At 43.2% G+C, this 120,287-nt stretch overlaps 5 protein-coding genes across 9 annotated transcripts; 2 read left to right on the forward strand and 3 right to left on the reverse strand.

Annotated features, from left to right (window-relative positions):
- Positions 1 to 28,005: 28,005 nt before the first annotated feature.
- On the reverse strand, positions 28,006 to 58,030 carry spag9b (sperm associated antigen 9b). 2 transcript variants are annotated; one of them, XM_080464515.1, is made up of 29 exons: positions 57,445 to 58,030; positions 50,080 to 50,200; positions 48,099 to 48,169; positions 47,881 to 47,978; positions 42,637 to 42,784; positions 39,363 to 39,780; positions 39,187 to 39,280; positions 38,858 to 38,982; positions 37,878 to 37,935; positions 37,557 to 37,709; positions 37,419 to 37,476; positions 37,131 to 37,261; positions 36,911 to 36,964; positions 35,959 to 36,138; positions 35,324 to 35,453; positions 35,155 to 35,244; positions 34,909 to 35,070; positions 34,604 to 34,775; positions 34,309 to 34,518; positions 34,068 to 34,224; positions 32,950 to 33,078; positions 32,722 to 32,802; positions 32,574 to 32,641; positions 32,347 to 32,495; positions 32,050 to 32,221; positions 31,828 to 31,941; positions 31,533 to 31,712; positions 30,970 to 31,101; positions 28,006 to 30,798 (listed from the first exon to the last, which is right to left on the reverse strand). In XM_080464515.1, the coding sequence occupies exons 1-29, from the start codon at positions 57,742 to 57,744 to the stop codon at positions 30,680 to 30,682; spliced, it is 4,074 nt and encodes a 1,357-aa protein (XP_080320641.1). In that variant the 5' UTR covers positions 57,745 to 58,030; the 3' UTR covers positions 28,006 to 30,679. The 2 variants fall into 2 exon arrangements, with proteins under 2 accessions (XP_080320641.1, XP_080320640.1); XM_080464514.1 differs by having other exon boundaries at positions 31,533 to 31,715.
- Positions 58,031 to 58,693: 663 nt separating this feature from the next.
- Positions 58,694 to 66,759, reverse strand: daglb (diacylglycerol lipase, beta). Its single transcript, XM_080464539.1, has 15 exons — positions 66,154 to 66,759; positions 65,889 to 66,040; positions 64,909 to 65,083; positions 64,473 to 64,740; positions 64,188 to 64,310; positions 63,987 to 64,114; positions 63,775 to 63,901; positions 63,143 to 63,226; positions 62,721 to 62,798; positions 62,571 to 62,651; positions 62,334 to 62,461; positions 61,238 to 61,306; positions 60,578 to 60,650; positions 60,248 to 60,501; positions 58,694 to 59,563 (listed from the first exon to the last, which is right to left on the reverse strand). The coding sequence occupies exons 1-15, from the start codon at positions 66,246 to 66,248 to the stop codon at positions 59,368 to 59,370; spliced, it is 2,031 nt and encodes a 676-aa protein (XP_080320665.1). The 5' UTR covers positions 66,249 to 66,759; the 3' UTR covers positions 58,694 to 59,367.
- A 636-nt stretch (positions 66,760 to 67,395) lies between these two features.
- On the forward strand, positions 67,396 to 69,882 carry mrpl58 (mitochondrial ribosomal protein L58; the record flags this gene model as incomplete). The annotated part of the gene is made up of 6 exons (XM_080461676.1): positions 67,396 to 67,557; positions 68,027 to 68,051; positions 68,146 to 68,205; positions 69,151 to 69,233; positions 69,524 to 69,693; positions 69,774 to 69,882. 6 exons carry the CDS (start codon positions 67,396 to 67,398, stop codon positions 69,856 to 69,858), a joined length of 585 nt encoding a protein of 194 aa, XP_080317802.1. The 3' UTR covers positions 69,859 to 69,882.
- A 1,639-nt stretch (positions 69,883 to 71,521) lies between these two features.
- On the reverse strand, positions 71,522 to 83,967 carry LOC308111865 (cerebellar degeneration-related protein 2-like). The gene is made up of 6 exons (XM_080466953.1): positions 83,454 to 83,967; positions 76,184 to 76,296; positions 75,886 to 76,034; positions 75,636 to 75,800; positions 75,356 to 75,563; positions 71,522 to 74,368 (listed from the first exon to the last, which is right to left on the reverse strand). The coding sequence occupies exons 1-6, from the start codon at positions 83,530 to 83,532 to the stop codon at positions 73,601 to 73,603; spliced, it is 1,482 nt and encodes a 493-aa protein (XP_080323079.1). The 5' UTR covers positions 83,533 to 83,967; the 3' UTR covers positions 71,522 to 73,600.
- A 14,319-nt stretch (positions 83,968 to 98,286) lies between these two features.
- Positions 98,287 to 117,403, forward strand: sap30bp (SAP30 binding protein). 4 transcript variants are annotated; one of them, XR_013935455.1, is made up of 11 exons: positions 98,287 to 98,404; positions 99,178 to 99,287; positions 101,595 to 101,639; positions 107,452 to 107,491; positions 111,654 to 111,742; positions 114,181 to 114,272; positions 114,943 to 115,055; positions 115,138 to 115,196; positions 115,647 to 115,740; positions 116,427 to 116,729; positions 116,852 to 116,970. XR_013935455.1 is itself a non-coding variant. In XM_080466874.1 (10 exons), exons 1-10 carry the CDS (start codon positions 98,311 to 98,313, stop codon positions 116,606 to 116,608), a joined length of 918 nt encoding a protein of 305 aa, XP_080323000.1. In that variant the 5' UTR covers positions 98,287 to 98,310; the 3' UTR covers positions 116,609 to 117,403. The 4 variants fall into 4 exon arrangements, 2 of the variants coding, with proteins under 2 accessions (XP_080323000.1, XP_080323001.1); XR_013935456.1 differs by adding an exon at positions 115,385 to 115,518 and having other exon boundaries at positions 115,138 to 115,234; positions 116,427 to 116,969; XM_080466874.1 differs by having other exon boundaries at positions 116,427 to 117,403.
- Positions 117,404 to 120,287: the final 2,884 nt, after the last annotated feature.

The following is a 120,287-nucleotide window of genomic DNA, read 5'->3' on the forward strand; positions in this document are numbered from 1 at the left end:
AGCCGGCAGATATGTACGCACACATCTGGCTCATCTGGCTCGGGCTACACTCTCTGACAGGAAGTGGATTAAGAGGACCGGTTGGCTCGGCAGGACAGGCCCATGGAGAGTATCTATAATCTGCACATGCACTGATCTAAAAAGAGTCCGAGGCGGCGGCATCCAGTCGCACTAACACATCTGATTGAGGCGGCCAGCTGTTACAGAGATGCAGCCAGAGAGCGCCGGGAAAGACCCAACACGTCCCCTCAGCAGCACTGGCTGCTCGTCTCTCATCGCAGCAATTATCTGCCCTTTCATGACGTGAAGAGAAGGCACGTCATGACCATATGTTACCTGAGTCGAAGCTGCAACAGCAGCTCCTGGTCTTAAGTTTGTTTGAGCGTCCATTTAAATTTCAGAGTTGCTGTGTTCCCGCAGTCCGACTCTCCTGGCACACGATCGCACCGAGGCTAAAATAAACCATCTGAAAGCTCCGAGGCTTACAGCCCGTCTGTCGCTCACATATTAGGTGGGCAGAGGAGGCTTGACTTTTAAAGATAATTCCTTTCCAGTTTGGCTTCAGCAGGGGGAAAAAAGTATTTTGACCTTAATGAGGAATATCTTGAGGGAGGCAAGTGAGCGACAGTGGTGGTTAGGCCGTTATTACAAAGTTAGGTTGATTTTATTTAATGAGCATTTGACTTCACACTTAGATCCTTTTTTAGTAGTTATGGCCAAGTAATCAGAAAAAACTGAGAACAATTAAACACACAAAATTGTGATTATGGCTTTTCAATTAATTTATAAATCGTTTTTTTCGATTGAGAGAAACTGACATGTCTTGCTCGTGTTTTACACCAGTGAAACAAGTTCAAACGTAGACAATTAATATAAACTGTGACTGGAGAAGTTGAGTTCACCGGATCGAGTCCGAGGCCAGGGCCTTTTCTATGCTGAGTTTGCACATTCTCTTTGGAAGCGCATATGTTTCCTCCTACAGTCTGATAACATGCATCCCAGGCTGATCAATGACTCTAATTTGCTTGCGGGTATGAATGAAGATGAATGAATACTGCATTCTCTGGATTATAAGTCACACTTATTTTTAGTAGTTTGTTTTTTTATTAAGACGAGACTTACGCATCAAAATATAGCAGACCATACCATGTGGGACCACTAGATGTCACTGTATGATCTACAGAAAGCTGCTAAAGTACCACGGAAAAACCTCCATTATTACCGTAATTCACTGAATTTAAACCATAAATGACAAAACATGTTGAAACCGGGCAGCTGAAAAAGAGTTGTGACGTATTTGTGGATGAATGGAGAAAAGCAGAGAAACTGTTACCGTGATGAAGAAAACAAAGACGACAAATCATAGGCCAGAAAGCACCAAAAAAAATGTACTAAAGGTTTTCGATGAGGATCATCAACAGTTACATCTGGACATGCTAAATAAATGCAACTTCAACACCGCCGCAAGTAATATATGTTTTCTTTCTTTTCATGATTGATGCTACTCATAACTCCGGATGCTGCAAGCATTTTAGCCTTGTCTGTGCTCCTTTCACGGTCCCCAAGATAGCTTTCAAAAACAGTTGCACAAAGAAGAAGTTCAATGCAACTTATGTAACACGTCTATCTTTTTTTCCCTCTTTGCAGGATGCATCATAAATGGAGTTTAAAAGCAACCACACTTTTGCACAAGCTTGCAGGAAGCTGCTGTATTACCTGATTTGATGAAATGCTTAAAGGATGGGCACAATGTCACAATCAGTGACAGACAGCAGGGGTTTACAAGACAGCCTGACTTAAAATGCACCTGCACTCTCACTCTTTGTGTCTCAGTCACGATTCCCACGGGACATTGATGAGATTTCACGCTCTAATCCGAGTTAATGATATACATAAATCCAGTCAGGACAACCAACGTGTGCTGAATCAAACCTCAAAACAACAAAGTTCTCTTCTTGTTTTTCTTGCCCTGTTTTTTTTTTTTTTTTTTTTTAACATAACCGCACTGGTGCCTACAAATCATCTCCTGCCTCTTGTCACTTCCTCCCATAAGTCACAGTGACACCTCTTTTTGTCACTTCCCTACAGCGTGTTCCTGAACAAGAAAAAAAAAAAAGGATTTCCCACATCACGTTCATGCCAGAATTTCTTTCTTCTGCTGCATTTTAGCCCCAAACCTCCCACTTGCTGTCCTCCTACTCAAAACGCTAAACTTTAAATTCATCAAAAATCATCCGCACGATGGTGTCACCCTACAAAATATGTAAGGTCTAAGGTGTATTTTCCTTTATTTTAACAAAAACAAAACAAACAAAAGAACATCATGCCATCACATTTCCCTGGTGCAATGATAAAACATGGCAGTTATATTCAAACAAGCGACATTTACTCAGAAGAATATGAGGTTTTATCAGCGTCACTTGGAGCAGGAATAGATCAAATACATGCAAGAAATCATTTGATTCAAGTGATGTATAGAAGGTTCAACAAGTTTCATCTTAACACAGTATATACCACTGCCCTCATTAAAGAGTCCAGGCAATCAAACAGCAAGAGCTCTCATTAGTGCTTCCGCTAACAAAATCCTCTGGAAAGGATTGTTCTTTGCAGCTATTTCAAGTGCGTCATCTCAGTATGAATTATTATTTGTGTTGCTTTATTCTTCTGCAAGCTGTAGCTTTATAGTTCCTCATTTCATTTTGCATTAAATCCGCATGGTATTAGTGAGGCTAAGTTGGATCAAACGCTTTTCAAACTTAGGTAACAACCAGCAGGGGAGGCTTCAGTCTGGAAAGGAAAAAAGACAAGAATCCATTCATGAGCTGTTGAGATATTTTATACTGGAACACATCAGAGAAGCAAATACCAAGAATTCCTGTATCTAGAATGGTATTACCTGCAAGGCATACATATGACTTATCATAATTGCAAACATCTAAACTCAATCTTGACTTTTCAGTTATTTCTTCTTTTTTCAGTGTTTCTTCTTGCAGTGAGTCAGAGGACCGCCTGCACATGTGAACATTCTGAGAGCAGCCTCTGGTAAAACGACTTTTCATCAATAATTCCCAGGTTTTGGGGTTGAGGTTTTCCCTCGCAGTATTCTGGAGGTACCAAGGCAGCAGGAGTTCGTCTGAGCTGAAGCCCCTTTAAATCCCTCGTAATATTTGAATATGCTGACGTGCACTTGGATTTAAGCTACACAAAACAACGAGTAGTGTTGTCTTTCTCTTGTTTAGTTTTCTGTTCTTTACAGTTTCATTCTCTCTGTGCTACTTCAAAGTGAAAAGACAAACATGGTCGCCATAAGGTGGAAGCCACAAGCGAGGTGGATCTGTGGAGGTCGGCATGTGATCGAATCCTCAAGCAATAAAACCAATCAAATGAGCTGAAAACATTTTAGACATTTTTTTTTCTTCTCCTTACCAGAACTGTTGAGGGCGACTTCAAAGAGGCGTCGCCTAATTTAAACTGCATGTCGGTGAAACAAAGGCTCATTTCATGCTTTGGAAATTTTTGTGATGGTTCCCTTTCCACCTGTCAGAATTAATGAAGGCAGCTCCTCTACGGCTTCCTTTTCAGCCGGCTATGTAAATAGTTTTGATGTACAAAGGGAACACAAATGAAGCCTGGTGGAGAAGTGTGGTGCGTTTCAAGCACAGTAATTACTGCTTTTCACGTTATTGATTTGTGCAACACGTTAGACTCACAAATACAGTTTCATCTGGATTTGGACAGAAATGAAAAATGGGGAGAACATGTGACCCCCGGCTTACAGAAAGCAGCAGATTCTCACCCAGAGGACGGAAACCTTTAGAAAGAGGCATTCTCAACAAGTTTCCAACAAATAAAGGAGCAAAAAGACACGTTAAACCTGGTAAACAAAGCTTGATATACAGAAACTGTAGTTGATGTTGCATTTACGAAATTTTAACAAGTAACATTAAGAATTACTTAAATTTTATGATTTTTCCATTTACTTATTTTATGATTCGCTCACTTATTATTATATTCTTCTTATTATTTATATTTCTTATTATTTTACATGTACTTATTTTATGATATTACATTTACATTTATGGTATACATTGCAGTTAAAAAGAAAAATGTTTTTAAAAGCTAGCAAACAATCAACGATGTTGACAATTATCTAATGAAACTCCTCTATCTATTCCAGAAAATTTGCCTCTCCTGCTCAAATGGCTCAAATATGTCTCCTATTCTTTAAAAGTTTAATTTTTATAATCTAATAAAGCTGCGGTAGTTTAATATCCCTCTAAAGTTTAACATTCATGTCTCTCCAACAAGGTACTCAAGAATTCAAATGCCACACGGCCCCTCGGAGCGGCTCGTCGGACAAAAAGTTACCATGTCGGCTTTAAATCACGACTCTCTGTCGGTACACGCTGCAGTCAGAGGAGAAAACTTTAAAACATCAAAAAATGGCGCCCAAGAGACTGCAGAGACTGGTGCTTATTAGCATGTTAGCATTTGCTAATTAGCACCAGGGTGCATTAAAAGAACTGAATGCTAGACTTGAAATTGGTGCCCCAGTGGTTACAGAAAGGTTCACATCCTTTCGTCTGACGGGATCTTCATCTCTCAGATGTGGTACATCACTTCAGATAAAGAGCCACCACTGAAGGAATACCTAAAATTGAAGAATTCAAGTAGAAGCGCTTCATTATTGGACTGCAGAAGTACGATGAGAAATACAATTTCGAAGATGCAAATTATGAAAGAGTATGAGCTGTTGTCACAAACTAAAATCACCTTCATTATCCACCTCATTAGGTTATCATTGTTTTTGTATTAAAGTACAATTCTACTGTCATAGATGAGCAAAATAGACAAAAAGTTCATTTAAATTGATGTAACTGGATGCTATGAGGCCCAAAGACATGGTGAAATCACCAGTTTTCTTCTCTTTTTTGCTCATGGTGCTATTAGCTGCTACCTAGCTACGATACATATTTGCGTAGTTAGGTTGTTTCAGTGAAATTATGTCAATAGGCTACGCTGTGATTAACCAGCTCACAAAAAACATTTTGTCAGGTTAACGCTACATAATCAAGCTGTTAGGTTAAGGCTGTTAAGAGGCTATAAACGGAAGTAATTCGCTTTAGGCTTGAAACTACGTGGGTCGGTTAGTGGTTTCCAGACATAAAGTTAGTAGTGAGTAGAGAGAGCCAGCACTGTGTCAGAGTGAAACTGGATATCAACCACGACCTGTTACCACGCCTGTTTTCAAGAGCTACAAGAGTGTATGCTGTATTTCCCAGACTATAAGTCGCACTGGCGTATAAGTCACATATATTTGTCCATGTCCAGCTGTAACTGATAATAATCACAAACCATGGGCTGCTGTTCCAGAAACTTTTGTGAATTTTAACGTTCTTAGAAGAGGAGCCTTCTTAGTTTTCTTCATCACGGTAACAGTTATGTCCTTCACAATTTTCTCACACGCTCTTTCTGTTTTCACATATGTTTTCGTTTATAGTTTAAATTATGTTGTGCAGCTTGTCAGTGCATTATGGTAATAATGGAGGTTTTTTGTTGTTGTTGTGCTGTAGCAGCTTTCTGATGATGATCTAGTGGTCTCACATGATATATATCAGTATAATTTGATAGATAATTCACTTTTTAGCTATAATCCACAAGGCCAGTCAATAAACTAACTTAAGTGTGTCGTAGTCTGTAAAATACGGTAATTGATCTTCTTCCTCTCACAACCATTTAGTACTTTGATATCTTTTCCAAAAAATCAACAGAAGCCTCATCAACATACTCCAGCTGCCACGAACTGACCAGGTGACCCTTCTTCCTGATGCAGTCTCGTCTTTAAAGACCTGTAAGTGTGTCACGGTCGTTTTTAGCATCGCAGATGTTCTCGTGCCCTCTGACCTCAGGGTGCACCTTTCAAACACGGATCTGTTAGACCCAGCCATAAATCACATTGAATTAGAAGCCCTAAATGCCGACCACCCAGAAAGATCAGCTTGTGTGTGTATGTGTGTGTATGTGTGTGTGTGTGTGTGTTGTTTTTGTGAATGCCGCACGCTTCATCACCATCACTGCAAAGCCACAAAAGTCCACATTAGCACATGAATGGGCATCAGAACAGGTGAATTAGACCCGCCGCAATGCTTTCAACACGTCTTCCTCCTACGAACTCCGCAATACATAAACTCCACTTTTCCTCTTTGTGCGCGATGAAAGGATGAAAGCACCGGGATGAAGGGAGAGTGGCGAAGAAGCTATTCCTGTCGGAGTGAACCTCGGCGAGGAGAGCGTGCGTCACAGGTGTTTGTGTTCTCATGACGATTTGTTTTTGCTCCGTTTCTCACGAAAGCCGAGAACATTTATTTCCTTATCCCCGCAGAGCGCTAAACTGAGAGAAAGAGGGCGAGGGCGAGCTACGAAGGGGGAAAAACACACACACACAAGGGAGGCAGGGGAGCATGGCAAATAAGAACATAAATCATCTGAATGAGACACATGAGTCAGTAAGCAGAATTATGCTGCGGATCTCGCCATCAGCAGCTCGGCGTGGTCACTGCTTGTGAAGTCGCTTCTGCACGAGTCCACGATTACAGGCCGAGGCCAACTTCAGTGAATGCTGTCAAAAATGACCTGATTTTTAGTTTGGTAAGCAGTTGGCTTTCAAGCTAAAATTTACTCAAATGTTGCTTGTTATGTTGGTAAAAACTCCTTAGCATTGTTGCTGGCCAAGTAAAGCTGCTTCACTTTCATTTCTAACACTCCATCGTTTATTCAAGAGCTTTAACAAAATTGCTGTACAATTTTAGCTTGGCATCAAAAACTAGAAAGTATGTTGGTATCATTTTAACATTAGCATGGCTACTAGCTAAGTGCTAACTTGTTTTTGGTGCCTGAACGTAACTTAATATTCATTTTAAATTCTGTATAATTGTAGTTGTTATGTTTATGTTTGTAGTGCTAGTTAGCAACCAGCAAGTGAACTATGATGCGCCTCTCAGTCTTTTGGTAGAATCTCAACATGGCTGCCGGCTAAGAAGAACTATTTTGGTTTTTGGTGGCCAAAGCCACTGTACATGCAGTGCACATTCATGAAGCACATTTGGCCAGGTTATGACAATACGGCTCATAGATTGTCTGAATATGTTTGTGTTTTTACCAAAAAAGGAAGTGCAAATCAACAGCCCGCTCATGACCACTTTTGTTTGTGGACTTTCACGACTTTGTGTTTTACCTCAAATTATGACTTTGCAAGCAATCATCTCTTGCATTACATTTCCCCCCCCAAAAATTCAGATCTGCTGTAAATCAGCAATATATTTAATAAAGAGATGCCGAAAAGGAATTTCTGTGTTGTAGCCCTTTTTCGTTTTCGAATAGCTTTGACGTTTTGACCGATCATTTGCCATGTTGCCTTTGTCTGACAAATTCAGATTTATTTGATCACTCGATGGTGACAACAATCAACACAAAACATTTCCAACAGTGTTAAAAGGGTCTAAAGCAAACAAAACCCTCATTTACATACTCAAGTTTGAACAGGTCATTCTTTCTTGATCCCCCTGCAAAACCTACACAAATATTTGAATGAATCTGCAATTTAGCATGCTTTCTGTAGGATCTCAGGTCTGATCCGCCTCTAATCATGCTTTATATTCACCAAGAGCTCCACAAAAGAAAGCCCGAGGCATCATAAGGAAGCTTTATCATTTTAAGGAAGACTAAGACGTCTGCAGAGGAGCGAGGATGAAAGCAAACCAGCTTGTGTGTATTTCTACATGACCCGGAGGGATAATTCAGTCAGCTGTGTACGACTCTCGACAAATGTCCCCACTAGACACACCCACCCCCCCACTCCACTGTCAGCTGCTGTAATCCTCAGCCGGTGGGACGAGGAGGACAACAGGCACAGCCTCCCCTCCCTCGCCCATAACTTTATGACCTGGAACTTTTTGATTGACCCCGAGGGGCTTTAGGATTAAAGCGGGGGTGTAATGTGTGCTGGGACGATATGTGTGCGTGTGAGTCTGTGTGTGTGTAAGTAGTAATCCTGCTTGAATCAGTATCTAAACCTTGGGTGGACACACACTGTGGAGACGAACAGAGATGATTATGGCTGTGTAGATATAGAAAGTCAGATGTTATGTAAGAGATACATGGATATACACTCCATCACATCTCTCTCACACACACACACACACACACACACACACACACACACACACACACACACACACACACACACAAACACAGGACCTGAGGCACTGGGAGAGGTTTATAAATTACGACCAATCGCCGATCCAACCTACACAAAAATAAGTAAATAAATCGGTTCTTTAAAAAGTGGTGGATTTATTTTCATAGTTGATGAAAATTTAAAATAACTCATCATTTAAAGTAACTTCTTTTACATTTGTCATAAGCGGGGCAGACCTAAAAGACAGGATGGTATTTTACAAAGAGTTTATTTTTCTTCCAAAAATTCAGAGGGTTAGATTCTGGTAGGGCGAGGCTAGAGTGCGATCCGAAAACAGGCAAAGTCCAAAAACCCAAGCAACCGGGGAAACACTAGGGACACACATGGGGGTCTGCTGGATGTCTCCGCACCAGACAAATTTAACAATCCAGCAGTGAAACAGCAGGAGAAGAAGGTATAAATAGGGGAGGACACAGGTGACACACATGAGGGTGATGGGCACATGGAGGAGACGACAACTGCAAACATGAGGGGAGAGAAACAGGAGCAGCAGACATAACAACACATGTCACAAGCATACATAAGCACACATACACATTAAGACAACCAGAACCAATTAACACACACACGGGAGACAATTCAGTCATAGGAGTAAAATATATAATTGAAATAGGAGTAAAATGCTCTATAATCTGGATGTTAGTGAAGTTACATAAGTAGGAGGATGATGCACTACTTTACATTTTGCAAGTAATGAAACGTTAATTTCAAGGTGCTAAAAAAAACAACTCCCTTGGTCAGCTTGTGTCTTTACATATTGGTTCTAAATTGCTCTGAATTACTAGCAAAATTCCTTTCATATTGAACAGGGGTGTCAAACATGAGACTTGTGGTTCCGAACAGGCCTTTGAAGGTGTAACATTATTTACATGTGCAGCATGACCTCTATATCTTCAATATTAGTGACTGTTGTAGGAAAATCAGGAGATGAAACATGCAATAAAAGCATGAAACATCACATTTGTCTTAAGACTTACCAAAAAAAAAAAAAGAGCGGAAAATTAAGACACATTTCTAAATGTTTTGGTGAATTTCCGCTGTGGTTAAGTTGCTTCAGTGAAAAAAGAAGCATGTTGAAATGATGCTTATTTTTCTTTATCTTGTTCAGGCTTGTGAAATAGATCCTTTTGAGTTATAAAGTCATTTTCCTGTTGTTTCACCTGCTTGAGATCAAACTGTTTGCGACCTTAACCTAAAACCAGTGTGAGACGATGGATCTAGAAGAAAAGAAGTCTTTTCAAATGAGTTCAATCCATGAAATAAGACTGGAACATGCTTCTTCTTGGCTCCTGTGCAACAGTCATCATCTCATTACTCCCCTCTGCAGATGTCTCCAGGGTGTGAGGCGAAGGGGGGAGGTTGCATGATACTTGTGACGCCATGAGCCTCTTACACAAGTCCATTAGCAAGCCAGCTCCGCGCTCGGATTAGCCGTCGTCGCGGGAATGCGGACAGGGTTTCCTCATATGAGGAGGCTTAAATTAGGAGAGGGAAAGAGAAGGGGAGTGTGGGGAAAGGTCGGGGACATGAGACAAGCCCCTCGACTGTGAGGCGGGTGTCACCGCTCAGCAGCTGTGGCTTGTAAACAAGCGACTGAACTGACCCCTGGAGGGGGAAGATCACAATGAAGAGATCTGGCTATGGTTGGAAACTTAGGCCTCATTTGCAAGATAATGATTTCAAGTGAAAACGCAAAACGTTTGTTGTATTTTGGGTCTATGTTTACACGGCGACAGTGCTCGGAACGTTTTGAAAATGGCTCCCAAGGTGGAACTCCAACTCCAATATTATGTAAACGGGCGACAACGCAACTTTCTGAACATGCTCAGGCTCCGTCTTTATGTAGATGGCGGGAACGTTGCTACTGTGCATGCACATCATGGCCGTAGTAAATGGCTCTTCTGCACATGCGAGTAGATGGACAATAACAATGGCTACCTCCAGAGTGTCATGACTCCCAGTCCATATTCTCCTGACTTGGTAGTTTTATATTTAACAGTCATAATAACAATTCAGTCCATACAAATGTCTGTGTAGTCACCATTGTTAATGTTTATAGTGTATTTATTGTTCTCTGCACGCATGTGTGTGGTTTCATTACAAAAACAAACAATAACACCCACCAGTGGCCCAACACGAAAACAACATCATTTTCAGCCTTTCTGCCATTACTATGTGAACGGATCCCCCTTTCAAAATGTTGTCATGTAAATGCAAAACATTTCTGAAACTCAAAAACAGTGTTTCCACTTGAAAGGTCGTTTAAACGGGGACTTGAGGTTTCCTGCTGCGGCTCCTCTTCCCGATCCGTCTTTGACCAAGGTGAAACGTGATGGGATTGTCTGTCTGTCTGCAGGTGACCGGCAGCTCCCTCAAACCCGGCGGCGTGCTCTCCGCACTCGGCTGATCCACTGCATTCACCTTTTCTTGCTACAGTCGCTCCGTCGCCGGCTGAGAGCCTGATCAGGAAATAGCTCACGTTGCCGCCTCCCTGCACGCTCCTCTCTGCTCTCAGAACCTAAATCTCCTTCTGCTCTCACTTCCAACTGCTCTTTCATGATTGTTATCATGGGGATACATTAAGTCACGGAATCCACGGCCTTTAACCTCCTGATACGGGATGCGCCGATCTCCGAATTAAAGCTCGCTTTAATGTTGCTCTCATTGTATGTAAGGGGGAGATCAGTGCGGCTCTGTTCTGCGGGGTTCAGGCACTTTGCTGTTTGTGCTGCTGAGCTCATGCTACACCCTGGTAAAGTGCTGGTCATGTGATTTCAAGTGGGGGTATTAGCTGGGTATTAGCAGGGTATTTTCTCCAGCCAGGTGATTGCATAAACAATAACAAGCAAAGGGGAAGAGTTGAACCTGAGCCCAACAAGAAACTTTTTTGTGCTCGCTGGATTTAAGTCCCTCATGTGCCTCTGGACCTCCAGTTGTACGATCCTTGATTTATGAATCAAGTCCATATTCTCTAGGGATGTAGAAGGTTTCTGGTTGAGTCCTCTGTAACAGCAATCCAACTTGGTCGTCTGTCAATACGAATGTGTGTGTGTGTGTGTGTAGTTTTACCACAAAAACAATCAATAACACCCACTAGTGGCTCGACATGAAAACAACATTATTTTCAGAACGTTGCCAAACATTCATGAAAATACAATACAAAAATTTGAAGTTTTCACTTGAAATGTTGCTGTGTAAGCAAGGTATTATTTAACTCTAAGTATAATATCCAGTGCAAAAAGCTTTGTCACAGACATTTCAAATTAATATAACCTCACAGCTTTCCAGATCCCAAAATCTGATTTGGTTTCTACAATAAATCTTTTGGCTATTTCAATTCACCTATGGACACTTTTAATATGAATGGAAATGGATGAGTGCATTATCGCAACACAACAAGAAGTACTATCAAACATTATACCAATCAAAGCTTTTACAACCAGATATCTTTCCACTTCACCTTTTAAAATGTCCTTTAAAACTTTAAAAGGAACCAACTTGTCACACTGAAGTCAGTTGAGTCCACTTTGATGGAGCAGCAAGCCCAGTCAATTTCCCCACGCCTTTGTCTAACTGGATATTTTTATGGGCAATTTATAGGTACCGGTATTGACGTTTTATGCTGCAATGGCATAAAGCGTCAATACAAATTGAGGTACAATTGAAACATTCATCACACAAACAAGCCGAGTCGGTTTAAAAGCAGGGTGCACATGCACTATAGTGCAGTTTGATGAAAGTCTGTCCGCCTGCCTCTGTGAGCAGATGTACTTTGAAGTGACGGCCTTTGAAAGCGTTGCTTTAAAAGTGAAACAGCCTCAGTTATTGATGATATTCAGAACAACAACATGAACTCTGGTTGACATTGAGGAACAGTTGTGGCGTCTGTCGTCTGTTTTGCCCCGTTTCCTTTAACCTGCTGCCTAAACACGACGGCTGCTTGAAGACGAGGCGGTCGCTCGGTCTACCGACTCCTGGCGGACAAACTCAAGCCCATCTCGTTTCTTAATTACAGCCCCAGCCGGCTAATAAGTGGCCCGTTGCTGCGGTGGCTCGGGGACTCGGCGGCGCGCGAGCAGATGGAGAACCTCGTCGCTTCACAGCCGGCCAGAAGAGAGGGCTCAACTAGGCCTTCCTTGACCATCTGGGCTGAAACGTGAGGCGTGGATCGCGCACGTGAACACCCACGCGCTTTATTTTACCAACAACAACAGGCACCCTGCTCCGAGTCGCGGCAGATTTGTAACAGCATTTGTCATCGCTGTCGCCAGCAGAGATACCTGGAAGAGAAAGTACAGTACGTGTGCTGCATTAGCATTAGGACTATTAGTGTACTGTGCCATACATGGCTGACTCGATAAAGTAGCGCCCAGCCTGTAAATAGCAGCTCATTGCTGTAAATACACGCAGATTTAACCTGGTCAGCACACGTAACCTCCCGGGCGCTTCCCTTTCAGGGAACATATGGGCTGATGAGGATCAATGGCAGATATGGGCCAGTATTAGTACAGACACTAACACGGCTAATCGCTCTAACTTTCTAAGATGTTCCTCCCGCACACACACACACACACACACACACACTCACACACACTTGCACTGACCTCAATCCTCCTCCTTTCTCCGGGCCCGTGGATCCAAGGGCACAGATTTTATTTCAGTCTTGATCAAAGTCTGTCCGGCGCATCACAGCCGCCCCCACTGTGGGTATGTAGTCGTCTGGCGCCCTTTTCCCCTCACGTCACCGCCGAGATTCAGACAAAAGAAGAGACGTTTGCGCTGCAGGAGGGAAGAAGTGCTGCAAGATTGGTGCAAGAAGGCTTTCATTTTCTGACACAATCCAGAATATGTGCACTCCATCCAAACTCTTAAGAGGGTAATGACTGTGACCTGTGACGCAAAGTTAGCAGCAAAACATCAACTGAAGCTATAAAGAAGATGTAATTAAGCATTTTCTTTATGATTTCAGTGGGTTTTGAGGTTCATCTGGATGCTTTGTGGTGGATTTTAGTTATTTTTGGGGAACAAAAAGAATCAGATATTAAAATAAAACCACTGACAGTGGGAAAGAATCGCAGATTGTGTCACTGCAATGGTTCAGCACTTGAACATATAAGACAGGGAATTATGAAAAAGAAACTGTAATTGCTCGTCAACTCTGCTGAAACATCAAGAAACCTCAAAGTTTAACAATCCAGCTGAAGTCCAAGGTAAAAACGGTCCTTAAAAACTGTAGTACTGTAGCATGCGGTGTAGCAGTGGGCCGAGCACAATGACTTTCCTCATCCTGCCTCACGCTGAAAGCACCGCCGATGCAATGAAAGACGATCTACTGGAGTGATGAATCATGTTTTCTTTTACACCATGCGGACGTCAGTGTGTTCATTGTTCTACGAAGGATAACATGGCAAGAAGACACGCTGGCGCAGGTGGACTGATCCGGACGAAGCCTGGGGTCTTTCAGTATCGTGGACAACCGCAGACATCCCCTCATGGTCGAAGTATTCTCTGACATCAGCGGTCTCTTTTAGCAGGACAAAGGGCTACGCCATTGTAAAAACTCTTCCAGGATAGTTTGGTGGCACCGACAAAGAGTTAAAAGTCTTGACTTGACCTTCATATTGTTCAGACAATCGAAAATCACTGAGTTCTGCTGAAAAAAGATGCTTAATTCATGGTGTTTTCAGGATTTCGAGATTTGGGGTCCAGGTTTCTATGGATCGGAGTCTCAGGAATCAGTTTAAATACAATGAAGACTATCAACAATAAATGGAGCGGCACACCAAAGTACTCATGTTTAAATAGACATTTCAATGGTTTGTGGTCCAGTTATAGTTATTCTTCCAACTGTTTCCTCACCATCTTCCAGGTGGTGTTGGCTCTTTACTTATTCAGTGAGTTAAGTCATCCGCCCCAAAGGTGGAACTCTTTAGAACTCAGAGTACACACCGTTTTTAAATGTGGCCACAGGTGTGACAGTCCTGCATTATTAAGACACACCTTCCACTTTTAGCCTTACACAAGTTTAAATAGCACAGGAGGAAGACAAAAGTGCCTTCCAGTCTCTAGAGTCGAGACCGAACCCAACCTACTTTCCATCTGTACTCTTTGTGGTAACTTTTGTTTTGGTTCTGATTGCCTGTTTGACATTTCGGTCACATCGCCGCTACAGTGTGACGGTAACACTCAGGAACTAAAACCCGTCTTTTCGTTCCCCCGTTGAGGTTTCCTGGTTCATCTCTGCTTTTCATGCGCAACCTTGATCAAACTATGAAAATAATTCATAAAGATCCTGGCGATCGAAGAGACGGGCAAGAGAGTTTCACTTTGCTTCTCAGGTGTCAATCACACCTTCTGAGGAATCCGTCTGTGATTGCGACTTCAGTTGATATCGAGCCGGGTCGCTCTCGTCGGCCTGCAGCAACACGCCATGATAACCTGAAAGCACTCACCCTGGGACGTGTCCTCGGGATGGGTGGATGGAGGTGAGGTAATGTGTACTTCTTTCAGTCAATCGTACTTTCGTTGTGCAGCAACAAGTCGCTGTAATTTTGTTTGACTCGACAAACTCAACATGGAGACTTACAAGTGCGTTCATTGGTTCCGAAGGGTTGAAGCTTTGTGCAGCTGACTGTCGTAAAAAAACGTCAGGTATAACTGCGTATACCTGGAGAGTTAGTGGTAGTTTAGTACTGCACAAGTTTCGTATTGCTACATACGTATGAGCATCTCCATTCTACATTCTGATTTGAATTTACATCCTTGAAAGAAGAGTACATGTTGTTTGTAAAAATTGGACTTTCTGCAGTATTCCTGACTTTCATCGAGGATCTGACATTTTTGGAGATAAACGTCGGCTCTGCTAACCAATACGGCAAAGATGTCACGTTACATGTTTTGTTTTGTTTTTCCCCAATTCTGGGTTTTGCAGATGGATGTGAAAAGAAAGAAACGGTAAAAAAAAAAACAAGGCCAACTGCCATGTTTCGGTTATATCGAATGGCGTGGAACAGCTACGATGGATTTGTCAGAAAGAGAACGCGTCAGCGGTGACAGGTACTCGATTTCAGCTCACCTCGCAAAACCACGGCCCGTGAAAAACAACAGCGGCTCGGAGGTGACGCAGATAAGTCCCATTAACCTTTGTGAGCTCACGCTCTCCTCCTCCTCCTCCTGCTCCTCGCTGTCCTTCACAGTCTTTCCATCTCTCTCATGAATGTTTGATGGCGCTGCCAGCTGCTCTCTGAAGTCGGAGGGCGGCACGTGTTCTCGCCGGCTAACAGGAGCTGCATTGTTTTGTGGTTTTGTTGTTGTTGTTGTTGTTGTTGATGCCCTCAGTGGACTGAATTAAAGTCTCTGACCGGGGTCTCGTCACGGCGGGGGATGACGCTGCTGTTTTAGATGTACAGGAAAGTCATAGTGTGCCGCGAAACAACAGCCACTGCAACAATCTCTCGCAGATGAAAGTGTGGGCACGTTCCCTCCCACTCGCTTCGCCCCGACTGTGTCGCACTCTACAGTTTCCAACTGCTTCCCTTTTTCCTTCCCCTTTGATCGTAAATCCCTGGGCGGCGCAGACGGTGGGAGTGTGACATGAAAAACACACATCTCATGTGCATCAGGGGGCTCGGAAAGAACCAAAACATGGATGTATTTAGTTTTTTTCCCTCCTCGGTACCTTCGACAGACTCTCAGTGAGAGTTTCCACCTTCACCGACACCCTGAGGTTTCCCTCAATGAGCCATATGTCTCCTCGCCGTCGTCACAGCAACAATCTCTGGACCGCGGCGCACTCCGCTCTTGTCATGCAAATGATCTGGACACACACACACACACACACACACACACACACACACACACACACACACACACACACACACACACACACACACACACACACACACACACACACACACACACACACACACACACACTGAGTCACATATGCTCCATATTTACCGCTCAGGAGGGTTCATTTGTTTGAAGAGGATGGTACACCTCCACCTTTATTGATGCTTAGCAGTTCGAAGTCAGTTTCCACGGCAATGGCGGAAACACTGAAAACAATGTAGTTTTCATGTTGGGTCACTCGTCAGTGCGGTTTGTTTTTGTAATGAAACCACAAACATGCACTCAGAGAACAGTGCACCAAAAACATTAACAATGAGACAGTACATGGACATTCATATGGACAGACAACCAAGTTGGATTGCGATAACGTTTTCCTCCATCGACATGGAGACGAAGTCGGAGCATCTGAGAAAACCCTAACCCAACCAAAAGGCAACAAATGTTTTCCGTTTTCACTAAATCAGGCTTAAAAGTGCAGAAACTATTTTGGAGCTAGATTGTTTACCATTGTAAAGCCTGAATATTTCAAACTGAAATGGTTATTAGCCTTTTTTTCGCAAGTATATTTGTTGAGTTTTGGTCTATTAAACCTGATATATGCTACATTTTGTGTTTTTTTGTGCAATATGATGCCCATAGTTAGTTTACTCAGATTTTTAAAAACCCATTAAATGATGGCTTTCTTTGCATTACTAAGTCCTAGAGATTCAATATCTCTTTAATCAACTTGTTTCAATGAGCCCACAATGGTAGAAGAGAAAGCTTCACTTGGTTTCATTCACTTATTTTAAATCCATCTCTTTATTTTCCATTGTTGTTGACCTGTGTACAGCTTTTGATTTAACTTCAGATGAGCCTAATGACTGATTCCTATGGATTTGTAGCTCAATACCAAAATATTGATGAGTCCAATACGATGTATATCTGGTTGAAGAATCAATATGTACATTGTAGGTGGTAGTTTTATATAAATATGCTTTTTCAGATTAGATTGCTAAAATAAGCATTGATGGCGCGAATAGTAATTAAAATGAAGGTCCTCCTGAGGTCACCTCACATTCACACAGTCTTTCCTCAAAGTAATCCTGAGTTCTGTTTCCTCTTTGATATTTTCTCTGGTCACACATGAGTTACACTGCTCAACCCTGCCCTCCACAGGTCATCAGTGGTATTACTTGGTTCGACTTCCTGAAAATAAACCAAATTACACAGTTTTGCCTGTATCAGTCTCAGTATTTAGAGTCGTAGTCAAGCCTTTAGTCTTCCAAACTTGGTGAAAATCCATCAATGAGTTTTTGAGTTATTTCGTTAATCAAACAAGTAAGCACAAGTGTGCGTATGTACCTTGGGGAAGGTCGAGGTATGAACTCTTGTTTTTTTTATTAACATGCTTGACAAATCCAACCTTTCCTCACTTCCCGACCAGTATCCCTCACGATTGTCTGAATCCTTGTGAATTGGGATTTGTTTGGATGTGAGACGTCCAAATCCCTAATTTATGGCTGGAAAAAGTACACTAGGGTTTATTTGAAAAGTGCATTGGACCCTGTCGTTGGCTCAGAGGGGAGGAAACTGTTCTCCTCGTTTAATAAAGTAAGACAGCAGCAGTTTCCAGTTTGTGAAGCTGAAAGGAAAAGTAATCCCCACACCGTGTCAGCCAAATATTGACAACGTGATTTCTACTGAAAGAGGTCATCGTCTATTAATAAGATGTCACATCATCCAAAAGTTTATAGAGCTGGAACAACAATCAGTATCTGATGACATCTCGGTAAAACTCGCAAACACTGTAAAAAATAACACGTTGCTTCAACTCAAAACCATTTAAGTTTCTCAAATAAATGTACTCAAATTTGATTTGAGTACATTTATCTTTATAGTCAAGATGATAGAGAATCAGGTACGAGCACATCAAACACACATCAAAACATGAGGAAAAGTTGAGAATAGTGGGCAAGGATTTTTGTTAACCATCCGGTAGACCGTTTCCGTAACAATCGCAAAAAACTGAAAAATTGGCCCGTCAAAATGGATTTTACTTAAAAAAAAATTACAAATTGACGGGATACTAGTCAGCAACAAGCGATAGGCACACACAAACTTTCATCTGAGATTTTCTAGTTGCATATAAGATAATGTCAATATATTATATATAATGACTAAAAAAAGTTGTGGTACCAATCGCCGGATCAATTAAAAAATATTTAAGGAAGTAATGATAATTTATAAACTGAATGAAAATGAAAAAAAAAATAGAAAACATGTTCAGCCAGATTCTGTTTAATACATATTATAACTGCTATAAAATGAATTGAAAAAGTTTCAGTTTAGTTGGTCCAACATGAATTTTTTTGTGAAATTACATTGACGTAAATGAGCGACCAACTTTAAAGATTTTTTTAATTCTAATTCCTTTCTTTGATTCAGATGTGAGGTATTTCCTGTCCCGTGTCACTTGTCCGTCTCCTCTGTGGCGCTCCTCCTCTCCAACACTGTCCAGGCAACACGGAGACAGAACTGGGTCGCGGCGAACCCGAAGCCCAGAGCTCTGGTTACCTCCGGAGTCAGGACCTCCAGGTCTTGAATTGGATTCAAACGTCAAAGCTTGGCCCGGAGCGCCGCGAACCTGTCAGCGTCAGCAGAGCGGCTGCTAACAAACGGCCGGCCCTCGACGTGAAGCAGTTAACATAAATGACGACTTCTGGAGCCTCTCGGAGGTCAATAACACACTTTTCCGACTCTGAGTGATCCGACCAGCGTGTTTATGTGGGTCATCGCTGTGCAATGAGCTGTGATGGCGACAGCCTCAAAACTTACCCGAACCCTCAAAACTCTGGACGCCCCAAAGCCGTCGTTGGAGGCTCGTCGCCAATAATTCGAACATGACCGTGAAAGAAACACAGTGAAACGAGTCACGACGTTACGTTAGCTTCATTAAAGGAGAGCTGTTACGCGTGCTATGTTGTTGATTGTTTGTTAAAGATGTGACACTTGTGTTTCATTTAAAATGCAGGTTTTCCTATGATGTATCATGTAGTTTGCTCAAATCGATCAGCTTGTCCCAGATTTCCAACACTATGGCGACGCAAATCATGCAAATAGATTTTGCTTTCAGTTTGACACAGAATAAAAGCATGTGTGAATTACGTGCAAACAGGATTATTCAAATTCGCTATGTTTTGCATGTCTTAAGTCTTGCAGAAACAGTGACCTCTGTTGAATCACTTCTAAAAACTCACTTTAACTTGCTTTTATTTGAAGTTTACCTTTAGTTTTAACTCGTCTTGGTGTTCCATTAATTTATTTTACTCAAAATCATCCCTGGTTTATTTCATATATGTTCTTTTTTTAGCTGCCTTGGGGTTTGATGTGTTGCCGTCCGTTACAAATTTTCTTCTATTACTTTATTGATTGCTTGTCTCCTCATGTCTTGCCTTACTTATTTATATGTGTGTGTTTTGTTTTGTGCTTTGTGAACAACTGCTCCTAAAGGTGTAATATAAATAAATGAAATAAAGTTAAGATTAGGTCGTGTTTGCATGTTTTCCAGTGAAAGCGGAGAACTTTCCTTGTGTTTTGGGTGTCTGTTTACACGACAACGGTGCTCTGAGCCACTGGAAATGCAACTTTTTGAAAACGCTACGACTCCGTGTCGGGGTAAAACCGGGGAAAACACAGCTTTTCTGAAATTGTGCTCCTGCACAAGTGGACTCCTGTCGTTGTAAATCGTTCTACACATGCGAAAAGGATTCATTCATAACAATGAATGTGGTGTATACTGTTCACTCTATAATTTAACAACACTTCACTTATAGGGTGTACATCTACGACACCATCATCTGCATAAGTGGAGACACATTTTATGTCTTTACAGAGTGAACGAACAAAAACGACGAAGAAAGAGTTTAAAGGAGCGACAATGTTTACAACGCACCGCGTTCTACGTTCCAACGTAGTTGGTTTTATTGTAAAAATTTTACAATAAAATAGCACCCGCTAGTGGCTTTACATGCTAACTACATGATTTTCACAACCTTCTCACATGTAAATCTTAAAATGATCTATAGGAATAAACTCCTCAGACTACTTTGATCTGGAACACAAACCTGATATTCCATATTTATATAATCTCAGGTTCCCACCCTGAAGCACCTTACGTCGTGAACCAGCGATATATCGGATATCCAAGAATCTTGACGGTTGATATTAATTTCTCCACTGATTTCGAGCTTAATGCAGCACATTGTAGTTCTTGTATTACATACAGAGAAATCTGAGACTGTAATTTGTTCGTGTTTCAACCGCCCACACAGATTACTTACAGCTCTGCAGGGGGGGGGGCCCGGTGCATGCTGGGATAGCTGCCTAATTCTCTAAATAGAGAGTGCATGTATTGTAATAAAGTATATCTGTGTGGGAGAACCTGAACATGTTTTACAACGTCGCCGACATGGAACAAAGCACAATCATGTTGTAAGAGGCTTACAGGCAGGACTGCGCTCAGAACCAAGTGATTGGCCTGAGAAACGCTCGTTAATCAGCCGAGCGACGCATCACTGTGACTCAGCGGGAGAGTGAAAAAAACCACACAATTTAAAAATACGCCCCATTGTCGGAGCGCCGCGGGCGAGATTGTGTGCCATCGAGACGTTCTTGCCGCTCGTGTCGAAAAAGACGACTTTCACAAAAGACCGTGCATGCGATGTTTTCCAGCGAGCTGTGGAGTATTTCACCCTCGCAGGTTTCAAGGCTGCGTATTGTTTTCTCAACACAACGGCAGAGTCTCTCTGACCTTGGGCTGCAGTTGGAAACAGGACGAGCTGGTGGTGTTGGAAAGATGCTGATGTGATCTCCTTGAACTCCACACAGCAAAACCTCTACTGCTGCTGCTCAAAACTAGAGTTACACATGTATCTAAAATAGAACCTTCAATATTCATTAGTTTTACACTCTAATTATTACTTCTTCATACGATTTCATCGCAAAAGTTACAAAAAATGCACGCTGGGAAAATCTGCCCCAACATGTTCAGGTTGAAGCGAACGCAGCACTTCAGTTATCACAATCGAGTGTAGAAAATCACTCTGATTGGATTCTTACAAAGCTCCAAAGTTTTTTACAATCAGAATAACTTCTGACATCCGGTGTGAATCCAACCGGTCCGGACGATCCATACATCCCCCGACCCCCCGACCACATTCCCCAACAAATACCTGACCTACAAGAGGAGACTCAAGGACACGGGAGGGTGAACCGGTGGACGCACGCACGCGCACGCACACACACACACGCACGCGCACACGCACACACACACACACACACACACACTATTTAGCCGGGAGTTCTGTGTCTCCAGGCTCAGCAGCTTGTTTTCCTTCCTCCAGCACAGCAGTGCTCTCTGCAGGCCGCAGCCACACCTCAGTGTGAAGACCTTGAAAAACACCCTGAAACTAAACACACACACACCCACACCCACACACACACCCACACACACACACACCTCACCTTCCTCCAGGGCACCGGGTAACAAAACAATCAAGTTTCCTCACCCGAGAACCAAAACTGCTCCAAAATTGGAGTTTTGTGAAAGATCTGTGGTTCTCAAGATGTCCTTAGACTTTGACAGAGAAACATCTAACATGGTTGGTACCGCTGTTAACTAGGTTTCATCCTCCTACCTCTCGGTGAACGTGTGTTATATGGTAGGTGATGTCCATGTTTTCGTTCCTTCCAGAGAAGAAGCCACTGAGACGCAAAGAAAAACGTCACTAACGGGGAAAGTATGGTGGCCCTGAATGGTGGCCCTGACAACACAAAAAACCTAAATCTGTCCCATTATGTTCATCATTTATATCACCTTAGATGATAATGATTCATTTCTCTTACCAACCAAACAGCCATCAGACATGTATTCAGTGACAAACCTTGATCGTCCCTCCAGTCAATCCATTATTATTCTTGGTAGTTAAATGGCAAAAAACCTTGAACAGAAGTAAAATATCATTTTCCACAAGCATCTTGTGTGTTTTTCCATAAATTCGAATAACTAATGTGGCCTAATAATGACTACAACGTTTGACTGAGGTGAAGTCGAGGAGACCTGGAGGGACGATGGTGCTCATCTTCTGTTTCATAACTCTGTACCAAACTCTGTCCCAGAGGACCGTCCAGAGCCGGGTGACGTTCACGCTGAAACGTGGCTGAATGTGAAAACTGCAGAGCTGGAGAAGCTCGCCGGGAGATGTCATCAGATCACGTGTGGACACTCGACAGGTCGAGCACGTCGGAGAGTGTGTGTGTGTGTGTGTGTGTGTGTGTGTGTGTGTGCAGAGGGAGAGGCAGATGTGTGTGATGGGAGTGACTCAGCTCGCCTCGGGCTTCTGCCTCCTTTCATACATCTGTTTCACCTTTTCTTCACATTTTATCAGTCGTGTGGAACCATCCATCCATCCATCCATTTTATTTTATTTTTTTCAGAACATGGGGGTTGTAGCAGGATCAAACCTTCAACCTCCACATAGAAACTCCTGGAAAAAAAAAAAAACCCAGGTGGTCTTATTGTGTTTACAACATGAGGAGAGAGGAGATATTAACTGCACAGAGAAATAAGAGCACAGCGAGTCAGAAGGCACTCAGAGAGCAAAGACCTCCACCCGTGAGAATATGAACCGGATGTCTACAGAAAGCGAAACCATTTCTTCCTCGGCTCATCGTCTGTTTGCGTGAAAATGTTTGCCTAAATCCGTCCACAAGTTTTGGAATTTTGATGGATGACCATGGCGCGAGACCATCAGGTCAGATTGGCCACTCTGCAGCCTTTATGACCAAAAGAGCTGCTTTGGCCCCTTTTTCTACAAAATAAAATCCATTTGGAGTTGCATTATTCAACCTTTAAAACAAGGATAACATGGCTGCTGTTTCTTGACAACAACCTAGAACATGGGGCATGATTTTGTTTTGTAGTTATTTTAGCAGATTTGTCTTTTTTTTTTCTTTTCAGGATTTTAAGTCATTTCTAGTTGTTTTAGCTCAGCTTAGCTTTTTTTTTTTTTTTCTAAACACAGTACTTCAAACTGATTGTAAGTACAATTTTTTTTAATTGAGTGACTATTAACCACCTGCATGTGTGTGAATGTGAGTTGTATTATCAAGTCGGGAATCTGCAAAGTGAAATCGTTTAGCTTTTTTTCAGTTCTTTCCAGTTTGTTTGAAGGTGTCTTCCTTCAAGCCGCACGGCATTCGGACCAAAATCCATCTATTGACAAGCAGATGGTATTTTTATCTCCAGACCTTCCCGCAGCCAGGACATCGGAAGTTAGAAGCGATAGGATTTTTTTTCTCAGAAGGAGTCGAGAAGCAGATCCGTCTTTTTACCTCAAAGTTTGGTTGGTCGAGCGCCTGTTTCGTCCCGCTGGAGAGAAGACATCGGACCCAAAGTACCTTCAGATGGTGTGTGAGCATCAAGCATATTTCTTCTGTCAGTCTGATAAAAAAAAATAAATCCACAAATAAATACTGATGAATTGCTTGATGATTAGGCAAATTTCAAATCTGATTCTTCACAAGAACTGTTCTTAGTCGGTATTTTGGCTAAACTTTAACATATCGATCCCTTTTGGTTTCTTTTTTATTTGATGTGTTTTGTCCCATAACTAACTGTGGCATCATGTATTTGAAAAAGTCCAAATATTCAAAATGAAGTCCTTCAAGAGAGAATCAAAGAGTAACACGTTTTTTTTTTTAAATGACACTTTTGTCCTTAAGAGAACAAGAACAACTTTTTTGTTATAAATAAACGATCAAAGATATAGATATAGATATAGATATAGTTTTTATAGTTATAGTTTTTATCCTGTATTGTAACCTGATGACAAAGATCAGATTGTCGAAACTCACTGCACCATCATCTGCATACGTGGACAACATTTCTCACCAACAGACACCGAGTGCAATAAGTTGACGGAGTTCTAAGTGTGTGTGAAGCTAAGATAAATGGCTATAAAGTGGTATCGATCATGTCACGTTATCACACAGTGAAGACAAGTTCAAAGTCTCGGCTAAAAGTAAAAGCCGCGACAAGAAAGGAGATTATGAAAGTGGAGTGGGGAGCGCTTCGCACATCCTCTCTTCGACTTTGCCTCGGGCGTTTGGCTGGTGAAAGAGGAGCGAGTGTGTATCGTCAGCGTCTGTGTGTGTGAGTGTGTGTGTGTGTGAGGGAATCTCGGTGGGGCTCGTCATCCCGATGAAGCCGATCAAACGAAGGGCTGCTCTTGTCTGAGAGGTTAATGAAGTTGGAGGGTATTGATTCTTCATACACTGTCAGCGCGCAGGCGCACACGCACACACACACACACACACACACACACACACACACACACACACACACACACACACACACACACACACACACACACACACACACACACACACACACACACACACACACACACACACACACACACACACACACAAAAACAGTGGCAGAGATGAGTATCATGGGAAGGGGCGCCTCACGTCGTATGAAAAGGGAGGGCAAAAATGAAGAAATGACACCGGGGAGGGAGAGAGTGTGTGTGCGTGTGCACGTGTGTGTGTGAGTCAGAGGGCACTCCAGCTGTGTGTTTATCCTGCACCAGGGAAGACTGTCAAGTCGAGATGACGGAGCAGACGACAATGCAACATCAAAACACACAGTCAAAAGCTGTGTGTGTGTGTGTGTGTGTGTGTGTGTGTGATGATTTGTGCTGAATAGATGCACAACAGCGTCTCTGTCTCCAGGAACGGGGGTGGTGGCGGTGGTGGAGGGGAGTCAGCTTCTACCTCGTTTGATGAAAATGTGGCATTCAGTGGAGTCAGCATCCACCTCATTACACCCGTGTGACCTTGTGTGAAATGGATCCCCCCCCCACACACACACACACACACAGCAAAACCTCATTTCACAGCAGTGTTCTTGGCCGGATTTCTCCCTACGAGGCGCTCTTGTGTTACCATAAACAGATATTTCTGCCGCGGCGTTCGGAGGTCAGCGGCCCAGGCCGAGGAGACCACCGGAGGGTCCAGAGGTTACAGCTGTGGTGGGACCTGGACACCCTCATCTCCCCCGTCGCCGCCCCTCCCCCGCCCCGTGCTGAAAGCCCTTCAGCCTCCATCTGGCTGCTCTTACATAAGTGCTGAGTACGTGGCTGCTCTGCGAGTGCGGATTACGCAGACGACGCTGACGTTTGCTCACGTTAGCGAGGCCTGAAGGAAGCGATGTGGCATTACTAATAATTGGCCCTATTTACACAACAACGCATCAATTAAAAAAAAACTAAATTGTCGGATAAAGAAAAATGTGTTCACGCTGCAGCAGCAGACACACTAGCAATGATGTAGTTAGTATGCCTGGCCATGAGGGGGGCGCTGTTGCTCATTTTTTGTAACAAAATCACACAAACGTGAACAAAATTGAGAAAACCTGACATTCATGTGGACTGATGACGAATTAGATGCTATTAGAGGTGAACCTCAACTATAAAACTACTGATATGGACAATAAAACTAGAATACTGTGTGACTGACAATGTGCAGAATATAAAGACCAAATTAGTAATTCTCATAAACCCATATTCAACCATTCATCCATCTGTCCTCTGTACATCTTCATCAACTAGTGGCAGGCTATGCAATTCACCCCTAGACCTTCAGTAGTGCTCAGTCTCAATCAATTCACCCCTCAATAACTTTTTATGGCTATAAAAACCATGTTATTATGCAGACATGCAGTATGAAGAGCTGTTGCACAATGCATATATACTTGTGTAGCCAGAATAAATGTCTTCACTGAAGAAACAAACACGGAGTGCACAACTCTCCTACTGCAGCTACAGCTGCATGAAAAATCAATAATGACCTCATGAATTTGCAATACTATTTAGGAAAATAGCAATATTTTACTCACCAAATAATACCGATTACTTGTACACAAAATCCATCCTCTTTTCTTTCCTCGATCAGAGTTCAATTACCCCGTTATACAGATTTTCTGTGTTTCAGTTCCATCAAGAAGTTCTTTTGATCACCATTAAATCTTTTGCTGAAACTCAAGCTGTCCTGTTGTATTCTGTAATGAGTTTTAATTCACTTCAGGGCTGAAAATGAAGCAGTGGACATGGGGATGGTCACCACTATGTCATGCCCCCAATCTGAATCTTCCACGGTAGGAAGTGGAGGGCTCGGAGTTCAGCTGGACGAGGCTGCATGTAGGACATTCCACAAACTTCTGGGGGTTGGGGAGGGTGAAAAACATCAGTTTTTCGTGGTCTTGAAATCCTGTGTCTGGTAAATAATAGAGTCCAGATTCCTGCCGTGGTGTTTCCGGTAGTGCACGAGAACGAGTGCTGTGGTGCGTTCAATGACCTCTTGAAAAGGCCGTCTTGAAAATGGCTTCAACAATAAATCTACAACAAAACCCCCTTTGTTCTCCCTTTTCAGCCATTGTCGGTTGACAAAACCGCTATTAAATCAACACGACTATATTTTTGCTCGTACAGTTGCTAAAGATGCAGTCTACCAACTTTGGCTAATAAACTCTCTGACTATCCAATCAGAGGGCGTGAATACGCTGACGTCACTTGCTAGAACGCCTGGTGCCAACCTAAAATCTGATTGGTTGAAACAACAGCGTGCTCGACATTTGAACTTACTGTGAAGGTCTCAGGCAGATTTCTTTAACCTGGCAACAGATGATGACTGAAATGTGATTGGTCAAAAGCTTTAATACAGAAATACACGCCAAGAAGCAGGGGGGAAAGCTGTGCAAGGAAGCGCACAGACCATTTGGTATTATTTAGAAAGTATTCATGGACAGATTATATAAATCTTAATTTTAAATATTTCTCTTAGGTCAGCAGAAAAAGCCTTGTACACCCTGGCAGCCCGCCACTGTTATCAGCATATCACCTGTTAAAACTGAGCTGTTTTACCATTACCGTATTTTCCGGACTATATGTCCCACTTTTTTGTTGGATGGTAATTAGACTTATATCAACAAGTGAAACAGACACCAAAATATACTGTCATGGACCAATAAATGATCCTGTGGTCTACAGGGGGTCAGGTGTTGGTCTACCTGGAGGTAGGGACAGCTGGTGGTGAGAGGACACACACGCGCACAAACACACTTACTTAAAGTCCCTGGGCCATCAGTTGTGAAGAGAAGGTGGAACACGCCCTCTGGTGGTGGAAAGAAGAAGCGCATAGGAAGTTATTAAAAATCAGTTCTTGGTTATAGATACAAGTTACTGTAAAAAAAAAAAAATCACATTAGTTAGTTGAAATAGTTATGTTTCTTTCCTTTATTTGTCTCAAACAGGATGTCTGTATTCTTTGCTATGGGACCACAGGGAGCTGTGGTCTTTTCCCAGCATGCATTTCACCATGTGTCTGCATCACTTGGTAGTGTGGCTTGTCTTTTAATTGCAGGGATTATGGTTCGATTCCCCTGGAAACTGAACAATGTAACCGACTTTGTGACTCTGAAAGACACAATTCAAAGAGTGAGTAAATTGATATGAGAACTAAGTCATCAAATATACCAAATTCTGATAAGAAAACATGCAAAAAAAAACATTTCCATAAAATGCAGCCCTATCTATGTATTAATACATCGGCTGAAGTCTTTACAGAAAATATGACAAAGAACTCGAAGGTTTAAACCCCTGAATATTTGATAGAAATATCCAGATCCGGTGAGGTAATTGCAGATTATTCAACAAATCAATAATTGTGTTAAATTTTATTATTTCAGTCCTGATCAAATCTAATCTATCATATATATGGATTCGAGTTCTGTCTGATGACATGGATTGGACACACAGAGCATCACAAATGACCACAAGCAGAACGTCAGTTGCCCACAAAAGTCTCTTTAATTGATTGTTAAAAAAAAAAAAAAGAGTAAGGCTGGAGTCACTGTTGGAGTTACAGGATAGAGTTTGTATGCAGAGGGAGCTCCTGCCGGGTTAATGATGAGCATGAAGCAGACGACCGAGGCCCGAGCCCCTCTCCGCTTCAGCTCCCCCCAAAAAAACCAAAACAAAACTGATTGCTTGAACAGGCTGCAGGGTCACCACACTCAATGGTGTGTGTGTGGGGAAACGGTGCATAGCTGAGTACAGTCACCCAATCGGGGCGAGACGCCCACCGGCCACCGCACGTAGATCATAATGTACAAAGATACATTCTCAATAGCAAAGGCTCAATCATTGTAAATAAATACTGAAATGGCTAAACTGCAATAAACATTTCTCTCTCTCTCTCACACACACACACACACACACACACACACACACACACACACACACACACACACACACACACACACACACACACACACACACACACACACACACACACACACACACACACACACACACACACACACACACACACACACACACACACACACACACACACACACACACACACACACACACACACACAGTGCAGTGTAGTGGCACACCAAGGCCAGAAACGGTCAGAGAAACACCCACATGAGGACCGACAGAAAAAATAAAAGGTCATAAAAATAGACTTGAAACACTTTTAGTTTATCAGCTTTGAGAAGGGACGTCTCCAAACATAAACACGGTCGGGACCAAGTGGCCCCGAGCCCGGGTCAAAGCAACACGTTCAACACTTGTCTCACCCTGGAAGAAGAAAGAAAGAAAAAAGCTCCAAATACGAAAGTGGAAAAATAGATTTTATCTCTACACGAGGATTTCTGTTAGAAAAAGCGCCTGGTTTCTCTCGGCGGAGGCGGACGTGCTGATGAGAGGAGCCCTGCTGCACCGCACACTCACTGCTCCACCCTTGACCTTTGGTAGCAAACGACATTCTTCAGAGGAAAAAATAAATACTCTTGAACTCGGTCCTCCAGACCTAAGGCAAGTCTTCAAAGTGTCTACTGGTGGTGACTGGGGGGGAACTTAAAGGGACAGATACGCTTCTTCTTCATCATATGTTGAGAACAAACTCCTCAACATACGATCAAACGTTTACAACACTCTGAATGTGATGACATCACCATGTCACCGACAAGCGCTTCAATGGCATCGCCTCAAGACGTGCTATGACGACATCACCGCAACACATGCTTCAATGACATCACCATGTCACACCTTGATGACATCACATCGACATGTGGTTTGATGACATCACCTTAACATGTGCTTCGATGACATCACCAATTGCTTCGATGGCATCACGCTGACAGGTTTCTTGATGACGTCCTCTCGACACGTCTTGGTGACATCACCTCAACAGGCGTCTCGATGACATCACCTCACCACAAATGGATGACATCACTTTGACACCTGTCTCGATGACATCACCTTGTCAGTAGGTTGATGATGATGCATGATGTCATGAGCAAAACCGTCCTTCAAATGTTTATGCAACAGAGAAAAGTAAACTAAAACCAATGAGGCTGGTGTCAAATTACAAACAGCATAGCGGGTATACAAATGACTTATGAGTGTAGCTGACCTCTCTGGAGGATGGTGTTGCCTCCCTTCATTATTCATGACATAATCAATCAAACCATGAAAATAAAGGAGCTGAAACCATGTTGGGGAAAGTTTTCTTGCCGTATTTTCTGATCAGGGAAGCAGGAGTGAAAGCTGCTAACTACTGTACAGCTTCTGGTTTGGCAAACTATCATTTTGTCCAAAATAATATACCTTTGGTCAACTTCCTGGAAGCTGGCCAATCAGAATGAAGGGTGCTTTTTAGGAAAGAGCCTCTTCAAGAGACGGACGACTTGCGAACTGCTTAAAGGACTAGAAAGATCATAGTTTGTCGTTTAACAGCTTCAGAGGACAATACATAACAATTTGAATTAGAATTAATGAGATGCAGGATGTGATGAGGTTCTTGGCATCACCTGACTCACTACTGCCACCAAGAGCACAGAGGTGGGATTACTCAAATCTTACATATTTTACCTGAAGATTAAAGATCTTTTTGAACTCAGGATTTTGTTGGTGAAGCTGCAGTTTGTGCTTCTTGCGCATTAAGGTTACATTCATGCTCTCAAGCTAACCATGCCAATTCAAATACATATATATATATATATGATGAATGTAATGGTAACACACACACGGCACAAACCCAGCTGTCAGTCTTTCTGGATCAATTTGTGACTTATTGCTTTTGAGCTCACAATAAGTGACATTAAACACGGTCTGCTCCTGCTACATCACTGGCAGCAGGGGGGGACCCTCAGGTGATCTTTTCTTAAGGTTATTTAGAGTCCCGTGTGAGGGTGAGAGGAGGAGCTGCTGCTGCTCAGTGGGAGCGTGACCTCAAATCGTGATAAAAACAGGAGGAAATGGAACCGATAGAAACAAAAAAAAAAAAAAAAATCATTAAACAACACGCATCCAGGTTATTGGTGAGAAAAGCTCTCTGAGCGGTTCCTGCTTCGTCTTGTTGTGGACTGAGGAAGAAAAACAAAGTGCTGATTGAGGAGGAGGAGGAGTCTGGACCGAGAACGACCCTCCTCCGCGGTCCTGCAGGGGTCAGAGGTCACTCTTCGGAGTCCAGGATCTGCCACACGACGAGGTGGCTGCGCTCGGCTTTAGCCAGGAAGGGCTGCAGCTTGAGGGGCGGCGGGTCCGCCTCCTCTGCCTCGCCGTCTTCATCACCTGCACAGAGAGGGGGAAAGAGAGCGTCATGGTTTAACGTGGTCTACACGACAACGCTTCAAGTGAAAGCTCATCATTTTTTATGTTTTCGCTTCGGAAAAGTTTCATGTTTTTTTTTTTTTTTGGTGCCGTTTGTTTTTGCAGTGAAGCCACGCAGACTTTCACTCTCACCCATCCTGAAGTCGATGTATCCTTCTCCTCCGCTCATCACCAGCGTGGACTTGGTTCCTTCCTGAGTCGTGGCGTCTGCCGCCTTGTCCCCCGCCGCCTCGCCCCCGCTGGACGCCGCTGGAACTGCGTGACCTGCAACACGAGGAACCAGAATCATTAAACGCGGGACCCAAGAGGAAAAAAACAAAAACAAAACCTAACTCCTACTATTTTTTTTCCTCTCATGAGTGGTCCTAATACTCTTCCCCAAGAAAGAAAGAAATACGACTCATGTACACATTCAAACACAAAGAAAATAAAGAAAAAACTGAATTAATGGGTCAATTTTTCTTTTAAGAAAATGGGACAGGAAGAATGAAAAAAATGTAATTCTAAAAAATGAGAGGAAAATAATCTGTGGACTCTTGATTAAAAAAATGTGTGCAAATGTTCTTTGTGAGGAGTAAATGTGGCGGCTGAAAGGCCCCTGAGTAACTTATATAGTGGGTATTTTCTCTGTGGTAGTCATGATCACTTGGTCATTTGCTTTCTCTGACTCTTTGGGTGTAGTTTGACAAACTGACCTGGAACGGCGGTGAAGAACTTGACAGCGTCTCGGTGACCATGGAAACAGAGCTGAGCGTGAGCCATGGAGCAGTACGGCACGAAGGTCCCGGCCTTCACCTTGTCGCTGCTGTCGTCTCCGTACACCCTCACCACGCTGCCCGGCTGGCTGCCCGCCGCCTTGGCGGCCTTGTTAGCTGCTGCTGGAACAAAACAAACCGTCAAACTGTTGAGAGAACGGCTCAGTCCGACACTGTGAAGCCTCAAAATGATTTCTAGAAACGTCTGTGGCTCCTCCTCTCCAACTATCCGGACCTTCTGTCAGGGGGATGGAGATGATGACGCCGTTTCCAGTCCCGATCCAAAGACGACTGCACGACACCATGAGGGCTGTGATCCTCACGAAGGAGAAGCCCAGTTTGCCCGTGCCTGCAAGAGGAAGAGGAGGAGGAGGAGGAGGAGGAGGAGAGGAAGAGTCGCATTACAATCAATCCGAGCCGACGGTGTCCTGGAGCTTCTTCAGACTCTTGGACTGACCCAGCATCTTGCTGACGTAGGGCTCGATGTCCACGTCCTGCAGGTGCTGGTGGGTGTGAGCGTGGAACAGCCTGAGGGTGGAGTCCAGCCGGATGGACACCCAGATCCCGTCGCCCATCCAGGCCAGCTGACGCACCTGGCTGTCCTTACGGGGATGGGCGTCGAAGGACTTCTGCAGAGGACAGACGAGAAGTGAAGAAGCCGGACAAATAATTCAACCACATTCTATAAAATGTTTCCTTTTGTAGTCTGATCGAAAAATATGCGACTTTGAGCCAGAGCTCCGTGTCAGCGTACCTCTATCTTCATGGCTTTGGGGTGCACCACGTGGATCTTGTTCCTGTAGCCGCACCACACCCGGTCGTGCACCACGCTCATGCAGCGGATGGAGTGGTGAGGCCTCCCCAGGTCCAGCAGGTGGTAGTTGGTCAGGTCCCACTGTCCATCTGATGGAACAGAGCAGAGATCCGATCGGCTGATGGACTCTCTTCATAGGAAACGATTTGTGTGTTTGTTTAACTTACCCTCTCCTCTGTGGAAAATGGCCAGCATGCCGTCGGACAGGCCGACCAGCACGCGTCCTTTCACGTGTCTGTATTGGGGAGGAGAGAGCGTGTGTGAGAGACAGACACAGCAACGGGGCGAGGCTGCCGTTGGTTTGAGTGAGCTTACACGATCCCGAGCACCGAGTCCTTCAGCTTGATGGAGTGGAGACATTTCCTCCACTGAGCCACGGAGGAGTGGACGTAGACGCTGGAAACACAAAGCCTCATCTCGTAAACAAAGGCTTGTTGAAACCAACACACACGAAAAGTGACTAAAACCCTAAAACGATCGGCAAGAAGCATTTTGCTCCACCAGATTCCCACGGTCTTCCTCTGCGTGGTTTCAGTAACTCACCATCCGTTCTGAGCTCCCAGCCACATGGTGGGCAGCACGCTGCTCATCTTGTCCGCCTCCTCCCTCATCAGGTCCTGCTCCTCTGCGCTGGGGTTCGAACTCACGCCGTCTTTCAGCAGGTCGCTCTCTCTGCTCATCGGGCACAACAGGAGACGCTTAGTCGGACCAGCATGTCTTTATGTGAGTACAGATCGAACCACGTAAACATAAAGGCCCAAACGAGGCCGTTTGGAAATCTACCCTGGGAGAAAAGTTGTAAGAAGCCTCAACATTGAAACATGTAAGTAATTTAAGGTATTTAAGATCCTTCTCCAGGTTCACCTTGTTACAAGTTATTTCCTTTTCCAAGAGTTAAATAAAATAGTGGTACACGCAAGCAATATATGTAATGAACATCTGAGATGTTGGTGTGTTTTATTTCAAATGTTATTTGTTTACTTTATTTTTTAACATTATTTAGTTGTATTTTTAATTTATTTTAATTCTATTTTAGAAATTTTTTTGGGAATTTTAATTATTCTAGATTTCAATGTTATCAGTTTTATTTCAAAATGTTATTTATTTTTTAATTTTACAATCTTATTAAATTAGGATATCCATTATTGTTTAACCTATGTTTCAATGTTATTTTTTTAATTTTCTAATATGTTATATCTTGTTCTGCACTGTGTCTAAGTTCTCCTTCAGCAAATATTCAACTGTCTGATACAGTTGAATCTTTGTCAGATCTTCTCCACAGAGTTTCTGATAATGTTGCATTAAATTTTGTGAGGAACTAGAACAGGGGTTCTCTTCAGAGCCGCCTGGCTGTGGTAGGAAGCCGTGCAGGTCACAGTGAATCAGCACTGCACCGGGTTATCCTCTTTCATTGTTTTTAAACAGCTTTACATTTTCTCCCAGGGCAGAATGGAGCTGATAAACAGAGACCGGAGGGTTGAGTGTTCTACAGTGATTATTTAGAATTACATCTTTCACATCAGACTTGTGGGCAGTAAACGGTTTGTATTGGACTGATGTGGCTGCAGGCCGGTCTCTTTATAGTTGACTTGATCGACTCGTTGCAGGATAATATCCCCGTATAGCGTCATGTTGCTGGATAACAGGCTCCCTGATGTTACCTCTGGGTGTAGTTGGCTGGAGTTTCCGCCGTGTGCTGCGCTCCGAGGGGGTCGGTGAACACGTGTTCGGTGTAGGCTCCCCTCAGGCTCTCTCGGTGGTCCGCGGGTCCTCTGCCGGTCTCCGTGGCCTCCGTTGCTTCCTCGGCCGCTCTGAATTCTGCAGATGAGGTGCGGAATGGTCAGCGAGGCCGTCTCACAAACACACACAGCAGAGACGTTGTGATCCCGGGCAGCTCTCAACCTGTTGCTACATCTCCTCCCAGTGGCTCCGCGGTCTGAGGCACCGCCGTGGCTCCCTCGGCCTCACAGCCCACCACGGTGATGCCTTCCAGGACACCGTCTCCGCCCGCCGGGCTGCTGCTGGTCGACAGCGTGCTGCCGTCGCTCACCGCCCCGGCCTCAGAGGTTGGAGAAACCTCCTCTCCGGCTGGATAGTCCGTCTCTCTCGCACCTGAATAATCAAACATCAGAAAACTCAAAGAGGAGTCCGGTGATAAGATAAAAACATGTCTGCACAAAGAAGTCCTCTCTCGTACCTGGCACGCTGGCGATGCACAGGACGTGAGAGTCACAGACGAAGAAGCTCTCCAGGATGTTCCCCGGCTGGTTGGCGTCGATGACAACGGCCTTGGTGGTGGACTGGGTGCTGGTGCAGATCCACACCAGAGAGGACATCTCGTCCTGGTGCCGCAGCTCCTTCTGCTGCTCCTGCAAATACAGAATCAAGTGAAAACACACCGTGTGATGCCATGTCTCTCGAAGCCTGTCAGCACTTTAAACGCGATAGAAAATCTAAGATTGAGGTTTATTGACGAGGAACCATTTAACCACCCGTGCGTACCTTGAGTTCTTGGTCCAGTTTCTCCAGGCTGCTCTGGGAGCCGATCTTCTTCTTGGGGCTCTCATGTCCGGACACGTCGCTGTAAAACACGCTGGCTCCCACTATCGATCCCCCGTCTCTGGTTTTCCCTCCGGAGAGGTTCACACCGGCTGCACACCACAACTGAAGATCAACAAACACACTGGCGTCAACGACTAAGAATCCCACGGTCGTCAGGAGAAGTGCAGCACGTTGAGAGTGAAGCACCTTCATAGAAGCATCTTTTTCATCCAGAGGTCTGAGGAAGACGGGAACGGGCAGGTTCTTCGCCTTACTCTCCGACTGACCGCCGTTAGCCTGAAACATAGTAAACAGCAGCTGGTTACAGGTCCAGAGAGTGAGCAGGCTGAGCTCCGAGGGTCTTCTGTAGTCTCACTTTGTATTTCTTGGGCAGGCTCCAGCCATACGCCTGCACCCGACCGTCCTCCTTCTGTACGTGAGCTTTGACCTGCTGGTACTGAGCCCTCTTCTGCTGCCGCCGGGACACCACATTATCAGCAGCCGCTCTGTGGAAGCAGAGTCAAGCTGCTTTAATTCCCGATCTTGATAGAAGTTAAATGATTATTGTTGAAAGAAATTCAAAATTTGCACTATTTTTTTTAGAGTTTAGCCTTTGAAGCTGCAGTGGACACTGATCACCCGACCTCAGTGAGGTCTTATGTACATCTCATATCCATGAACAATTACAGCTTATTCTGATACACTGTTCTGTATTTGGTCATTTAGGGTGTATACTGCACATTTCAGTGATCTGCACATTGTCAGTGTACACGGTGGGACAGATCTGAATCTAGAAACCTGAACCTGATGAGGAGCGTTGTGAGTTTTGAACTTGTGGAACATTCGCCACAATAATCATTATTTTCAGACCTTGCAGATATCAACAGAAAACGTTTTCATTCCAAGGTCCACATGTTAATCTACATATCATATTTGAACTGGTTCCTTGTGGGATGGTTTCTTGGAGCCCTGGACTGTGTTTCTCGAGGCTGCAGCAGAGGGAGGACTCACTCCTCATTGAGGAAGTCGAACGCTTTGCTCTTGTCGCTGGGCAGCTGCTGCAGCGTGCTGCTCTTCTTCTTCACGGACGGCTGGATGTGGGAGGTGGGCGCGTTGTACTTGACGTTCACCGGGGCCTCCGCCGCCGGCTTCTTGGCCGCGCCGCCCGACGAGCTGAACAGACGGCTGAAACTGGAGGTGTAAGGGTGGGGAAGTGGAGGGGGGAAAGAGAAGGAGCACACAGACAGAACGTATAGAGGGGTGGACACAAGCGGGAGCTCCAGCAGCAGAGGAAGGGCTCAACATTGAGGGGGGGTTCCCATGCCAGCACACCATGCTACCCTTCATATTCCCACCAAGAAATGTCTAGAAAGCCGGGAGTGCAGGGTTAATTCTGAGCACCGACTAGACCATTAGTCAACAACACAGAACCAAACAAGTCTGGACAGAGATCACCTCATTTCTCCTCAACACTCTCATCTATCTGCAATCTAGTGATAAATAAGCTGTGATGAGTTCCCTGCCTGTCTTCCCCCCCCTCCCCCCACCCCACACACACACCTCCTGCAAACACACACAACATCAGGCAGAATGTGGAGGGACGCACAGAAAACAAGGCACACATGGTAGAGACGTCAGTTTCTCTCATGAGACCTGCCACCAGAAGAAAAGTCCAAACCAAAAACTCCTTCCTCAACACAGGAGAGCCGCGATAAAGAGAAGAAGCCACGACAGGTTTGACCTTTCTTTAACTCCTAATGAAGGAGATAAAGAATGTTTTAAGACCAGAGAGCGGCTCTCCTCTGTTAGGACAGCGGGTCAGTTAAGATTTACCTACATCCTGGAGAAATCAACAACATGGAATACAAGAGAAACACGGGACATGTGAATCACTCTGCACTGTGATGATGATGATTGTTGGTACTGTGAAGAAAAGGCCGAGAAGAAAAGAGGAGCTCACAACTGCCAGAGGCTGGACTTCTTCTTCTCCGGGAGAGACGGGTTCTCCTTCGAAGCTCTGGAAGGAATCAAAAAGAAGTGTTTTGATAGTGACTGTTTTGATACTCTGCTACTGTGCATGTGCACCACAGCAGTAGGAAATAGTTCTTCTGCACATGTGTGAGTAGATTGACCATAATCAATAATAAGGATCATGCAGCTTTTTCTATCTTGTGCCTTCTCACCGGATCATCTCCGTCCATCTGACGGCCTCCTGCAGCTCCATCAGTCTCTCCTTGTACTGGTTCCTCTCCATCAGGACTCGGGCCATCTCCACCCGGGTGAAGCGCTTCCTCTGGGCCGTGGGCACGTCGCTCTGCAAACAGCATCCAACATCACCCAGCTGAATTTTTAACATCCCAGGAACACAAAGCTGTGATCCTACACACAAATGAGCATATAGCCTCTAAAAATCAACCGAGCAGGCTGGGAGTAACAGGAAAGACCATAAACTACAAGCATGAAGGACTCACGTCATCCTCGTTGTCATTCTTCACCTTCTGTTTGGCTTCCTCTAGCTCGACTCGGACTCTGTAACGGAGAACACGTCTGTCACGAGCCTGTCACACATGTCTGCACCGTGTGGATGAACCACTGTGAAGCCGACTCACTTCTTCAGCTCTTCTTCCAGATCTTTATTCTTCTCCTCCAGTTTGGTTTTGGCCTGGGTGACGGCGTCCAGCTCCCCTCGCAGAACCTCCCTCTCACACGACAGCTCGTCCACCTGTGCGATCAGGTCATTCTTCACCACGTTCAAAGCATTTCTGAAAACAAGAGGCACGCATTGAGCCGTGTCATACCAGCAACCATCACAGGGTGGCAGTATCGGCATGTTTCTCTCGAACACAGCATCATTGGCATTTTAGATTGAATATATGCATGAATATTGTTTACTTAATGTTGATATTCCATTGGAAATAGATGATACTAACTTGGTTTCCAACAGCTGAGTGTTCTCATGAATCAGGTGCTCAACTTCCCGGCCCATACCTGAAAACATCACATATATCGTACTTGTGAAATAACTTTGGACATCTACAGTATCTACCATCTTATGTCTAAACCCAGCCTTACCTAGAAAGTTGTTGTCTGTGAGTTGTGCAAAAAAAGAAACCACAAAAAAGCTTTATGAGACGATATAAAAAGCTTTTCTGGTGTGAATCCTGATGGTCTACAGCGGTGGCTCTAAATGTGGGGCTTGGGGACCAAGTTAGGTTGCTAGAGATCAACAGGAGGATGAAGACCTTTGTCTTTCAAAGTGGGACATTTCGACAAAGCCACAACTTTTTGAAAATGCCCCGACTCCATGTAAACAGGGAAAATAGAACTTTTCTGAAACTATACCACTCCGTAGAAATCGGGGGGGCGGGGGGGGCTTTGCTTGTTCTGATGTTGTCAATATATTGATTTAGTTTTTTTAAAAAAGCACCTAAGGTGACACTTTCTACAATCCAGAACAGCTAAATAGCAAACAACTTTTTTTCCGGAAGTTCCTCTTTTTGGTGGGGGTGGGAGTTTCCATCAGGGTTTGGCTCGGGTTGGGAACAATCGATCTAAAGCAGAGGTGTCAAACATACAGCCCACTGGCCAGAGACAGACTGCTAGGTGGTCTAATCAGGCTCCAGGGATAACAGGGTGCAAGTGTGACCCTTCAATAAAAGTAAACGATATGGGCTGTATGCGACACCTGAACTAGAATAAGTTAAGACACTCCTGGTTTCTAGTACTTCAGACAGAAGCAGCAGTACTCTACAGCCAAAGACAAGGAGTTGATACACACCAGAAAAATCGTCTGTGAGGATGATTTAAAAAAAAAAAAAAAAGAGGCCAGACGAGACAACAAGGTAAAACTGGTTGTACAATCAAACACTGTCTAAAGCATGAGAGGCGCGTTGGAGCGACGTCTTCCTACCCAGCAGGTCGGCTCCTTCGTCCATGTCTCCGATCAGGTCGTTTCCTGCAGACGAGAGCTCCTCGAACAGAGAGTCCGTGTTACGGTTGAACACCAAGTTCTCGATGCCGCCTTTACTCGGTGTACTGTGTGGAGGACATCAAAAACAGATACTTTAGTTCACACAATGCCAGAAACTGAAGTCGTCAGCAGAGATTACTTTTAGCATCGCTTTAGTTCTCAAACTCACCTTAAGTCAGTGCAAAGCTTAAAAGACCCAATATCTCTCTCATTTTCCAAAATTTCTCAGGGACTAAATAGTTAATGGCAGCCCTGAATCTGTCCTTTACCTTGTTCCCTGGCAGCTCTCGAGGTCCATGTCCAGTTCTGGAGTGGACTCAATGATGGCCAGAACCTCAGACTTCTGCAGGTCGTCTGCTCCGTCTACTGACAGCAGAAGAGACGTGAGAAACGCAACTAATTGCACTGTGTGATGTGTACACACAGCCGGAACGGCAGTACTGACCGTCACTTCTGATGGGTGTGCCTGCAGACGGCTGTCCTGCCCGCACGGCTGCCAGGTCTTTACTGCTCTCTGGTTTCCCGCCGTTGGAGTCCAGATTCTTGTTGAGTCCGCCTGAAGCGTTGTGCTCCTTCGGGGGGGCGTCCGCAGCCTCCATGGCCACATCGGAGGTGGTGGTCGACGGTGACGCGGTAGAGACGGACCTGGAGGAGGGACTCGTGCCTGAGGATGCTGCATCGTGAGCCGACGGCAGCGAGGTGCTACCGTACGCCGACGACGAGCTGTTAGATTTGGAGGATCCGTCCTGAGTGAAGCCTGAAGAGTTGGATCTGGACTCTCCGTCTTGTGAGGAAGCGGGGGCTCCGCTTTTGGACGGCGTGCCGGATTTGGAGCCGCCGCGGTTCACGTTGGATAACTCATCCTTATGGTGGAGGGAGAGAAGAAAACGGTAAAAGTGAGGCCAAGTTTACACGTCAACAAATTCAAGTGAAAACGCGTCATTTCTGCATTTTCATTTCAGAATAGTTTTACATGGCAATGTTTTAAAAACAATGTCTGTTTACACCCAAACATTGTGAACGATGTAGTGAGCATGCCTGGACATGAGTTGGTGCTGTTGGTTGTTTTTGTAATGAAACCACACACACACACACACACACACACACACACACACACACACACGTGCAGAGAACAATACGCTCTTAACATTAGTGAGGACGAGTACACCTACATTCCTAGAGACAGACGACGACGTTGGACTGCTATTAAAGTGACTCAACTGTAAAACTACCAAGTTCCAAGAAAATATGGTGTGGGAGTCATCTTGCTTTGGAGTACATCTCTCATTGTTGTAATTGCAGATCTGTTTAATATGGCCGTGGAGTCAGAGCATTTTCAAAAAGTTCCGCTTTGCAACCTTGGCCAATCTGATCTACGAAGTGGGCGAGGCTTCTTTCTGATTGGCTAACAACATTGCGTGAATGTACTTCAGCAAGTCGTCTGCGATATTCATAGAGCACTTGTGGATGTTACGATGATAAACTTAAAATATACAGAACACGTTTTCCTTTTCGATTTCAATGTCACGAGGCCCTGATAGCAGTTTTTCCACATTTGCTCATCAGAAGCAAAGATTCACAGAATAATTCAATCATGCTTTTATATCCCACACAGCAAGTCTTGCAAATTCCAGGTTAGTGTTTTGAATCTCCACTCCACAGGAAACAAGCTCTACCTGATACTCAACAGCATCTTGATCGGGGAAATTCTCCAGTGAAGTTTCTCGTTTGATTGGGAAAAACAGCTCCTCAAACTGAGGATATTAAACAGTGCAAAAGTTCAGCAGAAGATTAATCAGTGATCTATTCTGCATGTTAGAGCTTCTTGAAGGAAACAGATTTTATGGACTAACGATAGAAAGCAACATTTAAACAGCGGAGACAAACCACCCACATGCTACGGTACAACAACTGTTATCGACAATGCTTTGGCTAATGCTAAAGCTAACAGCTAACACAGGAAGAACACCAGAGAGACAGCAGCTTTACGGGTTTTCAAAGAAACTTCAGTAATTGTAACTGCAATATCAGTTTTAGTTACTGCCAGAAGTAGGGGTCTTTCAATCATTTATTATGTCGGGGGTATCAAACATTTCAACACGATTTCATCTCGAGTGGCCCGGACTGGTAAAAAAGTGCAATAATGACTTCTAAATGTAAACTTTTAAGTTTCTTTTTTGTTGCGGCGCAGAGTATATGTGATGAGAATGTTGATATTTTTACAAAACCAAACAATAACTCCTGAAAATGACTCCAATCTCAACAAAAAAGCCAATTTTACTGATACTTTCTGGTGTGAAAAACAATGAAATGTCCAAAAAACTTGCAGAATGCTGCATTATGGGTGTTTTAACAAACTCACCCTGACAGCATGACTTTGAAGCTAATGATAGTGTTCAGGCTTTCATGACTGCAGGACAGATATCTCAGCTCGGGTTTTACTGTTGTATTGTGTTCTGTCTGTATTGTGCTCTTCTAAGATAATAAAGAAATATTCATCAGGCTAATGTTAATATTGCTTTCAGTCAGACGTCTTGAAATTCAGGAGAACAGAGTTAGTTCATCTACTAAACAGGAGTCATAGAAATAATTGTGCTGCTGATTTAATAATGATAACCAGACACTAACATGTTATTCCCAGTACTAGTGGGGAGGCAAATAGACACTGAACTGGTTCTTACAGTAACCGTCTGAGCAGCATATCGTGGCATCCAGACTCTGCAGCCCTGTATTGTGTTGATGTGCGGCCGTGGTCCTATTAATAGCACGGCGCGGCTGATGGAGAACAATCAATCAGGACAAGTGCAAAGCATCAACGCAAATCCCTCAATCACCTTGGAAAAATACACGACGGGTGAATAAACCCAGAGGAGATTCTCTTCAAACTGCTGTCAGATGAAACTTCTCTCCCCCTCCACTGATGGGAGGATTGACTTTCTCCCTGCCTGTTCACACACTTGAGTCACTCGGCTATTGCTATAGTGGTCCGGTGGACAGCCAATCAGAGGGCACAAGACAGCAAGTTTAATTCCAACCCAATGAAAATCAGGCCTGCAACATGGTGAGAGGACTGGGATCATTACCCGGAAATCTTCTGTCAACGTCAAGTCGGAGGACAAAGCACAAAGACGCTGCTGTCCTGGAGGTAACAACAGTGTGGAACAGCTGCGTCAAACATGAGGCCTGCGGGCTGTAAGCTTAGCGAATATTAACTACTTCCCCACACACTCACTGCCTCTCATCTGACCTCGTCCGAGTGTAATTACTGCTAATGAATGCTTATGAGACGGTCGTTAATATTCACGATGGAGCCTGGCTGGAAGTCGTGGTCTCCAACAGCAACAATGTGAAAGCACTGAGTCCGTTTCATCCTTCCCCTGAGGTTAACGGCAGGCCCCCGAATGGCACCACTTCCCCGGCCTCCTGGGCTCCGAGCCACGACGGCTCACACACAAACAGCGGCCCGCAAGCTGCTAAACATTCTGCGCACACCGAACAATCCCTTTTTTCTCTCAATGGAAATGCACTCCGTCTTTGGTGTTCACTGGCACGGTCTCTTAGCGTTTTGTTTCCACAACCTTCCTCCTCTTTTTGGGAGGTGATGTCACCAGCCTGATCCGTGGGAAGCTTGCTAACCCTACACTTTATAGCCGCTGATATTGAGAGAAGTCTTTTCTTTTCAGCTCAGTCGGGCTTTTGGGAAGGACGCTGCGTAATACCTTGAGGCTGGCGTTGGAGCGCGGGTGGCTCAGGTTGTTGAATCTCCACGGTTCTGACGGGGTGTCCACAGGCTCCCTCTGGACATCGGGGGTCATACTCTCAGTGGCAGGAAGGTGGAATATCCCCATGGAGATGGGACGCTCCTTCCTAGAGACAGAGAGAAACAACGTGATGGATGACTCAAAGGTTATAAAAGCTTGTTTGAAGAAAAGTACCCACTGCTTTTTATAGTTTCCACAAAGTTGCGTTTTTAGTGACTCTGAGCACCGTTGTTGTGTAAACAGAGCCCAGAAACACAACAAAAGTTTTCCGTTTTCACTTTTAAAACTGTGTAAACAGGGCCTGAGCAGCTTCAGGCTCATGATGCTGAGAGCAAATGTAATAAAAGAAACAGGCATTTCAAAACATATTGCATTCACACAAAAGAAGAATGACCCAAAACCCAATCAAGACCATCTTTAGCGAGTGAACATAAGTAAATAATAAAAGACACTTTCTCTACCAAAACCAGGGACAGGTGAACCTGTGAGGTCACAGAAACTGCTAAAAGTCAGAGTTTAATCTTTAAATGACGGTGAAGTGAACGTGAGTGAAGGACGATGCAAAAACAACTTGCTTCCGAGAGTGTCTTGGCTGCTCGGACAACGTGCTTTCTGACCTTAACTTTGTTAATTCACTGGTTAAAGGAAAAGAGCCTGCAGATCTAAGTACATTCCCTCGTGGCGTTTCAGAGAAGCCGAGCTCAGGAGAGTTGGACGAACGTCCGTGACAACTGTGAACGTGACCTCTGGCTTTGAACGCCTAATCAGTTCAGTTGAGTCTACTTGAATGTTCACAGTGTCATCAAGGACAATCCCATTGGATATTGCTGACACACAGCTTTCACTGGACAACAAAAACAAGGACATTTAACTTTTACCCACCAAACTTTTATTTAGTCTGTGTGATCAGGGGTTCAAGTTGAAGAAACCTTCTGAGAATGCATCTTTACTGATTCTAGAACAAAAGGATAAATATAGGCTTTTACCAATGTTAAATGATGACAAGTTAAGGCGTCTCTAATATTTACCTTTAGGAGATTTTAACAAATGCTACTAATTTCTTGAGAATCCATTGTGTAGTTCTCGAGACACATATATAGAGCATATATGTGCATATCGGTTAAACCTTCCCTGGTGGGTCAAATTTGATATTTCATTGGATTAATCTACCAAACATCAACTCTCATGTGGTCAATTCTATAGTTATAATGTGTCTATCCATCTAATTCCTGTCGTAGTGCCTCCAGAAGCCACACAACAAGTGATATGGTTCAAGAGCATGTGATTTATGGTGTGAAATAAAGAGTGCAGTCCACTGGACTCTACTAGAATAAAGCATGCTGGGCATGTTCTCATTAATCTGAATGCCTTTGCACTGTGGTGGAGTTACTATAGACGCGGTGACCGCAGGGGAAACACACTCCAGCACAACCACGTAAGTCTGTAAGCATTTCTTTTTCGGCTGTTAAATTCATTTGGTATTACTCGATCTGCTTTCAGTGCAGCGAGAGCGTAATGTAATTAGACAAAAACGAATTGTGTGACAAGCAGAGACGCATCAGGGCAGAGACATCCGAGGCACGACGGACCTCACAGAGTAGCTCTATAGATAAAACCCATGGAAGACCAGGTGGAAAATGTACATGTAGCTCTAGGGTTCATTCGGTTTAAAACAAGAGTAGCAGTATCCATTGTAAGTAATCACCTCCGACTTCAAGGAGTCACAGCCAGAGCTCATATGTTTCAATGGAGCATGCCCATTGAAATCAGTACAAAGCTGTTATCTATGGAGCCCTGAGGCCCCGTTTACATCACAATATTTCAAGTTCAAGTCCAGAACTGTTTACTACGGCTGTGGCGCACATGCACAGTAGCACCGTTTCAGAAAGGTTTTGTTTACACCCGATTCCACAGAGATGAAGTCGGAGCGTTTTCGAAAAGTTCCATCTTGGGAGCCATTATCAAAAAGTGGCGCTTTCAGCAGCTCTGAGCACTTTTGTTGTTTAAACAAACACCAAGAACACTACAAAAGTTTTATGTTTTCACTTGAAAATGTTTTTGTGTAAATGGGGCCTGATAGATCAATTCACCAAAGACAAAGTGTAAAAAAAACCCAACATGTCTGTCTCCTTTGATAAGAAATAAAATGTATAAGAGCAGCTTTCTGCCGCTGTGAACATCAGGAATGAGAAACGCTTCACCGACTGAACGACACAACAATAGCTGATGTGGGGATTTACAGTAGCAGAGCAAGAAACAATGGACACTCCACCGTATTGAGAGGTCACATGTGGGCCACCGATGGTGCAGCTTTTTGTCGACTGAACCAGCGAGGGGAACAAACTCCGGCTGTATTTAGTCATAAACTGCCTGAGATGATGCAGTGTGGATGTGACGACCATCACCTGTAGCCCTCTTGACCTACTTTCAGCAGCCTGACAGATACACACCCACATGGCAGCGGCGGTGCCGCTGCCTGGCTACGAGTTGATATTTGAATCTACAGCAGAACACACAAGACGGGCTGTACCTGCAGGGTCGGGGTAAGGAGGGTAAGGAAGGCAGGGCAGGTAAGCCCCCGGTGGACACGGAGTAGTGGACCAGCAGCAGCACTGACAGAGACACCAGCACGGCCGAGTTGATGACAACCGCTCCCCCGACGAAGCCGAAAACAAACAGCAGCATACACCCGGGGCTCATGGCCCCCCCAGATTGTCACCCAGCCCTTCACCGAGGGAGGGGGGGGTCACTGGTGCACCAGAGTGACTCTGCTGGTTTGGCCGGACCGCTGCATATGCACTGGCAGCAGAGGTCAGAGAGACTGATTACAGCAGAGTGCGCAACAATAATAGTAATCCCTCAACTCTCCTTTCTCCAGGAAGTGATGCTGCTCTTCTTCCTCCTCCAGGAGGTGATTCTGCTCTCCTCCTTCCTCCAGGTGATTCTGTTCCTCTTCCTCCTCCAGGTGATTTTGTTCCTCTTCCTCCTCCAGGAGGTGATTCTGCTCTCCTTGCTCCTACACTCTTCCTCTCCTCTGCCAAGATGCGACACAGCTGCTGCTGTGCAGTCTAGAACACTCCGACGCTCTCCCTCTTTCCCTCTCTCCCTCTCTCGTTGCGATAGCTCCCACCACCCCTCTCCGCTTCCCCTCCCTCCCGCCCCCACGCTCTCTTTTGGATGCTGAGGCAGCTTGTTCCATATGCCCCTTCACAGGCTGCAGCTTATTGGCTGCGGAATGAGGAGACTGATCCGTGTGTATGGGTGTGTGAGAGAGAGAGAGAGAGAGAGAACGAGAGAGAGAATGTGTCAAACAAAGAGAATGTGAGTGTGTAGGTGAGTGAGAGACAACATAAATGTGAAAAGAGAGCGAGTGTGTGTGTAATATAGAAAGCAGTAAGTTTGTGACAAAGAGTAAGTGTGAAAGCCAAAGTGAGTGAATGAGTGAAAGTGAGTTTGTGAGAGAAGGTGAGGTTCCATATATATTTAACTTCTGTATCAGAAAATACAGAAAATACCATTTGTGGCCACTAGACGTCACCATATGACATGAGAAAGTTGCTCAAGGATCTAAAAACCTCCATTAACAAATAATTTGACCTCCCGAGCAAGAAAAATGTTGCCAAAGACAAAAATCTACAGCAGAATTTAAAGTAACAATGATAAAATGTTGATTAGGAAAAAGAAAGAGTTCAGAGTGTGAGAGAATTATGTGGGACAACCGATGGAATTTAGCATTGTGCCAAATCTGGCACATTTACAGTGACCTCATGAAGAGATGGCCTGTTCATTAATATGCAATGTCCCGTCCAAATAAACTAAAATATGAAAGGAAACTTGTGAGTGACTGCAGAAAAGCAGTTATACTGAAGAAAAAAGTATATTTGTGTTCATGACTCATTCTTTTTGTCCTATTATTTGACAGATATGCCTAAAGTGCCGTTCCCACCACGTTTCCACTGAAGTTGGTTTTTCTTTCACATTTTAAATAAACATTTATTTTTTTAATGAGGTTTTTTTGTGCAACTCTCAGGTCCCTCAACTGATGCGTCACTGCAACAGCGTAATAACAGTAGTTGAATCATTTATATCTACAGCAACTCGTAAAGTAACTCCCTAAAAAAAGAGGAGGAGCTTGTAACTGCTCATAATCACAAGTTTTCATTGAATACCCGGCTCACAATGCTGAGAGCAAATGTAATGAAAGATAAAGGAGGTCAAGCATCACCGAGGTTCACAACTATAGTACTGTAATAAAATGTTACTTTTTTTCCCCAGCACCCCCGATACAACAACCCCTTTAAAAAATAATAATAATAATATTCAGCAACTTCCACAATACTAGCCAGACTTTTTTTCTAGTGGAAACAAATAATAGTATAAAGGTCAACAAGTGGCTGTAAGAAATCAAATATAGTAGTAAAAATCCTAACAGACCAGAAGGCAAAGCCTACAGCCCAATTAGATTTTTTGAAGAAATATTAAGACACTTTGAAATAATCAATCCAGACAGAACCTCTAAAGAAAAGCATGAGACACTAAAAACCTGCAGAGCGGCCGATCGTCTTTACAAACCGTCTCCGTGTGGAGCCGGGCGACGAGTGTTGCACTGAGTTTCATCAGCATGAGAATATAAATTCTACTGAAGAAGAACATCTGGAGTCACGCTGAGGATTTTCCATCTAACAGGACAAAAGAAAATGTCTTTCCATCCACGAGTGTGATTCAGGCTTGAAGTTGGGTAAAGAATCTAACCGAAGACAGCAGAAATTAAGGATGGAATTAGACCGTGGGCGTCCTCTAATCTTGATCATAATCTCTGAAAATGAGCAACAAGCCACAAAAGTCCTAATCCCGTCCAACTCCTCTCTTCTCATCAGCACTTCATGGTAAAGACCATTTCCTCCTCGTCTCTTCATCGGCCTCAGCACCAGGGACCAATGAGAAATATACATTTATTGCATTTAAAAGGGTATATTTGCATCATTATGTTATATCATCATTACCCTTGTGGTTAATTTGGTCTCAATTTTTTTTTGGACAATAAAATTATTTATCAGCAATAATTTGTGGGACGATATATCGTCCAGCAAACTTTGTCATCATCACAGGCCTAGTGTCACAGTGTGTTGCGATCGCACACACGCTTAGTGTCGTCGACGTGAGGTGAGGTTGAGAAGAGAGCCGTGTGGGGGGGGGTCTCACCGTGCTCTGATGGGTGTGGGGGTCTCCGAGGGCTCTGCTGTCACGGCTCCATGTTGGTGTTTGGTCCGCTCCAGGTGCTCCATGTAGCTGTGGATCATCTGCACAACCCAACACGCACGTTATAATTTTTCAACCAAAGACTTCTGTCATAAAATTGGTTGTGGTTGTTGAACAGGGTGCTCTGACAGTTTGCGATGTGGAGATCCGGTGCCGCTCACCTCGGTGTGTCTCTGGTGGAGAGCGTTGTACTCCTTCTTGATCTCCGCTTCCCTCTCGTCCAACCTGCTGACTGCACAGGAACAACTCAGGATTACAATCACATTTACAGATTACTGCAACAATAGTGTCCAGATATTTTCACAAACCCGCAATGAATTCATATGAAGTATGTAAGAGTACTTTAAAGCTGCAGTTACAGTTTAGGGCCAGAAGAGGGCGACCTAACATCAGGAAACCTCCAGCTGAGGGTAGACCAGGTTATTTCACAACTCCTGAGTCATGTGTGAGATCTCATGTTTCAGTCCCCCCCCCCCCCAAACACTGTGGGATGTTTCGGACTCCGCAACTCGCTCCTGATGCTTTGGGAGACTTTCTGGATGAGCTAACATTTCCCGAGTCTCTGATGAGCTGGCGGAGGCTTGACCTCAGAGAGTCAGAGTTGTTGACAGTTGTTGAACGTGAACAAGCAAATAGACTCTGTTAGTGGTGGAGATGATACTCAGAGAGCCAGAGGCCACCTCCACTATTTCTGCTGGATTTTCCAGTGAGGTTCACGAAAACTTTAAAATGATTTGCTCCGTTTAGAAATCTCTACAGAAATGCATGCTGATAAAAACTTCATGTGTTTCTAAATCTCTTGAATGTTGGACGGAGAAAAATGCAACTCAAAACTCCAAAAAACGATGCGTTTTCACTTGAAACATTATCAAAGAACCCACTCGCATTACAATCACATTGTAATCTCTCAACGCGATGAGACGACGTTAAATGTGATGCCAACCCAGTCTGGAGAGGTTTCTGCTGAGATAAACAACTTTATCTCTTATTTTCCTAATGTCGTGAATCCAGGGAAGAAATCGGGAAAAGAAACAAGGAGACGGTACCACAGAACTCAAATCAAGTCTTGGTGCACTGATATTGTGACAAAGCAGAAAAGCTAATTTAAATCCTGCGTGGTGAGTGAGGAGTGACAGCAGCTGTGAAGTGGAGGAAGCAGAAATAATAACTGTGCAGAGAAAATGATGCGATTCCTAAGCTGGTTTGGCGATGAATCAGAGCGGCCACACCCCAATGGAGTCTGTCCAGCCAGCTTTGAGTCAGTTACTACAAATACTATTCACGAGAAACTGATGAGGGACGACAATCCTACAAAAAAAAAAGGACAAACTAAAAAGAAAAAAGTAAAGAAATTGGATACAAGAAAAGGACGTTGCTTTCCCTGCATGCATGTGACTGTGCATGAAACCTCCAAACTTGCATTGATGCTCACAAAACAAGCAGCTGTGTTCTCTAGAAGTCACGTGTAGGTCGGGTTTAACCATGACCAAACTCTCCTGTTACCGCCCGAGCTGCTCCGTCTGCTCGATTACGGCTCGTTTAGCACAGTTGGCAGGCGAACGCGGCTCATCGTAAGGGAGCAATGGCTTTCATACAGGAGGGGGACGCAGACTGGAGTCCTCCAGCCACAGACTGTCACATGACCAGCAGCCCGTTGATGTGACTCCGATCTGCCTCGATCGCTCTGGGTGGGACGACATCAGGGCCAATAAGAGTGAAGATATGTACTTTATTAGTTTGAAAAGTAGTGGAGTGTTTAACTAAACGGACACCCAAAAGGAAAGTTGCCCATTTTCACTTGAAACCGTCGTGAAAACTGGGCCTGAATGATCATGATGGAGTCACAGTTGTGTGATTAACTTATTGTTTTTAATATTTAAATGACCGACAGCCCAGCCAGACGTCAGAGGCACAGAAATCTAAGAAAAATGGTCAAAAAGTGACAAAGGCAACAAACTGCAGACATGATTAAAAGAAGAAAGAAACACACACAGAAGGTGTGAATTAGAGGGCAAGAGAAAGAGCACTGTTGTCGTACAGCGCATTGCTATTGCATCAAGGCTACTTTGTATTCAAGCTAATGCTAACTGTGCAGCCCTCGTAACTGTGTCGTTACCGTCGTGGTGATTGCACTGGACTTACTCTGGTCTGCATAGTTCTTGGTTTTCAGCTCCAGCTGTCGCGTCTGAGACTCCAACGTCACCACACGGACCTGCAGGTCCTTCTTCTCGCCGTCCTGGGAGTCTTCGAAGGCGATGTACCTCTGTGGGTGGGACAAAGGTTGTTACGACGGCTGAACCGACCGCTATGACGGCATCTGGGGGGCGGGAGGGTCACGCGTGGCTCTGAGCTCCTTGATCGAAGTGGCTCGTCCACCACCTGCTCCCCATTTATGGTACAAATGTGCAGAAACAAGAGTTTCAGTTTCAGTACGGTTCTATTCATATCGCGTCGATTATAATGCAAAACTGCGATGACGTGTAGAAAGAAGATTGTATGGAGAACAAAACAAACACGAAGCACAGATCTGTTTTTAACGTCTCTAAAAATCTGTGAGAAAGAGGCAAAAGAAGACAACCAGACTGAGTTTCTGTGCGTCAAAGGAGCTACACAAGATGTCTAAACCTACAGCAGCAGAGCAAAGAAACCGGTTTAGAATTTCTTCATCTCGCTCTGTGAATAGGTCTGATCAAATCCACAGCTGACCGCCGTCGTCTCCAAAACTGAACCCTGATAAGACTTGACATGACGATGACGTGAGGACTGAATGGCGTGTTACCAGTGGAAAAAACAGCACACAATATCCGTCCCCAGGCTATTATTAAAGTCTCTCAGCACAACAGGTGTGCAGCGACAGCTTCCTCATCACAGATATGAAAAAAAAAAAATAAAACACACCAACTGTGACCGTCTCTGTGTGGGGGTGTGACTGACAGACGTAGAGTTTACGGGGTGAGAAACAGTAGATATCTGTGTTATAGCTGGTTTTCCAGCCTCCACAGAATTCGGCGTACTTCTATATGCAAACTGTCTGCAAACTCGAATCCACAAACAAACCCAATCGATTTAATGCGGCCATAAGGCAAGTTACACTCTGTTTGTCGACAGATTAGTTTTGAGGGAAGCAATGAAGTGGGAAAGACCAACAGCAGTTGGACTAAAGGAGCTCACTAAAGAGAAGTTGAGAGGCTTAATAAAAAAACACTTGAAATAATGAGAGGCAGCGTTCAGGCTACCTTGAATGTGATCAGGACCTGGCTTCTGGGCTTCTGCTTTAACAAGATTCCGGGGGACCATTTGCACTCGTCCATCTATTCTGAAGTTTCTCAGACTTTTCTTTATCCTGCAATAATATCTTTTTTTTTTTTTTTTTTTTTTTTTTTTTTAAATGTGTGTGAAAAAAATTTGGAAATGAATTTGAAAAAATGTAACAAGATTTCATTGAGTGGAACAGATGGCAAACATCAGTCAATAACAAGTCCTTGGAAATTCGCTCAGTCATTTCTCGGTAACGTGAGGTCAGAGATACCCTGAGACAAGAAAACACATTGATTCGCAGCACAACGGGAACTACGAAAATGCAACACTTGACTTTTGTGATTCGAGCATGTGGTCACGTTGTGGTCGACACACGGTACGATTCATCAAAGATCAGCGTCAGCACATCAAATTCTTCAGATTCAGTCCGTCTTCAAGTTCGTCCATGAAGCTTTGCTGCTGGTGGAGCGAAAAACTGTCGTGCTTGCTGTACGATTGTTGGAAATTCCCTGTAGATGAACTGAAAACTATGGAACCCTTAGCCCTGAGAAGGCCTGTCAACCTGTTGTGCATCTTGGTCTTTTCTGGAAAGCCACCAAACAATTGGTCCAAAGTGGAGAGACCTGAGCATCAACGCTCAAGTTCTTGTGGGAATCAAACGAGAAGGCCTGCAGCTCTGCGATCTAAAAACAGAAATAAGACTTATTGTTGTCTATCAGCTGAGTCGGGAGTCTGCACAACACAGGGTCTTATGATGCAGAACCCCCCCCCCCCCCCGTGGGTCAGGGGCCCGACGGGGTGGATTTTATCTGTAAGGAGACGAGGATCACCTGATAGAAGCCGCCTCGTTTTCATCCAGGCACATTGCAGTGAGAACAGAGGTGTCTAAGAAAGGTGCTTCTTCAACATGCCTTTGTGAACTCGTCTCTCAAGACGTTGTTATTTACTTAAACGGTTCACATGTTCCTGGAATGAGACATTTCTGTCACAGCCTGGAAACGCCGATTTAAAGTTAATGGCTTTTGATGTTCCTTTCAATGACAACAAAGTTTGCACGTTTGTTTACCACATTTTAGTCTGAGCGAATGGCTGCGACATAATCTTTTTTACTCATGAGAGCAGGTATTTGGGTCTTGTGTTAGAGGGACTTACTGGGCTCTGCAAAGCTTACGGAGCATGGGTAGGAACTGAAGCTGGGGTAGCAATGGAGCATTTTCTGTGTACATCAACTGAGAGCATTAAACATAGCAGTGAGGGGGTTGACACCCTAATATACATTAGTGCTTTTGTACCAGCTAACGATTTGTTTACCAAAATAATGGCAGTAACTCGTCTGGTTGGAGGCGACGCAGAGATAACCACACTGTGGGAGTCACCATCATAGCTCGCTGTTGGCGTTAAGTCAAGTTGGCTGATACGGTACAATTATGGAATTTTTCTTGTAATTTACTTCAGTCAAAGCAAATAAAACACAGTCCAACGACACCAAAAAATAAGTACGGTGAGCACAGTAACCAGCAGTGTGGGTGAACGTGTGCTCGGAGCTTTACATTAGTTACGTGACATGTATTCTGATGTATTCTGTAGGTGATGACTTCGCCAGTCCATGGCGTTCATTAAGCTGACCGAGGTCGACTTCACAATGTGGGTTGGGACACTTCAATCAGTGTCTACTGTAGAGGACATTTTCAAAGCTCATCATCCTGTCAGTCATTTTCTCAATTAAAAAGCGAGTTCATATATATCTGACAGCTTGTATTCATGAATGGGAAACGTTAGCCATGAGCAGCTTTAGGGAAAATTGAGGCTGCAACCCATAGTGTTGACAATCGATTCAAGATTTCTGGTCAGTCGAGTGTGTGATCTCAGTTGGTCATTGTCATTGGTATTTATTTGGCAAACCCCGGCTGTTGCAGCCCAGACAACTATCAGCCTCAAAAGACAACAGTTACCACAACGTCCTCCTCTCAGTAGAAGTGTCTCCATCTCCTGCTCCTCATATGACCCAAGAAGGAGGCCTGTGCATATGACAGCGCTCCGGAGAATAAGTGTTCCAGCATTTTGACGTGCACCGTTTCCCCCTACACCGCGTGGATAAAGCTCTCTTTGTGCCTAAGCGTCACCACACACACACACACACACACACACACACACACACACACACACACACACACACACACACACACACACACACACACACACACACACACACACACACACACACACACACACACACACACACACACACACACACACACACACACACACACACACACACACACACACACACACACACACACACACACACACACACACACGGTTCCAGAAAAAGTGTGTGCACACCCACACAAACAGGGCTCCGCTGTATTGGCACTCAATTGACAGAGACTGAAATCAGCTCCTTTTAGTTTCTTGGCCACAGACGGCTACCGAGGACATTTGGAAAAGCCGGGGCTTCACGAGGCTTTGGCCCCCACAAGAACTGGGTAACACGTTTACAAATGTCATGATTAATGATCTGGGTGTTAGAAAGACTCCACCATTATGCCGAGAACAGAATGTGGGCTTTAAGTGAGAGTCTCAGTGCGATCATGTGGCTTTCAGGAAGTGATTAGCCAGGAGCTCAAATGTGAGAAGTGCATTATGGTGGCTGTCATTGTGACGCGGGAAGTAAAAGCACGGGACTTCACAGGATTTGTCCTCGGGAGAGTTTTACTGAGCTTATCAGTGGGTGAAGTTCATGTGAGTGATCAGATAGCGAGCACAGACATCCAAGTTCAGTGATTGAAAGCTATCCTGTGTGATCCTCCAGACATCAGCCATAAAGTAGACCTCAATGACTCGAGGTGATCCATCAGCTGGCGTGTTTTGTGAATGAACCACGGTCCTTCACCGGTCAGCAGCTAAAGCCGGGATTTACAAAAGAACAGGGGGAAGTGCCGTTTTTCCCCAAGAATTTCCTGCCTTGCCTTTCCTCTTACTCCATCGAGACAAGCCAATCGGGGGAGGTATTCCTCTGGGCACGCAGCAAGAAAAGCAGGACTTGGCTGCTACCGTGTGTTTGTTTGGGAAGATTAATCTGCTTCTTTGCCTCGAGAGTGACTTGTTGTCCAAATGAGCAGCTTAGTAACTGAGTCTATGCCATGTGACTCATTAGTCTCTGTAGAGTAGGCAGTTGCTTTGATACTCGGGGAGGATGCCTTGTATTCAAATTAGAAGAAAAATGCTCATTCAGCATATGCGAACTTCGTGCGCATCTAGCATGGATGGAGCCAAACATCCGGCATCTTCTAGTTCAGGGGCCACATTCAGCCCAATATCATCCTGAATGGGTCAGACGGGTAAAACAGTGCCATAACAACAATAGATTTAAACTTGAAAGTTTTGCTTTGTTGTGGCCTGGAGTATACCTGATGAAAATGGATGTTTTTGGCCTTATGTTTGACACCCGTGACGCAATCCAATCCAATCCAACTTTATTTGTATAGCACATCTTAACACAACAGCCAAGGTTGACCAAAGTGCTTCACAGTTAAAAGTAATAATAAAACAAACAACGCAATGCTTTACTTACAGTCTTAACGTTTGAGTCATGATGATGTAACTTCTCAACTAGGTTTGAAACTAATATCTGTGTGCATCATGAAAAAAACCTGGTGAAATCTATAATGGCATCAGAATACTTCAACAATGTCGGGGTGGAAATTATATGAATTGATCGTGATTGACAAATTCTCCTGTTCCCCGAGTGGCCCCCTGACTTCACCCTCTCACCAACACGAGAGCTAACGCTCTGCATTTCACAGCAGTCAGATAAACCGTCGCAGTGTGAAACCCTCATGTGCACAGGTCTGTGTCAAAGCTGCAGCAGCGTGTTAGGACATGACCTAAATTATTAAACGTGTTGCTTTGTGACCTGCTGCACTTGTCATTCAACATTTAAATGTCAACGCTAATGTCAACGGGCAGGGAGAAATATGTTCAACTTATGGCCATTAGCGTGTTAATCCTCTTTTCAGGCCGTGGATGCTGACTATTTCATGGGGATTATTAGGCTGGAACAAATAAGACCCCCGCAGTGGCTCGCAGTCCCAGAAGGACTTTTTAAAGCTCAAATATGAGCAGGGATTAAGACGGGTGTTTGAGCTTTGAAAGCACACAAACACAACTTAATTGAAAATCTTAGTAAAACATTACAAGGATTAAAGTGTGTGTACTCGAGTGGTGAATAAAAACATTCCAACTATTGCATCAGAAACTATTTCAAATCTCATGAGCATCAATGAAAAAACAAAACCTCTCCTGGTAAAAGGGAGTTGTTTGGATTATGGTGACTGTGTTTGGGTTGCCAGAGTCTAAATCCTGTCTTCTTGGTAAAACCAATTTTTTTTTTTATACTGGCTTCTCGTTTTAAACTGTTTGATGTGCAGAACCACTTTCATTGTGTTTTGGGTTCTACAATTCCAGCCGTTGATGCATTCATTGCCAGACATTCTGAGTCTATTCGTGTTTCCTGCCAAGGATAAATTAGAAGACCTCTGACTTCCACATAATCATACATTACACAATGTTTCCCAAACTGTGGGTCAGGGCCCAAAGCGGGTCACAGACTCATTTTCTTTGGGTCGTCAAAGGCACTCGAAAAGCGTAACTGGTGTCCTATTATCTGTCAATGTAACAGTTTTAGTCAAACTCTAACCACAACTTTTTGAGGTATTCTGCTAACCAACTGACCGACAAACCAACCGACAATACTTTTTCACTGCCCCCCATACATACACTTTTTTTAAAATGTGAAACACCAAATTTGTTAGATACCATGAATCGCCAAATAGCATATTAATGACCAATAATGTAAATAAATTTACCATTTAAATGTAATAAATCCAATAATAACTGGCAAACATTACCTGCATTATGCACACTAAGACACCGTTTACACGACTACATTTCAAGTGAAAATGCATAATTTTTGCAATTTCGTTTCAGAAAGGTTTCACGTTTGCACCGTAACAATTTGAAAACGACGGCCATTTACATGGAAAAGACAGAAACGCTGCAAGCAATGTAGTTTTTATGTTTGGCCGCGAGTTGGCGCTGCTGTTTGTTTCTGTAATGAAAACACACACACATGCACGCAGGGAATAATATGCTACAAACACCAACAATGGCGAGTACACAGACGTTCGAATGGAAGGGATGACGAAGTTGTATTATTACTGGTGACTCTCAATTATAAAACTACCAAGTCCCAGAAAAATATGGAGTCATGACACTGTTGTTATTGTCCATCTAGTCTTGCATGTGCAGAGGACAGATTCATTATGGCCGTGGTGCACATGCGCAGTCACAGTGGTTCAATAAACTTGTGTTTTTCCGCGTTGCCACGGAGACGGAGCATTTCCTTAAAGTTCTCCCTTTGATGCGATTCAAAAAAGTTGGGTTTTCAGTGACTGAATGTAAACACACACCCAGAAGGCAAGGGACGTTTTCTGTTTTCCCTTAAAAACACTGTCATGTAAACAGGGCCAAACTTTGATTTCATTTACAGTTTCGCTGCGACACCCCGAGGGCCAGTCAAGCAGATCCAAACAGCCACGTTTGGCCCCCGGGCCTTATGATGCCCGGATCTAGTCTTGATCATATTTTCTCTGTCCCTTCACAAGGACAGATCTGAGTAAAAAAGTGCTGTCACACACAGTCTGGTCAGTCCAGAACCAGTGTGCAGGAGAGTCCCACCCAAACAAGTGCAAATGTGTCACTGCTGTTCCCACCAGGAAGGAGCCTGACAACACCAGGAAGCTCTGGGATTATTTAAAACATTAAAAAAAAGTTTGCTGCTGCAAGCAAAGTGTGGTAAGCAAATCCTAGAGTGAGGTGCACAGATCTGGACTGGGATGGAGGACTGACCGGTGCAGCTAAAAGTACAGTATGAAGGTACAGTATGAAAGTACAGTATGAAAGTACAGTATGAAAGTACAATATGAAAGTACAGTATGTGCCCCAGAAGTGTGTGTCATACACAGGCATGGTTCATCTGCAGTTCCCAAATAAATAGTTAAAACGTTTAGGAAACACGCGATGTCTGATTACCAGCAAGTTTCCTCAAGTCATTTAAAGACTCACTCATCACGCTTGACGTGATTTGGTGCGCACCGAGCCCCGCGTTTAATCCGCGAGTTTAATCGGTAATCTGGGTTATAAATGAGCGCTCGGATGTGTATGTTGTGCCGGGGGTTGGCCACCCACCTCCTCCGCGTGCTTCCTCAGCGCCTTCTCCCGCTCGTACTGGGTCACCAGCTGCTCGTTGTCCTCCTTCAGCAGCTCCAGCTCCACTTCGTGCTCCTGGTTGACGGCGAACACCGAGTCCAGGTTCTCCAGCACGGCCACCACCAGCGGCATCAGCTCCTTCACCACGTCCTCGCCGTAGCGCTCGATGAGCCGCTCGAACTCGCGGTAGATGGAGCTGGCCAGCCCGGAGACCCGCTCGGACATGACGGACGAGCTGCTGGAGTCGTCCTGGTAGAGGACCACGTCGTCCAGCTCCATGTTGTGACCCCCGGGAGCCTCGGTACTTCTTCTGCCGCCCGCCGGGCTAACGTTCACCCGAGCTAGCCGCCGCGAAGCAGCGAGCCTCCGCCGCCCGCCGTGGACTTTCCGCGACTCGAGCAACGACACTAAAACATAATTAAACTTGTTTCCCCCCTCGCGGTGATACTTCTTAAAAACACACTTTCCGGTTAAATCGGACTTTATTCCGTGTTTACACTCGCAGTCCCGAAAGTCTACTGATTAGTTTCTCGATCCAACAGATGAGCTGCTGCGTTCAAGGACCGTCGCAAAAGTCACACTCCACCGTACTCAACTCTTTCTCGTGCGCAAACATAAAAGACACATTTAGCATATAAAGTTGCGACACTCACATAAATTCCATCAAATCCACAACTTCTCGCCAAAGCTGACAAATAATCGAATTGCGTGATATATATGGATGCTGCCATGTGATTTTCCTTTTCAAGGGGCGGAGAAGAAATTGTAGGAAACTGGTCTAAACAAATAAAAACTATCCTCCCACGCTTACATCAATCAAAATCCAATGAAAATAAGATTTTGCGCTGTTTTCCTCAAATATAGATGCTGCAAAGAAAGTTTTAGCTGCGCTTAATGTGGGTTGACCTCCCCATAATTTACAAGTTTACGAGGATTACTTGAACGTGCCACGAGTGGGTGACGTCACAGTCTAAAAAGAGGCTATAGTAAAAAAAACTGGAAATAATCCGTAGAGATTATATATATTATATATTCAGATCAAGCATTATATTATTGTATGCCTCCTTCAATTAGCTTCAAAAGATGGATGTTTAAACATTTTTTACATGATTAATCCAGGCCAAGCCTGGGGTTCTGTGTGGGGTTTCTATGTTCTTCCAGTCCAAAAACATGATTGTCACATGAATATAACTGGTGACCTTCACAAAAACTGCAATAAAGAATAAAAGTGTGCTTCAATAATGCTTTTATTTACATTTAACAGTTTGAATCTGAAATCATCACGCAGGCCGATTCAAACTTTCATGTTACATGTAATTAAAAAAAAAAAAAGTAGTACCTATGGCAAGTAAACTTTTTTTTTTGCCCACAGAAATGTACAATCGTCCTCAACCAGGTAATGTTTACAACAAACACATGCACTATACCAGCTCATGTAAACACACCCCGTTTAAGTGATTTTTGTTTTTGTAATGCATAGGCACTGTTCCCCCTGAAGTCTCCGCAGGTTCAACACAAGACGGGTTAACGACAGCTGAGGGTGCATTTCTTTCATACAGACGTCCTGTAGGAGGGTGGCGGTTTCACCGCACGCACAAACACAAATGGGGGGGCACTGACAACACAGTGAAACTGGTAGATATTGAACACAACGCACATTCGTAAGAGATCATGGCATTAAAAGTTGCTTGTAAAGTGGAAATAAATGACATTGTTTAAAATAAATAACCAAAAAGTGCAACAACAGCATTTGTTCTTTTTTTTTTTTTGCTCACACATTAGGTGAGTTTCTCTGGTTCTAAGGACAATCAGATGCAAATGTATGTCTTGAAAGCCATATTCTTTGGCTCTGAGACTTTTGGAAGCCGTCTCTGTTCCAGTGGAGACGTGTACGGCCGATCTTCAGACATCGTGGTGCTGGCCGCCGCCCGTGTGCGAGGGGCAGAGCGAGTACGGCCGCTCGCAGGTCAGGCCGTCGAGCGCTCGCAGCAGCACGTCGGGCATGTGATCCGTGAGCATCTGGGGGCTGATCACGATGCTCCGGAAGGACATCTCAGTGGACCACTCCGCACGGTACCGCACCGTGGAGAAGCACGACCTGAGAGGGAGCGAGGAAAACTATTGATTTCCTCATGAAAACGCGTTTTACAGAGCAGGGTTTCATGCTTCATTGCAAAAACAAATAGGATCCACCAGTAGCCCGACATAAAAACGACACTTTCACTGTTTCTGCCATTTCCACGGAAACATGCGTTTTCACTTTAAACATTCTCTTATACACGGGGCCTGAAACACAGGACAAGACATACTTAATGTCACTGTTTAAATGATTTTTTTACAACTTTATTTGACCTGTTAAATATCAAATTTGCAAGTGTGTTTCAAACATTTAGTCAAAAAAGTGAAGCAAAGTTTGAATGCAAAGATTAGTGTGTTTATAAGCAGATGTGGGGCCCCCAGAAAATCGGGGTCCCATAAGTTTAAAAGTTTACAAACCAAATGCACTAAAGTAATTTTATTATGGCATTTATCTATAGAGTAAATCTCCAGATGTGTTTTTGACTTTTATCTTCAGGTTTTAGCCTGCAGCTGGTTATGGAAAGAGAATTTCAACTTGTCACTGCATGTTGAAAAGGTTGAATCTCTTTGTTCTTGAAATCTGTACCACAGTTATAAACATTAAAAACTCGTAACGTCTCGATGATTCCTCGACGAGAACTCAAAAATCAAGCACGCCCCTCATTCGTTGAGCTTCCGGTCACTAATTAGCAGCTGGGCTCACCTCCGCGACGGCCCGTCCTCCGTGATGTGCAGGATGCGTCCGGGCAGGAAGAGGGGCAGGTGCGTGGCGGCGTGCGCGGGCGAGTCGTCCGACGCCAGGCTGTGATAGGACGACGAGTTGCGGATCAGGAGCGACTCCTCCCCGAGCAGCGGCTGGCTGAGCTCCTCCTCCCGCCGGTTGTCCATCTCGGTGGGGAAGTCGTTGGGGTCTCCTCCGAACAGCTCGTACCAGCACCCCTGCAGGAGGATGCGGTACTGCAGCACGCACAAGAACATGAATAAATCAATGAAAACTTGTGATGTAACACAGTGCTGACATCTGGCTTCTTACTTTGGGTTTATTGCAGTTTGACACTATTTTAAGGATTCGTCTCTTCAGGTCCTCCATGTTGGGAATGCTCAGTCTGTCAAAAAAAGAGTGAAAGAGTGTATCAGCTGAGATTAGGAACTCTTTTCTTTCTGCTGGCCATCAAAGGGCAGAATCAAATATAGTCTCCACCTCTCAGACCACACAACATTCTTATTGGTGTTTTGCAGAAAAGCATTAACAAACCGACTCTCACCAACATGCAAAAGCAAGAATCTTAAGAAAATAAAAATAAAAAACATTTTCAAAAAGTTGCACATTCCCCATTTCCATGGGGACAGCATTGGGGCACATTCGAAAAGTTGTGTTTTTCCCATTTCCACGGAGATGGAGTGTTTTCAAAATCTTCCAGTTTCCACCATTTCCATGGAGACAGAGTTGGAGCGTTTTCAAAAACTTGAAGTCCCCCCCCCCATTTCCACGGAGTCAGAGCATTTCCAAAAAGTTGTGTTTTCAGTGGCTCCGAGCGCTGTTGTCATGGAAACGGGATCCAAGATTCTCGGAAGTCCTTTTTTTTTTCCTCTAATATGTGTACATCTAATGTAGAGAAGCTCACAGCAGGCAGAGTGTCGGGCTCCACCAGTCTCTGTTGCGCTGCCAACAAACTCACGTTATTGTTCTCACCTGGGAACCAGATCCTTCCCCAGAACCACCGACACCACAAAGTCTTTGGAGTAATCAGCCAAGGCTTTACTGCACACGCACACACACACACACACACACACACACACACACACACACACACACACACACACACACACACACACACACACACACACACACACACACACACACACACACACACACACACACACACACACACACACACACACACACACACACACACACACACACACACACACACACACACACACACACACGAGAGAGAGGAACACACACAAAGTAAAGCGTTTATTTACAGTATTTTTTCTTTCTGTGCAATCAGACTGTTGGAATCCGGAAAAACAGGAGTGACTATTTACATTTATATGTGTTCTATGACTATGTAACTACAGCAGCTCCAGTGATGAGTCAGTCAATAGCAGTGCACCAATTTTATTCTAAAGCAATAAATATTTTTTTTTATTATTTGGAGTCCCTTTGACATATAATCTGTGATACTAGAATTTGAGGCTTTACTTCTGAATGTATTTGAAGTTTTTAGTTTATATTTAAGGTCTCACATGAAGCGATACTATTTGAACTATGTTTAACAATTTTTGTCAAAAGGTTTTAATTCCAACAATAGTGTATTATTTTGAACATATTGAGGATTTTAGTTATTATGGTTGTTGATATTTGAAACACATTTAAAGTCTTATTTAAATGTATTTAACATTTTACTTCAAATGCATTTTATGTATCTAGGGTTTTTCTTCTTAATACATAATAACATTGATATTTTGTATTGAGTTGAGTATTTATTCTTACGCATGTGTCACATTTAATTTGAAATATATTCTATATTTAACATTTTATTTCAACTGCATTTAGATTTTTTATGTATTTAGTGTTCATAATTTTGGGGGGCGATTTATTTTAAATTATGAGTAATGTGAAACTCTTACAATGTCTCTAAAATTCAATAAGAGACATATATATTCATTGTGAGGAATATATGTAAAGAACAATAGCACAAGACATTGCACACATTACTTTTTGAAATATTATGTCTCAACTGTATTCACATGGTAGAAACTCTCAGATCTGTCTGAGTTACCTCAGGAGGCCCCCTGGTGGAGAGAAGGAGTAGCACTGCAGGGTGGGGAAGGAGTTTCTCAGGAGGACGGCGAGCACTGAGGCCGTGCCAGCTCCCAGACTGTGGCCGGTGATGACCAGCTTGTACTCCTACGAACACCAGTAGGAGATGGAATAACAGTGTAAATCATCAGAGCCTCGATAGAATTTGGAAGAAACCTGAAAAATAACCCGATCCGACCCGGGTGATGTTTCTTACCGGCGCGATGGAGAAAGCCTGGTTCAGGATGCCGTCGTTGACCAGTTTCTTGTAGATGTAGTCCGCCGCCTGGTGAATTCCCTGAAGGAGACACACTGAGCCATCAGCAAACATAAAAGAAAGACCTGTACTGCCTGAGCGGACACTGACCTTGTGGGCGTAGCAGGCTCCAGATACTCCCTCGATGGGGACGTTCTCACATTCAGCAGACAGGTCTGTCAGGACGTCCTGCAGGGGACAGATGAAGATGTCACTGATGTCCAATAATAGTCCTAGATGTTTAGGATGGCCCCTGCTTCAACACACCAGAATCGAGTTACCAAGCTCCTCAGAAAGCCCAATGAGGAGCGTCTCATTGCAATCAGGTGTGTTGCAGCAGGGAGAGACCTTAAACATCCATCCAGACTCTAGACTCCCTGGACCTGGTTGAATGAGGGGTCAACAGGTTGTCAGCAAGCAGGGGAGTCAAACATAAGGCCCATTGGCCAGTTTTGACCAGGGGGAGCTCACAAGACTTTCAGGCCCCAATCAAAGTGACTCAAATACTGATTTCATTGGTGATCCTGACTCACCTTCAATGACAGCGTTCCTCTGACAGCCACCAGAACAGCCTCTCTTTTGTGATCCAGGGCCACGTAGAAGGGGATCTCATAGATCTGCAACACATCGTTCTCGTTCAGGCCCCGTTCAAACAACATTTCGAGTGAAAAGGCATATTTTTTGCATTTTCGCATCAACAAAGTTTTTGTTTACCAGGCAAAATTTTGAAAACTATGTTTACAAAGAAAGATCAGAAATGCAGAAAAGGATGCAGTTAGCACACCAGGCCACAAGGTGGCGGCGGTGGTTGTTTTTGTAATGGAACAGAGTGTTATTGAAAAGATGTGTTTTGCACTGTACCGACAGAGACAGAGTGGAAGCATTTTCATAAAGTTGTGTTTTCCACTGGCTACATTGAGTCTGAGCATTTTCAAAAAGTTGCATTTTCTCTCGTTTCAATGGAGACGGAGGCGGACTGTTATAGAAAAGTTGAATTTTGTCTCCTTTCCACAGAGCTGGAGCCCGAGCATTTTAAAAAAGTTGGGAATTCTCAGTATAAACAGACCCCCTGAAACACAACAAAGTTTTCCACTTTACTTTGAAAATGTTGTTGTGTAAACGGAGCCTCAGATCACCAACAGACTGCAGTATCTGGCAGTCTGACCTGGTTGTGGAAGCTGACGTGGATGAAGTCTCTGTACTGCAGGCCTGTGCTCTGCAGGATGGACGAAAAGTGGCAGCCCAGGTGGTCTCCTCCCACGATCTCGTACTCGGCCCCCCGACTGCGACAGCTGACAGGCACAGACAAGAGAACTTGTGGAGAAGGTCGGGGAGCTTTCACCTTTACCGGCAAGGCTCCTTTCAACGACACCTCACCAGTCTCCGCTGAGTTTGCAGGGTCCGGTGAAGAGGTTGGAGTAGACGTACAGGGGCCAGCCGTAAGCTGCTGCAGCAAACTGCATGCAGTGAGCAGCTTTCTCCAACTCCACCTCCAAGTCTTCGCCCTTCACAGAGAATGAGAAATTGTTGGCCACGTAGTTTGAAAGCCGTGCGCTCCCTGCACGACGGGACACTTACCACTGGAGAGGATGGGCTGTGCGGGACTACGAGGTCGGGGTCTCTGCTCCGCTCCATCTTGTCGTGCTCCTGGTGCAGGAGAGCCAACCCGGCCGCGATGTCGCTGGGCACCAGGTCTGTGTCCTGCAGGGTCGGCACATACAGGGCGCCATGTCAAACACTGCACCAGAGTCACGAGTAATTTCCCAAAACTTGTATTTTTGATGGTGCAATCAGATTGAAGTATGAAGCCTCTGTTCTCATCTGGTGTGTGTGTCATGTGCACGAGCTGCAGGCGTCTCTTACGGAGAAGAATCCGGTGAAGAGCTGCGCGATGCTGGAGAACGCCGCTCGGTGGCTCTCGTCCTGCGGCAGGCAGCAGCACAGCAGCCGCAGCCGGCTCTCCCACACTTTGACCGCAAGCGAGCGGGCGGTGGACAGGAACTGGGTACCCTCGCTGCTCTCCATGTGCCGGACTCCCAGCGGCTCCGCGACCGCAGGCTGAGGACGAGGGTTGCCCAGCGGGTCGAAGACAAAAATCACCCCCAGCGCAGTGAAGAGCAGGATGATCCAGCTGTGGATCAACGAGAAAGATGAAAAATGTCCACTTCTTCCAAGACAGATGACGAACAGGCGAAAACGCATCGTTTTGGTGTTTTCATTTCAGTAAAGTTTAGCGTTGTCACAGCAAATATTTGAAAACATTAAAATAGTTCTCTGTTTTCACTTGAAAACAGCCCACCTGGCGACCACTGCTGCTATGACGGAGCCCACGGTGGCGAGGTCGCAGCCCCGGCTGTCGTCGGACACCCACACTGCCCCCATGCAGGCCCACACCAGCTCGGGCAGGTACAGAACGGCTCGCAGGTACACCAGGGCGGGCATGGAGCGCCGTGGGCCGGGGTTGGTGATGGTTCCTATGATGACGACAACAAACCAGAAATATTGAAACAAACAGGAAAGACTTCAGAGAACGCTGAAACAACCAGAGGAGCAATACACTGGTATTCACAGAGCTGCCTGGCTCATTTGCCAATATAGGTAAATGCTAAGGGTTTGGTGTTTATGAGATTTCTTATTATTTTTACAATTTGCTCCAATCCAAAGCAACTTGATCATCACTGTGCCTCTGTGCGATAAGAAGTGTTCGAGGTGATGCCCATCTGACGCTGGGTGGGTGAAAGACGAAGGGCACTCCAGTCATGTTTCCACTGATATCAAACTAAACAATCTGTTTTGGTTTTGAGTTCTGGTTCTTCATCCACTGGCAAGTTCTGACCTGTTCTCATGATGAGGAATGGTTCTTGCATGTGCGCCTGTGAAGTTTCCCTGGTGGTTTCACAAGGCAGGAACTGACTTGCAGATGCATTTTCCTGCATTGCATATCAGAGAATAACCCGATTTTGACACAGTGGCAGCTCACTTAACAGCAATCTCTCAATGTTGAAAAAAAAAAAAAAATAAACATCAATGCTTTCTTGCATTTTGCTTGGTGGTTTGGCTGCCAGATTGGAGCCTCATGTTTGACACCTCTGCTGTATTCAAAACCACAATGGTGCAGAAATTATCTGTTTCTTTAATTTAACAATCTATCATTTGAGATCCTGGGGTTTTCATGAGCCTTGAACCAGAATAATCAGAATGAACACAGACACTGAAACATTTGCATTATATCTTTCAAAGTTGTGGCGCAGATAAAGAGTATTAGGCAACATTTCTTACCTTGGGCACTGACATAGATGATAGCACACAGAGAGAGGATGATGAGGGCCAGCACCACCAACAGTCCAACCAGATAGGTGTGAAGAACTCCTCTCCCGTTGCAATCGAAGTGACCATTGTGGTAAGAGAACAGGATCATGGTGCCAATCCACCTGAAACAAGTAGAGGAAGACAAAGTAGTGAGGAGTGATTGTAGAGTGAGTCCGTGATCGTGCAGCGAGTTTGTGTGTGATCACACCGATAGAGATAACGGGACAGATCTTACCAGAGGACGCGGAAAAACACCTCCACGGATCCGGGGAACACCAGGTCATCGCTGGCTATCCCCCAGCGCCGACCGAACACCACCATCCCAGGCATTGTGGTCGATGAACCGAGCCTCGATGTAACGTGAACTCGGCCTCCTCAAAGCTTTAATACGGGGGGACTCCCCGCTTTTGAAATCCACTCTTTACGTCAGACATGACTTCCCGTAGCACCGAATGGTTTCCACACCTCAATCTCCGGGCTGCATCCGTATCTTCTCGGTGTGAGCTGGTTCACTAATCTAGCCTCTGGGTGGAGTCCCACAGGGTGCAGTTAGGGTTAGTTAATGCGGTTTAAAGGGAGCTAACAGTATGTTACGTGATTAGCATCTAACATTAGCTATCGAGCTAAATATATTCCGAGAAAAACAAACCGCGGTATCCGTCCGACAGACGCCAGTGTCGGTGAACTAGTGACACAGTAGCATGTTCGCTGGCGTGCCGCGTCGGTTTTTACTGTTAAAAGTTTAGATAATTAAAAAAAAAGGAGTCATGTTAGAAAACGTTCTGCATTGTTTTGCTAGAAAGCGGAGTGTCCGTCTGCAAATGGCTCCCCTTCCACAACTACGAAATAAAGTTCCGTCTTTTTTGTTTTTTGCAAACAAACACCACCCTCTCCCGACGGCTCGTGGGAAAATCACCAATTTGAAGCTCACATCTGAATAAGTCTTTATTTTTGTATCGCAACTAAAGAAAATGCACTTGCACTGTTTTTTTTGTTACACTTTTTTAATTTATTTTTTAAAAGAATGAAAAGCAATCTAAAAAATATATATTTTATTTTCAATTATTCTTCTTTTGAATTGAAAAGCAGTTAGGAACAGCTTTGGCATGATACTTACAACGTTGGCCAGCAGAAATCTTTAAACGATCTACATGTTGTGCACTATAGACACAAGAACCCCGTGTATTTTATTGATAATTGGTAAATTCTGTTGTGAGAACATGTGGTTCCATGGTGTAATGGTTAGCACTCTGGACTCTGAATCCAGCGATCCGAGTTCAAATCTCGGTGGAACCTATATTTATGTATTTTTTTCCTTTACACAAAATTATTCGCCTGTATATAAACAGATAATACGTTGTTTGATCGATCTTACTGCGTAAAGCGTAAAATAAAACGTAAAATCAGGAGTTTTGCCACCTTACGTGAAAAGTTTTGTGTGTTTTTTTCCCTCCGTACGTAATGACGTAATTCAAAGATGGCTGCGCCCGCTGCATACAGTTGTTATTTACTTTCTCGCCGTGCGGGAATAATAAACGTTATCTTACCGCACGTAAGACCGAGGAGAAACGCGTTAAAACGCATGGACAGCACGTGGGCGTCGGTCGCTTTTTACGGGAGCAAAGGAACAGACGCAGAGGTCAGAGGTGGAAATGCCGTCAGGGAAACAGCGTCACATGTTTCATACGCACTCTAAAGTCTTTCTGTTCCGCTCTTTCTGTTTTCCTATGCACATTTTTATCAAATTCTGTTGTGTGTTTTCTGTCAATCAACTACAGTAGAAATTCAGGTTTTTCCTGTGTTACTGTCGCAGCTTTGCGTGGTCATACAGTGACATCTTGTGGTTCAACATGGTGTGTACCGGTATATTTTGATACCTAAGTCACATGAGCAGCCAAACAATTAAAAAAGTGTGACTTGTAGTGCAAATACACTACGTTAATTGTGGGAAAGGCATCTGTTGACCTAAACTGATTTTAACTGTGGAACCAATGAGAACAAACCATTGTAATAATTTATTTGTTCGTCCCTCCAGCCTACTACCAGATTATTGGAACTCTTAAAAAGCATCACACTTCCAAACTAACACAATGTCTCGTCTTTTCTAGGACACCCATGTTCAAGTTCCAGTGGGTAAATAAGTACTTCCCCATGTTTGAAATTATATCGTAAACTGTCATCGTATGTTGTGTGTCTCTTATTGTACGTCTCCTTTTTTCGGCGGTAGAACGACTGACGGTGTCCTACAGCAGGAGCGGTGGTCCTGGAGGTCAACATGTAAATAAAGGTAATTCAGTCCATTTTTCATAATAAAATAAACTGTTTGGTGCATCGACTCAGCTCAAAATGAACGTTTTCAGCAACAAAGGCAGAAGTCATCAAAACACATAGCTTATTTTATTACGGCTGGAAAGTTGTAAGACTGCAGGGTATTAGTTACATCTGAGATCGCAACGTGACCCGGAATAAAGGAAAAAAAAAGTTGAATCACATGTGCGTCTGCAGTATCCCAAATCGCATTTTATAAACCGAGAATTCTGTTGTTTTTAATACTTAATCCTTCATTTTTGTGCTTGTGGCTTGTTGACACCAGGTCTGATATAAAGTTCAATGAACAAATAAACTGAAATATGACCCATTGGGAACTCACTTTACTTCAGTCAGGCTTCATCTGATAAGTCACTGCAGAGCTTGGAAACAAATAGTTTATTGCAAATGTTGATATCATGATAATCACTTTGTAATATAGTCTGCAGCCCTGATGGACACTGTATCAGATGTTCAACCTTTCCATGAAAAACAGCTTATTTTCAATCTGATGGTGGTAAAATGTGTCAGAAATGTTGCGAAACTGAAGGCTAGCAAATTATTTAAAAGACAGCTGGACGACGTTTGGCAGATAATAACTTTAAGTGGTAACAAAATTGGTTCCATGAAAACAAAAACAATGCATTTTCACTTTAAACGTCGTGTAAACGGGATCCGAGAGAGCAGTGCCACAGAAGTAAACACAAAGTTTCACACATCTGAAAAAAATCTTTTTCTTGATTTTCTTGATGTTTCATTATGTGAATTTGCAAAAATCTGAAAGATCTCATCGTGTTCAATACAGTACATCTGCTGATATAATTTAAAATTTTGTATTACATACTACTGATCCAAACAGTTTTTCCGAGATGAGTACTACTGTTAAAAAGAATGGAGAATAATGTTTATTCTGACCAACTTGCAGTCAACACAAAAGCAGAAGTTCGATTTCACGTACGAACGGCGGACTGGCTCCCAGAAGAGGTTCGGCTAAAAATCCTCGAAAAGGTTTGTTTACAAAAATCATTGTAAAAACAACTGTTTATGAGTAACTGGGACGCAGGGAAGGTACCATTCCATAGTGGGAACAATATCCAATTTTTATTTTTTGCATTTGCATGGTGAAACCTGGGAAGTTTCTTGTCTTGTGAAAATTCCCAGCTGGTTCCCAGATTCATAAATATATCTTTAAACCACTGTTTGCCGATTTAAGATAAGATAAGATATCCCTTTATTTATCTCGCATGTGGAGAAATTTGCATTATCTCTTACTGATTTTCACGGAACGGCCTCCACAGAACAAGAACCGTATCAATAAGGCTGGGGAGCTGCTGGTGACCTCTGAGCTGAGCAGGAGTCAACAGAGGAACCTCACAGATTGTGTGGAGAAGATCTCCGCCATCATAACCGAGGCCAGTGAGAAGCCTCATGAGCCAACAGAAGAAGATGTTGATGTCCGGGCGGCCAGGTAGTCGCACTCTAAAATACACACTATGTGTGTTGGTCATCACAGGTGTGCCTTTTCATCATGTGAAATGTGTTGTGCAGGTTAGAGAAGAGGAACAAGGAGCGACTCAAGCAGAAGAAGATCCATTCAGCCACCAAACACAGCAGAAGAGTGGATTTCGACTGACTACTTTGAAATATTAATAATTACCTTGTCTCTTAAAATAAAATCAAGAATTATTTATATATATATATATATATATATATTTTTTTTTTTTTTTTTCATTCTAGAATTTTACAGAGGCAACAAATAAGGCCTAATACTATTTGAAAAGCAACCATATGAAAAGTATCAAAATAGCAGAGGATGGTTTCGATCCATCGACCTCTGGGTTATGGGCCCAGCACGCTTCCGCTGCGCCACTCTGCTTCACGTCCGGGCCTATGACACTTTAACCAATATAAAGAAACTATGACGGTTGTGCATTTATTCGGAAGTGTGTTTTATTTTCTTGTGTAAATATATATATACATGCACTTCTGTGTCTCATTATGCTTTTTAGGCATTATATGACTTTCTAAATGCGCCGTGTCGTCAACACTACCTAAGCTAGGCTAACATAACGTGTAAGTTAGCCTGCCGCCTTCCATGGAGCTGCGTTGTGTCTTTGACTAGCAAAACAATATAGTAAGCTTGCAGTCGTGTTGGATTTGGCGTTAACGCTCTTAAAACTGTACTTTGTCTAAATAAAAGTCCCAAAAAATTTCCTTGGTTCCAAAAGACGACCACGAAGGGACTCGAACCCTCAATCTTCTGATCCGAAGTCAGACGCCTTATCCATTAGGCCACGCGGTCAGGATGACAATATACGATTCACTGTTGCTACAAATATCAAGAGCAGCTACTGACAGAACGTTTGAACAATGTTTGATTTGAATCGCTTGGTTCTTTCCCTTGTCTTCTGTTTTTAGCGTAGCGGAACTCATGAATGGTGATCACACCAAATATAAACAAACGAAACAAGTCAACTAATCAAATAACGTACATTTGACTCACCCCTTGACGGCACGTTTCTCCTACTTGGCTGAGGCTGAGCGAGACAACTTTAAAATAATGGTTGTCTTTAATGTTTGAGGTGATGTTACTCATGTGCAACACAATAATTATGACAAAATTTCAGTGTTCAATCTCACCACATAATTGGATAACTTTCCCTTTATCCTCTTCCTTGAGACCAATATAAAGTCTTTACGTTCATATGTTCTTCATTGAAAATATCTTTCTCTGCAACCATTTGAAACACATACTACCGGATGGTGTTTTGGATGAAGACAAAACAACACAGTTGCAACATGTCAAAGGTTTTTTTTAAAATACTATTAGAATACACGCAGCAGCAAGGTTTGTTGCTATTTAATGTTTTAAACAAAGTAATTTGAAGTAAGTAAATTGTTTAATATATAAATGTTCTTCCATAAAAATCAAATAGGTTTGATGAATGCCTTTTAAAAACATGAAATAAATCCTACAGGTGAGTAACTATACATGTACCCCATATTGGGAATTAGCACTTAAGTAATATAGTTTTCTGAAATTGTAAATTTTCTTTCAACTGGAGCTAAAATTATTTCACTGTATCGTATCCCCCTAGTTCTACCTGACAATAAAGGTTAACAATCAAAGTTAGTACTGTCTTATTTACAACAAGCGCAATCAGAGATTTCTGACCTCCACCAAATGTTTGTGAAGCTCTGTTTTGACATAATCCTCCTCTATGGTGAAAATTTCGACCAAATCCATGCAGGAGTTTTGACGTAATCTTGCTAACAAACAAACAGACAAACAGATAAACATTCGCCAATGATTTTATGGAGTCCGTGGAGACGAGTGTCAGGACAGAAAAGAAGCACCGCTGAAATGTTACATCCTGTAACTTTAAACTGCAGCAAATATTCTTCATTATAGTGAATCCAACAACACGGGATGCATTATATGAACGCTTTTTATTAAGATATCACTTTAATGTTGATGTCTTGTAAACAAATAATACACATATTTAAAATGGATGATAAAAGCAAATTAAATATTTTGACATTATGTTATCGACATTCACATATAGGCACTGTAAAAGTAATAAAAAATAAAAAAAAACACAAATAAATACATATTGCTAAAAATAATAAACAAAAAGAGGCATCAGACATTTTCAAGTGCAATAGGTAAGACGTTACAATACAGAAATCCCGAGGAGCCTTCAGATTATACGACAGGCTGTGGTTTGGCATGTTTCCGTCTACGCTAACACACGCCACGCTCCGATTCGTCCGTCTGAGGAGACAATCTTCTAAAATGCACTTTGCACACTGCAGTTTTCCGGTATAGTAGCAGACGGGCGTCCGTCACAGAGTGACGGGTCCCGGGAACAAGGTGTGAAGTTTATCGTCGCTATAAACAACATTCATTATAACAAAAAAGATTTCAGGAGTTCACCCGGAGAGAAAGGCATAGGTATTGTATATTGTGAAAAAGGTGCAACATGTTGCAGGTTATAGTTTGGTAAGACTGCTGGGTGTCAATTGAAGCCCTGGTTTGAAGCCTTAAGCGGTTACAGTGCGTCTGTGTGGCTATCCTTGAAGAAAAACTCGTATTTAAAAAAAGAAAAGAAAATAAAGCTCCCAAAGGTTCCAGAAATGTCAGCGACAATCTAAAATCATCCTAATGCCCAGAAAGAGTGAAAACAACCACCTGAAGAGATTGTCCTTTGCAACTTCTCTTGGAGACAGCAGCTTTACTCTTAATAAATTCAAAACTCTAAAGCTAAATCTACAATTTACTTAAATAAACTAATTAATTATGTATCTGCACAAGCCAATTTGGAATCTGTTGTGAGGAAAGCGTGACATATTTGTCTTTAATTGCTATATTTACCTACATTCCTATCATTTCTTACCTACATAACATCCAAAAACCAAAACCTACAGTGTACTTACACATTCGCGCAGTACTCGAATACCAACTTCCTGGGTGAAGGACCAAACTTCGACCCTTTCTCAACCTCAAACTGACTCTCATCACTGCTTATCTCCGTCTTTATACTTCTTCTTCTCTCTCTCTCTCTGCGTTGCTTCCGTCATGATTACATTGACCTGTAGAAACAGGACGGTTACAATCCAACTAAGGCCCTGTTTACTCGGCAAGTGAAAACCGAAAAACCTTTCTTGCGTTTTAGGTTGCGTCATGTCATGTAATTGAGGATTAAAGGTTGAATCGCTTTTTCTGCCTTGGATTCCTTAAAGGTCGGCGTGCCTGAAAACTTAAAATAAGAATAACCGAGCTTATAAACAACACAAATAACTTCGCTCAAATTTTCAACACTGTTAGTTTATAATGAAGATTACGCAAGAAAACGATTCTGTGGCTTTAGAGTTGCGAGGTCAACCTTTGTCCCATCGTACGTACACAAATGTTAGTAAAGTCCTTTATAGCTGACACGACACAGTACATGTTAATATTAGATTTGGAGTTCTACTCATGTCCCATGCGCTTTTCTATACTTTTCTGTGGAATTAGCTTGAGCCTACAGTGCACCCGTGAAGCTTTTGAGAAGCAGACTGCTACGGCTGTGTTATCGGGCCGTGGAAGGTATTGAGGCAGTGAAGCCAGTTTTGACTCAGCTGGTACACTGACTGGAGGACTATGAGGGTAATATTCTCGCGTATGGCTGAATGAGCTTCAAAAAGAAACCACATGCTAATCAGATTCATCCCTCGGACCTTCTGATCCGAACTGTCGTCCTGAACTCTTACTAAAGTTTTTTTTTAAAGTAGCACCCTCTGTTTACTGCTTGAATGTTCGCACTAGGCCTTTGTTCATAAACTCAAGAACTTGAACACTGGAACACCAACATCCTCATCAACTCAGTGTAAATTTAGTGTTTACTAGATTTGCCGGATTTCCCAGATTTGCTGGATTTAGCAGCTTTGGTAGCTTTGATGTCCATCTTGGTCTTCTGGATGCGAGAGAAGATCTCCTTGAAAAGAGCCTTGTACTCGGGAGTGTTCTGTCCCAGTCGCTTGTCCACCGCCTCCACCTGCTTGCTGATGCTCTCAATGGCCTCGGGGGTGGAGGGCGACTGGGTGGGGGTCGGGGGAGGGGCCGGGGTGGGACCCATGGCGCAGTCTTTCATGGACGGATCTCGGGAGACGGGTCGGGACGTCTGGACGCCGGCGTGACACATGCTCTCCTCGTGGCGCCGGCACTTCCCCAGCAGCTCCTCGTACTTCTCCAGCAGGGCGTGGTACTGCTCGTCCACCTCCCGGAGGATGGACATGCCCCGTTTCCTCACGCTGTTGGCGTGGAGGGCGTAGCTGCCCCTCCGGCGGCCCGAGGCGTCCCGGGCCACGATGGCGTTGAGCGCCGTGTCGCTGCAGCTTTTCCTCACGGGGCTGGACTCGGGTAAGGCCTCGCCTCCGACGCCTCCGCCGCCTTCGGTCTCCTCCCGGACGCCGCCTCCCGTCTCGTTGGGCTCCGCCTCCAGGAAGGTGTCGGTCTCGGGGGTGTTGTTGAGGACGGTCTGCGTGAGGGCCACGCCATCGTCCTCGCTGCTCAGGAGGAATGTCCGAGCGCGACGTAGCTGCTGCAGCTCCTGCAGCTCCACCTCCAGCTCCCGAACCCTCGCCTGGCAGCTCTCTGCATCCTGAGAGTGAAGAAATTAGGAGGAAAGATTGAAGCTCGTAGCCGCCATCTTTGGATTCGTACAAGTTTCTCAGGATTAGCATGGTGTTATGGTACCTTGAACATTTACACACTTTAACTTTGTCTTTCTGGGAAGTTTAGTCTTTCAAATAGATTCTTTACAAATAACTCATAAGTTGTTTGCTGCAACTGAAGAGGAAGAGAGAATCTTCTTCATAGCTGGTAACCAATTTTATGATTTTAAAAAAAACTAAGAAAACCAAACACCAGAGAAACTAACAGCTGGAAAAACAATGTAGAAAAAAAAGTCTATTTTGACTTTTTTCATTTAAACAATTTCCGATTTAGAAGAGACTCCTGCAGAAAGTGTAAGAATGGCTTGAGTTAGATGTTTACTAATCTTGAAATTGTATTAGAACTTTATCTTTTTACTTCACGTGATGGAAGTTGGTGTTTAAGAATTACAAGAATAGTAAATTGTGAGAATCCTATTCCGGGGAAAAAATTTGATAGTATCATTAAATATTGTTTGCCTTGGAGAAGAGTTGTATACAAAAAAATTACCTTTCCAAAACACTTGGATTTTTAATTCATTCTTAGTTGTATCTACATTGAGAAGGCTTTCTACTTGCTGGCCTTTTTGTCTGGGAGAAAAAGCTGATGCTAAATGACAACACTGCCACCTAGAGGCTGAATGTCACAAACAGTTGCGTTTTCCTTTAATGGTGGATCGTTTGAATTGCACGGAATGGGGTACTTTAAACTAAAGAGCCATATCTCATTGCTCTGATACCACAAAAATATGTGTTCTCATACATATTGCACAACCTTATCAGAGAATCCTTGAACCAAAACAATCCAAAAACTAATTATAAGCTTTTTCTTGGATTTAAAAAAAACTATTTCAAAGTTGTGCTACAAAAGCAGAGCATCTCTTTATCACTATCTCACTATCTCTTTATCCAATGTTTGTTGTCTGTATTTTTACCTGCACTCGTGTCTGGAGGCGGGAGAACTCTGCCACCAGCAGGTTACACTCCCTCTCCACGCCTTCCCTCCGACCCCTCTCCGTCCGGACCGCCGCTCGCAAAGCCGACACCGCCTCCCTCAGGTGCTGGTTCTCCTCTTCGAACGGCGGACGCTTGTTGACCACAGAAAGGCTTTCAGCCCTTCCCACTACGAACTCGTCCTCGTACCTGACAACAGAGACAAATATTAGCTGGCAATCACTGACCAGCTGCTCTCGGTGGAGGAAATAACAGATCTACCTGGGTGCTGTGCAGAGCTCCCTCAGGCAGGGGAAAGAGTGGATGGTCTTGCGTCGCTCCCTCTTCTCCCTCCGGACTCGGAGCTGCTCCATGGAGCGGAGCTGCTCCACCTGCCCAGACAGAGACTCCACCTGGTTCTGCAGAGTATCGATGGTTCCTGTTAATCTGGAAAAATTAAGCACGAAGCTTAGTGAGAGCCGGCGTTTGGACGAGGCGACTGCGAAAAGGAAAATCTCGGGATTCGTCTCACCCCTCGATCTTTTGCTGCGAGGTCTTGCTGTCCGTCACCAGCATGTGGTTGGTGCGCTCCAGGTCTCTGGCTGTGCTGTCCAGCTGCTCGTACACTTTGGCGTGCTGCTCGTTCATGTCCCGAAGGACGTCCAGCTGCTTCGACAGGTACTGGAAGAGCCAACATAAGCAGAGGGACTCGTAAACATCCATCCATCTTCTTTACCAATTATCCACCTTTACTCAGGGGCACTGCCCAACTCACTTTAGGCAAAGGCAGAGTACATTCACACATTATTGAGCTAAGACTAAGGGCAAACCTCAATCTCTTGCACTTGCTCTTCATTAGTGATGTACATCTGTTGCAGAGAGTCCTCCAACTCCTTGTTCCTCTCCAGCAGAGTCTTCCCCAACTCTGCTGCCAAGTGGAGGTCTAGAAACAAGACAGAAACAGAGGGCAAAATAAGAGAACAAAGGCAAGTCGAACAGCCCAACAAGCGGACGGACAGAGAGAGATGGAAAAAGAGGTGAGGACGGGAAAAGAAGCAATGAATATTAATACCAAGGGAAGAAAAATAGTAGCAGATGGATTGAGATGAAAAGACATGAAAAATGGAATAAGTTAATCTCACATATGCAGACGTACCGCAGAAGTACAATTTGGAGTAGCTTTATCGCGATTAATGGGCTGCTCTATTTTGGGGAAGGCTATAACGAGGTCTGGGATGATCAGACGGTCTATCACGTCACCTCAGACCGCACCGGGCCTCTTCAATTATAGAATGGGAACAGGAGGATAGAGCGGGCGGCGCTCCTCCCTCTCTCCGCTTACAGACTGTGAAGGTCAAATGATGGTGCCAGGATTGTTGGGAAAGACACCTCCACTCAGGGAATAGGTCGAGTTTCAACAGGCCGGGATGCTGCAGGCGTTCTGTTACCACAAGAGCCAACAGGCTAGCAGATTCACATTTAAAGATATGCAGCAAAAGTGATCTGTTGACAGTAACTGTACTGTCTTTATTGGTGCTTGCGGACGGCTAATGCACCCTCAAAGTGAGATGAGTCACTGTCATCATGCCCCCTGTTCGAGGTGTGCTCTGAGTCAGCAGTGCTGTTGGCCTACATTGCTCGGCCTGAGTCAGCATGGCACAGCAAGAGGCCTGTCAGGGAGGAGAAAAAGAAGCCATGAAAGCTAATGAAGTTGCTTCTCATTAAATCCTGCTTCCGATTTCAGTGATGAACGGCGACCGACTGGGTGGACTCCCAAGTCACAAGAAACCCACGGTAAAAAAGTATCTATGCTTTAAGCGCCAGGCGGGAAGAGAAAAAAAAGTAGTCAGACGATGAACTCGCGTTTATATTTGTGTTATTGCATTCCATTGACGATTCGAGTCATTGATTGATAACCTGATCAGGGTGTACTCTACCCTTCAGGAAATGTCAGTTGGGAGATATAGAAGATGGACGTCTGGGTGGAAACACATCCAACAACAGTGGGTGTCAGTGACATCACTTAAGAACTTGCAGGCACATCTGCCAAAAAGTAGTATTGCAGTAAATCTATTGATATACTTAGTCGATTTCCCCCGTTCTAAGCATTTAACTCATCCTATTAATAGTTAACCCTGACGATAGATAGTAGGAGCATTGGGCTGCTGCCATGCATCACCAAGGGAGCTGCTGGGGGTCAAGGGATTTGTTCAGGGACCTACACCTTCGGCAATGGGATTCGAACCTCCAAACACAAGTTCACTTCTCTAACGTCTGTGCCAAATTATCTTTATCTATCAAAGGTGGTCTATTAAAGGAGCGCAGTCTAACACTGGCTACTGAGTGGATTTTGATCCAAGTTGGTGCTGTTCTGTCTTCTGGATACCACTCCAATCGCTGCGTAAAGCTGAAACAAAAAATAGCCATATACTGGTTCTTCTTGCAGCAAACAATTACTTATTGTGTCCACAGTGAAAATACATCAGCTGGCCTTTCCAGTGAGTCCACATCAATTCAAACAGGTGGAAAAGACTATTTTTAGATAAAAAATCTATTTGCGCTTCCTGGTCAACATCCTCCCTGCACCATGACAGAAAACCTTCCCTTAAATAACCACAGCGCCAACCCATGGTCTTATTAACAACCCACCTTCTTTTATTTGGCTCCCTCGTGGTCTAAAGGAGAAAAAGCTGTTAACTGGTGGCAGAATCATGGGTGGCCAAGGGTCACTGATTAAAATCATAAACCATCGCATGAAGATACAAGTTGGATAGTTTCAGAATACTAATTCTTCAGTTTAGGACTATGACATATGACCCCTGATATTTTCACCAAACTACACAGTCTATTAGTTGACGCTGTAGAAATTGCCTAATGACGCCTTGGTTGTCGGTGGTGAGGCCCAAAACCAGAGCACAAAGTAGTATAATCATTGGTAGCTGCTGTTACTTTTGTTTCTGACAGTTTCCGGAAGACTAACCCATTCCTGAGTTTTATGGGCATGTTAGCTTCTAAGCATAATAAATCCAACCCAAATCAAGCTCTATTTTCTAGTCACAGCTCCTCCTTCACTTGGCAGTTCTGCCCTTACCTTCATCAGACTAATGAGATGCAAGCGAAGCATCGCTACCTCCATTTTCCTTTGGGTTGCCAGGTTGGTGAATTCCTGCGGGGCTTTAGCATCAGCTGCTCAGGTAGAGCCGAACAGACATCTTGTCGTGGTTGTCGTGAGCGAGGAGTTACTAAAAATACAACAACTCCCCCATACATCCAATCTTTGCAGTGCTTTGTTTTTAGCCTGACAATCAAAGAGGCTTTCCTTCTTATAACATTATAAGCTCTTTAGCCTGAAGTAAGTAAAGTATTAATTATTGAAAACGGACTGAAAAAAAGCCCCAGTAAGAGTAAAGCGTATTTTCTTAGGCATAAAGATGTTTGGTCAGCAGTAATGTATCGAATACCAAAAACATCAGCAACTTAGATAGCTGAAGATGGAGAACAACACTGCCAACTAGTGGACAGACAGAGGAAGCCATCCTATATTCCCTTTAAGAACCAAGGTATTGAATGTGGATGTGTGAGGGAGACTGTTAAAAAAAGTGCGCAACAATATCTCATGTAAAGATAGCCTGGGTGAGATTTCTTAAGTAGATGAAATGCCGATTCAACTGCATCAGCAGACGTAAAACCAGGCGTCTCAAACACTGTTTTACTGTCTACATTTAAATGTCAATCCTTATTTGGCTACCAGTGAGGCAAAGTGAGGACTAAAAGTGCCTCGGGCTTCAGTGAGAAGAAGCAATAACAAAGGAGGAGACGAGGAGGAGGAAGAGGAGAGGAAAACCAAGCGAAAGTATGAGAGGAAATGAGAAGCGATCGATAAAACTCACTGCACAAGCAAAACAACTTTGCAAGTCAATACCAGCGACAGACGCTCATCTGTTTGCTCCAGACAGAACTCACATTGAACCACACAGGATGAAATCACTGGGGCTGTAATTACGTCACGTGACGCTCCAGATCGCTCGTCTGGTCTCAGATACAAGCCTTACAATTTGCACTAAACAGATGAAGGCGGATGCATTCGGACCATGATGTCTTTCACAGCCTGTGCGGAGCTCAGAAGTGCATATCGCCCGTGAGATTCACTGGAATGTGGGAAACAGGACTTCTCCTGTTCCTCTCTTCCTGCGCTGCAGACCTGAGCTCCTCACTGAAAGGGTTTAACAAACACTCAACCTCCGGAAATTAATTATTGACTGCCAAAGCAAAAACCTTGATGCACCTCATGATCCAGAGCAGCTGTGTTATGTTCTCTTGCTGCTTCTGCCCTTTAATGCTATCGAAGTGACGTAAACACGGACAATCGCAGCATTTGAACAGTCGAGGGAGCTTCTGATCAGACGTGAGTGACGCCGACAAGCCTCCAGCCTCAGCCGGCTGGGCCACGTATTCACTCCTCGGTTGAGAGCCAGGCGAGGCTCTGGCAAACACACAAAAGACCCAAACAAAGAAGCATCCTAATTACACGTCTGCACCCCCTCCCCCCCCCCCCCCGGGTTTTTTTATCTACCTTTAAGGGTTGAAATGCGAGCTACATTATAAGCGGCCTCTACGTTGCACAGGGGGACACATCCGGAAAAACCTTATTTCTGTTTTCTTTCAGGCACTTTTTACAGTCACGATATCGGCCGTTTTCTCTCGACTTTGTACACCAGCGATGAAACCTCCGGATTTTTCCTCTCTTTGTTCCTAAATGTAATGAGTCCCTTAAGATGAGTCTGTTTTTCTCCCGCAGCTTTCAGGTCAGGTCAGCCTGATCCGACAGAACAGCGGCTTCCAGTGATTCCCTTACGGAAACAAGGTAATTCAACGATGGCGGTGTGTCTTACTGGAGGACCGGCGACATCGCCGAATGTCACCCGACGACAGACGAGCTCAGACAGTCAGCACTTTACAGCCCAGCTTGGCTCCGTCAGACACCAGCCACTTGAACAACTTTATCAATTTCAGCCATCTTCACTGCTGAATCGAATGCTATTAGGAGACGTGTACATTTCATAATCTGGCTATACATAAAGTTGTTGTTGGTTTTTTTTTACAAAGCGTGTGAACAAAAATATCCCCTGTAGCATTTATGAACATTTTTGATGTGAATCAATCCTTAAACCTCTCTCAATAACACCCATATGAGACAAATAAGGATTGTGTAGATCTACAACATCCAACAATATCCTCTCTCCTGATCGTCTGCTCTGTCAAACAGCCAGCACACTGTCCCCTTTATGACTTTTCCTTCAGTTTCAACCCTCCTCCGTCTCTTTTCATCATTCAGCTCCCAAAAATCAAGGCGGAAAAGTCTATTTTTACCATCTGACCGGTAATTCTTTGCACCATAAGATCTAATAAATCTGACATCCCACTGATGCGAGTGCGTACGTGCGCACGTGTGTTTAGTGAAACCACAGCATCAGCACCGCTTCACTCCGGCCGGGGGAAATGCATCAGTGTAATTAGCTGGCTGGAGAGCAGGAGATGGAGAGATGAGGAGCGGACATGAAGCCAGCGGTGCGGAGGACATCACGCGGAGTGATCTGGGCCCCGTTTACGCGACGCCGGTGCAAAACGGCTCCCAGGTTTTCCGTTTTCGCTTGAAAACGTTGTCGTGTGAAATGAGAAACGGCCTGCAGGTCAGGGGCAACATAAATAAAAATTTTTTTTTTTTTTTATAAAAATCCACTGTTAGGTCATGATGTTTGTAAGAGTGATTCACATGTTACGTTTTTGTAATAACAACCAAGCCCTCAATCCTTGGAGTTAAATCAAGTTTTTTAAGTTTGACATTGTCCAAAATGTATTTTACAAATGTCTTTGACAGTTATGAGTCCCCCTGATCTGGAGAGTAAAAAGCCTGCACTCATCTATATGGAAATCAGCTTATGGCAGTTCCTTCTGGTTGATAATTTTTTTTTATTTATTGGGGGTGGGGGGTGGGTCAAGCCTCAAATAAGGCCAAGAGTTCTAACATGATTGATAAAAAATAAATCGGAGGTATGCATCGACGAGAGTCTGATTTGATAAGTATCACATTAAGTCATTACGACTCCCACTGGAGACTTTCTTTGCACTGGACGACCTTCGTCTCAAACTCGGGATTTAAAACCCGGATTATTTAAAGGTGGAAGTCAGATCTGCCTTTTTTAATTCCATGGTTTCCCTCGAACATCTGAAGCCTTTCGTGTAACTCAAACAAAAGAAACCAGTTCCCCTCTTAACAGAAAAAGACAGCTTGTCCTCCTTCTCCGCTGCATTTTGGCCCTTTTTAGAGTTTTACTTTAAAAGCTATAGAAATTATTTGTCTCCATTATAGGATTTTTGCTTTGTTTGTCTTAATTATATTTATTACAAAAAGTTAACATAAGATGAAGTTTTAAATCTTTACGTTTTGGTAATGTTAATATAATTACGCTATCTATACATTGCTTTTTGAAAGGCAGTTTTCTTCTCAAATCAAACCCTGACTATGTATATTGACTGAATTATTTTCTGACGAATCATGATAAATCAAGTCTTTCTTGTTTATATAATTTGCAGAGATTCTATTATTAGTGATTGCAGTCTGTGAAGGAAAAGGATGAGATGTTTGGGACTATAGCGTCGGAGTTAGGAGGTATAACGAGTGTGAAAATATCGTTCAAGATATTACAGCACATGGCTTCACAACTTCCTGTTTCAATAAAATCGAGTTAAACTTTGACATGGCGTGTGTGAGACGGGGATTGGAATCCTTGTTGCAGTCGACAGTCTTCAATGACTTTCCGTGGTGACAGAGAGCAGGCAAAAAGACAACAATCATCAGTGAAATAAATGTATTGAAATGGGAGTCAACCGCAGAGACTTATGTCGCTCTTACTTCAACTAATGTAATCTATGGCTGATTCTATGTTGATGTCTTTCGATTTAAAAATGCAGGAAATTTGGAATTCAACCAAAATGTACTGCTTGGTGTCAGCGAGTTTAGAGTTCATGGGGTGAGTTTGAGACCTGGCCTCCATTCTAAAATGGAATAATGCAATGATGGTGTTTCTTAGGTCAACCTGAAGCTAAAACGGGTATTCTTGAGCTTGGTTAGGATAACAGAATCAATAAACCAGCTGATGCACAGTGCATGAAATTCAGTGTTTTGCAAAATGTATATTGTTGAGATCATCATATATTTGCGATACCTTTTGGAACTCAACCCTTTTTTTTGTTTTATCCATTAGATGTGTCTGCAGAGTCCATGTGCAAATTTCTTTCATGCTTAAAAATTGTAATTTCTAATTTGCAAAGCATGACCGCACAGTGCATGCACAGTCAATCGTTTTGCCATATGAATATTGATGAAATCCGCCCATCTTTTACAGTGGAAAAGGGGAAAACTAACTGTTAACGGAAAGAAACCTGCTGACCCAGGTTCAGAAGTTGCAGCTTTCTGCTATTCCAATTGGGGTTAGGTGAAATAGGAGAAAACGACAGGATAGACCGACAGATTATTGGGAGGGATAAATAGATTTGTGTATCGTCTGGAAGTTAATGGGGTGTTTCCAGATAATATTCCCTACAGGAAGCATGTATGATGTCAAAAGTATAGGTCCTTGGACAGAACCCTGTGGAACTCCATGTTTAACTTCTGTCTGAGAGTCCTCATTCAGTTAACATGAATGAAGTTGAATATAGTGATATATATGCAATATATTCTAGAGACAGTTACTTTTTATTTCCTCTGTGGTAGAAGTAATACGACAGAATGAGAATGTGGAAAAATATCTATCTCTGGAGAGATGAGACTCTTACATTTTACGCCTTTTAATGTCCCGAAATTTTAAAAAGTGGTGGTTTGTCGCACCAAATTCAACTGGAAAGAGGAATTAGACATTTTATTGTCGTGATCGGGTGATATTGTCTGATGCTGACAGCTCAGGCCCCGTTTGTAGAGAGAAAATCTGGTTCAGTGTGGATGTGGATTTTAATCTGGGGGGGACCCAGCCCCTCCACACGGAGGCTTTGTTCGAGAGAGGCCGGCGGTGACCGGGAGGAGGGATGCTGCGGCCGTCTTACCCTGCTCCAGGTCCTGCTGGTCGTACCACGGCTCCTCCTCTTCGGTGATGAACTCCTCCATTGTCCCTGAGCTCAGCATGGATGAGCCTCCGCCGCTTCCCGCACCGAGCTCCTCCTGCAGCCGCAGACAGACGCGCTCCGGCCGGGGAGGAATGTCCACAAGGCGCGGCGCTCGCTGCTTCCAGTCCGGGGTTGTGTTGTTGTCTCTTTTCCTTCCTCCGCTCGGTCACTCCCACTTCTTCCCCCGCTCTGTCATCATCTGCACCGCCTCCAGCGCCGGTTCATCCCGATGCTCCGTGCCTTTCGACTCTGCCGCTCCTGACGCCTCTGCCGCGGGCACCACTGCTGTTGCTCGGCCGCGGTCACCGCACCTGCCGCTTTCGCACCGGACGCCTCTGCCGCGGTCACCGCTCCGGCGGCGGTGTCCGCTCCTGCCGCTCCTGCCGCTCCTGCCGCCCGCCGCGGTCAACGCTGCTGCGGTGTTTCCGCTCTGGACGCCTCCGCCGCGGTGACCGCTCCTGCCGCTCCACTGCCTCGGACGTGGCAGCGGTGTCGCAAGAGCTTCCGTCCCTGTTTACAGCGGAGCGCTCACGGTGCGTTTAAAACCATACGTCACTTCGCTTTCTACCCGTGCTCACGTCGCTTTGAGACAACCCCTCATCCACATTGATGAAAACATCCTGATAGCACGAAGACTGTTAATTCAAACATTCTAATGTTAGCTGCCTCTTCATTTACAGATAGCATGTTAAGATAGAACGAAAATCGCCGTTACTTTAAATACAGGCTGCAACCTTCGACTGAGCTAAATTGAAAATTCCAAAGTGTACTTGAATGCATCATCTTCTCCTCCGTCCTCCCAGATGAGAAAGCGTTGGTGCTTTCCAGTTGTCTCGAAACTCGGAACAGCAAATGCATGATGTCATTTGATCAGGAACATTTTTATTTTTTTATTTTTTTATCATTGTCCTACACATATAAAATATAAACACCAGCAAACAGTGTTCACTTTGAATGATCAAGAAAGAGGAATAAGCTGAAGTCAGGGCCTTGTTTGTATTGTGCCTGTCCTATAAATTAGAAGAACATAACAATAAATCAAGCTTTCTGTTTTTGAAAAAAGAAAAAGCATGATGGAGCCTGCAAAACACAGCAATTGTAGGAGATGATTTGTGAACATTTTACTGTATAGTGCAACAGCTCATGTTCAGATTGATGAGGTGCTGTTACTCTATACTTGTCACAGTCCTGACTTCATAACACAGCCAAATGTCATTTCACCCACTCCATTTGTAATATAAAATATAAATTTTTCAGTTGAAGGTTCAACTGTTCCATGATAGATGGATCCAGTTGAAGTTATTGTGGGTGGTGTTCCATATTTCCAGTTCACGTCCATAAATTGAACTGTAAAGCTCGGGAATTAGGTTATTATAGAAGCTAATTTTAATTTACTCTTGATATCTGCACAAAAGCTAAGTTATTCCACTCTTAAAAAAGTCAAACGTTAGTAGTATTGTACTCACTACAAGTTCAGCTGCAGAGAATATCTGGTAATAGCGCCACCTGGAGTAAAATGTCTACTAAATACCAGGATTAATTCAGAAAAATGAAAATATGTGTTCAAACTGCTCTATCTTGTGGGGAGGAAAAGTAATACCGCTCATTAAAATCAAGTAACCTGTAAGGCCTGGGTACTTATTGTGTATCTGTTTTCATTAATAAAGTCAAACGTGAAGAAATAAAGATATTTCTTTTGTTAGGATTGACATGAAAACTGAGTATGTTGTGTTTTAACTGCTGAAAAAGATTGTCTTCCACTAATAGTATTGCATTTGTGGCCCAGTAGAGGGAACTAGAGACCTTTTATACCAGCCAGCATCACAGCCCTTTCCCATCTTGAAGATTTGACATAATAGAGTGATCCTACTTCATCCATCAATGTGACATTTCTGTCTGTTAAAAAAATGTCATACAAATAACCTTTGCGTACTTTACATTGTGTATTTGTGAATCTGTGTTACATGACTGGCGTCACAATGTTAAAAACAGACAGACGATTGAAAACAGACATCAGAGAAGGGTGAAATCAATATAATTTGCAACTCAAATGGATGTTGTGAAAGCAATAAATGGTTTTTTTTTACCCTCACACACATGGATTGTAACTGACTACCTGAGCTAATGGACGAGCGTTTCACCAGCTAATGGCTCTGCTGTGGTGAGAGGTAAGTGCAAAATCAGGAATATGAGCTGCTTCAGCCACTCTGGATGGGGAAAATGGGATTATGATGTAACTCAGAAGCCTTCAAGAACTGCATGTTTTAGTTTTTCCTTCTGAAGTTCTAATCATTTATCTTTTCTTTTCTTTTTTTTGCAGTTCACAGAAACACATGTTATCTAAAATCTGAATTTTTCCCCCCTTACATATTTCTTTTTGGAGGTATGCCAGGCAGATACCAAACAGAACACATTTTTATTTCAACACAAAGGGCAATAACTTGGAAAAGACAAAGAGTATTGGTGAAAGTACACGAGAGGGCCACAAATGTACAAAGTTTGCATATCAGAGTATTTACCAACGAGAGGAAAAAGAAAATAAATTGTCCTCTGGTGATAAGAGATCAAATTAAAACAGAAATTAAGGCATTTCTACAATCATTAGTCCCTCTTATTTAATATTTAATTAAAAAAACTTCTTAATTGCTGTTATTTTCCAACAATCTTTCAATGATGCCCCTTGAAATTTTCAAAAAAAAGATTTCTGGCAGGTTTCAGAAAATTCTTAAAGGTTTGTAGGTGGATGTTGGTCAGAATTCATAACTGCTCGCTTTATATCAGTCTATCGGTTCCCTTCAAAGCAGTTTCTTTAAGCTGCTCACTGCACGTTTCAGGCTCAAATAATCTAAAGCTTCACCTTTTGTTGCATTTCAGGTTTCCCTTTACACAACAAGAGCCACTGAGAACTCAACTTTTTGACAATGGCTCAAAAGAAGGGAACGTTTCCGAAACGCTCCGACTCCAAGATGCTCTGAGATTCTTCTTGATGACCGTGAAATTTCTTGAGGTCAAACATTTATTTCAGCACCATTTATTTGTCCATTTTCTAGTCTTTGGAGCTGGGTTTTTTTTTTTTTTTTTTTTTAAATAGTATTTCTAATGGTCTCAATCAACTGGAAACAGACACTGAACACAACAAATCCCTTTTTAATGAAGTGAAATGGTGATTATTTCTGTGTTTATGATCTTGTGATCATTTAAAGTTAAACATATTAGAACAGTTTGGGTGACTATAAATATTGATTTAAAAAATTCTCAAGGAAAACCTTATCCTTTCTGTTACTTTGGATTGTTGAAAACTTGAACTTAACATGATGTCATTCATTTAATTTCCATTTCATTTGTAAATGAACAAATCTGTACTTAATGTAAAAAAAAAAAAAGAGGAACAACCTACAACACAACAGAAAATGTGCCGCTCAAATGTGGAGGAGGGAAGGAATGTTTTCCATCTGCTTTCAGTTTGAAACAGTGGATCTGGAGTGGGAACAGCTCGCAGGACCATAAAACAATTCAACACAGTTGTGTTTAACATTTAGAGCAACCACAATGCGTCTTACAGATTATTTCAATGTCTGATACTGAAACAGGGCCATGTTGTGAACGGAAAATACACAGTGGTGAGCAATGATGAAAGGGTTTGATTCATTTACCAGATGTTTTTGCCGCATATGTTCAGTAAACAAGGAATTTTTGAGAGTGTTATTGGGCAGATGTACAATATACACGTGTTACCTATTCATAATGGTAAAAACCAGTTTTTCTTTGCTGATTCAGCAGTTCCACCTGGTTTTCTCACCTCGTGTGTTTCATATTTCCGAGATTTACCACCGTGACATGAATATACATTAGGTTGAGGATGAATTTGCAGAATTTGTTGGACATCCAGTTTAATACTGTTTTTGTGTAATGTTTCGTCAAAATCAAGTGTACCATTATGGTGCATCCTTGGCTGAGAATGTGAGGTAAACTTACAAAAGAAATATCACTCAATATGTTGATTCTTGACTCTTTTGTAGATACAGTAGTGGAGAAAGATGTCTGTGTGAAATGGTAGAGTATGCTGCTTTTGGCTGTAAAACAAAAAAATGTGTGATTTAGATGTTCACAGCTTTAACCACGGGAATGAGAGAACAAGGAAGTGGCTGCAGCAGTAACGAGCAGTGGGGCCAAACCTGAGGTTTGGTACCATCGTGAGGAGCTCCAGAAGTCACAGCAAGACAAAATTAAATTTGCACAGTAAAACGAAACCATATTAAGACTTTATAGAATCAAGGGAAAACTCTGTAAACTATCCTTTGTAAATGCCCGATAGAATCGCAGTGATGCTCCGCTCCACACTGGAAATTAATGTATCAGTAGGATATTGTGGTCCTACAGTGCCACCCTGTGGTCAGCTACATCATTGTTTTGTGGCGCAGCAGTCACTTCCTCCAACGGGGTTTGTTTGTTTTTTTTCGTGTGCGTGTCTTTATGAGTTGAACGTCTCTCTGCTCCGTCTCCATTGTCAAACAGGCCGGTAAAAACTTCTTTCAAAGCTTGATTATCTGTTTGTTTATCTGATGAACATGGATTTTCCATTGCTGGAAAAGACAGTCCGCATCCTCTCTTCAGCCCCCTTCAGACAACAGCGTTTCTAGTAAAAACGTGTTGTTTTTGTGTTTTGGTAAAGTTTTGTGTTTACATCGCAACATTTTGAAAACTATGTCCATTTACAAGGAAATGGCAGTAACTCTGAAGACGGTGTAGTTAACATGCCAGGCCACTAGTAGGTGCTGTTGATTGTTTTTGTCACACACACACATGCGCATAGAGAACGACATGCTAGAAACATCAACAATGAGTTCACTGACAGACAAGAAAGTTGGATCGCTATTACAGGTGACTCTCAACTACCAAGTCCCAGGACAATGCAGACTGGGAGTCATGACACTCTGGAGGCATACATCGTTGTTATTGTCCATCTCATCGCACATGTGCAGCAGGTATACTCACGCATGTACTATTCATTATGGCCACAGTGACCATGAGCACGAGCATTTAAAAAGAAAAATTTTAAGTTGCGTTTTCACAGAGACTGATTCACAGCTTTTTCAAAAAGTTACCTTTTCAGTGGCTCCGACCACCGCTGTTGTGTAAGCAGACACCCAAAACGCACAAAAGTTTTCCGTTTTTACTTGAAAACGTTGTCGTGTAAATGTGACTGAAGATGTAATCCGGAGGGATTCAAAGAAAAAAAGCCCCCGGTGCGAAAACAAACGGGGCTGCAAGAAATGTAAAGTGGCAGTAAATGTACAATTCCAGCTGGCAAATGAATGTTACACCTCCTCAAATCACAAATCAAGTCCCGTGTATTACCAATTACTTTTGAATCGGGAAGTTAAAGCTAAACTTCAACACCTGATGACAAAGTCTCACCTAAAGGGGTCAAATCTCCCTGGAGTGTGGCGAAAGACACAACAAAACAGATGACTCAGGTTTTGGACTTCATTTGTAAGTTACTGCAGTTAAAAGTGTACATTTGCCTTTAATTTAATGTCTTGAATTTAAGGAGGAACACTTAAATCAATTGAAGTTGTTTCCTCCTGGCAGTTAATCTTGGCAAAAAGCTCCTCGGCGTAAAACTGTCGGCTGTTTTTATGTGTTTCCAACAACATATTTTACCATGGGAGGACATTTATAGGATAGTAAAACTCATAATTCTGTGCAATCAAGTAGCTTTAATTAGTAACAGTTATGTGGCTGAAAGCTGACGCTCCATCATGCAAGGTTTCGCCGCAGAGTGAATGCGTCACATACGATGAGGGGCACTGGAATGTATGAAAAACGAGCCTCGCCGCTTGAAATTCACACGTCTATATTTCCTTGTGGACATGCGCCAAGCCAGCCGGACAAGATCATGTGGGGAAGGCTTCCAAATCTGTAGATGTTGTCGTTGAATGTCAATTTAAATGCATCTATTGAGTCACTCTGAAGAAGGTGTGCAGTTTTGGACGGCTCCGCTGGAGCTGGAATGTCCAAAGACCTACAAAACACACCCTGTCTACCCAACTTTTATCAAAGCCAGGCACAGTTTTCATCGAGAAGCTCGGAGAGAACATACCGACGGCCCCGCTGGTCCAGAACACAAACAAGCCAGAGGAACAGACTCATTGTTCTTTCTTTCATTCTTTGAGTGGACCTCTGGAGGTATGGAGGGAGGGGAAATCTGCTGCAACTTCAACCTTGAAATGTGTGGAAAGAAACATGGAGATATATGGGGGTCAGCTGGTAGGTCTGCAGAAACACACACACACACACACACACACACACACACATTCACACACCACCCCCGGCTCCCTTTTTTTCTGATAGGGCCTCGTCTCCACAGCGACTGGAGACACAAAAAGAGGCCCCGGCACAGCTGGTCCGGAGTAAGACAGGGCGAGCAAGAGGAGGAGGAGGAGGAGGAGGAAACAGTGCATGAGTGTTCAGATGTATAGAGGAGGAGGGGAGTGAGAGACGGCCTATTTTACAAGGAGAGGGAGGGTGAAAGAGGAGGAGAAAGAGGAGGCGCACATGCTCCCCGTGAGCAGAAGGAGAAAGTGGATGCAGGAGGAACTCGGAGAGTCAAATTACCTCCGGTGCTGCTCGCGAGCGAGCGTGGGGATGATCAGATGAGGAGCTGGACACCAGTTCAGAGAAGACGAGACAAGAGTGGGGAAACCTGGAAAAGCCTACCAGTGGAAACAGTGACACGAACAGAGGAGGTATGAGCCGGTCTTACTTCAGTGCCTGTCATCCTTACATGTTCCAGAACTTACTGAAGTCGCGTGGAGAGCTCTCCCTTGATGGCTCCCGACTTGTTGCCTCTGAAACGGGACGTGTGGAACAAAGACTTGACGGAGGTCACAGACTCGCAAGAACAAAACGTGTAAAAGATGCATGCTTGAAGGGCCTACTCATAAGATACTGTTAAAAAAAAAAAAAACAAGCACACGATGTTGTGCGGATCTGACCGTAATAGAATTAGGAGATTTCATGTTTCCTGTGACAGACTGATGCTGCAACTCTGAGATTGCAAGACAAGACCCAGAAAACAAAGGGTCGGTTAATGTTTACTCCATAAACTGATGAAAATAGATAAGTACTTGGAGTATAAAGCATTGTGTTGTAGCTTGTGGACGATTTTCCAATCATGTGAATTAAACTAAAGTGTAGTTAAAGGCAGCAGTGAAATTTCACAAAAAGTTTAATGAGAAGCGACTTCATTGGCAAAAACCTGAAATATCAAATTGTTGTTTGGATCTATGTACTTTGAAAAGGTTTTATTTTCCTCGACAGTTTCACAGCTTTATTAGACGAGATGTAACATTCATATTAATTGAATCTATTATTCCGTATTACACAAATTAAGAGAAAATCAAAACCATGTTTATGTGACAAGTGAGAACTGAAAACTTTGCGTTGCATTTTGTGAGTCCATTTACACGACAACACTGCCGTTTGAAAAGTCGCCGTAGTTCTTCTACACATGTCCTAGTAGAATGACAATAACTAACAGTGTCAGCCTCCAGAGTGGCATCACTCTCAGTCCGTATTCTTCTGCGACTTGGTAGTTTTATGATTGAGAGTCACAATAATCGCAATCCATTTTCCTGGGGAGCAAAATGAGTCCAGGCACTGTTACACACACAAAAAGCACATCAAAACGTGTGGAAAATTCGGGAATCGTGTGCCGTGACTTTTGTTAATGATTCGGCAAACCGGTTTCCGAAAGAATCGCAAAGAACTGCAAAAGAAATTAGCGGCAGTTTGCATCCATAAAGTTGCATTACCGCCATCTGCTGGTCCCAGCTGGTCCATACATTCCCACTGCTCAAATCGAAAGAAAGAAAGAAAGAAAGAAAAGTTTTCTGTGCTACTCTGATCATTTTGAGCCTATTTGCAATTGTTTTGTGTGTTTTGGGGATTGTTTGATGTATTTATGAACACCTTTGGTTACTGTATGTCTGTGCAGGGCTGTGTGTTGTGTTTCTTTTTGTTCTGTTTAGTAGTTTTTTTTGTTACTTTTTGATCGCTAAATGCTGCTTTGTAGTTGTTTTGTGTACCTTTGTCGACATTAGGTGTCTATTTGGACATTACGTTTTAAAGGAGAAACCTTTAAGATAAGCCAGTACAACTCTTCTGTGTGCGATGCTCTCCTGTAATTTCTGGTCTCAGCCTTTGTGGGACATCATAGTATAATACTATGTATTTAAGCCAGTATAATTTACCCGTGTGATCACGTCTTCAAGAAAACCAGAGGCTTTTTTCTTTTTCTTTCAGTCTCTCCATGCATAATGTATGAAAGACAAGAGGCTATTATTAATCAAATTCATCCCTGATTTCATCGTCACTGACGCCCACATGTCTACTCAGACTCTCTGTTCACTTCACACAACGCTGCTCCACTAACCATCACAGGCCTCGGTCTCCAAATGCCAGGCCTGAAATAGTTGGCCTGGTTTATAATTAAACCCGGCAGGGAGGCGGGTCAGTTCTGTGCGAGGTTATAAGTGTACTTTTTTATTTATTTTTTTGGTGAGTGGGGGGGGTCACACAGTGCTCATAAACACACTGAATGCAGACACAAGGCCTGTCTGCACACACTGTCACATAGTAGGAGGTAATCGGTGGTGTAATGAGGGGGTCTTGATGGATCATGAGTGGAGAGCATTTAGGCATCAAGGGCACTCGTGCTTACTAGGTTAGAGGGGTAATTGCAGGGTGGATGTAAGGGTGGAGCTGAGGTTGAAAATAACCTCTTCATTTCTGCATTCATTTGACGATTTTTGTCGTTCTCAACAGATTCCTGCCAAAGCAGCGTCCATTTCTGTGCTGGCATCTGAAAAGCCAGCATGGAGGTGAAAGATGAGATGCTGGATATCGGTCAGAAGTTGTGGACCAAGCTGCAGGAGCTCCCGCAGGCAAACGCCCTGGAGGTGGCCGCCTTCGCAGTGCTCATCCTCTTCGTCGGTGAGTTTCCCCACAGCAGACTTGAGGAAATCCCCCAAATCGGTTGTGAAACCGAAGCGTAAGCTTGACTCTCCACAAGTGCTGTTTAGTGTTAAATGGCAACGTCTGCACTCGGAGATGTGGACAACAAATACGCAGTAGGAGAATAATAACAGCATGCAGTACAGGCGCATGTCAGACCTGTGTTTGGACAACAACAAAGACAATATGAAGACTTGGTAGTTACGTTTATGAACAGGCAAGGATTTAAATTGTACAAAAAATACAAAACGCGTAAATTTCATCATGCAATTGCTTTCTTTTGAGGTGTTGACACTAAAACATGTTTTTTTCACTAAAAGACAGCAGTTTGTTCTAAATATGTATTTAATATGCACACCAGCTGTTTGGTTTAGTCAAATATATGCTTTTTGGTTGTTAAATTAAGTTGTTATGTAAAACTTAAAAATGTATTCCAACTAAACAGACTTGCGCATCATAATATTGTTGACTGAAATACATTTGTCGTATACACTTAAAATATTAAAATTTTCCAACTGATAATTCGTCTTTACCTTTGACGGACACCCTCACCTTCAACAGTATTATGTTCTAAGCAGAACTGCAGGTTGAAATGTTGCCGTGTAACTTTAATTCCAGAGAATCTGGATTGGTCTAACTTTATTTGTTCGATGTTGAGCTTTCAGTATGAGCTGATTCAACTTGAAATATTTCACTCTCTGAGTCCGGACTGGAGCCACTCTAATTGTTGACTGAAAGAGCTTTACCTAAACAGCTTCAACCTCCCTTCCACGCCTCATGTGTCTTCCTCCTCCTCCCTCTCTGCCCTCTGATTTTCGCTGCAGCCACGATTCTCCTCATGGTCGTCCTCTGCTGCGTCCACTGCTGCTTGTGCGGGCGGCCGAAGACCCGGGCCTCCAGAGTCCAGCCCGGAACCAGCATCTGAAAGGAAATGTGACGGAGGACGGACAGCGAGACGAAACCAGCCTCCGTCATCATACGGCCTTTTTCGCAAATGCAAATGGTTCTCTTCAGAGTTGCTGATTTCTTTGAAGGGATCAGAGTAGATAACAAAGGACGAGTATCCGGAGAGCCACTGGAATCCAGCTTGGAACAATGAGACGCTGTGTGGCAGCACTACATGGACAAATGTCAAACTTTACTCTTGCATATTCATTTACCACTGTGCCACTAAACATTTCAGGTCACTACTTGAGGTCACTCACTTCAAGGCAAAAAGAAAGAGAGAAAAAAAAAAAAAAGACAGAGCGCCCTCTGCCGGCGGAAACCTGCTAAACAGAAAATGTGAGTTTATTGTTTGAGTTACAAATTTACTCCTGTTTTATAAATGTTGCACAGAGGCAACTGAAGCTGTTTAAATGTGAGGATTCATTCCAATAACTGAGCTGTACTCCAAGCCTTCAGTCAGATGTGCCTCTGTTGTGTTTGTTTCCTTCCACCTGACCGGTCTCCGGCCTCCACGGTAAACATTTAGTGTTCAAACATTAACCAGCAGCCGTTGCTCTCGCTCCGTCACGCCCACATCGCGCAAACTGCACCATCACCAAGCTCCTCCTCCTCCTCCACGCAAAAGTATGAGCTGTTTAGATAGTTCCCCCACTTCCTGCAGCTGTTCTCACACTGTGGTTTGCTCACGGCGTGTTTGGGGTCACTGAGCCGTGAGGGACATGACTCTGCAGAGGTGAGTCTCGAAACAGGAACGCGTCAGGTCACAATAGTCCTGAACGTCAGCACATTGCGGTGGAGCCGGTGCAGAATACTGAGGTTCAGCCTGGTTCATCCAAACGTTTCTAATTCAGCCAGCTGGAAGCGGCCGGGCCCGAGGCGCCACCCGAGGACTGGGTGGAGTGGTTCCTTCAGCGGGTGCAGCGGGAGCCGTGGGCCCTCGGAGGGGCCGTGGTCATCGGGGTGTTCGTGCTGGGGACTCTGTCCATCGCTCTGTTCGCTGTGCTGTATGGGTGCTGCTGCTGTCGGAAACTCGAGCGACGGGAGCAGAACAAGAAGAAGAGGAAGAAGACTTCTAAAGATGTTGTGATTTAGACGAGTGGACAGAACTGGATCTTTACCTCAACTATGAGGACTGAAAGTTTGCCATTTTTCCCAACATAAGCTTGAATTCAACTATTGAAATTTTGACATTTGTACTGTTTTGTCCGCTATTGTACTCGTAACTGTTGCTTGTTATTGTCACTCGAAAACATTAAAACATGACAGAAAAATATAAGAATTACCAAAACAATCTTTTACCTGAAGTGTTTTCCAATAAACGTTTGTCAGTTGGTTGATAAAAAGACAACAAGTTTTATTTGTGATTTGTGAGTAACTGGGAAGTGGAAGAGATGCACGTAAACACTCCAACTGGAAACCTTTCACTTGGAAAAGTAGGAAATTTGGACGAGCTCTGAGGAGCTACCAGCAATGAAGGCTTCTATATTAGAAATAGTATTTATCGATCTTTCTTGACCACAGTTGAAACTTGCCGTAGCTTATGAGTTTACATTTTCAAGTGGAAACCTAAGGTTTTTGTTGCGTTTTTGGTTGTCCACTCTCACAACAACGGTGCAACTCCGTCTCCATGGAAACAGGGAAACGCAACTTTTCTGAATCGCCGCTCCTGCGCATGCGCACTCCAGCCAAAATAAATACTGTTCTGAATTGAAAACGCAAAAACAATGTATTTTCATTTGAAATGTTGCCATGTTAACAAAGCCTTAGTTATATCTCTAGAAAAAAATGACTTCGATTATAAAAAAATTCAATTTTCTATTATCATATTGCCGCTCATATGTGAAGCAAAATGTTCAAAATATTTTTTTTCTTTTAAGATTTGTTATAAAGTGCAAAAGTAATCCACTCATTAACTATTTAAAACAAACACAGCTGAAAAGTAACAAATAGAAAGCATGTGGAATACTGGAGAAATACTGAGAACCTCTAAAGGGGAAACATGTGATTGTTACAGTTATTTTAATAAACTGATGAGGCTGGGTTATGAAGAAGTTTAAGAATCAATATTGTTGCATGCAGCCCAGAAGCATATGCTTTAAAAATTACCTTTGAATATAAATACTGGTTTGTTTTTGATGCACAAAGTAATGAAGGCCAGTTCCCTGTGAACAAATAGAGCAGGGATGGTTTGGACCCTTTTCTTCAATTGTATTACCTCAGCCAAGGAGGTTACAAAATCATCTGTGTTTATTTGTCTGTTTGTCTGTCTGCTAACAAGAGATCTCAAAAAACAAACGAGCGGATGTTCAGGAAAATTGGTACACATGTACAATTTGATCAAAGGAAGAACCCATTAACTTTTGGTGGTGATCCGGACGAAAATAATTGTTAGAATAGAAAATTTATATTTCGCAATATATTGTCTTTCCTTCTTTTCTTTCAAATTACGAAATACAATCACGTGGTCACCAAACTAAATTAATTAATTAAAGCAGTTGATCTGAATGTGGAATATGTGTCATTTCCCTGTGTCCATGTCAACTCTTGGCGGAGGTCAGAAATCTCTGATTGCTCTTGTTTGGTCTTTTTTTCCCACTTTTTATTGTTTTTTTAATTTGATCTCTTCCTTGTCTGTTTTCACACACATTATTGTGAGCGGAGGGGGTATGCAGGAATTACACAGCTTTGATAAGATAGAGGAAATTCTTTCCAGACGCTGACAGAAGGGGATAATTCTTCCTTGTTTCACCTGATACTCTTGTCATTCTTTTGACACACCTCTCCAGAGAGGTTTTTCAAGAAATACGTTTGCTGACGGAAACATCCTTCGTGGAATTGATAAGAAAAGCAAAACTAAAAATCAGGACATTTTTTCACCCAGCAGCCTGAGAAGTTTCACAAACACAGACCGGCAAAAGAATGTCAACCGAACTGTTCATGTGAAGATTGAATTACTGCGTGAAATATCTGATAGAGAGGAGGTCCTCAAGAAGAGGTTTACAAAATGTTCCCAGAGTCAGAAGAAACGAGGTGAAGCAGCTTTTAGTTCCTACGTTCTTCAGCTGTGGAACAAACTTCCTGCTGACCCCCTCATGTCTTTTAGATCAGGACTTAAAACATTATTACTTGCTCAGGCATTCCAATTAACAATAGATTTGACAAATTATTTCCCTTTATCGTAATCACTCAGCATTAAGATTGTTAATTGCCCTGTTTTGAGGTCTTTCCTCTATTTCCTTGGAGAGCATTGTCAATTGACATGTGTCTGAATGGCACATTCAGGCACAATAACTCTGCCTTGCCGAAAAAGAACTTTGAAAGAAATCCCCTTACTCCCAGATGACAGTAATAAATACTGTTACACAGTCAAGAGAGTGGGTTTCTTCCTGTGATAAAATGCCTGTTAACTAATAAGAATTAAAAAAAAAAAAAAGAAATCACATAAATTCTCTGTATATTAAATTATCTGATGTACCAGTCTTATAAAACACTAACTAGATTTTTTTTTTATTTAAGACAAAACAATCCCTCTCTCTGATGTCTAATCTCTGATTTGATGAAACACCCCATCAAACCGAAAAAATAGGGCCAAGTTGGACAAGAAGTCAGAGCGTGAGCAGCCACCCAGTTTCAATCCACATTCAATAATTGCCTTCGCCAAATTAAGTTTGGCAACCAATGAAGTTGGGTGACCAACGAAGTTGGGTGAGAAGTGTCAGGAGAATTTCCTTGTAAAAAACCTCAGGGCGACAGAATACACAGGAAACACACTGAGTGATTTGAAACAGTTTAAGACAATTTTATTACATTATTCTTGCAAGAAGAGACAATGGCACAATACAACATTTGCATGATTGTCCAGGAGTTTGTCTAATTCTGAAGTCAGACAACGCCTTCTTAAAGGCTGAATTGTTTTGAACCTGCAATGAAGGACAACAAAAGCAGCACAGAGGTTCCAAAAGTGATGACACAGGTCATCCTTGAACACAGACGGCCAATTACACATCATTCCTTATGAGACAAAACAAGATCTCTCTAACAAGAAGGTTATGTTATGTTATGTTATGTTATGTTATGTTATGTTATGTTATGTTATGTTATGTTATGTTATGTATGTATGTATGTATGTATGTATGTATGTATGTATGTATGTATGTATGTATGTATGTATGTATGTATGTATGTATGTATGTATGTATGTATGTATGTATGTATGTATGTATGTATGTATGTATGTATGTATGTATGTATGTATGTATGTATGTATATATGTATGTATTTTAGCAACTCTTCGCAAAAACTGCTCACTCGAATTGCATGGAATTTTCATGGATGATTTGTCATCATCCAAGGAGCAATTGTTTAGAATTTGCGATGTTAACGGATCTCACCGGAATGGGTTAACCATTAACATGACAAATCATCCCTGAAGATTTCATGCAATACAGGTTAGTAGTTTTTGTGAAAAGTTAGTTGAATACAATAAATAAATAAATAAATAAATAAATAAATAAATAAATAAATAAATAAATAAATACACACAGACGAAAACAAAACCTTATTAGCCTGCTTCATTGGTCACCCAAAAAAACTGTTTACATGTTCTGATTTAATTTTGTTTCAGTTGATGAAATTTTCCAAACGTAGGGTTCGAAACCCCTTTGGAATGACATGGAGCTTTGTTTGCTCTTAGGTTGTCAAAACGAGGTTTGCTCATGCAAAACTAAATAAACAAGAACGGGCACTCGGCAGACACAAGAATAAAGACTACATTTCCCATCGTGCCGTGGAGCGCTTCAATATGACGTCACTGTGCGCTTTCGCTGGAGACATGGCGAGCGGTAAGAAGAGTGCTCTCCTCTCCTCTTTGGCGGACTATGGAGACGATTCGGAGCCCGACTCGGACCCCGAACCAGAAGATTCCGGTACGTGAGAGTAATGTGGAACCACTCTGTTTCGTGTCGGCTATAAAACTGTTGTTAGCTGCTGTTTGTAAGCTCAGAACCGGAACTTCATGTGGGAGCTAGTGTTAGCATGTTGCTACCCTCGCTTCTATAGTTGATAACTTGTTTGCGTAAAACAATAAAAAAAAAACGTGGTTTTTAGTGAGGAATGTTAGTCATGAACAGCACTTTTTACTGTTTATTTGTTGTTATGAAACAGCTTTGCCTCATATCTATGCTATATTGTGTTACGTTTCTTGTACGTTATGTTGTTGAATTTGGTCATGGAGACGAGTAATTCTTTTCCTGGAACAAAATGTGTAATTTAACTGTAAATATGTGAGTGTCGCTTCACGATTAATTAAATGACCCGACTTTAAGATGAAAAATAAGGTGTACATGGGTCCCCCTGCTTTAAAAAGGTAACATTTTCCATAATGGAGCAGAGTTCCTGCTTTCGATGAAAAACAAAAGTTATTGTTCGATGAGATAACCAATTTCGTGAATAAATAGAGAACATCCATGTCAGGTTTCTCAGGCGACAGAGGACTTGTAAGGAAAAAACAATCCTAAAAGTTGTTTCAATGTCACTGATTGTTTGATTGTATTGCATTATTTTTCTAAGAGCCATTTAAATGTTAATTCTACCATAGAACATGCTTCAATATTGATATTTACTCCTGGCTAACAGACACATTTCAGTTATTGGCAACACATCTAATACTTCGTCTTTGAATCCTTTCTATTATCCTCAGGAAGTCACGTAGGAGGCCTCGTTTACAGCTACGGTGATGATGACCTCAACCGAACCGAGGACATCGGGGACAAAGTATCGGTAGACGAAGACAGTAGAGAGAGCAACTCGGTTAGTATTTGCCCTCTGATTCCCTGCCAGAACGTAATACACAAGTGGAGGCTGTTGGGGGGGTAAATTCTCAGACTTTCCCCACAGTCATTGGTTGATTAGCTGGTTGTGTCTGCAGCTCCGTCATATTGAAGATTCGTTTATATTAGTGAGTTGTAATTAATACATTATGAACAATTATTCCATGATCAAAACCGCGACCAGTTGAAGTGGACAGTATGGTTATTTCATTAGTATGGCATCTGTCCTCGGACATTTTTCCCTGTGCTGAACTTACTGGTGGTTCTTCTCTAGGATCTACTAGTTGTACCATCAATTGACCCCGAATAAAAATTTTTTTAATGTTGACGAGCTCAAGGCTGGCAAAGCTTCAGATGCTTGTGTCTCTGACGCATCGTTTGACAAATTCCAAATTTATTCCCTTCCTAACTGCTACGCTCTCTCCGGGGCACAAGCTGTGTTGTTACATTACTAATATTATCTCAGAGACGACAGAATACAGGGAAGAAACAAGTCGGGGGCTGTGTAACTTTCAGAAAAATCTTCACTTTTGCGTTAGTCTAGCACTTTTTTTTTTTTTTTTTTGCAGAGCTTTCAGCATGATTCACTTTCTCTTTGTTTCTAGCAACAACGGTTGCATGCTTTTTAATGGTCGACATCAGATGGATCCTACTGCTCGAGATGCAGGGCTCAATCAATGCTAGTGTATATTATGGCCGTCAAAAACAGCGATGGTTTAAAGTCGAACAAATTTCAAAAGACAAAGGCATCATCAAGTAAATGTATGTAAGGAAACCTCTTTTCCCATAAAAGATCATTTGATTATATCTTGAGACAAAACTATTGCTTAATAAAGTAATAATATATGGCATTGTGGTATCAGTATTTATAGTTTATTTTTCTCCTCTTCAATTCAATTTTATTTATATATCCCCATACACAACACAGTTGATGCAAAGAAATATCCTTTTGCGAGACTCAGCTTTTTTAAACATTTACATTGCACCACAATGTAGCTGACTCTGTGAAACTCTGTAAAGATCTGCCCACCGTAATGTCAACTGTCATAAATGTTTGATTCAATGACGGAAGATGTTGTGTTAACACAAACTTTGCTGCTCGTTTCACCCGGCTATGCTCCAAATTGCATTTCTTATGTTCCTCTGGCCTCAGTCCAGTTTGGCACATTTTCACCCTTAACACAACGCTACACTCTGCGTAGTTCATTCAGCCGAGGATTGATGGAAAAGTCACCTGAAGTGTTGTAAATATTGGAAAAATCCAAACTCTGCAAGTCACTTCCCAGCTTTGACTTGTGGGTTGTACAGGGGTATTTTATTGTGTTAAAATTCTAGATGTGCAAACGTAACAACAAGGAACTTCACCTAATGAAAGATTTAGCCAGGTAGTATTTTTTCAGGCTATGATGGAAAGCGTTCACAAAACAAAGCACATTACCGTCGAGGCTAATTCGTACTCCGAATGCGAAGGCTATGCGTTTCCACGAACCACAGTGCTACTGCACTGCAGTTTCATGTGATTTTCACATCTAAGATTTAATAAACACTACCAACGCCTTTGATGTTGGTTTCAACCAATCCTTCTGCACCCCCGAGCATTATTGCGGCAAACTACTTAGCGGCACATACAACCTTGACGCAGAATTTTAATGCAGCGAGCTTTTACTTCTGTATCACCGATCTCTCAGCTGTGAGCGTTACTGCTGTTCAGTTCTGGGTCTGTGTTGTTATAACTGTATTCTTTCTCAAATAGTGTTGCTGACAAAATGTCAGGCATTGTGTTCTTTATCATTTTTATACCTACAGCGCCATCCTGATCTTCTGGGTCGGCCAGTTTTGGCCTACTGGCTCATTTGTGGCACTTTTGGCACAGATCAACTGTTTTGATTGCATCGCCTGAAGAAGTAGAAACAATCCAACAACAACAAAAAAGGAGAACATGATCATTTCAAGGGTGAAATTGCATAATTTTGATTCGAACAGGGAGGGACATGTACTTATGGGTTATACAGGTCCAGAGCACCAACGGTGTTGATGTTTTGTTTGGTTTCATGTCAGGTGTATTTTTCCATCACTCTTTGTACTCGAACAACAAAACCAAATTTCTAAAGAGATTCAGAATTCATTGACTCTAAATGACTTTTAACTTAAATTTCACATACAAACACATGAAAACGTTCGTTTATTTTCCCATAACGGGCTGCCGGTTGGTTTCCCCACCCTGTTCTGGACCCCTTGACCTTTTTCCCAGTGTTAACCCTCTGCGCTTCTGTTTTTGTTTTTGTAGGAGATGGACGAATCTGACGAGGGGAGGGACACAGATGATGTTGAGGTATTTGAACACCCACTTGCTGTGTGGGATGGGTTAGATGTAGACGAACGTCACCCGGCGTCTGAGTCACTTTGTTTTTGTCACTATCCTGACGCTAAAGGTCCATCTGTTCCCCCCACTTGTTATGGAGGGTAACGCTCACTAGATGGTGCTGTGGGTCCGTGTATGTCTGCTGAATGTTTTGATAACTGAATAGAGAAGTGACTGTGTAGGTGAAAGTTGCTGAGTGGACTCTATTTGGGTTGCTTGACTGATTCTTGTCGAGCCTCTTCTGGAGAGAACAGCTCGATCAGAGACGTTTTGTTTTTCAGATCACGCTTATTTGGCTGCACTGTATTAACCCCACCCTGTGTGTGTGTGCGTGCATGCTTGCACTGGACACCATGCCAGCTTCCTGTCTCGCTGTTTTGTGCAGGTCACTGAGGTGAGAGTGACTCACAAACCTAACAAGCAGAAGCAATCAGTCTGAGCATATCTGCCCCGTCTGACTGCTTCAAAGCCTGTCTTGAATTAATAGTAGTCTGAAAAGCTATTGCTTTGTCAAGTCTGTTAATTGTGCCATGTTGTCATGTTAATATCTTCTAATATGATAATTGTAGATGTGCGTCATAATGGGATTTGTTGTGAAAACGTGTCCGCACATGTGGAGAAAAGAAGCATTACGAGAAAAGGGATGGAAACTGTTCTTTTTGTTTTGGCAAAAGCCTGGACATACATTACAAGAGTTATATTTCAAAATATCACAATTTATTTCTACTCTTTTTTATGACACTAATTTATAGGATGATCTTGTACTCGAGTCTTCCTCAAACATTCAACAGTCCCACGTTGCAGATAAAAGGAAATCTGTTAACTCGGTAAAGACTGAAGCTCTTCCCCCTTTGGCTGCTCGGTGGCAGTGTGTCATGGCTCTTTAACAATTTCGTCCAGAGAAGAAGTCTGTTTGTCGGCAAGTGGAGCCAAGCTGTACCCGTAGTTTTAGAACACCTATTTGGGAAGAAAACCATTTATCGACCAGACTTTTCTAGTTCCTCTAAATCAAAAAGGGTCTTAGGTCTTGCATCACCAATAGCAACTCCAAAACAATGTAACAGGAGCCGAGCTTATGAATAAATCTGTAAAATAAATTAGTTTCACACTATAAAGCCGGCTTTTTTGCAGATTGATACTGTTTCTGCAAAATTTGCTCTTATTTAAAAAAAAATAATTTAAACCAGATTTCAATGTATCGGCATGTTTTCAGTAAGAATCTTGAATCAACAAGTATGTGCTAGTGGACTAGGTATTATATTCCACCACATTGTAGAAGAATGTACTATCTCTGGAGATGGGGCGCGACAGGGTCTGAAAGCTTTCGCGGTCCCTCCTAGTTGAGATGTTTATTCAAAGTCATGGAAGGGTTCAGTTAGTCTGACAACAAATTAGATGGACTTCTCTTTGCCCTTCTAAAGCCGCAGTCCCACAGCGACCCAACTCTGTCGCGCGTTGCCACCGGGGACAGTGCTGTTAAAATGTAGACAGGGTTGTGAACAAGGTGGAAGTGGCCGGCGGCCGTCAGAGTACAGCCTTGAGCCTCTTTTCTCCGCTGACGTTTCAATAAACCCATTTAGCAAAACAACCCGTGTGCTCAAAGCAGCATATGTAAACAACTACGGGAGTGTTTACGGCCAATGAAATATTTGAATATTGCGGGTAAGTCAAGAGTGACGATCCTCACTACCAATCAGCAGACGGCCGCGTTGTCGTTCCCCCTTATGCGACCCGTTCTGTTGTGCTAGGTACTTCAACGGAGGGGTGGCGAAAAATCGTAACCAGTGGTTACAGCTTTTTCAGTACCATCCACAGCTTTTGTCAGTCGGGCGACACGAAAACCGGTTCAATCGTTCCGATAAACGTTTTGGCCCCAATTAAATTTTCCTTTTACTAAAAGCACTACATAAGTGAGGAGGGGGCGATGCCTCCGCTCCAATATTATGTAATATTTTGCTGGAGTTTGAGGTTTTTAGAACCATGGGTGTGAGTGGCTTTCAATGTCTTTCAGTCGTTGTGTAGTTCCTCATTATTCAACGTTAGGATGCCGACCCCTGGTCAGTGTGGTGCACTGAGTAAAATGGTTTGCCAAAGCTATAGGGGAAAGCCTGATTGTAATTTATGAGGTGTATAAGCATTTCCGGTACATTGAGATTGCGAGGTTGGGCAAGTTAGACCATGGTGGCCCAAAGCAGTCTGGGAAATGATGCATTGGATCGAAATTGAATGCAACTTCTTGCAGTTATAGTTACTACTTTCCTTGCGCTCTGGGTTTGAGTGAAGTCTGTGTCAAAGTGCTGATTCTGACTTTTGTGTGTTCACATTCATCAGTTGACAGAACAGATTTGCTATCTATTGCTCTGTCCTTTCCCCGTGTTGTATTTGTTCTGACCAACAGTTGTCTTATCTCCCCGCCATGAAAGGCAGCCGCATGTTGGTGTTTTGTCACAGTTTAATTACTGTAGATAAAAGTTTCACAATACAAAACTCGGGTTTCATTTCGACAGTCTTTTGAAACACGAGCACAGGCTTTTTGGGAGCGCTGGAGTTGGAGATGAAGTTGGTTGCTTTGCAAAGCTTGGTTACAGATTATACCACATGCCTTTGGGAAGTGTTGGTTTCAGTTGAGATTACACTTTTCTTTGTAGTTGGCCAGCAGTACGTCCTTGAAGTGGAATGGTTTCCCTTATAGAGATATTCCTTTTTACTGAGATACTGTCTGTAGAGCGCTGCAGCATGGTTACTTTAAATAGTGACCAAGGCCCTGATTACAATGATGGTGAAAACCCGTTTACATAACATTTTCAAATGAAAACGGGAAACTGAAATCATTTCTACGGACACCGTTTTTAAAACGTTGCTGTGTAAACGCGAAACATTTCAGAAACGAAAACAGGGAACTTTGTTGTGTTAACTGGGCCTAAAATTGTGCTTGCTTTGCTACATACCATAGAAGCCTCAGGCTGATTGATAGATTTGAGTAAAACACCTCATTAAATGCATAATATAAGAGAACAGCAACATATCAGGTCCTTTAATGTTGATTTCAGGCTATTTGAAACCCTGATCAGTATGATGAGTTGAAAATGTCCTTCATTCGGACCAAATGGCTATATTATTATAACAGGCGAAAGAAACCCTTTGTATTATTGCTTCTCATCGATAAAGCAGTTTGCGGGCTTCAAGTGTTTTTCCTGGGTGAAAATGAGACAAAGCAGTTACCCTGAACAACTATTTTCCCATCAACAATGAATCTAAACGGGTATTAGAGCCAACAAAAAGACAAAACATTCCAAATTTCCATAAAGTACGCAGTGGCTGTCATAAGGAAGTGATATAGATTTTCTCAAAAAGCCATTTTAAAGTACATTTAACAGCATCATGGTGAGGGTGCGGATTATAGCTGTGTTGTTTTGCATTTGTCGTCAAGTTAATATAAAATACTTAATTTTGTTGAATATGAAGGAAATGTGAGCACAAGTGCTGTTCCGTTCCGTCTCGTCTGAAGAGAGTGTCAATTTATACGTTAGTTTATTGAAAAGCCTCAATAAGAATGAAGGAAAAGATTTCTGTACCACTACATAAAATAATCCTCAACATATTGTTGCCGTTATTCCGGCAGGATGATAACCTTGATCATAATACAAAGGAAAGCCGTTTAAATCAAACGCCTAACAAGTTGGTTAACGCTACATTGTTCGTAAAGAAACGGGTCGTGTCTGAATTCGAAGGTTGCAGGTTCAATCCCCCATCTGTCCACAACCGTCCTTGAGGAAAACACTTAACCCCAACCTGGATGTATCGAGCGCCTTGCATGGCCATGTATGTGGGTAAATGTATGGGTGAATGTGATTAACAATGTCAAGCACTTTGGGGGTCTGCTAAATAAGTAGAACGTACTTAATAAGTGAAATCAAGTTACTATTTACATGACTCCACGAGTTTGTAGGTTAACGGTTGTGAGCTTTGCAACTCAAGAGACAAATACATTGAACACTTTCAAAATGAAACCAATGTAGTTAAGAGTCCAGTATGTCTACGAACCCTCATTTTGATTTGATTTATTATTAATTATTGACGTCTTGCAGGACAGTCAGGAATAAGTGCCAGAAATGCACAAATGGCCCGAGCACTGTACAGTCAGATTTATGCCACATTTACACAACATCTCACGTGAAAAAGCATCTAAAAGTTTCATGTTTACATGGCAACATGCTGAAAATGTTGTTTTCATATTGCAGACAACACCTTATAGACTGTAACAATGGCGTGTTCGCAGACATTAATATGGACAGACAAAGTTGGATTGTTATTGCATATAAAACTATCAAGTCCCAGGAGAATATGGACTGAGAGTCCCGACACTCTGGAGGCTGAGAAAAAGAACCGTTTGCTATGGCCATGGTGGGCATGCGCAATAGCAACGTTTTAGAAAAGTTGCGTTTTTCTCCGTCAACACAGAGTCGGAGCGATTTCAAAAACTTGCGTTTTCTCCCATTTCCACGGAGACGGGACATTTTCACAAAGTTCCACCTTGGAAGCATTTTTCAAAAAGTTGACTTTTGAGTTTTCCCATACCGTGTTGTGTGAACGGACCCCCAAAAGGCAATGAAAGTTTCTTTTTTAACTTGAAAACATTGTTGTGTGAACAAGGCTTCCGTGTACTGGGTGCTGTAGACTCTTGTAGGACGAGTGGAGATATTTATTCAGGTGAAGATCCTTGCAAAACATAAAATACCATCAGAGCTCAGGTGCTGACTCAAGCTGTTCTTAATGTCAAGGTTGTTTCAATAGATGGCCATTTGCCACTTAAAGAGACCTCCCAACAGTATATAAACCACACATTGTGTCTCCTGGTGATGCTGTTGTGGAGAACACGATAAAATCTTGTCTGTACCTGCCTTCGTTGATCAATTCCTCACATGACTAAACTGCATCCAGACTCATCTGGCTCAGGTTGGGAGTAGTTAATATACTCTAGTTGATTAGATTTCAGTAGTACTTCATGAGTCCTCTGATTTCAGTGTCTATATTTGTAAAAGAAAAAAGAAATAGCTTTAAGCTCTGGTGCTGCAGAGTGCTTCTTTGACCTGTGCTCTTTGTGTGAAGGGCAGGTGAGTAGGAGCCAACGTCAAGCGGGCGATCAATATGACGATGACAGTTGATCGGCTTAAACGTCTACATTCCACTTTATTTTCAGGGTCAGATTATTGCCAGCGAGCTCTGCTGTACCTCTACACCCCCCCCCCCCCCCCTTCACTCCCCCCGCGCCTGATTTTTGGCTGAGTTCAGGGCAATTCTTTGATGTGCCTGTGCAGTTGCTAGGTGACGCCATGACTCCCGTGAATAACGGCTCTGTTGTTTCGTGCTGAACCTGTGTTATGCCCACAACTCTGGCTCACCAGGCGGCATATTTCAGAGGCCACACAAGATTCCTCCTCCTGTCCGTCGAGCCAAAGCCTTCAGTGGAAACTGAGCAGATTTACCATTCTGCTTCCTATTTACTACTTTTGAAACTCTTCCTATGAGCACGTCATCTTGTTTTGCGTCAGCATCCGTGATTTGTAGGCACGAACGGAAGAGCCACGTTTTTCCATCCAAAACATGTTTGTGTGAATCTCGGCATAACTGTGTAAACTCATCCCTAACTAACTTGAACCAAACATGATTTGAATTTTCATTTGTGTGTGACGATTGAATCTTTTTGATTTGAATATCTAAACCTGCCATGTGTCTCTGTGTTCTCTCCTTTCCCCCTTTCCCCTTTTTTCTTTTATAACAGATCCCAGAGGCAGAGAGAAGAGACCCCAATGAACTTGTCGGTGAGTATATACATATCTACACTTATCTGCTGTGAGGTTATCAGAAGTAGATTTACACACATCAAAGAAGTACTCAGTGTTTTTTTTTTTTTTATTATTAATATTTTTTGAAGGGTCCTGCCTTTTTATATTCAAGACAATAGGTTTGTTTACCAGGGTGCGGTTTTACGGTTATGATTTGGGCCAATTAGGAATTAGAATATGTGGTCTTGAGACAAAGACCCGTCTCGAGGTACTAAAACAACAGAAGTACTTTTCGCAAAACTAGTAAATGGCTCACTGTGAGGATGGTCCTTAATCCCCATTCCACAGAAAGAAACTGCAATAAAAGATCCGAGTTGTGTCAGTAGGGCGTCGCCGCAGTAAAATCATGAATCACTAACTAGTCCTCGTTGATTTCAAAAAGCTTCGTTGTGTGCCGGCTGACAGACGGCTGTGGTGTTCTTAACAGGGAGCGCTCAGCATATGGTGACTCATGAGCGACCTGCAGGTAGGCAGGATGTGAGTGGTACTGGGAGTGGCGCTTCACACACACAGCCGTGTTCACGTTCTAGAGTTGGATGTGGATGATGGCACCAATAATGTGCTTTGTGGTGTTGCAATGAGAAGGAATGATGATTATACCCGTTAAAGTATTTCGATTTATCATCCATAAAATATTTAATTTTGAAACTAGTCACAATCTAAGTATGGATTAAAATGTTCTCGTGTGCCTGCAATGTGTGTCATGAAGGTGTAAGTACATGACATGTTGGTCTGAAAAGCTTGATTTTGAGACATTAGCTAACAATGCTAAGGAATTAAACAGGCAGAAAACTGAAAAATGTCAGCCTCAGATTTACCTACATTTTTTGGGCCGAGAAACTAACCAATTAAAGTTTCATTGAATTTGCACAGTTAATTAGCTTTTTATTAATGTTTTTCGGGTTAGCAGCTTAAAGACTGGTGATTTATTGTCGTGACGGAGTCCTCCGCCCGGCTCTCAGGAGTTTGGAACCGTTTGGTCGCACATTAGGATTTTTTGTTGGGTGTTGCAATGTAGAGCTAATTAAAAAAAAAAAAAAAAAAACTGTCCTTCAGGTCTTTATCCCAACTTCAAGGACCCTGAGTTTTGTTTCCAAGGTAGAACTGTGTTCAACATTCAATCTGTGTTTCAAGCGTCGGCACACAATCCCTGCAAATCCCAGAAAGGCATTTGCTGTGATCGGCACAGTTCAACATAATAGTGTAATGCCATGCTTCTGCGTATCATTTAGGATTTATTTTCGATTAGAAACGCCTCCTGTCTAATTTAGTTTTTTTGTCCCTTTTCTGTGCAAATTTTTGGTAACACTTTAATAAGTCGTTTTCAGTTTGGTTTTTACTCTTAAGTAATAAATGTAATATATAACTGATTTCACACACATTTTACCATTTCTCACTCCAAAAATCTAAATTAAATCTTCTCTCTGGATTTCTTAGCTTGTCTACACGCTATCGAGATTGTATAAACAGTCTGCAACTATCTCAGTATGACAATATAAATGTTTTTGTTTGTGTTTTAATATTCATCTATTGGATTAAAAGATCTTTGAAGAAACAAGAAGGAATGTGTAAGGTATTAAAATATAACTTGCACTAAATCTTATTTTACAAAGCTTGTATAATAATTAAATTAGTCTGTATTACACTTTCTACATAAAATATGTAGAAAGCCCCCCCCTCGCCACATCTTGCATGCTTCCCTAAAATGTAAAAATACAAAGTGTATAATAACGTGTGTTCTTAACTCGGTGCTCTCTGGTGCCCCCTAGTGGAGGCCTCTGTCTGAACTTTGATAATGGATGCAACTCTGAAGCTTCCACCCTTTTTTAAAAAAGAGATATGTTTTTAGCCTTGGTTTCCATGGGAGCGCGGCAGTGTCGGGGCGTGACTCACATCCCCTGGCGGCGGACCCCCCTGACATTCCCCAGCGTCGCCTGTCAGTAAATGTCACACCGCCGTCTGGCAGAAGTCCTACCGCCAGCAGCGGGCTGAAGACAGCTCTTTGTCCGCTGGCTGAAGGGCCACACATTGTCCCGGGAGAACCCTCGGGGCACGGACTGTGACTGCTTGTCTGTTTTTTGGGCGAAACAGCTGGTAATTAAGACCAAGAGTATAATCTCCCCTCTGTCTCGTCCTCCACTTTCACTGTGCTGCTGCCGTGTGAAAACACCCATCACATATTTACACCGCGGCCTGAGATTCTTTTTTTCCCCCCACTTCCAGCGAGCTCTTCTGAGAGTTTATTTTGGTGTTTAGGTGGAGGGTTTGTCCAATCTCAAGCCGTCTTGAGCAGATTAGCAGGGTTTAAGTTTTAAACCCCTGTTGCAGTGTGTGTGCATGTCTGCATGTGTGAGAGTTCGATGAATACCAGGCTGCCACCTAATGCCTCTGAGTCATCCGACTTGCCTTGTCAGGTTTTCTTATTGTTGGAGGCTACAGTATTTTCTGCCGTTTTACAACATGGGGAATACACAGGACCGTTAATGTTCATGAACATACACAAACAGACAACGCCCTGCTCCTCCTTCCCCGCTTGGAGGCTTTGGGGAGTTACAAAGTCTTATCAGCTTGAACGTCGCAGATCTAGAGAGCCGCCACAAGTCAGCCGTGCCCACATCTGATGCTGTGGGCGCACATGGCTACAGACTGTGGAGGAAACAAGAAAGCTTCTGTTGCAAAGAGTGACTCGTGTACGACAGCGTCCCACATGCACGCACGCACACACACACACCCGGCCCCTGCATGCACCGACCGCTTCGCTGCTGAACACCAATGCTTACATGTTTGTCAGCAACATGTGCAGTCACTCAACCTGAACTCGCACAAAAACATCACAAACAACAATTCACACTGTCCTGTGTGTTTACAAAATTGAACAGCTCATTTTCCCCGTTTTGTTTAACCCGTTAAGACCCAATCACGTTAGAGAATAAGCTCACAATAGGACAGGTTTTCTCCACTCATGTAGTCACAGTGTGATTTTTCACACACAAATAGCACAACATTGACTAATTTAATGACTTAAAGTGAAACGTATGTAATGAATTCAGTGTGAAATGTAAGCGACAGACCTGCAGCCTTTATGAGCCATTTACACCAAAACCAATATATACATATTTAACCTTCAAAACCAAAATGCTACAGCTAATACTTTTAAATGTAGTTTTCTTGTCTCTACATTACTACAGGCCATCAATAAAACATTAAAATTGTATTTAATCGTGTAGTTTTCTGTAGAAAACAAAGAGTGTTACACATCAAAGTAGAAAATAAACAGTATTCCTTCTACACGCTAGTTTTTCTTTGAATATTCAACTTAAAAACAGAAAGATTTGGTTGTGTGGATTTCTTTGCACTTACAACCGTTGCTCACGACCAAATTGAGACCCTAAAAAGACAAACTGCTTGTCATTTAGTGCAGTCCAGGAAGTCTTGAAAGCCGAAACTTCCAAGTAAAGTATCTGAAAGGGCGGTGGAATTTTTCTTGTGCTGTTTTGTAAGATTGAAAGGCCGTGTTCTCCACAAAATTACCTTCTGGTGTTCGCTCAAGTTTTTACATGTCTGTAATTCTTCGATCGTCGGGTGCGAGCGCCGTGCTTTCAGGCTGTAGATTTCATTCGGTGTGATTGACAGCCGCTGTAAACACCGTCTGACGGATGGGAAGGAGGAGTGACACTGAAGAATGTCGGGCCTGTAGATGGAGAAAGCGAAGGGGGGGGGGACGCGGCAAGTCAAGTTAGGAGAGTGAAAAAAAAATCAAGAGCCAGGCCTAACGGGAGGAGAAGAGGAGCCGCCCTGCTCCGCACAAGCCCCGACAACAGCCACTCCCTGCCTGGGATGTGCACTCCTAATACCACAACGCCGTAACAGCCGCTGACACACAAGGGCCGATGTGATCAATAGGATGCTCAGGAATCACGCTCAAATCTACAACGGAGCTTTGTTATTCCAGCTCGGCGCATTCCCCAGTGGCAAATCCACATCCCACCTTCCACATTCATCACCGCTCCGTTCCGCCATTTGTGTAGACGTGGTTACTGAGCTCGTCTCTGCCCTGCGTGTAAAGACATGCAAGTCGGAGGGGAAAGTCATCCAGGTGAAAACGTATACGCTCTAATGCCAGCGTCTCTGTTCACAGCTCTGTTTTCGGAGAAGGTGAGGAACATGTCGCCAGATGAGATCAGGATCCCCCCCGAGCCCCCCGGGCGGTGCTCCAGCCAACTGCAGGTACACGCCGCCACTGTTCATCCAAGCACACTGATGTAAACACAACACACTGCCGAGGCCACGGTTAATCACACTCAGTAGTTTTTATAAACCCCTTGCTGAAGTGCAGCGCGTTGGGCGGATGCAGGCTGGAGTTATTTGCTGAATAAACTCTTTCCTGCTCGTAAATTCATCTTATGAAATGATGAAAACTTGTCATGAGCTGCTTTGTAAGCACACAGGCCGTACCTTTGCTCTTCTGGTGAATGCACCAGGAGCTCTGTCAGTTTTGTTTCCAGCAGGCGAAGAAGACTGAACTTCCACGCACAAACCGATTCACGCTCCGTTTGCACAAATACCGTTTTCACGGGAAAATAGAAAACCTCCGTTGTGTTTTGGGCGTCTGTTTACACGACAACAATGCTCGGAGCCACTGAAAAAACACAAGTCTTTAAAAACGACTCCCAACGTGGAACTTTTTGAAAACCCTCTGACTCTGACCTCTTTTGGAGTTTAGTTTACTCGGGTTGGTTGTTCAAGTTCTTCGGTGGTGTTTTGTTACTTTTTCGTTTCGCGCTGTGGGGGAGTCTGGCGAGGTGCGTGCTGCACCCTGTGTCCTGGCTGTTTACCAGCAGAAAAGATTGCCCAACAATTGCTGAGTCATGACAACTGCTGATTTCCATACCGTGCAATAACGGCTGTTTGACTCGATTTCATTGTATACATTTTTGAAAATTATTCCCACAATGTTTTGGGATTCTGTTAATAGATCCTTCTTTTTCTTTTTTTTACCCGACCTATAAAATACACACGAGGTGATTTCAGATCTTTCCCGGATGAAACCAGGTATTTTTCTGCAGAGCTCTTCTTGTTTTTACTTCTCTGCAGTCAGATCTGAGCGTCTGATTTGAAATGAGCCGGCGAGTTGTTCACATCTCAAGGTCGGGCTGCGATTGCAAAAGGTGCTTGGAAACAAAACGGATACATTCCTGCTCTGGTGAAACGAAATCCAATCAAGCCTCTGCAATACATTCAGTCCTGCCTCTCGGTGACCTGCGGGCAGGGATATGCAGGCTGCTCTGGTGAGGCTGAATCATTAGGCGATGGATGGAGGAGTGTAATGGGTTGGGGGGGGGGGGGAGTGGCAGCCCAGAGGGCATACTGCCGAGCACCAGGTTTTTAAGTGAGCTGTGTGTCCTGACCTGTCTGGAGCTCCTCCTCCAGAAGCAGCAGAGAGGAGTTGATCCTGACCCGGTGCTGCTTTAATTACAGAGGCGAGTCCCAGAGTTTATGTATCCCCGAGGATTTATTTCCAACCACTGAGGGAGCGTTTGAAATGGCTAAATGAGTTATTTTGGAGCGCAGCAGAGAGGAGTGCCGTATGGATGAGGCAGCCGTCAGTTCTCACACATTACAGAGTGCAAAGTATTTATTTTTTACTCGTACATACACAGGTCAAACATGATTACAAAAAAATACAATTGTTTACTCACTGAAGCATCCAGCAAGATAATGAGACCGGTGTCAAATTCCGTACACCTGATGCCACATAGTTGGCTCATTTCAGTTGAAACAGGCTGTTTAAAAGCTGGTCTACCACACAGACTTGGACATTTTGAGTATAATATTTGATATTGGAGACACGTGAACACATTTTGATCATTGAGGCTGATGTCAAATTACATGTGCTGCATGCCACCAGGATCATGACTGAAGTTAGGTTATGAGTGGGCAGTGTTGGTGTCAAATTACAATTATAATAAAATTGTTTGAGGTTTTCTCCAATGAGAGCATCAATTTAAAAATATGATGATGCTGGTGTTCAATTACAAGTTCTTGATGTCGCGCATTATCAAGCTCATTGCACTTGAAAGAATGGCTTCATAGATGTTTGACTTTTCTCTTATATGGTCATGAGCTCCTGGCAGAGTCACTGTTAAAACAATGAAGCTGATGTCAAATTACAAGCACTCGATGTGTGTCAGCATCGTCAATGCTCTTGAAAGAGAGGCTCATGGGAAGTTACCAGAGACTTCTTTGAAGGTGTTGAATCTGTCCCGGGCACAGTAGAAATTACAATGAGGATGAGCCTGAGGTCAAATTACAACATCCAAAAGACAAGAATTAAAGCAATTCAAGAAAATCTGAAACTGTTGAGTCGATTTCATGGACTTCAGCAGAGCAATCCAGACTTGTTCTACTCGTGTATCACTGAGGGTGACGGAGCTGCCAGCTCCCTGCGGCCGAGTCGAACCTGCTTGGCAAATATTTCTCTGCGGTATCAGAAACTCGTCCTACAATGGTTCCATTCACAATCTCTTCAGCAGAACCCGTGTTAAACTGTATATATGAATAGCCTCCGTGCAGCCGGTGTCTCCGGCATCGTGCTAAAACACGGCATGAGGAGAAAGCCCGAGTCGACGATGACCTCCTCCTCCCGTCTGTTTGCTCTGTAACAGGAGAAGATCCAGAAGCTGTACGAGAGGAAGCTCCATGGAGATTTCGACACAAACAGCCACATCCAGCAGAAGAAGGAATTCAGGAACCCGAGGTATGTCGCACAAACGCTAAACCACGACACTGGACCCTGTTGACACAACAATGGCTGTAGTTTGCAGGCCAGGCCACTAGTTGGTGTATTTTGAAATATGAATAGTACGACGTAAACGTTCAAGCTGTTTTCGCCAAGATCCACTAAGTTTCTGCAGTTAAATGTTAGTAAATGTACACTTTGTTGGAGACGAGCCGTTAGATTTAAATGAGTAAGCAGCACAAACAAAAGGCCTAACAAAGCCCCACTTACGCACCAAAGTTTTCAAGTGAAAACAAACATTTTAGTTGTGCTTTGGGTGTTCGTAGTCATTGATAATGCAACTTTTTGAAAACGGCCCCCCCAAGGTGGAATTTTTTTGAAAATGCGCTGACTCGGTCTCCGTGCAAACCTAGGAAAGGGCAACATTTCTGAAACGCTGCTACTCCACATGCGCAACATGGCCGTGATTACGTCGCTTTCAGCGTTTTTTGCCGTTTCCATGTCAACGGACATCGTGTTCAAGGCGTCGCCGTGTAAATGCAAAGCTTTTCTGAAATGAAAACGCCAAAATGCTGCCTTTTTACTTGAAACGTTGTCGTGTAAAACATGTCCATTTTGTGCCCCTTCAAGCCTGAACTGGATAAAGACGGATGAGGTGTCTCATTCCACTTGTTCTGTTTTCTTTCAGCATCTACGAGAAGCTGATTCAGTTCTGCAGCATCGACGAACTGGGAACAAACTACCCCAAAGACATGTTCGACCCCCACGGCTGGTCGGAGGACTCGTACTACGAGGCGCTCGGTGAGCACTTTCTCCTTTTCTTGTGTTTTGTGTTTCCACCTCAGGCTTGATGGGTTTTTTTTGTTGTTTTTTTTTCTTGCAGCGAAGGCGCAGAAAGTGGAAATGGACAAACTGGAAAAGGCCAAGAAGGAGCGCACCAAGGTGAGGCAACACGAGGTGGACTTACCTCGCTGTCAGGGGTGAGTCTCCACCAGCTGCACCTCATTTCTGCTTTACGTCCTTCATCTGTGCCAAGTTCAAGCACTCGGGCTCAGCCCAGCTAATCAGGTTTTCGATTCTTTACCCCCCCCCCCAACTCCTGCTTTTGCTTTCACCGTTCACCTCGCCAGCGCCTCAGATACTCGTAGCGCGTCGGCACCGAGCCTCCAGATGGAAACAATGGCTGCAGCTTCAAAAACTGCAGTTTAAAAATGTGTCCATGCGTCCTGACACAAGGCTTCTCAGATGTTCTGACGTGAAAAATGTTGGTATTTCAGCTCGATACATGTGTTTTTTTTTCAGGGATTGTCATCCAGTGTTCAACGTGTTTCCTCCAAAATGTGCAGAAACACCATCTTCATGCTGTTGTTTCAATTTGTTTGCTCCTCTCAGATTGAGTTTGTGACCGGGACCAAGAAGGGCACCAACCCCTCCAGTGCAGCCGCCGCCCCCACCACCAGCAGCACCACCACCACCACGGCCACAGGTGAACCGTCACTCATACAGTTCTACCTTTTTAAACTACCGAGCGACTATCAGGACTTAGAATAAGCACAAATATAGATTTTGGTCAAATATGTCCCTGTTGAGGCAGAATATTGATAATTTATTAACACATCCATGATTTTGAGTTACTTTCAGAAGAAGTTAATAACTGATCTCTTAGAAAAAGCATTGTCATCCCAAATTAATGCAAAAAAACTGCAGTTTTACCTTAAAAACAAAGGAACATTTGACATCGACTGGCCTTTTTTTTTTTTTTTGTATTTTACATTTTGAAGCAAGATTATTTATGTAAATTCCGCAAAATTGTACATCCTCACCATTAAACAGTGATCTAATGGATTTTGTCAAATTTAGTGCAAATGTGCACTAAATTCCACAAAGAAACTTTACATGTCATGTTTTGAGAAAATTAGCTTCAAGTCAAAACTTTTTAAATCATAGTGACACTTATGTAAAATCTGCACCGAGTTGATTCAATCTCTTGCATTGATCCAAGTGAGCGAAGTGATAAAGACAAAAAAGACAAGTTATAAATACTCAATCTGAAGCATAGTTTGGTAATTCAATTGTTTTTTTTTTAAGCCACCACAAACTGTGTTTGCAGAATTTGAAGATAAATATTAACTATCAATGTATATAAATCTATAAAACGTCTATTTCCTGTAGCAGAGGCCCAGAAGAGGAAGAGTAAGTGGGACTCTGCGATCCCGGTGACGCTGGCCCAGCCCACCCTCATCACCACCACGGCCACGCTGCCCGCCGTGGTCTCCGTGACGACGACGGCCAGCGGCACCAAGACCACGGTGATCTCGGCGGTGGGAACCATCCTGAAGAAGGCCAAGCAGTGACCAGGAGGACAGACGACCGGAGAGCTTTCAGAACCATCCTCCAGATGCTCCCTGCTACACATAAAGACTGAGCGTCCGTCTGCCTCTGGGATTGAATCTGCATGCAGTCAGAGACCGATCTGTGAGTTTGTAACTGAGCCGGCAGAAACAGATTATTTTCCTACGGATCGTCCCGGGGCAGTATTTTCCAGGTCCCTGCAACCGTGACGTGTTTTGGCTCCACACATGCGTTCTCTTTTCCAGCCTTCTTTTTCTCTTCTGTGGCATTGTGAACAACTCCGAGGTAAATTAAACTTTTTTTTACATGTGTACATATGTGTTGATGATACAGTAAATAAATGGATTGGATGTTGCCTTTTCAATCGTAGTGGTTTTTTTTAATTATTATTTTAACTAAATGTTTACACTTACCACCATCAAACATGATGAGATTCGGTCTGCGAGATGACATAAAGAAGGCTGGCATTTTTCAGAAGAACTGCAATACCATCCAGGTGGAGGCGAATTTTACTGCACAATTCCCATCGTCAAAGAGCGTCTGGAGGTTCGTTTGGTTTGGAAAATGAGACGCTATCTTGGGGGGAGATAAATAACGAGGAGATGCATATTTCTTTCCTAACCTTTCACTTTGCCCGACATTAAGGCTCAGTCTAGCAGTTCAACTAAACATGAGAAATATGTAAAAACAACCTCCCTGTATGTTGATTGTTTAGTTAAACTGAATTCCCAGATTGATTGATATGCTTAAAAAATTTGACTTTTCATATAGTTCACTGGATTAAATGGTAAAATCACATTTATTCAGCATTTTATTATTCATTGGGCATGCAGTTGGTTAGTTTTATTCACGAAAAGAGAACATTCTTGGTGAAATTTGGGTCATTTGTTAGTCAAATCATATTTAAAATGAGCAGTAGCCGAAGTCATGACACCGGTGCAGTACCTGAGCCTGAATCCTACATTTTCTCTGCACCGCAGCATGTTTTACTTCATATTCTGCTCCTGAGATTCCTACCATAGTTAAATATAATCCAAGCATGAGTGATTAAAGCAGGGAACTATTAGTGGTCTGGTCGACTGGGAGAGGCTCCCAGGAGACACATAATCACCAATTAGTTAAAAAAAAAAAAAGAAATGATGCGAAGGGAGAAGTTTCAGCTGCTCGCTTCTGTGAACTGATGAAGCAGAACATGTGATGTATAGTTTGGCCCACAGATGAGCAGCGAAAAGGAGGATAACGTAAAAGGAATGCAAAAATAATCACAGCGAAAATAAAAACATATGAAATGATCATGAAATGATCATGAAGATACAAAAAGGTTCATAAATCATGTCGCAAAATGATCAGAGAAAATGGTGAAAATAATCAAAAAGATACAAAATTATCATGAAATATGTTGCAAAATAATAAAAAGATCATTAAAAAGTAGCAAAAAATCTAAAGATACAGAATGATCCTTGCCAATCTTAAGGCAAGATCTTAAAAAAAGGTTTCAGAACAATAAAGATTCACAAAAATCATACATACGTTGCAAAACAAAGATACAAAAGAATCCTAAAATTTCTTTAGAAAATCACCACAAAAAATTTTTTTTTTAAAATGACGTTGCATGAAATTATTTAAATTCTTGAATATCTCTGGCAAAGTCACTGCGAATTACGACAATAGAAAGAAATTAACTTTGAAAGACACACAATCGTCATAAAATGTTACCAAACCTCTAAAAAGCGTTCAGTTTACAACAGGGATTCTCCATTGAGCGTGAGAGGTGACAGATGTACCTCAAGGAATAAACAATTGTCAAAACATGGACTGAAAATACAACAAAATGGAATAAAATGATTAAAAGAAACAAACGACCCACAACAGCTTTTTGTTTTAAGAGATCCAAAAACACATGGTCTTTTTTTTTTTTTTGGAATCAGTGTTTGTCACCTTGAAGGTATTTAACGTCTCGTGCAGACCAGCAGTGGAGCCGAGCTCCGCTAGCACAGAATTATTCATGACGCAGAGAAAAAATAGAGAAAGTAGCACACTGCTGTTATTAAAAACATAAACTCGACTGCAGATGCAGGAATGCTGGGGTCGATGATTCAGTGTGTGTGTGTGTGTGTGTGTGTGTGTGTGTAGGCCCAGAGGATTCAAGAGGACAAATATAAAGGCGAAAAAGCATCACAGCTACACAAAATAACTATGAGATGGCAAATTATCACAGAAAGAAAAATGCAAACAAGGTCACAAAGACAAACAAATTGACCTTGAAAGTATGCAAAAATGCACAAAATCATTACAAAATGATCCTAAAAGATTTAAAAGATGTGCAGAATGACCCTAAAATGGAGCTCAAACAATCCCAAAGACAACATAATGTAAGCATATGATACAGAATGTTCACCAAGAAGCAAAAAATATCACGGAGGTGCACAAAATGACATTAAAATGATTTCAAATGATCCCCATGACAGGATTGATCAACATGTTAATGCAATAATGTTTAAAAGAAAAAAAAAAGTAGTATGGCCAAGCAAAGGTGTACAAATTTACAAAAAAGTTACGTAAATTATGATGCTATTTTTTCCCAAAGTAGCACAAAACTGCTTCATGTTGATACAAACTATCGTGACAGAACATTAAATATGACAAACAATCATGAAAATTCCCTTAAAAAGTCACAAAATGACAAAAGAAAAGACACAAATATGACGACAGAACTCCCAGAATTCTTTTTGTGGTTGTTTCATCTGGATTTCTCTCAGCACCACTGTGTTTAATTTTGAAATATTCTTGTTGTATTTCATATAATTGTGACGAGCAGGACTTGTAGTAACGTGTTTATTCCCTCTAATGCAGTCGGGGGAAGTCGCTCCCTGCGGATGCAGAAAGTGTGCAGAGAGCAGATGCAGGAATGTTGGAGATGAGTCATGATGATGAGCGCTGCATCACTCGCAGGTGTGCGTGAGTGTGCGCACAAGACTTTGTGCGTGTGTGTGCACGTTGTGCAGGTAAAGCTGCAGGGACACACCCAGCGTACCGAGCACGTCCCGACCTCCCCTCATCCGGGCTGCCGTCGTCACTTTGACTCCCAAAATGTAAAACATGAAGATATCCAGCGAAGCTGATGTGGCCATGCTGGAAAACCAAGGGAAGCAAACATCAGTCCCGTCGGCCAAAATCAAGGATGGAAGTCTGTGTAAACGGGGGGAAATATAACTTTTCCGGAAACGCAGCTACTGTGCATACGCACCACAGTCAAACTAAATAGTTTTTCTGCACATGCAGGAGAAGATGGACAATAACAACAATGGCGGCCTCCAAGAGTGTCATGACTCCTGGTCCATTTTTTTGCCGGGACTTGGTAGTTTTATAGTTGAGAGTCACTGGTAATGCAAATCTAACTTCACCATCTGACCATACGAAGGTCCGTGTACATATATATATAAACATTTTTAATGTTTATAGCATCTTGTTTTATCTGTGTGCATGTGTGCGTGGTTTCGTCACAAAAACAAACTACAGCTTCCTCTAGTGGCCCTACATGCTAACTACATCATTTTCAAGACGTCGCTACGGAAACGGGCAACTTTTCTGAAAGTGAAAACGCAAAAACGACACGTTTTCACTTGGATTGTCTTGGAAATGAGGTCCAACTTGTTTCTCACTGTGTTCATACATCATCAT

This window comes from Lipophrys pholis (genome assembly GCF_963383615.2).
Source record: "Lipophrys pholis genome assembly, chromosome: 1".
NCBI lineage: Eukaryota > Metazoa > Chordata > Actinopteri > Blenniiformes > Blenniidae > Lipophrys > Lipophrys pholis.

Bases quoted from the DNA above. Each gene is read 5' to 3' on its own strand.
- spag9b (XM_080464514.1), bottom strand. From the start codon at position 57,744: ATGGAGCTGGACGACGTGGTCCTCTACCAGGACGACTCCAGCAGCTCG. The intron at 42,785-47,880 runs GTGAGACCCCCC...CTCTGTCTCTAG, and splicing joins CCCACACCCATCAGAGCACG to GAAGGAGCGTCCCATCTCCA. The intron at 32,642-32,721 runs GTAAGCTCACTC...TCCCCAATACAG, and splicing joins GACTCGGTGCTCGGGATCGT to ACACGTGAAAGGACGCGTGC.
- daglb (XM_080464539.1), bottom strand. From the start codon at position 66,248: ATGCCTGGGATGGTGGTGTTCGGTCGGCGCTGGGGGATAGCCAGCGAT. The intron at 64,741-64,908 runs GTGGGCTGTTTT...GTTGATCCACAG, and splicing joins ATAGCAGCAGTGGTCGCCAG to CTGGATCATCCTGCTCTTCA. The intron at 62,462-62,570 runs GTAAGAAACATC...TGGTGTTCGTAG, and splicing joins AGGCTTTCTCCATCGCGCCG to GAGTACAAGCTGGTCATCAC.
- LOC308111865 (XM_080466953.1), bottom strand. From the start codon at position 83,532: ATGCTGAGCTCAGGGACAATGGAGGAGTTCATCACCGAAGAGGAGGAG. The intron at 76,035-76,183 runs GTTTGCCCTTAG...TGGCTCTTCCAG, and splicing joins AGCAAGTGCAAGAGATTGAG to TACCTGTCGAAGCAGCTGGA. The intron at 75,801-75,885 runs GTGAGACGAATC...TAATTTTTCCAG, and splicing joins TCGCAGCAAAAGATCGAGGG to ATTAACAGGAACCATCGATA.
- sap30bp (XM_080466874.1), top strand. From the start codon at position 98,311: ATGGCGAGCGGTAAGAAGAGTGCTCTCCTCTCCTCTTTGGCGGACTAT. The intron at 107,492-111,653 runs GTGAGTATATAC...CTCTGTTCACAG, and splicing joins AGACCCCAATGAACTTGTCG to CTCTGTTTTCGGAGAAGGTG. The intron at 111,743-114,180 runs GTACACGCCGCC...GCTCTGTAACAG, and splicing joins GGTGCTCCAGCCAACTGCAG to GAGAAGATCCAGAAGCTGTA.